The sequence below is a fragment of the Bos indicus genome, chromosome 4 (assembly GCF_029378745.1).
Source record: "Bos indicus isolate NIAB-ARS_2022 breed Sahiwal x Tharparkar chromosome 4, NIAB-ARS_B.indTharparkar_mat_pri_1.0, whole genome shotgun sequence".
In the NCBI taxonomy this organism is placed as follows: domain Eukaryota; kingdom Metazoa; phylum Chordata; class Mammalia; order Artiodactyla; family Bovidae; genus Bos; species Bos indicus.
The window spans coordinates 62,191,954-62,328,660 of record NC_091763.1 but is presented as its reverse complement, the minus strand read 5'-3'; the positions used below and the strand labels follow the sequence as shown (position 1 = coordinate 62,328,660).

At 37.9% G+C, this 136,707-nt stretch overlaps 1 protein-coding gene across 4 annotated transcripts; it reads right to left on the bottom strand.

The window, feature by feature from the left end:
* Positions 1–33,235: 33,235 nt before the first annotated feature.
* DPY19L2 (dpy-19 like 2) lies at positions 33,236–127,069 on the bottom strand. 4 transcript variants are annotated; one of them, XM_070787851.1, is made up of 22 exons: positions 126,461–127,065; positions 123,142–123,166; positions 121,202–121,289; positions 114,340–114,477; positions 103,699–103,819; positions 100,974–101,067; positions 97,613–97,670; positions 94,551–94,642; positions 89,281–89,380; positions 80,128–80,205; positions 79,018–79,104; positions 73,285–73,344; positions 68,755–68,835; positions 66,710–66,811; positions 65,416–65,487; positions 62,902–62,948; positions 56,258–56,282; positions 45,856–45,975; positions 44,761–44,935; positions 38,260–38,359; positions 36,992–37,117; positions 33,236–35,259 (listed from the first exon to the last, which is right to left on the bottom strand). In XM_070787851.1, the coding sequence occupies exons 1-22, from the start codon at positions 126,840–126,842 to the stop codon at positions 35,109–35,111; spliced, it is 2,322 nt and encodes a 773-aa protein (XP_070643952.1). In that variant the 5' UTR covers positions 126,843–127,065; the 3' UTR covers positions 33,236–35,108. The 4 variants fall into 4 exon arrangements, with proteins under 4 accessions (XP_070643952.1, XP_070643955.1, XP_070643953.1 ...); XM_070787854.1 differs by lacking the exon at positions 36,992–37,117 and having other exon boundaries at positions 126,461–127,069; XM_070787852.1 differs by lacking the exon at positions 73,285–73,344.
* Positions 127,070–136,707: the final 9,638 nt, after the last annotated feature.

Here is a 136,707-nt window from a genome sequence, read left to right as displayed (position 1 = left end):
GGGGGCCGCTGGTGGAAGTTTCGGACCCGATTAAGGCTGAAAGTGGAGCCCGGGGAAGCCCGCGTGGCCCCAGCAGCTCGTAGCGGGAGCGGCTGGACGGGGTGGGGCGGGGGCGGGGGCGGGGGCGGGAAGACGCTCGGGAATAACCGCGCGGGGGCGCTGTGCGAGCGCTCTGGCGCCTCGGTGGCTCAGCCGCTGGAAAAAGAACCTAACAAAGTAGAGCCACTGGATCACGTTACTCCACGACGTGTGGCCTCTCAGTTTAGAATGCTGCTGAAAGCAGCTCCCGCGCTGACGGATGCGACAAGCAGGGCACCCTGATTTAAAATGGCATCAGAGTACCTCCAGGGGAGCTGATAAGGATCGAGACGCAAGTGTGTGCCTGACATTAAAACTGAAGAACCGGGGTAGGAAGTGACAAAATTTAATGGACAGAGAAGAAAAAGTTATCAACAAGTGTGTTCTGTTAGTTTCAAATGCTGTAACCTTGTGGCTTGAAAGAAAGCAGAAAAACTTTACTTGCCGTTAAAACACAAAACTAGTCGAAAACCCATTTTTCTTTCCCGTGGCAAGCGGAAGGCATGACTGAAGGGAGCCTAGGAAGACTAGGAAAACTAGGCAGATCCCAGTCACCCTTCTCCCGCCACCCCACGTTTGCATTCTTTGCACAAAACCCTACAGCCGCGTGGATAAGTTTCTTTCCTTGCAGTGTCCAGTGGACTTGTTCCAAAAAATTGTCCTCAATTTCCAGTTTTGTAAATGAAACCACATCATTATCTCCGTTGTAATTCCAGGTGCTTCACGTGGCTATGGATCCTTGCCCTTAAGTGTTTTTGTCCAGTGATTTCGTTATTTAAGGAAGTTAATATCAGCATTCATTCACTGTTATGCCTTTTTAAGGGCAATTATTTTGTAAAGGGAAAAAAATCACCATGCTAATTAGTAATCCCTCATATTCTATATTTTGTGAGTTTAAATTTTCACTTGTCTTTCATCGAAGCAGGGAACAACTATTTTTAGACTCTTTTTTAAAAAATTATTGAAGTGATATTACAGAAATCTTAGATTCTGAAATAATGTGTCAGATGATCCAGTGTGTTACCCTCTGGATTCAACTGGTACCGTTTTTGCCAGAGAAAACACTTGTTGAATGAATAAATGAGTGATTGAGGGAATGAATGCAGGGAATAACAACCAGATGAAGATGAATTATGCTGTGTTCTGCAGTGCACCTGACAGTTACTTAGTTCCAGCCCTCCTCTCAGAGAAGGCAATGGCACCCCATTCCAGTGTTCTTGCCTGGAGAATCCCAGGGACGGGGGAGCCTGGTGGGCTGCCGTCTATGGGGCCGCAGAGTCGGACACGCCTGAAGCGACTTAGCAGCAGCAGCAGCAGCCCTCCTCTCCCTTGGTCTCTTAATTTCTAGAGGACAAAGAAGCTCTACTTATCAGCCTCATATTGTCCCACAGAGCCTGACTGTGACAGTTTGTTAAACTGAATTAAAAGAGAAACACCTGTTGTTTAAGACACACGCAGTGGGTTTTGAGCAGTTCCACCAGTGCTGAGTCCCTTTGCCAAGTGGAAAATCCCAGAGAAAAGCAGTCTAGTGTATCAGTCAAGACACAGGCTAATGATAGGCCATATTTCAGCCTCTGGTCTGACATGTACCAGCCCTGTGACCTTGGCTAAGTTACCAGACCTTTTAGAGTCTCCATCTCCTTATCCCTAAGAGTAATAAAGATGTCTACCTTACAGATCTGTAAAAAAGAAATAAATATGACAGTGTATGTAAAGTGAAGTCGCTCAGTTGTGTCCGACTGCGACCCCATGGACTGTAGCCTGCCAGGCTCGTCTGTCCATGGGATTTTCCAGGCAAGAATACTGGAGTGGGTTGCCATTTCCTTCTCCAGGGGAACTTCCCGACCCAGGGATCGAACCCCGGTCTCTCGTATTGTAGGCAAACGCTTTACCGTCTTCCATCACAGTAACTGCTCAGTAAATGTCCAAAGCAGTGGATGCCGTATATGGAGGATGGTAAGTCCTCTGTCCTCCCAAAGCCTGAGGCTGACAGTCCAAAATGGATGTGAAGATGCAGGGGAGTAGAGTGCTGAACAGGGACAGCTGTGTGATCTTCCAACCAGTCCCACCCTCTCTGGGCTGCAAGTTTCTCAGCTGCCTGAGCAGTTGCTCCTCCCCTTGAAGTTCCCTGCTTGCCACACATGCTTTACAAATAAGGACCATCTTTACAAATAAGGACCATCTGGTGGATCGTTAAGCTTATATAAAATGGTAAGCAACTCCTCTTACTTCTCTCTCCCCTCCCCCAAGAAAGAAGGCTGCTTCACACAGGGAGGGTGGTAGAGCAGAAAATGGAATCGTCGTGAAGGTTATGTGCCAGATTTCATTTTGTTGAGATGCACAAGAGCAGGCAGTGCAGTGTATTCATATCTTTAGGCTAAGGACTGCCACATAGTGGTGAATGCTAGAGAGAGACAGAGAACTGAAAGCTGCACTTAAAAAGAAAAAAGTGTGTTGTGGGCAGATGATCCTATGAATTAACTCAAGATTATAATGAATATAGATTAAGTATTACACTTACTGACCACCTTTAATGCCTTTTTCCCCAGGAGTTCCAGATGTACCAGGAAAGTGCTTCCTTATGTGACCTTATAGAAATACTGGATCAAAGCAGACCAATTCTGAGAGAAACCCCACAGAGCAGGACTTCCTGGTGGTCTAGTAGCAGGGGGGCCTGGGTTCAATCCCTGGTCAGAAAACTAGATCCCACGTCCTGCTGCTAACACCTGATGCAGCCAAATGAATAAAAAATAAGTTTTTGTTTTTGTTTAAGAAAAAGAAACCCCACAGAACAACCACACGTGAATTCCTCATCTGGTCACCAAGGTACAAGCCCAATCCTTTTCTTACTAAAAGCTACATTTTGGACATTTGAAATAAAAACTTTTAATCAAAAAAGTAATTTTGTGAAAAATGTTGGGGATGGAGAAATAAGAGATTAAAAGAAGGAAATGAGCATAGAATAATAAAGACAAGTAAATGCCCCCAAATAAAGTTTAGCAATATTATAGAGACCAGGGAAATACTGTTAAAAGAACCACAAAAAGTAAAATTTGGCCAAAGGAAGGCTGCTGGGAACCAATTTTCTTATTTGTTTCCATTGACATTTTCAAAGCCCTATTTAAAAGTCCCAAATGTCCCCCTTTTCCTCTCACTCCCTCTCATACCCGCAGAGAGCAAAAGGAGAATCTTGAGTGTGGCATTTACTTCTCGTTTCTTTAGAGCAAGTCACTTGATCTTTTGCAGAAGTGTCTGGGGCTCAAGTTCTAGATTCTGACAGCTGTGTCCCTCAGTGGTTGCTCATATAAAGAGAGGAACCTGTGTAACCAAGGTTACAGAACTTTACAGAAGCCTAAATGGGTGCAACAAAGTACATCTGTATAACATTCAACTTTCTACAAAGCTCCAACATTAACTTGTCACTGTATTATAATGTATTCCTTTAGGCTCTGGTGAGAACAAATGTAAGTTGCTGCTTTATTGGTTTTCAAGTTTTATCTTCTGTCTTTCTGTTAACTGACCTTGTAATTTAAACTGTTCATACTCCAATGAGTGTTCCTGAGAAACTCGGAAAGTTCATTATTAGTCCTAGTTCTAGTGCATCATCAAGAAACACTCCATTACAGAGGGGCATGTCTCCCTAAAATGCAGTTCCTGTTACTGAGGGCTTACTGTGTCCTTGGTGTCTTAGTGGATTTTAGAGACATTAAAAATTCAGATAAAGTCGTCATCCCCAAAGGGCTTGCAGTTTAGATGGAGAGGCAGGGTAAGCTAGGAGCACATTTGATTGTGCAGGAGAATGTGTGTTTCAGAGCCTAAGTACTGAAAGAGTTACAAAGAGGAGAGACCACATCTCTCACGATTTAGGAGTTTTCAGGGAGGAGATGAAACTTGTCTAGGCATTATTGGAACAATAGATCTTTCTTAAATAGAAGGAAGCTTGGAAAACACATTATAGAGAGGGAACAGCATGTTTCTGAAACCCTTGTGTGCCTGGCCCATAGTAAGTGCTAATAGGAACACCTTAAATCCTTTTCAGAATGAGAAAGGGAAGAAACAACTAAGGAATAAATAGATTAAAAAGACTGGAGCATGAAATGCTTAGAGTGCTCACACATGGATTCTGTGTCTCATAGCCCCCAGATCTCTCTGCAACTGAGCAGACTACTTGCTAAAGGATGCTGAGCATACCTGCCCCCATCTACCCTCCACTCCACCACCCCAGTGCCCCACAAACACACCCAGGTGGACTTAGAAACACTGGAAGCCAATGAATTCCACCATTAGCCTCTAATTTGGGCAGAGACTTGCTTGTATCCAGCAGGACTTTGATGACTCATAGCCTGAGCCTCATGCTCACCTGCCTCCGGATGCAGATAAGGTGGGGGATGGTTTCATTTGGACACTGAATGGTCAGTATTTGAGCCCATTCTCCAGGATAAGCAACTGGATGTATCACACAACTTATCTGCTCCCTGCTAAACTGTTTCCTTGACCCAACCTTCTCTTGTGCTCCTTGAGGCCAACAATCCATCCCTCATACATTCAGCTCATCTCAGTAGTCTCTAAATCTTGGCTCTTTCTAGAGGTCCTTTCTCCTATGACAGATTCATTCCCTCATTAACTCTACCCGCTTCTTTCCTTGGATCTCCTTTCTGCCTCTGGAAAGCTCCTCCGGGGCCCTTGCCATCTTTACCTTTCATCATTGCTTTTCTCTTCAGGCAGCACCATTTACTCTAGTCCTGGTCCCCAGTCCTCTTAATTCCTACCATTGCTACAACTAACTTGAGCACCTTTCTAACACTGAACCTCTCAGCTCCTTGATATTCTCGTCTCTGGTGACCTGCACTCCTATGTGATCCCCCACTCTTATAGTCCCACCCTGCTCTTTGTCATCACCCCAATCTGGCTTTACTCCTGCAGTTAAAATTCAAGCAACCCACCTCCAATGCCTCTAAGTCTCCTTGTTATTCCACCCCAGTGCATCACTGCAACTCTCTCTGTCAAGATCCCCACCCCTGCCCCCTGCATGGTCCTTCCATCTCACTCACCTGGCAAAATCCCACTGTCTGACTTCAGATCCCATGCTACTGAGCAATGCTGGTGAAATCCCACAGCCTGGAAGGAACTCCTGTGAATTCTTAGTTTCCATTGGCAACTGGCCCTGAGTGCTGCCCTGAAGTCCTCCAACATGCCCCTGGTCCCATTCTCCAGAGCAGATACAGCAAATGTTCACTGCTCTATGTATAATGTATAATCCCTGCTCCCCAGATTCATAGGTTAGAACCAAATCCCCAGTGTGATGGCACTTGGAGCTGGGGGGATATAATTAGAACCTGAAAGCAGAGCCCTCAGGAAAGGGATTAGTGCCTATGAAAGAGACTTAGAATTCCTTCTCCTCCTTCCACCACGTGAGGACACAGTGAAAAGAGGGCCATCTTTGAATGGGGAAGGAGGCCCTCACCAGACACTGAATTTCCCAGCACCTTGATCTTAGACTTCCCAGCCTTATCTCTCTCCATTCCCCAGTCCTCTCTGCCCTCTATCCCCCTGAACTTCTTCACACACTGTTCTCTTAAACTGTCACACTTCTGTTCCGTCCAGCCCCTGGCAGTTCTAGATAACTGACATTCTCAACCCCTCACTTAGAAATCATCTCCTGCAGGAACTTTCCTCTCCTTTCTCCCCTCACATCCTAGCCATACATCTAATAACCTCAACTTTCCCTTGTCATATCACTAACTGCTGTCAATTTGCCTGTTTATTTGTCTGATGTCTCTGTTAGACTGTAATTTTCTTGAGGGCAAGATCTGTATTAGGTCAGATTCCCCAAGAATCTCTAAGATAAAAATTTGTATGCGGTGGTTCCAGAGTCCAGGGAGGTACTTTCAAGAACAAAGCTTTTCAGGGAGTCAAGAAAGTGGAGTTGGACAAAGAGAAATTGAACTGCAGACCAAATGCAGCAGGAGCCTCAATCAATCCAACAGGGAGCCCTGGAGCTAGGATGGCCCTTCACAACCATTCTGAATTGTGGCAAGGGTCCCAGGTCTGTGACACCACACCAGTTGGTTATTGGTGGTGGCCTCTTGCAAGGAGTGAGAGAGATGTGGGCAGGCAGCTCCATAGAATCTGTATGACTAAAAGCCAGTCCCAAAAAGGATTCAATGGTGAGTTCTTAGTGACCTACACCAGTGGCATTAACTCTGGGGAAGTTTGGGTAGCCTACCAAAGCCCCCTCTGCTGTATGCTGTCTCAAGGCCTGACACACCAGAGGTGCTCATTCTTATTGTAGGTAAATCATCAAATGTATGATTAAATGAATTAATTAAAATAGCAGAAAACAAGGTTAGTAGATTAAATAAATTGAGATTAGAGCCTTACAGAAGGACATTTTCTATTTGAAAACAGTGAACTCTAATGCTCAAAAGATTGATGGGTTGTAAATAAGATTTGAAAAAATAGCAAGCAGACATGCTGTGAAGATACGGATTTGTGGCGTGTGGATGGTAGGGATGGCTGAGAAGATAGTAGGAAGATGGACAGAAGACAAAACCCAGGACCTGAGACTCTGCACCTATAACCAGGGCAGTGAAGTATAGAAGGGCTGTAAGAGGATATTGAGAGCATAACAGGGCAAATATGAGACTAGCTAAAATCTTACACTAACTCTTTAGAAGATATTTATGATTTGTTGTTGCTGTTCAATCACTCAGTCATGTCCAGCTCTTTGCAACCCCACGGACTGCAGCACACCAGGCTTCCCTGTCCTTCACCATTTCCTGGAACTTGCTCAAACCCATGTCCATTGAGTTGGTGATGCCTTCCATCCATCTTGTCCTCTGTCCCCTTCTCTTCTTGCCTTCAATCTTTCCCAGCATCAGGGTCTTTTCTGAGTTGGCTCTTGGCATCAGGTGACCAAAATATTGGAGCTTCAGCTTCAGCATCAGTCCTTCCAAGGAATATTCAGGACTGATTTCCTTGGGTTGACTGGTTTGATCTCCTTGCAGTCCAAGGGACTCTCAAGAGTCTTCTCCAACACCACAGTTCAAAAGCATCAATTCTTCGGCACTCAGCTCTCTTTATAGTCCAACTCTCATATCCATACATGACTACCAGAAAAACCATAGCTTAACTATACAGACCTTTGTTGGTAAAGTAATGTCTCTGCTTTTTAATATGCTGTCTAGGTTTGTCATAGCTTTTCTTCCAAGAAGCAAGCATCTTTTAATTTCATGGCTGCAGTCACCATCTGCAGTGATTTTGGAGCCCAAGAAAATAAAGTCTCTCACTGTTTCCACTGTTACCACATGTATTAGGTATACTTGATCTCATATATTAGTTATAAGCAGAGAGTCACCATTTGAAATGTCAGGACTATAAATTGGATGTAAGTCTATCTTTCAAAGGTATTCACTGTACATTTCTAAACTATAATTTTGGATCTATTTTGTAGATATGTTAAAAAACTAAAATATTTAGTTGTTTTACTTCCCGAGCAGCTATTAATTCAAGTCATCTCAGCTCTTGCCACTAATCCTGGCTTGTTTTCAGAAACTAACATTAAAGGCAATAGCTGTAGACAGTTTGTAGCCATCTCAAAATGACCTGAAGCCCACAATACTCAGCAATGTTGGAAATTCCTTATTTTTTCCTACCTGAAACTGCATGTTGCTATGGTGTCCATTTTGTCCCAGGCAACAGTTTAGGGAGGAGTAACAGGTAAGGAACCTTTGGCTCTTCAGAGGAAAGTGGCATGGGTTCCAGCACCTGATTTTGCAACCAGACAAGGAATGTTGTGTCTGGACTCAAGACTGCTCTTGCGAGCGCTGAAGTGCAAAGTTTGGTGAAGTAGAGCACTGGCCCTGGCACCTTGCCGGAGAGGTGGTACACATCATGCTGGGTTCCTGGAAGCTTTGGGAGGGTCTGCAGTATGGATTCTGTGCAGCCTCAGGAGGAATCAAGATCCAGTTGTCATTGGCCCCAAGGTACCGAGAGAATAGGGGCAGAGTGAGAAAGAGCTTATCCCAATCCTTACTGACCTGTCCCAAATGGCCTATTTGCTGGGTATAGCGGACAAAGGAGCAAGAAGTGGCAATGACTGAGCACACAGCCCCAGATTCCATCCTCAGGCCTGTGACTGCACACTCCATGAACTCTTATACATATCTGAGGAGTTTCCAATTTAGGGTTAGGGGCATTGACTGGTACCAGGTGCAGTGGTATTCGTGATGCTTTGGGGCCAGTGCTTTTCCTGACACTGTTCAAAATGTGAAAGTCAGAGAGGGTTAAGCTGGGCGTCCAGATTCCCCTGAACAGATGCCACAGCAACCCACCCAGTGCTTGGCCCAAGTGCCACATCTTGCTTTGTGCAGAGTTTCATCACCCTTGGGTATAGTACAGCCCTGTAAGCAGTTTTGCACGGCATACTCTGCAGTTCCTTTGGCAGTTTGTCTCAGCACACTTGGTTCACACACTAGACTAGATGTTTGCTTGTCTTTCTTTATTTCCCAACATGAGTTAACACAGTCAGTCCTTTAAGATTATCTGCAGGTACTTAACTCCTTCGTTGCCATCTTCAGACTTCTAATCTGCAGTATTATTTTGTTCATGGGAGTGAAACTTGCATGGTAAGTCTGATACAAGTTACCTGATAAAACACAGAGAATGAAAGCATACAAGATCAGCTCTCCATAACTTCATGGACAACCAGAGCAATGCTTGAGCACACTTGAAGTCCACTCCAGCCAGACTAGATGCACAATGAAATGAGAACATTGGGAAGTTAAACACCTTTATTGTTCCTTACAGCTAAGATAAATAAGCTACAAGGATGCATTGTATAGCACAGGAAATAGAGTCAATCTCTTTTAATAATTTCAAATGGAGTATAATCTATAAAAATATCGAATCACTGTTATATACCTGAAACTAATATAATAGTGTATATCAATTACACCTCAATTAAAAAGAAACCTTTTACAATTCAGCAAGTTAAATTAAATATTTTTAAAAATTAGTTCATCTTACTAATACCTTACCATGTTCTAAATTTCTTTTCTTTTGTGACTATCTGGACCAATGCATGTATTTCAGAAGCCATTGAGTGAATTTGGTTGGTTGAGGAATAAAGAGTATGGTGAGACAAGAATTGTTCTAAGGAGGATGATCCTTGGAATGGAGAGGAGGCAGAGGCAGAAGGCGACAAGTCAGGGAACAGACAGCTCAGTAGAAGCACAGAGACAGAGACAACGCTGATGTTAGGGGCCCTTCAAGCAGCTGGATGCTGCACCTCTGGGAAGCTGCCCTGAACCCCCAGGACAGGCCAGCTGTTGAACTCCAGACCTGCCTCATCAATACTTTCACTGGAGGAGTTAACCTTTACCAATTTATTTACTGGAATTAAGTGCACAATTTTGTTTTAGAGATAGTATTGCTGCCTTAAAAAGTAGAGTCAAGCAAAATACTTAGGAAGTTTGTTTTCTGTTTTTGTTTTTGGCTATAATGGGTCTTCGGTGCTGCACAGGCTTTTCTCTAGTTGCAGCAAGTAGGGGTTACACTCTAGTTGTGATGCATGGGCTTCTCATTGTGGTGACCTCTTGCAGAGCCCTCTAGCACTCTGGCTTCAATAGTTGCGGCCCATGGGCGCAGTAGTTGTGGCTCCAGGGCTCCAGAGCACAGGCTCAGTAGTTGCGACCCATAGGCTTAGTTGCTCTGTGGCATGTGGGATCCTCCTGGACCAGGGATCGAACCCAGGACTCATGCCTTGGCAGGCAGATTCTTCACCGCTAAGCCACCAGGGAAACCTGGAAGTTTGTTTAAAATGCAGATGACTGGCTCATGCCCCTAGAAAATGAGAAGTTGGAGTTGAAGTCACAGGTAGCCTGTGTGTCTAGCCAGGAGGCTTCTGACAACATCTTATAAAACCTGGCCTGGGTGATAGTATAAGACTTACTTACTTTATATGAGTTCATTCTGAGTGTTTGGTGGTCACACTTCCCAGTAAATGAAGATTGTTTTGCTTCTATTTTGCATTTTTTGAAGACAAAGATTTTTCTCAAATCCCTCTATTAATATTTATATTATTAGTATTTAATAATCTATTAGTAGTAGTATTTAGTATTAATAGTAATACTAGTCTAATAGTATTACTATTAGTATTTAATAATCTGTACATTTGAGAAGGAGAAGCAAACAAATTGTGCCTATAGAAAAAAAAAATGGACAAAGCAATAGAGATTCATCTTCATAAAGTTTTTTCTTCATCCTTCTTTTTGGGGTTATATTTTGGATGAATAGCTATTAATGTCCATAATAATTCTTCTTTAGTAGTTTAAGATGGATCTTGGAAATAAGTCTTGAAAATACTGCCTGGAAAATGAGTAGGTAACAATAGGCTATGTACTATTAATAAAACTTTGCTAAAAGATTACACAATATATTATTCTGAGTCCTGCCAGAAGCATCTATGATATCACCTGACCCTTTTCGTGGAACATGAGGTCAGAGGAAGAAGGTACAGGGAATACCCACAGGCACTCAGTGTGGATCCACAGGCCTGCCAGGTCGCACCCTGGAGCTCTGGCAACATTAACGTTACCTGGGAGCCTTTAAGAAATGACGCCAAAGCCCAGACCTGACTCAGATCGATGAAATCAGAAAGGATGAGCATCTGTATCTTTTAGAAGCTCCCTGGTGACTCTGCCAAACAGTGAGGCTGAGATCCAAAACTTTAGGGAAAGAGGAAATTGATCTCGGTTTTTATTCCTTAGCTGCATGACAGATTTTTAGCATATATTAATTTATCTTTTTGCAGGGTCTATGCACTAAAGGAGAAAACATGGACATTCAGGGAATGCAAGATGCTGTTCTGATCAAAACAAAGGGGCTTTCCCACATCAGAGGCGTATCTTGTCCACGGCACTCGTCTCTACTTGAGTCCCTCTTCAACACTTAGATCAGCTCACAAATGTTCATTTAATCTGCAGAGCACAGTAGTACACAGCACTGGTTTGAAAACTCTTTGGAAATTCAACCTGGAAATCCAGGGATTCATCTGCTAAACTCCTGCTCCTCTGCTCAGCCAAGCCTTGGCTTTACTTCAGCTTGGAAACCTTGACCAGGAATCTCCCCTTCTCCTTGCCCACTCCCTGGACTGGGCAGAAACAAAAGAGCCTGAAAATGATGGACGTAGGGAAGGAGAAATGAATCAAGGTACAAGTATGAAGAGCCAATGAAGAGAGTCATGAAGTATTTTGGAGGAAAGCTCCTTGTGCCAAATCTAATTTTTCCTGGAGCTACCCAAGCCCAAGACATATTTCTGGAGCCAGCCAAAGAAGAGGCCCATGGAATTTTAAGTATCTTGAAAACAAAAGAAATCCAGGCTGAGATGTCCAGTGTATTTATATTCAGGCACAGAGCAACACAGTAATGATATATTTGTTCTTTACATCCCAAAACAATATGACATACAAAACATTGAGGAAAACCCTCAAAAAAGGAAAAAGCTCACAATAACAAATAATAGTAGCTGCTATAAAACTAGCCTTGGCTAGATTTCAGGCCCTTGTCTGTGTCTTTTATATACATCATTTAATCCTCCTCACAGCAGCCTACAGGGTTCATGCTTTTATTATCCCTATTTTGAAGGGGAGCAATCACAGAGAGGCTGAGTAACTTGCCCAGGGGCAGAGCTAGTTAGAGGGAGCTGGGGTAGGGACCCCATGGGGTCACCCTGCCTCACCCATGAGTCCATGCAATCTTGTGTGGTGGAACATTCTTAAAAGACAGACACTGTGAAATGCGGTTTCCTTTAAGAGCTAAAAATTGCTTCCTTCCAAATAAAGGCTATCCAACAATTACAGGCTTTCACAAGAAAGAATGTTCAGGGCAGCTGAGTGTGGCAGATCATGGGGATTAACTTGAGTTCTCTTTAATTTGTATATTGTTTTCAATATAAGTCATTGGCAGACTTGGGAACCCTATTGTTAGTAACAGATGACTTGCACCATCGCTGACAGCCTACTGCAACACCCCAGTGGGTTGTGACACCACCACTGTGGGAACCACCAGCCTGGAAAATAGACCTAAGGAGGAAGATGTTTGTATGAATGAGTTGGAAAAGGTAGCTGGAAGGTGGGTGAAACTAGATATCAGCAGTTTGTGTCAGGCCTCCCAGCACAGTGCTTTCTGGAAAAGTGGGCAAGTAAAGGAGCTGGCTTTGGAACATACACAGCACATTGTTGCAGCTGAGCCTGCAGAGATAAGCTTCGGGGCGTCCTGCCGCCTGCCAAGAATACAGGACAGAAGCCCCAGAAGCCACAGTATTTATAGTCTAAGATACAATCACTCCTGGTTGAGAATTCTCCCCTTTGACACAGCAAGTGACAGATGCTGGGGGGCTTCCCTGGTGGCTCAGTTGCTAAAGAATCTGCCTGCAACTCAGGAGACCTGGGTTCAATCCCTGGGTCGGGAAGATCCCCTGGAGCAGGAAGTGGCAACCCACTCCAGTATTCTTGCCTGGAAAATCCCATGAATAGAGGAGCCTGGGGGCCTATAGTCCATAGGGTCACAAAGAGTCAGACACAACTGAGCACACATGCATTGGGGGAAAAATAAGCATGTCTCCCAAGACATGTGGAAGCTTCTATTTGGGCATTTTGGCCCCTTGACACCAGGTCAGTTAGGTGACTTTGGTCATGAGTTCATCTGCATTAGCCCCATTTAACCTCCATTCCCCCAAAAAGAATCTAGCCAAGAAGTATTATTATTCCCATTCAGTGTAAGGAGAAACTCAAGCTCTGTGGAGGTTTCAATGCAAAACTGTAAATTCTTTGACATTCTTGCCATGAAGACGAGACATCTATATTCATTCCCTCCCCTAGAACAAAGGCATGACTTTCCACACCTCCTTGAAAACAATGAACTGTGACCTGTGAGGCTGGGTCACAAAAGGCCCTCGACTTCTGCTTTCCACTCTCCTGGGACAAGTCCCCTTGGAGCCTGGGCCTTGGTATAAAAAGTCTAGCTGCCCTGAAGCCACCTTGCTGGAGTCCATATGGCGAGATCACACTGTTAGGGAAGAGTATCCTGAGGAGCCCCAGATGACATGTTCTAGTCCCTAGCTGTCTAGGACTCCCCAGGCCAGCGATCAGACAAATGAATGGAGTGGAGTGCAAGAAAACTGGAGCCCGGCCACTGTGCAACTTTGTAGAAGGACCAAAAAGTTCCTCACCGGGCTCCTTCGACCCCCACACAGTGAAAGAGAATACATGCTCATTTGTTTTATGCCACCAAGTTAGGAATGATTTGCTGTGCAGCAGGCTCTAAGAGAAGTCACTTTCCAAGATCACTAAGGAACTTCCCAATGGAGCTGAGGCTGGAATCATTCCATTCAATGCAGTATTTAATAACCAGAGAGGCGTGGCCCCTGGGGACCAGACAAGAATAAGATACTGCCCAAACCCTCTGCAATCAGGGCCTCAATTTCCGCCTCCTCCTGAAGGCAGCTCCTCCATGCTGGAGGTGGGTGGAGTGGGTGAGCCCCACTGTCACTGGTTTCTAGAAGGAATTGGCTCCAGGGCATTCTGGCTGTTTCTCTGCAGCATGCTGTGTACAGGTGGCTTCTGGCACCAAGAGGTGCCAAGCCTGCCACCAGCCTTGGCTTTCCCTCCAGCCCTACTCTGATGAGCTGGTTGGCTGTGTTTACAATTGAAAGCAGACAGCGTTGCAAAGGTAGGTAGTTACCACACAGCCTGCCTGCAGAGTGTAGCTTGGCTCTCATGAATTATGTCCAGTCCCTGGTCTCACATTTGGCTGGATCTGCAGGAAAAATACGTGTGTTCCGGGCCCCAGCTGATCTTTTAATCTAGCTTCTGTTCTAACATAAACATTCTCTGTTAAAATTATAAACTTTCAACTGCTTTTTCAAAATAGATTGGTATAAAAGCATAAAATATATAAAAATCATTTTTATTTTGTAATGAACTCAGGGCTGTTGGGTGGCCAGCACTCACTCAGACTCCTGAGGTCGTCCTGTGAGTCAAGGGGGAGGCATTTACAGCGAAAACGAAGGGAATGGTGCCCCAACCCTGGGGTACAGCAGTCCTATGGTATTCTGTACTCTTTTTCATTTCTGAGGTATATGTAGTGTATTTTCATTTAATCTTCACGTTTCATGAATGAAATCAACAAATATTGATCAAGTATTGACGTGATTAGATATCAAATCAGTTTTGTTTAAAAAATGAGAACTAGCTTATTTTTGCCTGTCATACAATCAAAGCCCAATTAAAATTTATTTGCCAAATTTATATTGCGGCTTTCTAGGTCTCCTTTAATCAAAGAATTCCTAAACATAAAGAAGAAGAAGAAAGGGGAGGGGAAGAAAATGATGGAGAATTCAGCATTGTGATAAGGAGTAAATATTATGTTTAGAATATTATGCACAGTGCCTGGCCTATGATAGATACTCAATAAATGCGATTATAGATCTTTATTATTCTGCCTTGTCTCTCCAAGTCCTCTTCACCAGGAAGATACAAATGATGTCAAACTCACAGGGCTATTTAAATTTCTTTTACTGCTTGGCTGGCTCACATCTGCGGGACCTTTGAGCATCCTGCACTGTAAGTTCCACACCATCATTTCTGGGACTCTCTGGACATGTCCATCAGGTGTATGAGGACTAGCCTGCTGACTACCCTGCACATCTGCCTGTGCCTTGCCTGTCACCAGCATACCCTGCTTTCAGTTGCCACAGCCTGGAAGCTTCCCCTGATGGGAGAAGAGAGGTCCAGTTTCTCTGCCACCTATCTGCTCTGATGACCTGAGCAAAGCTGACAGCAAAGTGTGGGGAGAGAACCATCTCTGTGTTAACAGCTGTGGGAGGGATGCTGAGCAGGGTGCCTTGTGACCTTCTGTGTTAGAAATTTACAGACAGAATGATCATTTTTAAATAGGCATTGATGTTTTCTTTCCTCTCCCCAAGAAACAGACAAGCACCTGCATCCCAGGGGCTGGGCTGGGTGGGAACAAATAGCTACCTTTACACCAGACTTGGATTCTTTACTCTCTTCAGCACTGAAGGCTGTGCTGTTAGGGCCAGTTTACTGCCCTCAAACCTCTTCTCTTGGAAGGTCTTTTCCCTGCTGGGGGTCTGTTCAGCTCCCTACAGAGTCAGCCCATGGTGGGCCCAACCAGCATTTCTTCCAGCATGCTCTTCTGCCTGTGCAAACAGGCTGCTGCAGGTCCACGTCTCGTCTGCTGGTCATTCACGCTTAGCCTCCCACCACCGCTGCTTCACACCTGCTCTGTGGAGCACTGCCTCCTGCATCTCCATCCTCCTCAAGGAATGGCCGCTGTGGCTGCCACAGGTTCTGTCCAGCTCCCATTGGACTTGGCTCTTCCTGTCCCAAAGTGACAATTCTGGCAAATGAGAAGCCTGGCCTCTCAGGTGGATGGAAAGAAACCAGTATTCATTGAGCACCCCACTAAATGTCAGGGTGTCTGGCCACATCTTTCCTAGCTGTCCAGGATTCCCCTTTTGCAGCATGAGTGAGAGAAGCTTACTTTGCCGTAGCCAGGAGCCTGACTTTGAAACCAACTCTGGCTGAATCAAAAGTTCATGCTTCCCAGAACTTGGCAGTCTCTGCGTCCCCTGAAGGAATCTTTGCCTGTCAATGGTCACACTTCATGGTGTCATGAAAGTTATTAAAAGCCCCTCAAGAGCTAGGCTGAACATGACTCGGAGTAACAGTTCTGACCACCACGTTCCTCCCACATGGCCCCTAAACTAGCCCTGGACCAAATCCCCATCACTAGTTACGCTAGCACCTTTCTTGGGGTCTGCAGTTACTGTCCACAGCCCCTCCTTGAGAGTCATCCTAAGCTCCGAAGTATTGATATCTTCCTCCAGTGTCTCCAAGGGACCTGGGTCCCCTGAGAACATGGGGCCTCTCGTGGCATTCCTAGTGATGTCTACTCTTTCATTACTGATACTGGTAGTTTTTGGTCCCCCACCACCCCTGTCTGTTAATTTAACTGGAGTTTTATGCATTTTGTTGATATTTTCATTGACTTTGTTTATTGTTTTTCTGATTTCACTTTCATTGATTTTTGCTCTTATCTCTATATATTCCTTCCTTCTGCAAACGTTAGATTGAATTTGTTCTTCTTTTCCAATTTCTTAATGTGGAAGCTTAGACTATTGATTTGAGACTTTCTTTTTTTAATATGAGCATTTAATGTTATGAATTTTTTCTCAAAGCACTTCCAATTGTTATACTTTTATTATTATTCATTTAAAAATATTTTCTTATTTCCCTTCAAACTTCCCTTACCTCTTTGACCAATGGACTATTTGTATAGTAAGTTTATATTGTTTAGTTCCTAAATGTTTGGATGTTTTCTAGCTATCTTTCTGCTTTTGATTTTTTAAAAATTCTTTTATGGTCATACATATTTATTACTGTCTACATACCTGAGTGCTTTCAATTATTTTTTTTTTATTTAGGTTTTATATAATGACCCAGAACATGCCCACATAGGCACTTTAAAAGAATGTGACTTTTGCTATTTTGGAGAAGATTGTCATCTGTTCAGATCTGCTGGAGATTTTTAGAGTTTTTCTCTCCTCAAATTCCTGGATAATATTGATTTTTGTTTGTTTGCTTTAGCAACTAACCTCATTAGATACAGATAAAAAATTCTGTGGAACTGGTTTCACCTCAGGTCAGGTCTCAAAGTGACTGTGATACAGCTTTAGGTCTGACTCATTCATGTGCAGCCTGGGCAGTGAGCCCAGAGCCGTGTTGGTTTGTACAATTTAGAGCATTTGTTTCTCCAGTTCTGGCCTCTCCAGGGTTTCCCACACACTCTCCAGTTCCCAGGGCCACTGGTACCTGGTTCCTCTGGCCAGAAAAATGGGCTCCTCGTAGAGTTTATTTGGATCTGTTCTGCAGTTCTATGTGACTGGCACTATATCCAGGGCAGAGTGGTGAGATAAAATAGAGGAAACAATAATGGAGCTTTCCCCCATCATCTTTGGGACACAGAGAATGCTTTTTGCCTGATTCTCTGACCAGAGAGACTCAATTTTTTTCCCTCAGGGCTTTAGGTATTCATACCACAACCACTGCCATGAAGTTCCAGACTGGGGCCACCCTTGTGTTACAAATAGAAAAAAGAAGAGGAAAAAATTGGGATGTGTCCCACACTTTTCAGGTTGCAGGGGGCCCCCTTTCTTGTTTTGGTTGACAAAGGTAGGTTCAGAGTCCTGATGTCTCTGACTGCTGTCCAGTTCCATAACTGGGGCCACTTTCCTGAAAGAAGGGTGAAATAAAGGAAGAAAAATGACCCCAAATACTGGTTTTTCAATTTTTTACTTTCCTCTGCTTGCTTTTCAGATTCCTTAAGTATCTGAGTTTCATTGTGTCAGTTTTAGCCCTAGTTAGAGAAAGAGGGTACAGAGGGCTTCATTTTGGCCAACAACAGCAGTTGCAGTAATATTAGAAACCTAACAATTATTGAATTCTATATACATTTTGCATCTTCCTGTCCTTCCCTTTCTGGGAAGGCTTTTTAAAATGCTGAATTTGTGGGGATTTTGGAGATGCTGTGGGAATCTGACTTCTGCTTTCACGGAGAAGTGCTGAGCGTTTCATAGCGGGGAAGGGGGGTGTCTGTTAGTCCATATGCAGCTCTTTCGCAAACTGATAACTTCAACCTCCCATGAGCCATTATGATCCAGTGTCCAGGCAGTGTTCCTACGTGTTTCTGTGTTTATTTTCACATTCGGGAAATATATGGTGCCTGTAATACTGGGCGTAACTGTCGGTTTATTTGTCTGTCTCCTCCTGAGGGTCCTCGAGGGCAGAGAATTTTTTCAGAGGCATGGCAGGCTGGTGATCATTTGTTAAAAATTGTCTGATTTTGCCTTGAAAGTGACGTTCTTGGCATGAGTGCCGGCATTTTTCTTGTCTGTTAACCACGTCTGAGGATGATAACCCGTCACCCGTCTCTGAGAGCTATCCTGTAATCACAGGCTCTGCTCCCTGAGAGAGGGTCAACACTTCACAAACACCCGTGTTCTCAGCTGTCGGACATGGTCACACTGAATATGCTCTACTTCAGGCACAGGTAACTAAACCATGGCACAGCCAAGTGTCTTTGGACTCACCCTAAAGTTACTGATCACCATGAAGAAGCTGAAATAGAGAATCTGGGTCAACCCAGACTCATTGTAGCAGTTCTGATCTCAATTGCCCTCAGATGCCTAGTTGGCAGCTCGATATACACTTACACTCATTTTTACTCCTGTATTAAGACATCACTTAATAGGTTTTCTGACTTCCTCTGTATCTCTGGCTGCGTGAACAACCAAATGCAGCAGCGTGCCATGCTTCACCCACATCCTTGTGCTCCCCCACCACCATATCATTTCCCTCTTCTCGTGGAACAAAAGCCTTAAAAATGTTTTCTCATTTTTTTTTTTTAATTTACAATCTACTGGTTTATGAGTGCAAGGCAATTTTATGTTATTTTTCAAGTCTGTTACATACTTGGGGAACTTTGCCTTCGAGAGGGATCAGCAAGATGTCACATCAGCCATTCACCTCCATGTTCTAAATTGAGCGCCTACCCTGTCTGGCTGAATGCTCCATTCATATCATTGGGAACAGCTCCACACCCTCAGGAGCTATACGGAGTTGCACACACACCTCACACCATCACAAAGTTGCCTCAGATGAGAATTTGATTTCCTCCACAGCATTTTAAATTCCAGCAAATGGGCTCTATTTAAAAAAAAACAACAACAAAACAGGAAATGCTGCAAAGGCCTGTGCCCTTGTCTTTTGTTCAAGGCTAATGTGCTGACTCAGCAGAGAAACCTGTAGTCTGGACAGCAGAAACCTGAACTTCCCCAAGAACAAACAGGGTCCCTCAGTCTCCCAGTGAGCCTGGCGCTGAGTCAGTTGTGCAACTCAGTGTCTCTGTAGCTCCCCGCTGAATCACTTTTTAAAAATTTTTTCTTCCTTTTTTATTGAGATATAATTGACCTATTATTGTGAGAATAGAAAGAGCAGGAGTCCTGCTGTGAGCTGGAGTCCCTGGGTTTACAGAAGGACCTGTGTGCCTGCCTCCCTTTCCCTCTCCACTGCTGCACCAGCCAAGGCTGGCTCCCCACCCCCAGTTTCAGCCTTGCCTTGCACCCCCAGGCTATACCAACCCTACCACTGCTCCTTCTGTCACCAGCCACGAAAAAATGCTTACAAAGTAATTAACTGAATTAAACTGGATTGAATTCAGGGTCTAAGTGTGCTACTAGAAAAATCATCAACATAAACTTTTGGAAGGCCTTTCTTGAAAACATATTGAATGGAAACTTCCTTACCTTTCAAATGACTGATAGCATATGCTGTGAGACAGTCTATTTGTTATCCATTTTCACTTTTGTTTTGCAACAATAATATTTAAATTATTTCATCTATTTCTAAAATTTCTTGTGAAGGTAGAACTCTAGAACTCCAGTGTTTACATCTCTCTCACCTGAATCTAAAAGTTTCTGCCATTTTCACATTTTGGTGTAAACTGCTTTGCTCTTCCCCTCCTCCTGAAATTAAGGTGTCAGTGGCAATGAGTCTTCACAAATAATGGGCTTTTAAGAGCCAAAGGCCTTACAGATCATCTGAATTAAGAGTGGAATGGGGATAAGAAGCATGTGTTCAGTCATGTCTGACTCTTGGCAACCCCATGGACTGTAACCTGCCAGGCTTCTCTGACCATGGAATTCTCCAGGCAAGAATACTGGAGTGGGATGCCATTTCCTCCTCCGAGGGACCTTCTCAACGTAGGGACTGAACCCATGTCTCTTGTATCTCCTGCATTGGCAGGCAGATTCTTTACCACTAGTGCCACCTGGGAAGCCAAACTAGAGTGAGTTGCCTGCAAAAGAGACTTCTGCTGGTCAGGCAAGCGAGGAGTAGCTTCAAACAGAAAGACAGATATCCATCATAAAAGAGGAGAATTCATCTAAGCAATATTATAATATGCTTGGTTATTTTTTTAAATTTCAAGACCCATTGATTTCCCTAATTTGCCTTGTCTGATTCTCCATGGAAACCATGCACACAGAATCTGTTTGTATATATAAATTCATCCTGAAAATATTTACCAAGTACTTATGAAAATCAGGCATTGAGTTAGGTCTTGGGCATGCAAAGGAAGACTTTTCTATGAAGGCCTGTTTTGTACTCATAGGGAAAATTGTCACCAGCAAAGCTTACTGGATACCCAGGAAAAATATTAGTAAGATGTAATCTAGGTGATAAGGCCTAATCTCTTTTGTGCTTAGTTCCACTTACCTAGAGGTGGGTGTATGCAGAGGCCTGGAACCTAACACATCAGATTAGAGTTCCCAGTGTGAGCCACTGCACTGACACCTCAACTTGATGGGCCGCCTGCGGAGACATTGCACCTGGCTTCGAGCTGGAGCCCTGAGCAACACGACTGTGCCTGCCCCGGAAAGCCCCTTACTCTTCACCTCCAAACTCTATAAAGCAGCCCTTTGGGGAAAGCATGAGTCTAGAACACAAGCTCATACCTCTCCATTCTCTGATCAAAGGATGAAGCTTTCCTTTGCTTCTGCACCAAACTTGGTTTTATTCCATTGGTGCAAGCAACACTGAGCAGGAGAATCCTTGTTGGGCCCCAGCTCAAAAGGGTTGGAAACCAAATGAAGGTTAATAGAGGGAAAGACACTGAAATGTTGATCCTGCAATGGAAGTCTTTATCCTAGGGTGGAGGCATAAAGGAGGAAGCAGAAATTTCATTCCTATTTTTCTGTTTTGGAGAACAGAATAGGTGACCTTGTGAAAAGTCTTTGTATACTTTTACCGAACTCTCATATTTATCTTCTGAAATAGACTCAGTTAAGAAAACTGTTATGCCCAAAATGTCTTGCCTTAATAATAACTACATTCATTTTCCTACAGGAGGGGGTAGTTCTAGAGAAAGCAATGTTTCTTCAGCGAGGATCTCTTCCTACTTTCTATGACCTTGCTTCTGACTCAGGAGGGCTGTGGATACACCCAATATGAGGATGGTTTTGTGTGTATGTCAGAAGATTTCTAAGTATGAAAGTAATTTCATACAAGTGTGTATGAATCCATAATTAAAAACCACCTAAGCTGAGAAAGTGGCATTAGCTAAAACGTTGTAAAATCAATGTTTATTTTCTCTTGGGTCCTAGTAATAGGAAAATAGTGCCTAGGGAAAAAAAATAAATCACCTGTTGAGGGGAGCAGAGTGTGGAAAAGTCGGCTGGGTTGAGATTGAGTCCCCAGCCTAAGTAGATAATCTGAGAGACTGGTCTTACAAGACAAGTTTTATACTATAGCTGTCCACCATCATGGCTTTATCCAATTATGTGGAAAAGAGCTTCTGGGAAGCTGCTCCAGGCAAACCAGATAGCTACTATCATCTACCTCAACCACCAGCCACCTCCTTCCTTTCCCTCCACATCTTCCCCTCTTCTACCATCCCTTTCTTTCTCCGAACCTTGTTTCCAGTAGCAGGAGTGAGAGGTAGAGAAAAGAGAGAGAATGACTTGTTAAAGAACCAAGCCACAAACCCTTGCCTCTGTTTACCCTTTCTCCTATTTGACTCTCTTAAGGTTAAGTCATCTATAAGAACCGAAATTTAGAAAAATATTTGCAAACTCCATCTAGAAGTAAACTGAGACAGCCACTTTCACCAACCTCTACCCAATGAGCCTGTGACATTAGGTAAAATTTGTACACAGGAAATCAACTCCCTTGATGGTATTCATGTCCTTTTTAAAAGCAGTTATTTTTCTGTTTTAATTTGCCTTGCCTTTACTGGTGAGAAGTTAATCAGAAGCTACACTTTGGAGACCTGAGATGGTTGGGTTTCTTATTTTATACCTAAAGGGAAAGCCAACTGAGTAAATTCTAAGTTATTTTAAAGGCAACGTGATCTGGCCACACTATAGTTACCAGCTTTTGTAGAATAAGCCTTAAGTGAGAGTTGGTCAGTCGTGTATGACTTTTTGCGACCCCATGGACTATACAGTCCATGGAATTCTCCAGGCCAGAATAGTGGAGTGGGTAGCCTTTCCCTTCTCCAGGGGATCTTCCCAACCCAGGGATTGAACCCAGGTCTCCTGCCTTGCAGGCAGATTCTTTACCAGCTGAGCCACAAGGGAAGCCAAATACAGTCACATATTTAGGCTGTGCACATTTCTGTTTTTAGCAGAATGGCTTTTTAAAATTAAAGATATGAAATTAGCTAGCCCTGATCAGAGAAACAACACAGTAGCAAAGCTTCTGCAAACTGACATAGCAAAATGCTGACAATAGACTCTAGAGGGGGCAGAGAGTCCCTAAGGAATAAAGAACCCCCACCTAGGCAGCAGTTCTCTGTGCTGATCTTCAGTCGGTTCCTGGACTTTCAAAAGAACAACAACAAGCAGCTTAACTGGACTCTTAAGTCTGTTTCGTACTCTTTACATGTGTTACTTCTTTTTCTTCAAAAGGCCATTTTGAGGGATATACCTTTATTACCTCCATTTTGAAGATGGTAAAATTTTAAAATGTTAAATGAAGTGCCCAGCTAGTGAGTGACAGAGCAGGGATCCAAACTCAGTCTTAATTTAGATACTGATATTTTGAACTTGATCCTCAGAGCACCTAATACAGTGTTGGATACTTGAAAATAATTAAGACTTTGTTGATCCATCTGTGGGATAATTGACTCAGCAGGTGAAGAATCTGCCTGCAATGCAGGAGACTCAGGTTTGATCCCCAGATTGGGAAGATCCCCTGGAGAAGGAAATGGCAACCCACCCCAATATTCTTGCCTGGAGAATCCCATGGACAGAGGAGTCTAGTGGGCTACAGTCCATGGGGTTGCAAAGAGTTGGAAATGACGGCACACAAGCAAACTAGTAATAACTGTATAAGAGGGACAGTAAACAGGAAAGGTGGAGAAGGCAATGAGGAGCCTGGTAGGCTACAATCCATGGGGTCACTAAGAGTCTGGACACGACTGAGCAACTTCACTTTCCCTTGTCACTTTCATGCACTGGAGAAGGAAATGGCAACCCACTCGTGTTCTTGCCTGGAGAATCCCAGGGACGGGGGAGCCTGGTGGGCTGCCGTCTATGGCGTCGCACAGAGTCGGACACAGCTGAAGCAACTTAGCAGCAGCAGCAACAGCAGCAAACAGGAAAAGAGACCTAAAGGGATCACTCACCACTCAATTTTTCTAGTTATTTTCCACATTATTCCTTAACGCAGTATTTACTGAAATTTTACTAGGGATTGCCTAGTGTATCTAGTACAGTGCCAGGTACTGAGGTGGGTGGAAAACAGAAATAAATATGAATCTTGTATTTTAGTAGCTCACAGCTCAATTAAAGACTCCCAAGGATAGTCAGACAACTTAAATGGTCAAACAACATGGCAAAGGGAAGTGACATTAGTGGACTACGGAGGAGCTGGCAGGACCCCAGCTTCCAGGAGGAGGGGGCTTCTGAGCAGAGACATGAAAGATGAGCAAGAGGAGAACAACAGTTAAGGCCTTGACAGACTTGGGGGAGAGTGTGAGCACAGGCAAGAGAAAGGGACATGGCCATTTCAAGCAGTTCATTGCTGCTGCAGTGAAAGTGCTGTGTTGGGAGTATCAGTGTATCCGTGGTCCTGGACAGGGAGGGAGGGACGAAATCAAACAGAACCTTCTAAGGCGTGGGAGGTGGGAGTTGGATGAATGAAATAGCAGAGGTGTGGGGGCAAGGGAGGGAAGCAGTAATTATGCTTCTATCACTGTGAGTAAATCACAATGTAAAAAAAAAAAAAGAGTGCAGTTCATGTCCTTGAGTTCTCTTCATTTCTCCTTTGGATTTTTCCTATTTTCTATTAAAGTGAAAGTGAAAGTGTTAGTCACTCAATCATGTTGGACTCTTTGAGACCCCATGGACTGTAGCCTGCCAGGCTCCTCCATGGAATTTTCCAGGCAAGAATACTGGAGTAGGTTGCCATTCTTTTCTCCAGGGAATCTTCGCAACCCAGGGATCAAACCCAGGTCTCCTGCATTGCAGACAGACTCTTACTCTTTACCAGGGACGCCCTCTATTTTCTATTAAAACACATGCAAACATGAAACACATTTCATTCACAAAATAACAAGACCTACAAAAAGTGGTAAGGAATCAGTTTGCTGAAATAACATACCTATAAAAGTGCCAAGGAACCAGTTTGCATAGCAACCCACTCCAGTATTCTTGACTGGAGAATTCCATGGACAGAGAAGCCTGGGGAATACAGCCCTTGGAGTCACTAAGAGTAGGACACAATTTCATGACAAATGTTATAATATGTCACAGCCAGCAGATGGCACTAGGCATATATAAAATAAACATTTTGTGCACTATAACTTTAGTGGACATTCCCTCCTAGTTATTACAAAAAGAAATTGTTTTTATAATACAGCAAATTATCTTTGTATGTATGGGGAATAAACATGAACTATGTTTCAGATTATGGTAGCTTTGCTTTTCAGTATACTAGAGAGAAGGCAATGGCAACCCACTGCAGTACTCTCGCCTAGAAAATCCCACGGATGGAGGAGCCTGGTAGGCTGCAGTCCATGGGGTTGCCAAGAGTCAGACACGACTGAGCGACTTCACTTTCACTTTTCACTTTCATGATTGGAGAAGGAAATGGCAACCCACTCCAGTGTTCTTGCCTGGAGAATCCCAGGGACAGAGGCCTGTTGGTTGGGCTGCCGTCTATGGGGTCGCACAGAGTTGGATACGACTGACATGACTTAGCAGCAGCAGCAGCAGAGTGTCTAATAAAGCCCAGCTGTTACATTTAAGATAACTGGACTTGGCTAGAGTAATTTGTGATCAAATTTCAGTGTCTAAATCCTCAAAGAAGCGTGCATGTGTATTTACTAAGCTTTGATGGTTTGAATGCCTGGCTTCTATGGTTCACATAGCACTTTATTCTGGAAACTCTGAGGTTTGACTAAGGTCCAGGGTGTGAGAAGCATGGGCATCTCACAGTCATGCAGTCCCCCTCTCCTGACAACAGCTACCACGATATAGCCCAAAAAGGGATTACCTTCAGGGCCTCAGTGAACTTCTAAAAAGAAGTTTCATTGGAGGCACCATCTCTGAGTGGTCAGGAAAATTCATGGAAAACTTGACTTACCTACAGAGTTGTTTTGTTTTGTATTTATAAGCCGTGCACACACACAGAACAGCACAACTCTCCAGAATCCCCGGCAGACTGAGACAAAAACCCTGAACTTGCTCTGCTTGGGATTCGGGCTGGCATCCACCTAGGTTAGTTCAGATTCTCCAGGAAACAGATGCTGAGAGAGGACAAGAGGCTTATTGGAAGGGGGGATCAGCTGTTAGAGGAGGGAGCTGGATTGGTTAGGGAAGATTTTAGGAATGAGGTGGATCTGATACCTACAACAAAAGGAGCAAGAAAGGAGAGCCAGGGGGATCCAACCAGGTCTTGGCTTACTCAGCAGGGAGTTCCAAAGTCCAGCACTGGGCAGAGACGGCCAGGCCCTGGTACCCTGCTATGCCTTGTCACTGGCTGAGGACTTCCCGGGAGAGTGTGACCCTTCCTTGAACAGTAGTGGCAGATGCAGAAGGGGCTGCAGGAGGAGGCCGTCAGTAAACTGTAGGTGGACAGTTAGTTTTTTCCCAGAAGAAGGTCTGAGCGCTGGTGTACCTTTGTGGCTGCCACACTAACCTAGTTAAAACAAACTCCATTCATGTGAAGATTCCCTTTGTATTCTTTAGGTCTCTCGCAGATGAAGGCATGTGAACAGGCTGTTTCTTTTCCAGTAGTTGAGGTGCTATTTCTGTACGATGTTAACTCCTACATTCTTGGGTTATGATTCAATCCAGAATATTCCATGAAGGGCCCTTCAGCTTCATTTGAAAAATCTCAATGTCTATACGTGAATCATACGTACCTCTTTTATGGAATTAAAAAAAAAAATAGACTGTCTGTGTTTAAAAGTTACAGATGAATTTTAGTATCAGGCAAGCATAATAAGGAAGTCAGTATCTGCAAAGGCTCCTCTCAGTTCAGTTCAGTCACTCAGTCGTGTCCGACTCTTTGCGACCCCATGAATTGCAGCATACTGGGCATCACCAACTCCCGGAGTTCACTCAAACTCATGTCCATTGAGTCGGTGATGCCATCCAGCCATCTCATCCTCTGTCGTCCCCTTCTCCTCCTGCCCCCAATCCCTCCCAGCATCACAGTCTTTTCCAATGAGTCATGAGGTGACCAAAGTATTGGAGTTTCAGCTTTAGCATCAGTCCTTCAAAAGAACACCCAGGATTGATCTTTAGAATGAACTGGTTGGATCTCCTTGCAGTCCAAGGGACTCTCAAGAGTCTTCTCCAACACCACAGTTCAAAAGCATCAATTCTTCGGTGCTCAGCCTTCTTCACAGTCCAACTCTCACATCCATACATGACCACAGGAAAAACCATAGCCTTGACTAGACGGACCTTTGTTGGCAAAGTAAAGTCTCTGCTTTTGAATATTCTATCTAGGTTGGTCATAACTTTCCTTCCAAGGAGTAAGCATCTTTTAATTTCATGGCTGCAATCACCATCTGCTCCTCTAACATAAGACAAAGTCAATATAAGTGATTTTGTTACATATTTGCTCTTTTGGATTAATAATTCTTAGATCTTTCTTATTAACATCTAGGTGAGTGTTGACTCAGTGTCTGAATCTCATGGGTGGTGCTTTCTAACACACTTCCACATGGAATATCTTATTTATGCACACAATTCAAAGTATTCAAGGTGAGGAAGGTGTTATAACCAATTTACAGATGAAGAAACAGAGCCTGAGAGGTAACAGACTGGAAAGTAAGGCATGCATATTCTTACCACTCCAGAGGCCTAACTTTCCTTTAGACCCTGCTGCTTTCAGGATCTCCCCATCTCTCCAACTTACGGTAATTATCTCAACGCCCGGGTGCTCTCACTGAACTAAAGCGCAGTGCCCGGATTGAGTCATGTCCTCTAATGATGCCATGCTGCCTCCTTTACCTGGAAACCTGGAAAGACCCCCACCACCACTGCAGTCCCCCATGGTTACTTCCTGTTTTCCCTTTAAGATCAAATCAAGCAGCACGTCTGCTAGGATATCTTTTATGAAAGGACCCAGTCGTCTTTCCTTCCATTGTGCTCCAGCACTGATCACAGTGCGATGATTATCACCTGCTATCTGAACAGACTCTTGTATATTGTATCTGTACAGTTGGCAGACAATGTACTTTGAAAAGATCAAAGACAGGACTCTAAGAGCTACAGAGCATACCAAGAGTATTAGATAGCAAATATTAATACTTGATTAGATCTTATTTCAAAGAAAAGCAGTGTACCCTATTAATATTAGTGAAACATGCTAGAAATTTTGCTTTTGAAAAAATATCTAATGGATATATACAGTATTCTATTAACTGTGTACATTTTGTATTTTTTCTAATCTTTGTAGTTAACAACAGGAGGAGAAAACGAGGTAATTTAGCACGATACAAGAGAAACAGGGAGGCCAATTTTAAGTTCTAAACAAGGTACTGCTGAGTAATAAAAATCTTGACCTTTGAAAAAACAAAAACAAATTTGCATTTATCCTAACTATTAAACAACATGAATATTTGATATGCAGAGGCTGTCAAATACTCTGATGGGCTGCAAAAACAGAATTCTCATCACATGGAGGCTATCTTAAGGACATGAAGAAGCCACTTTATATTGCACATTTTTAAAATATATTCTTTTTAATGGCTGAGTAATACTCCATTGTGTATATGTACCACAGCTTTCTTATCCATTCATCTGCTGATGGGCATCTAGGTTGCTTCCATGTCCTGGCTATTATAAACAGTGCTGCGATGAACATTGGGGTACACGGGTCTCTTTCCCTTCTGGTTTCCTCAGTGTGTATGCCCAGCAGTGGGATTGCTGGGTCATAAGGCAGTTCTATTTCCAGTTTTTTAAGGAATCTCCACACTGTTCTCCATAGTGGCTGTACTAGTTTGCATTCCCACCAACAGTGTAAGAGAGTTCCCTTTTCTCCACACCCTCTCCAGCATTTATTGCTTGTAGACTTATGGATCGCAGCCATTCTGACTGGCGTGAAATGGTACCTCATAGTGGTTTTGATTTTCATTTCTCTGATAATGAGTGATGTTGAGCATCTTTTCATGTGTTTGTTAGCCATCTGTATGTCTTCTTTGGAGAAATGTGTATGTAGTTCTTTGGCCCATTTTTTGATTGGGTCATTTATTTTTCTGGAGTTGAGCTGTAGGAGTTGCTTGTGTATTTTTGAGATTAGTTGTTTGTCAGTTGCTTCATTTGCTATTATTTTCTCCCATTCTGAAGGCTGTCTTTTCACCTTGCTTATAGTTTTACGCAGCCATTAGAAAGAATACATTTGAATCAGTTCTAATGAGATGGATGAAACTGGAACCTATTATACAGAGTGAAGTAAGCCAGAAAGAAAAACACCAATATAGTATACTAACGCATATATATGGAATTTAGAAAGATGGTAACAATAACCCTGTGTACGAGACAGCAAGAGACACTGATGTATAGATCAGTCTTATGGACTCTGTGGGAGAGGGAGAGGGTGGGATGATTTGGGAGAATAGCAGTGAAACATGTACAATATCATGTATGAAACGAGTCACCAGTCCAGGTTGGATGCACGATACTGGATGCTTGGGGCTGGTGCACTGGGACGACCCAGAGGGAGGGCATGGGGAGGGAGGAGGGAGGAGGGTTCAGGATGGGGAACGCAGGTATACCTGTGGCGGATTCATTTCGATATTTGGCAAAACAAATACAATATTGTAAAGTTTAAAAATAAAATAAAATTTAAAAAAAAAAGAAAGTGGATGTAGATCAGTTGTAAATGTATATTGAAAACTCTAGGGCAACTGCTCTTTGTTATTGGTGTTATTGTTGTTATAAGGTGTGACTACCTTATAATAAAATATTTTGGTTTCTTCCAAAAAAAAATATATATATATATATATTCTGAATTGTAACAAAATTTCTATGAATGTCTTTCTTCAGTCTATAATGTAATTTTTAAAAAGTTATTACCACTCCTGAAAGATCATGCACTTTACTACTATTATGGATTTTCCAACTTTCCCTTTATGAACATGAATTACTTCTATAGAAAAAAAATTTTAAATAATCACTTTCTATCCAGTTTGGTTGTTCAATACAGGCACTTCATATCATCTGCCATTTAAAGAAACTAAGTAATACATTACACAAATGTACGCTCATCTACAATTTGAGAATTAGACAAGTTGTACTCCAGTCTGATGATGCTTGTTTAAGCACCCTGCTGCTGCTAAGTCACTTCAGTCATGTCCGACTCCGTGAGACCCCATAGACAGCAGCCCACCAGGCTCCCCCGTCCCTGGGATTCTCCAGGCAAGAACACTGGAGTGGGTTGCCATTTCCTTCTCCAATGCATGAAAGTGAAAAGTGAAAGTGAAGTCGCTCAGTCGTGTCCGACCCTCAGCGACCCCATGGACTGCAGCCCACCAGGCTCCTCCGTCCATGGGATTTTCCAGGCAAGAGTACTGGAGTGGGGTGCCACTGCCTTCTCCATTAAGCACCCTAGAACCACTAAAAGAAAATCTGAGGCTTAAGAACCACTGATGTGGTATCAATGCCTTACTTTGAAGGGTGTAAAATATATCAAACATTATCAAGTATACACACATCTTAATTACAAAATGAAAACTTACATACTTAACACCCAGTTAGAACAGGGACATTTAAGCACCCAAGGTTCCTCTGGATTGCACTCTCTCTTAGAAGTGATTGCTGGCCTAACTCTTGTGTGAATTCTGCCTATGCTTTTATTGTTTTGCTACACATGTATCTCCTAATATTCTTGTTTTGCTTTTAGGCTATATACAAATACCACATATACTTACACATGCATACACATACAACCATTGCTAACTTTTTTATTCTTTTTTCAAAAATTTATGTATCTGTTTTTGGATGCCGTGGGTCTTCATTGCAGCATGGGCTTTCTCTAGTTTGCTGTGAGCAGGGGCTGCTCTGTGTGGTGAGTGGGCTTCTTACCGTGGTGGCTTCTCCAGCTGCAGAGCACAGGTTCTAGGCAGGTTTCAGTAGTTGTGGCATGTGGGATCTTTCCAGATTGAACCCACGTTCCCTGCACTGGCAGGCAGATTCTTAATGACTGGGCCACCAGGAAAATTCCAAGCTTTTTATTCTTAACCTTATATTTGAGATTCATTCCTATTGACATGATGATTTACCCCTGTATAATATTCCATTATATGGAACTGTTTTGTTTTACTCACTCACTCTATTGGTGCCTTTAGGTTGCTTCCAGCTCCCTCCACCAGGTACAAATAAGGCTTCCATGAACATTCTTGGGTTTGAAAATTTAATAATTCTGCCTTCTATAACCTATAAAAAGCAGCTCAGATGAGATCAATAATAATGGTTTAAGAAATTTCATACATAAAACACAATTTACAAAGTCAATGGTGTCCAAGCATGAAATTATGATCATTGAATCCTTATTTAAAAGCAGTGGAAGCACTGAGATTTTTAAACGTGGCATTTAATATTAAATATGACATCCTGGGTATACTATAAAGTATATATATAGTATAAAGTATATAGTATAAATTATAAACTATTTTAGACAGGCTGAAGCATCACGCCCAGCTTATTGAGGAGTAGGTAAACTAATACGGCATTTTTATCGACTTCACGGAATAGTTAATGACAAGACAGAATCCCCAACAGTGAGGATCTGTAACACGGCTGGTCTCAGGGCCAGGCTGGGCTTTCATAAAATATATGCAGACAAATGGAAACAGACAATGTACAAGAGGAAATGGAACCATTTACAAACATCAATAGGTGGCCCAATCACACCAACCATGGGATAAATGCAAATTAAAATGATAATTAATACCATTTTGGGTGTCACAAATTAGCAAAAAAGTATTAATAAAAAACCCAGTGCTAACGAGTGTTGTGAGATGAGCATTATCACACACTGATTTTTGGTGATGCATACAATACTTTTGCAGAGGTAATTTGAGGCAAACTGCATTGACAGTATCCATAGTGTTTTATTGAAAGAAATTTATGGGAATGTACCCTAAAGAAATAATTTGAAAATTAAAAAAAGAACTCATGGCAGTGTTCTATACATATCTTATATATTGTACTATGATATCCACGTAGTCGCAAAAGTGGTAACAGCTAAATAATGGTTAAGATACAAATATCTGTGCATATATTTATATACAAAATAGGGCATTATGGAGCCATTAAATACAGTTTGTATGTAACACTTCCATATTTATTACATGAAGAACAAAAGATAAAACTGTTTACATTAAAACAACAAAAACATGCCTAAAGGCTGGAAGAAAACAATGAGATATTAATAATGTCTTGGTGAACATTTTCCCCTTTTAAATTTTGTTTTTTTCAAAACTAATTTTCCATAATGAGTTTGTATGGCTTGTATAATACAAACATATAAAATATAAGCATAGTTTTATTATTAAAATTAACATGAAAAGTGAAGTGAAAGTCACTCAGTCATGTCCAACTCTTTTTGATATATAGTCCATGGAATTTCCCAGGCCAGAATACTGGAGTGGGTACACATTTCCTTCTCCAGGAGATCTTCCCAACCCAGGGGTTGAACCCAGGTCTCCTGCATTGCAGGTAGATTCTTTACCAGCTGGGCTACCAGGGAATCCCCCATGAAAAGTATTCAATGATTTTTGATGTAGTGTTCTTAGCAGCAAAAGACTAGCATATAACACACATATTATTCACTGAAGCTGTATATCAGCTTCTGACAACTTGATGGTGGAGGGAATTGCTGAACTTGTGCACAACTCACTTTTATCATGGTTTCAAGTAAGTGTGCAAAACTATGACCATAGGAAACTAAGGAAAATGCTTCCTTGCACTGAGGAAAAATTTACCCATTACTCAACGAACAGCATTCATGCATATTTTTTTTAGATTTCCAAAGAACAGATAATAAAATGTACACAGACAAGAATGTAATAACCTAATTTATATTAAAAAAGTAAGCAGTGGTCCAGTATTCTTACTTACAGACACTAAAGAAAAGTAGGACTATTTGCATTAGTATATGAACCTATTTACTGGGAAGGAATGGAGACACAGATGTAAAGAACAGACTTGTGGCCACAGTGCGGGGAGGAGAGAGTGGGGTGAGTGGAGAAAGTAGCATCGACACATATACACTGGCATGTGGAACACAGATGGCTGGTGCTAAGTTCCTGTATAATACAGGAAGCCCAGCCAGGCACTCTGTAACGACCTAGAGGGGTGGGAGTTGGGGATGGGAGGGAGGCTCAGGAAGGAGGCTCAAGAGGGAGGTGATATATGTATAATTATGGCTGATTTGCATTGTTGTATGGCAGAAACTATCATAATACTGTAAAGCAATTTCCCTCCAACTAAAGAATAACATTTTTTTTTTTTAAAGTAGGACTATTTGGAATTCTGAGACAACACACCAGGTAACACGGTATTACAGAACCGGTTATTGGTGGGTAAGGGAGAAAGAGTAAATGGGCTAACAATTGTCAATTGTCGAGGGCCTGAATGTGCTCTAACACATCATCTCACCAATCCTCAAAATGACTCTGCCAAGTAGGTAGTGTGAGTCTCCTTTTTTGTTAAGTTTTGTTAAGTTTTCAGAGTAGAGCCACATAGCCACGAATAGTGCCTGACATACAATCAGTGTTCAAGAAATATCTTTTCGATGGATGGTAGGTAATATACCTAGTAAATGAAAGTTATCAGGATTCATACTGAGATCCACCTGGTTACAAAGCCACACTATTTCCTCCATAGTACATTGCCTTTTGTGTGAGACTACACAGAATTGATTTAAAATGGTTAAAAAAACACTATCAATGTAAACATGGTCAGGAAACCATGATTTCTACTTTTATATCAGAGTGATTTCAATTTCCAAATGGGTTTTAGTAAAGAATGAAGAAAGACAGAAAACACATGCCAGGATCTTCAAGGGCTTTTTTAATTTAAAACACATATAGCACGTGAAAATAACATAAATTCACATTAATACATTATATTTATATGAAATATGTTTTAGTTAATCCAACTCATCCATTTTTGTTGCTACATTCTAGCAATTTCTTTTAAATGTTGCTTATGAAAATACTATCCAAAATGTGCTACTTTAATTTCATTAATCTTAGGTGTTGTAGCTCTTTTATCTCACATTTATACCAAATGAAATATTTGAAAATGCTAAAATAATGCTTTCTTAGTGGCTTTGCATCCTGTATTAAAATATTTTACAACTATAAAAGTTGAAAATAATTTTATTGATTCCCTATATATAAATCCATGTAAATATACTTGTACTGCATATTTTATTAATTGATAAAGTTCTTTAAAAATTCTACCAACTTCTTTAGAATAGTTCCTATGAAAGCATCATCCAAAATATATTTCAATTTTTGTGTTAGGTGTTCTATCTCCTTTACTTCTTTGCCCCATACTTAGATCAAAACAAAGTATCTGAAATGTGAATATAATACAATTTTATATTCCTAGCTGTTCTGTATCTTGTATTAAAATATTTTACAATTATAATAAAAGTTGAAAAATAATTTATTGGTTTTCTGGTATATGTACTTTTCTACCTACTATAAATGAACTAATCTATGGGATTAAGTCATTTTGCTATCTCAAACACAGAGAGGGCCAAAAACAAGGGAATTACAAACATTCCAAGATTATTAAAGTAGATGCACATTAAAATACTACAGATATGGCATATTCAACATCTATCAATCAGAGACAGTGTTTAACTTTCCACTTGGCAACCATATTTTCTAGAGAACTACCACTTTTCAAAGCATTACTGTTGGATAGGTTTTATACTGGAAGAGAGGATCTATAAAACATTACTGTCCTCATCCAAAACCAAAACTAAATAAGGACTTAAAACATATTATTAAAAAAGATGGTGACTGGGGTAAAAATGACTATGACCAATGAGCTACAGGACTTCAAGATGAAAATGCCTTTGCTTCTTCAAATTTTATTTGATAAAGTTAACTGGATTTTCTTTTCTGATAATGCTTAAGCCCTAAATTTGACTGTGTACTATAACAATTTTACTTGGATAGTAAAAGAAAAAAAAAAAAACCACTGTATTCTAAAAGACAGATTAATAATCTGCTGAACTTAAATTGAGAACTGATCAGTGGAAAATATCTGGCTGGATAAATAAATTTAAAAAGATTGAAAACATTGCAAAATAAGCTGTTTTGAAAAAAACTTGAAATGATTAAAAAAAAAGTTGTTAAAAGCTATTAAAGATCTTTCCTGAGGGCTACTAAAGGCAAAAACAACCTTAATAGACACATGGTTACAAACAAATTTCCTCACAAAGACAGAGGTTGTGATCAGTAGCAGGATCTTAGGGAAGTGTCATTTCAGAAACTGCATTAGTCTCTTCTAAGTGTTTTAAAGAGTTTGAGTTGGTACATCCTAGAACTAGAGAAAATTAGAAGCAATTCGCCTCGTTGGATACAAAAGGACTTATATATTCTTGATTTATTCAATTTCATTGTTCTCTTACATATATTTTTCTTCTTTAAAACTTTAAGATGAACATTTATTTATGGAATATGAAATGATTTACTCATTTATATGACAAGTTTAATAAGGCTGACATTCAATGGAAAACAATGAAATAATTTACCTTTTAGAAATTAGAAAAACTTTAAATCATTTTTCCTATCTTGTTTTTAAGGGTCCCTTATTAAAGCTTGTGATTTTTATTAATGTAAATAAACTAAAGTGATTGTTTTTGTGCACCTCTTTGCACCACAGTGTAACGGGCAGTCTTTTCTCAATTAACTTTTAACACTCTGTACATACTATTCTGAAACACTGTGGTGAAGTATGGCCTTGCATCCTTGAGCAAGACGCTACATAAGGGAGGGTTAGCTGAGTTAGAAGGGTCTTCCACATCCCAAATTTCAAGCATACTGCAACCAGGCCTGAAAAAATAAGCAAATATATATATTAAAAATGCATTCATATCTAGAAGAACTATAATTATAAAATATCTCAGATTTTTAGAGACTAACATTTAATAAATTAAAGATCTTAGTACATTTCAAAAAACATGTTTAAAATTTAGAGATATTAATAATAAAATGAAATTATGCTATATTCTTATATTCCAGTTAACCAAATAACCAATATATGATTGAATCAAATAATAAGAGCTCAATGTAATTCAGAAACATATATTTAAAAATCCACCTTCAAAGTGAAATATAAATGAATATATGTTCTAAGCGGTACTGCCATCCAAATATAATACCCGTTTACTGTAAAATGAGACAAATTAAAGCAAAGTTAATAGTTAATCTAATTCCTGATGAATTACCTACTTCATATTCTTGAACTTAAATTTTGAGTTAAATTAGCATGATAACATATAAAGTCCAAAGCAGGAAAGAGAAGCTCTTCTGCCACTGTTACTCCCCTCAACTCTTCCCTTTCTGAGTGGACTGAATGAGATATTTCTCACTAGAGAATAACCCTGCATGGGAATCATTACAGGGAAGAAGTCAGACAAAATCAGTCTATATTGAGGTATAATTTACATACAATAAAATTCACCCAGTTTATGTGTAAATTTTCATAAGCATGGGTAAACGTGTATGTGTGTGAACACCATCATAATCATAAGACAGAAAATTTCCATCATCTCAACAAGTTCCCTTGTACTCTTTTATAGTCAATCCCCTCCCTGAAACATCAGCCTAGGTAAGTACTGATCTTCCTTCCACACTATAGTGTTGCCTTTTTAGAATATGCTAGAAAATACATATTTAGCATATGCTACACACATGGCTACTCAAGTGGTAAATTTTTATCCTTTCTACTTCAACCTTTCTTTCATGTATTTGTACTTAAAATGCATCTTCCTGTAAGGAAGGACATAGATGGGTTTTGCTTTTATATTCAGTCTCAATCTCTGACATTTGATTGGAGTGTTTAGTCCCCACTCACATTTGCAAGTACTGATATACTTCTTCCTATATATTATTTATTAGATTTTAAAATTAGATACAAAAATTGGCTACGAAAATCTCAAAAATTAGCTCTTCAAAAGTCTAATATAGCCAATTCCTAATTATTCATAGGAGAAATGAAAATTCTTAATGTTAAGATTAATACAACTAAGGATTTTTTAAATCAAGGAGACTAAACAAAGGCCTGATGATATTCATTACACATCTCAGAATTTGATGTATTTTTTAGGTATTCAAAATTTAGAAATTTAAAACTGTTAATTAGAAACATTTTCTTATTATGTCCTTCTGAGTTATGTGAAACTTTTCTTATATGTCTTATAAAGCCAATGTAAATCAGCTGTAGTAGCAGAATGCTAGTATCTCACTTTGCTATAAATTCAAATCTGTATTTTAGATATCTAATAAAAGTTTTAAAAACTTGAAAATTATGGAAAAAAGCAACATTCAGATGTTAAAATTGAAAGAATTAGGATAGCAAAATACACTATCATTTCTGAAATCACATTATGCTTAAATAGTATATAATTCCATGCAAGAATTTTAAATAAAATGCCAAGATAACAATTTTAATGGAATTAATTTAAAATAAAAAATTTTAAAGAATCAGGACTGCTGTAATGAAGTAAAACATTCATTGCTTTAAAATATACCATATATCATAGAGCATAGGGCTCATACTCACTTAGTTCTCACAACACACCATGCCTCTTCTAAAATGTAGTAATTTACATGTAACTCCACCAACTTATCTCTCACTTCTTTTGCAGATTTTCGACTATATGCGGAGTAAACTATTTTTGTCCGAGCCCTTTAAATTCAAACAAGTAAAAAATGTGTCTAAATAAGTGATAACAGAGTTGACTAAAGAAATTTTGTTACCAAATTAAAACCCCAATGCTTACTGGATGGAGCACTGATTATACATGATCCCAAACAGCATGAATTATTTGGGGATAGAAATTTCCACATTTTACTTACATTTTAAATGTTCTAAAACTTACAGAAATTTGAATTTTTCAGGTACTGATTATCAGTGTATAAGCCAGTTTAGAGTCTAGAGATAGGTAGCAGTATAATAGTTCAGAATATAAAATTAGCTTTGCATAATTAATAAAATAACTAATCTGGAAGAAACTCAGATAGAGGCTAAATATAGTGAAAATACAGATTTCAGTAGATAATTTCATTTAGAGAAGGTCTGAAAGACATATGAGTTGAAGCTAATGTAGTAAATAGAATAATTAGACAATGAGCATCTACAGTAGTAGTCAGGTAGAGAAAGTACCCTAACAGAAGCTTGAGAAACAGGAATGTTGACCAAAATATGGTAGACAGATGATTTAGTTCTAAATGGGAGTTTTTATAAAATCCTAAGTAAATGATCAATTATACATTAGACTTTTCTTAAGAGTTCAAACATACAGAATGCCCAATCTTCAAAGCCAAACATAAAACTTTAATTTAAAATATTACCTTTAACAATAAACCAAAGTCACATTACAAGGAAAAGATTATCCAATTACTAGGATGATTAAAATAATTTTTAAAAGTCACTTAAGGAAAACAAAACTTTCAGATTTCAGTGGAAAATAGGGTTCCCATAAGCAACTAATAAAAGAGCATAAAAGCATTTAACATAGTGGACTTCATAAACTCTTTTTATCCGTGAAAAAAAGGCTAATCATTGGCTACCAGTAAGATCAAGAGTGGTTTCTTGATGTAGTTTTTACTTTGAGCAAAATTCAGTTTTGCTTTTTTCAGTTTTCAGCCATTTATTAAGGTTGCTTTAACAGGTACATGTTGTAATTTCTGAATTGTTACTACTTTTTAACTTCTAGAATGAACATGAGGATGAAAGAATGTGTGTGTGTCGATAAACATTTTCCCCATTCCTACGAGTCAGCAGAAGTCCTTGGTGTGTCTGGCTGTAGTACTCTATCAGTTGCCCACCTCAAGTCTGCATCCTCATAATGTGGATGATTCACAATGGGGTGAAGAGTGGAAAGCTTGACACTTGCCATTGTAGGCATGGCACCAGCAAAAACAGCATCTGGAAAACAAGATTATATTTCTTAACAACGTGTTTTAAAGAAAACCAAAAGTTACTCATCTGTAATATTTGAACCCAGTTAAGAAAGATGTGCTGTGCTTAGTTGCTCAGTCATGTCCAACTCTTTCCGACCCCATGGACTGTAGCCTACCAGTGGACAGAGGTCCATGGGATTTTTCTGGCAAGAATACCAGAGTAGGTCGTCATTTCCTCCTCCAGGGGATCTTCCCAACCCAGGAATCGAACTTAGGTCTCCTACATCGCAGGCAGATTCTTCACCATCTGAGCCACCAGGGGAGCCTGGGAATACCGGTGTGGGTAGCCTATCCCTTCTCCAGAGGATCTTCCCAACCCAGGAATCAAACCAGGCTCTCCTGCATTGCAGGCGGATTCTTTACCAGAAGAGCTACCAGGGAAGCCCAAGAAAGATGAAGTACAGTTAAAATAATAATCATTGACAGCATTCTTTTTTTTTCACTTAATATTTACTGATGGTCTACATAATAATAGCCAACTTTGTTAAATGTTATCTTGGTGCCATACACTTGGTGATTATACAATTTAACTTGCATAGCTTTGGGGGTGGGTTCTATGTTATTCCTGTTTTGTAAATTAGGAAGCTAAGAGACAGCAAAGCAATTAGCCCTAGACAGCACAGCTAGGAACTCTCAGGGCCCACCCTCTCAGCCACTTCACTAGAGCACACTGCCCTGTTCAAGTGCTATACTAACAGACAGCACTACAAAGACGGGACTGGAAAGAATTGTAAAATTTCATATCTTGTTCCAACAGTCTAAAGTTCTAGGAACTAGAAGACTTATAAAGGGCAAGTCTCATGGTACATGTTTTAAACTGAGTTTCATGGGTTATGAACTGTAATCCTGAGAACTTGACAGATGAAGGCATTGTTTTCTTCCCTCAGATCACTTTTAAATATTCATAACTAAGTCTTGACTTTATAAATACATTTCATCAAACCATTTCATTACATGTTAGTAGTACTTTCTGGAATAATACCATGTATAAATCTGTTGCTTTGTGGTTGTAACTAGTGATACACCAAAATCTACTGTGTGGCTTCAGTTTTAGTTGTATTTCTTGAGAGACAAAAAGACCAAATGAAAGAAATAAATATGATTTATTAGAATCATATAATAAATGATTATATAACTATGAAGATCATTATCACTTTTAATCAGCAAAGTAAAACCACCAATAAGAACTAGGCATATTACTCAGATCTACTGGAAATAATTGAATATTTATTTTCAAATATTATTAACCATTCTAAATGTAACTTTGAATGAATTTGTTGTTGCTCTTCAGTCGCTCAGTCATGTCCAACTCTTTGCAACCCCACAGCCTGCAGCACACCAGCTTCCCTGTCCTTCACCATCTCCCAGAGCTTGCTCACTCATGTCCATTGAGTCGGTGATGCCATCTAACCATCTCATCCTCTGTCATCCCCTTCTCCTCTTGCCTTCAATCTTTCCCAGCGTCAGGGTCTTTTCCAATGAGTTAGTTCTTTGCATAAGGTGGCCAAAGTACTGAAACTTCAGCTTCAGCATCAGTCCTTCCAATGAATATTCAGGATTGATTTCCTTTAGAATTGACTGGTTTGATCTCCTGGCCAACTCTCAAGAGTCTTCTCCAACATCACAGTTCAAAAGTATCAGTTCTTCGGCACTCAGCTTTCTTTATGGTCCAGCTCTCACATCCATATATGACTACTGGAAAAACCATAGCTTTGACTAGATAGACCTTTGTCCGCAAAGTAATGTCTCTGCTTTTTAATACGTTGTCTAGGTCTGTCGTAGCTTTTCTTCCAAGGAGAAAGCGTCTTTTAATTTCATGGCTGCAGTCACCATCTGCAGTGACTTTGGAACCCAAGAAAATAAAAGTCTGTCACTGTTTCCATTGTTTCCCATCTATTTGCCATGCTTGGATACCACGATTTTCATTTTTTCAACACTGAGTTTTAAGCCAACATTTTCACTCTTCTCTATCACCTTCATCAAAAGGCTTGTTAGTTCCTTTTTGCTTTCTGTCACAAGGGTGGTGTCATCTGCATATCTGAGGTTATTGATATTTCTTCCAGCAATCTTGATTCCATCTTGCACTTCATCTGGCCCAGCATTTTGCATGATGTGCTCTGCTGCAAAGTCGCTTCAGTCGTGTCCAACTCTGTGTGACCCCATAGATGGCAGCCCATCAGGCCCCACCATCCCTGGGATTCTCCAGGCAAGAACACTGGAGTGGGTTGCCATTTCCTTCTCCAATCATGAAAGTGCAAAGTGAAAGTGAAGTCACTCAGTCATGTCCGACTCTTAGCGACCCCATGGACTGCAGCCTACCAGGCTCCTCCGTCCATGGGATTTTCCAGGCAAGAGTACTGGAGTGGGTTGCCATTGCCTTCTTTGATGATGTGCTCTACATATAAGTTAAATAAGCAAGGTGACAATATACAGCTTTCATGTACTCCTTTCCCAATTTAGAACCAGTCCATTGCTCCATGTCCAATTCTCACTGCTGCTTCTTGACCTGCATACAGGTTTCTCAGGAGGCAGGTTAGGTGGTTTAGTATTCTCATCTCTTGAAGAATTTTCCATATTTTGTTGTGGTCCACACAGTCAAAGGCTTTATTTAGCGTGGTCAATGAAGCAGAAGAAGATGCCTTTCTGGACTTCTTCTGCTTTTTCTATAATCCAATGGATGTTGGCAATTTGATCTCTGGTTCCTCTGTCTTTTCTAAATCCAGCTTGAACATCTCGAAGTTCTCAGTTAATGAAGCCTAGTCTGGAGAATTTTGAGCATTACTTTGCTAGCAGGTGAGATGGGTGCAATTGTGTGGTACTTTGAGCATTCTTTGGCATTGCCTTTCTTTGGGATTGGAATGAAAATTGACCTTTTCCAGTGCTTTGGCCACTGCTGAGTTTTCCAAATTTACTGGCATATTGAGTGCAGCACTTTCACAGCATCATCTTTTAGGATTTGAAATAGCTCAACTGGAATTCCATCACCTCCACTAGCTTTGTTTATTGTCATGCTTCCTAAGACCTACTTGACTTTGCATTCCAGGATGTCTGGCTCTAGGCAAGTGATCACACCATCCTGATTATCTGGGTCAATAAGATCTTTTTTGTACAGTTATGTGTATTCTTGCCACCTCCTCTCAATATCTTCTGCTTCTGTTAGGTCCATACCATTTCTGTCCTTTATCGAGCCCATCTTTGCATGAAATGTTCCCTTGGTATGTCTAATTTTCTTGAAGAGATCTCTAGTCTTTCCCATTCTATTGTTTTCCTTTGTTTCTTTGCATTGTTCACTTAGGAAGGCTTTCTTATCTCTCCCTGCTACTCTTTGGAACTCTGCATTCAGATGAGTGTATCTTTCCTTTTTGCCTTTGCCTTTCACTTCTCTTTTTTTCTCAGCTATTTGTAAGGCCTCCTCAGACAACCATTTTGTCTTTTTGCATTTCTTTTTCTTGGACACGGTTTTCATCACCACCTCCTGTACAATGTTATGAAACTCTGTCCATAGTGCTTCAGGCACTCTATCAGAACTAATCTCTTGAATCCATTTGTCACATCCACTGTATAATTGTAGGGATTTGATTTAGGTCATATCTGAATGGCCTAGTGGTTTTCCCTACTTTCTTCAATTTAAGTCTGAATTTGGCAATAAGGAGTTCATGATCTGAGCCACAATCAGCTCCTGGTCTTGTTTTTCTGACTGTATAGAGCTTCTCCATCTTTGGCTGCAAAGATAATCAATCCGATTTCAGTACTGGTCATCTGGTGGTGTCTATGTGTAGAGCTGTCTCTTCTGTGTTGGAAGACCGTATATGCATTCTCTTGGCAAAAGTCTATTAGCCTTTGCCCTGCTTTATTTTGTACTCCAAGGCCAAATTTGCCTGTTATTCCAGGTATCCCTTGATTTCCTACTTTTGCATTCCAGTCTCCTGTGATGAAAAGGATATCTTTTTTGGTGTTAGTTCTAGAAGGTCTTGTAGGTCTTCACAGATCATTCAACTTCAGCTTCCTTGGCATTAGTGGTTGCTGCATAGACTTAGATTACTGTGATATTGAATGGTTTGCTTTGGAAACAAACAGAGATCATTCTGTTGTTTTTGAGATTACACCCAAGTACTGCATTTTGGACTCCTTTGTTGACAATGAGGGCAATTACATTTCTTCTAAGGGATTTATATCTCTTCATATGCCTGCAGTCCATGGGGTCGCTGGGAATCAGGCACGACTGAGCAACTTCGATTTTACTTTTCACTTTCATGCATTGGAGAAGGAGATGGCACCCCACTCCTGTATTCTTGCCTGGAGAATCCCATGGACGGAGGAGCCTGGTAGGCTACCGTCTATGGGGTCGTGCAGAGTTGGACACGACTGAAGCGACTTAGCAGCAGCAGCATATGCCTTAAATTAAAAAACATATAAATAAACTGAAGTAAACATATCTTTATTACTGTAAGCTTCAATAATTAATGATGAAAAGCTCTTAGTCAGGAGTAATTTTGTTCCTGGCAACTTCTGGAGACATTTTTGGTTACCACACTGTTACGGGAGAGGTGCTACTGACATCTGATTGGTAGAAGAAAGGAATGCTGCTAATGCTGCTAAATATTATTCTGCCAGTGTAAAGGGTAGCCCCAAATTTCAAAGTTGAGAAACTCTGGGCTAGAGGGACCCAAGCTCAGGACTAGGGTCATCCAGAAGAAACTAGGGAAGCCTGTCCAGCAAGAACTGGAACCACGGAGAAGAAACCGTCTATGAAACAGAGGGAAAGGGAGAAATACTCCTTAGCTGCTTCTTTCCTCTTGGGAGTAAGGCATCAAATATGAGCATGACAGGGAAACCACAGGATCTTTTCTATAATATATTTAAATCTCCAATTAGCCTACTGCATGTATTAGAAAAAAGTATCCCTTCTGATCTGACAGAACCTCACGAATACATGACTTGTGAGTGGACCACAGGCTGGATTACAGTTCCCTCTTGTCCTCTCAACTGAGCACCTTTGTGCTGTGTACAAACTATGCAAAGCTACATGGCAGACCTGAATGTAAGCTCTAGTCTCACCCTAATTATAGAATCTCAAGCTTCGTTTAATAAAACCTGTGGTAACCATGAGAGAACTCATAATACAGAGATGAGAAAAATTGGTAGGATCAAAGAAGAGGCAAAAATGACGTAAGAGTTTGTAGGAAATCTCTTAGAAGGGTAAGTTTGCTAAACATAGGCTTTCTTTGCCAAGAACCCAAGACAAACACTGGAACAAAGATGCAAGCAAACATGAAAAGAACAGATACCTTTTAAAGCTTTGGAAAAACAGCTGTAAGTGGTGAGGGGTGAGAGAGATTAAAAGCAGTAACTACCGTGTACTTTATAGGGAAAAAATAAAGGATTAGTTCAAAAATTCTGACTAAACTAGCCTGGAAGCTCTAAGACTCAGAGTCTAAGTTATGAGGCATTGTCACTGTCATCCTTTGAAAGACACAGACCAAATATTTGAGTTGAAGTTTATAAGAGTTTACCTTAATGATAGCTAAATAGTAGAATGATGACTATCAAACAGGAGATAAGAGGAAAGTGGCTCAAAGAGTCACAGAATAAATTTAAATAAATCACAGTGAAGAAATTAAGCCAGAAAAAACTGTCTTGGACAGGACTATAGAGTAGTTGCAGAAAATAGCATAGAATATATTCATTCTCTGGAAAGGTATTTAAAAATGAAGTAAATATCAATCTGCTTGAGGTGGTCTTAGATAAAGACTGTAAGAAAAGAAAAACTAAAAAAATATTTTAAACTATTTAAAAGTAGCATGTATAATCATCTTTTTGAGATGAGTTAGTGAAAAAACCCAAATGTCCAAGATTTTAACCCTTCTGTATGTGATTGGTTTTATAGACATGAAGCAGAGGGTATGCACTGGCGGAAGTAATGGGAAGGGTATTGTTAACCTCCCCACAGTCAAAACTGGTTTCTCCAGTCGCCTGTCACACAGTGCAAAAGTTTGTCATTTATTAAAGGTTTTTTACTTTGAAGTGTCACTGTTATGATACAGTAATAATCTCAGAGTTATAGCATATAACTTGTGAACAATTATTAACTCTAGATATCAATTAAAATTCTTTTTGACAGGTATCCAGGAGGGGTTTAAAGAGGACACAAAGTTTCCTTTTGGAAATTTGATTTGATGAACGCTGCAATTAACACACTAAAAATGTGTGAAGGTATAAATGCATGTGTTTTTTTAAATTGCATATATACACACATACATATATGAAATGACAACTATACAATATACACAAATGTATAACAACATATAATGTGTATAAGTGTATGTGTGTGTGCTAGCTATACATATAATCAAAACAGCTACATACCTGGCCTGGTATTGTATTTGATCCACTGTATCAGTTCTTCCTGGGGCAAATTATTAAATTCTCCTATTATGCTCCATTGATTATGGAGGTTTGCATAACCTTGTATTGACATTACTGTTACAAGACTGAGGATAACAGGCATAAAACGAACTCTGCAAAAAATCCAGCCAAAGAGCTGAAATGAAAGAAACCATTTATTTATCATTCTTATATGAACAGTGCTATTGGGTCAATAATATATTCTCACCTTTCTACCTAAACCAAGATGGATGACCATTTGATACTAATAATATACAGAATATAATAATTATCTATTGTTTAAAACCAGCAAATATTTTAGAATTATATGATCCAGTTAAAAATGGAGCTTACTTTCCTCTTGAAAGAATTAAAGAAGAAATACCTGATCCTTCCAGGACAGATTTACAAGCAGGAGTTAAGGTTAACAAATCATAATTCTGACATATCCTCGAACTAAATCCTATAACATCTGGATGTCTTTTATGGACATCTTGAATATCTAGGGAAACACCATTAGTACTGACAATTTTTATCCTCTCAGGAATTTAAGTATTATGATATTCTAAGGCAAAACATTTATAATCAAGACCAAGTAAGGGGTCTCTAGAAGTAACTTGGTCCCAAAACTCTAGCTACTTTATCTAGCTGTCTTGCATATGAGCTACAGTAACAGAACCTTAGAAACTGACAATTTTTCCACAGATTATCCAAGCCCAACAGGACAATACTAGAACAATTGCACTGCATCTTCTCTAGTATTACAAGAGCACTTGAGGATAGTTTTGATGGGCCATGAAACTGTTACACTTACCTGAATTTCAAAAACTATATTAGTGAGAATACTGATAGAGGGGAAAGTCACAGAATTATCAGCTAAAGTCTAGGAATAAATTTCAAAGCTACTTGAATTTGCTTTTCTTATGCTATAATGAATCACAAACTAGTACTTTAAATCACTTAAGATAAAAAAACACCAAGTACTTTTATGTTTTAGATTAGTGACCAAAACCATGATTAACTACATTGTAGTTGCTATAGTGTTATAGAGTAGTTATAAAAGAATGAATACCTTACCCGCCGAGAACATATCAGTGAAGCCATAACACACATATGAGGTGTCAAAAAGAGCTTCAGTCTCATAATTAAAATGGCAAGGGGAGTAAATGCAAACAACTGCAATGTGTGAAAAATTATCTATAAAAACAAAAACAAAAATTAATTTTCACTTCATATTTTAAAATTAGTATATGTACAATAAAGTATATTAAAACTATTGGTATTCACTAGGACAAGGATCTTTTAACTCAGTAATACATCTATTAATATTCGTTCATTCATTCAACAAAGATTTATCAAATGCCTGCTATATGCCAGGTACTGTTGTGAGTGCTGGATATAGTAGGGTGCTAAAACACCACTGAGCAATTCCTGTCCTCAGGAGACTCACATTTTAGTAGATTTAGTAAGGAGAGACAGAAAATAAACAGACATATCAAATAACAAAACCTATTAAACAGTCTTTCAGAAAGTGGTAAGCATAATGGAAAAGGAAGTAGAGCTGAAAAGGAGACTGAAGTGCAGGGTGTGGTGTGAAGTCACAGGCAGAAGTTGCAAGTGTACTTAGGATCATCAGAGTGGAACTCCTGAAAGGTGGTATTTGAGCAAGGCCCTATACCAGGTGAGAAAGGGAATCACAGAGACTTAAAAAAATGGGGTGCTTCAAAAATTTGTGATATTTAGTCAGCAACAAAAATCGTAACACAATCTAGGTTATTTTAGAAGTAGTGGAATTGTATAAATATTTGTACTAATCAGTAGGACACCCCATTTTGACTAAGATGGAGTTTCACTGAGCTAAGTTTTCAAACAAAACTTTTCTAATAGACATATTCATAAAATATCAACAAACTCCTCAGTACATAAATGGACAAAGAATTAATACAAGTAAAATTAACTAAATATTCATGTTCTAAACCACTAATATTAAAACAAGGTAAATAGTAAAAATAATATTTTCATCTATAAAATTGACAAATATTAAATTAATATTGAGTATTAGAGAGGATGCCATGAAACCACACACTGTAATAACTGGTATATGTTTGTAATTTAGTAATATTTATCAAGATCCTAGAAAAGAGCCAACCTTAGCTAGGGTCTAGCCAAGACCCTAGAACCAAACCAACCTAAATTTTGGTTCTAGGCATTAAAGGGAATAATCAAAACATAAAAATACTTCTATAAAGATGGTAACTTAAGTGAGCTTTTCACACCAGAAATAGAAACAAACTAAATGAACAATATAGAAGACTAAGTAAATTATTGCATTTTCACATGTGAAAAGTAAAGTGTTAGTTCCTCAGCTGTGTCTGACTCTTTGCAACCCCATGTACTGTAGCCCCCCAGGCTCCTTTGTCCATGAGATTCTCCAGGCAAGAATATTGGAGTGGGTTTCCATTCCCTTCTCCAGGGTATCTTCCCAATGCAGTAATCAAACCCAGGTTTCCTGCATTTCCTGCATTGTAGGCAGATTCTTTACCATCTGAGCTACCAGAGAAGCTCCACTATCACATGTTATATAGACATTAATATATTGGAAGACTATTTAATGGTGTGGAACAGTTTTCAAAAACAAAGATCATGGCATCTGGTCTCATCACTTCATAGCAAGTATATGGGGGAGAAAATGGAAACAGTGACAGACTTTATTTTTGGGGGGGCTCCAAAATCACTGCAGATGGTGACTACAGCCATGAAATTAAAAGGCGCTTGCTCCTTGCAAAAAAAGCCATGGCAAACCTAGACAGCATATTAAAAAGCATAGCCATCACTTTGCCAACAAAGGTCCATATAGTCAAAGCTATGGTTTTTCCAGTAATCATGTGACAGTTGGACCATAAAGAAGGCCGAATGCTGAAGAACTGATGCTTTTCAACAGTGGTGCTAAAAAAGATGCTTGAGAGTCCCTTGGATAGGAAGGCGATCAAACCAGTCCATCCTAAAGGAAATCAATCCTGAATATTCTTTGAAAGGACTGATACTGAAGCTTCAATACTTTGGCCACCTGACGCGAAGAACCGACTCACTGGAAAAGACCCTGATACTAGGAAAGATTGAAGGCAGGAGGACAAGAGGATGACAGAGTATGAGATGGTTGGATGGCATCACCAACTCGATGGATATGAGTTTGAGCAAGCTTTGGGAGATGGTAAAGGATAGGGAAGTCTGGCGTACTGCAGTCCATGGGGTTGCAGAGTCTGACACTCTGTCTAGTCAAGGCTGTGGTTTTTCCAGTGGTCATGTATGGATGTGAGTTGGACTATAAAGAAAGCTGAGCGCTAAAGAATTGATGCTTTTGAACTGTGGTGTTGGAGAAGACTCTTGAGAGTCCCTTGGACTGCAAGGAGATCCAACCAGTCCATCCTAAAGGAGATCAGTCCTGGGTGTTCATTGGAAGGACTGATGTTGAAGCTGAAACTCCAATACTTTGGCCACCTGATACAAAAGAGCTGACTCATCTGAAAAGACCCTGATGCTGGGAAAGATTGAGGGCAGGAGGAGAAGGGGATGTCAAAGGATGAGATGGTTGGATGGCATTACCAACTCAACAGACATGGGTTTGGGTGAACTCCGGCAGTTGGTGATGTACAGGGAGGCCTGGCGTGCTGTGGTTCATGGGGTCACAAAGAGTTGGACACGACTGAGTGACTGAACTGAACTGAGATGTCCATCGGCAGACAAATGGATAAGAAAGCTGTGGTATGGTGAAAGAAATCAAAGAGGACACTAATAGATGGAGAAATATACCATGTTCATGGATTGGGAAGAATCAATATAGTGAAAATGAGAATACTACCCAAAGCAATTTATAGATTCAATGCAATCCCTATCAAGCTATCAACGGTTTTCTTCACAGAGCTAGAACAAATAATTTCACAATTTGTATGGAAATACAAAAAACCTCGAATAGCCAAAGCGATCTTGAGAAAGAAGAATGGAACTGGAGGAATCAACCTGCCTGACTTCAGGCTCTACTACAAAGCCACAGTCATCAAGACAGTATGGTACTGGCACAAAGACAGAGATATAGATCAATGGAACAAAATAGAAAGCCCAGAGGTAAATCCAAGCACATATGGACACCTTATCTTTGACAAAGGAGGCAAGAACATACAATGGATTAAAGACAATCTCTTTAACAAGTGGTGCTGGGAAAACTGGTCAACCACTTGTAAAAGAATGAAACTAGAACACTTTCTAACACCATACACAAAAATAAACTCAAAATGGATTAAAGATCTAAACATAAGACCAGAAACTATAAAACTCCTAGAGGAGAACATAGGCAAAATTACTCTCCGACATACACCACAGTAGGATCCTCTATGACCCACCTCCCAGAATATTGGAAATAAAAGCAAAAATAAACAAATGGGATCTAATTAAAATTAAAAGCTTCTGCACAACAAAGGAAACTATTGGCAAGGTGAAAAGACAGCCTTCAGAATGGGAGAAAATAATAGCAAATGAAGCAACAGACAAACAACTAATCTCAAAAATATACAAGCAACTCCTACAGCTCAATTCCAGAAAAATAAATGACCCAATCAAAAAATGGGCCAAAGAACTACATAGACATTTCTCCAAAGAAGACATACAGATGGCTAACAAACACATGAAAAGATGCTCAACATCACTCATTATCAGAGAAATGCAAATCAAAACCACTATGAGGTACCATTTCACGCCAGCCAGAATGGCTGCGATCCAAAAGTCTACAAGCAATAAATGCTGGAGAGGATGTGGAGAAAAGGGAACCCTCTTACACTGTTGGTGGGAATGCAAACTAGTACAGCCACTATGGAGAACAGTGTGGAGATTCCTTAAAAAACTGGAAATAGAACTGCCTTATGATCCAGCAATCCCACTGCTGGGCATACATACTGAGGAAACCAGAAGGGAAAGAGACACATGTACCCCAATGTTCATCGCAGCACTGTTTATAATAGCCAGGACATGGAAGCAACCTAGATGTCCATCAGCAGATGAATGGATAAGAAAGCTGTGGCACATATACACAATGGAGTATTACTCAGCCATTAAAAAGAATACATTTGAATCAGTTCTAATGAGGTGGATGAAACTGGAGCCTATATACAGAGCGAAGTAAGCCAGAAAGAAAAACACCAATACAGTATACTAACACATATATATGGAATTTAGAAAGATTTAACAATAACCCTGTATATAAGACAGCAAAAGAGACACTGATGTATAGAACAGTCTTATGGACTCTGTGGGAGAGGGAGAGGGTGGGAAGATTTGGGAGAATGGCATTGAAACATGTATAATATCATGTATGAAACGAGTCGCCAGTCCAGGTTCGATGCACGATACTGGATGCTTGGATCTGGTGCACTGGGACAACCCAGAGGGATGGTATGGGGACGGAGGAGGGTTCAGGATGGGGAACACATGTATACCTGTGGCAGATTCATTTCGATATTTGGCAAAACCAATACAATATTGTAAAGTTTAAAAATAAAATGAAATTTTTTAAAAAAGTAAAAAAAAAAAAAAAAAAGAAAGAAAGCTGTGGTACACACACACAATGGAATATTACTCAGGTATTAAAAAGAATGCATTTGAATCAGTTCTAATGAGGTGGATGAAACTGGAGCCTATTATAGAGAGCGAAGTAAGGCAGAAAGAAAAACACCAATGTAGTACATTAATGCACATATATGGAATTTAGAAAGATGGTAACTATGATACTATATATGAGACAGCAAAAGAGACACAGGTGTAAAGAACAGATTGTTGGACTCTGTGGGAGAAGGCAAGAGTGGGATGATTTGAGAGAATAGCATTGAAACATTTCATATGTGAAATAGGTTGCCAGTCCAGGTTTGATACATGAGGCAGGGTGCTCAGGGCTGGTACACTGGGATGACCCTGAGGGATGGGATGGGGAGGGAGGTGGGAGGGAGGGTCAGGATAGGGAACACATGTACACCCATGGCTGATTCATGTGAATGTTTGGCAAAAACCACCACAATATTGTAATTAGCCTCCAATTAAAATAAAAATAAAATAAAAATAAAACAGAATGACAAAAAGTGTACCTAAAGCTATTTTTTTCATTTTAAAATGATGTTTAAAAACTGAAATCTTTTTTAAAATAATTCTTGAACCCAAGTTTGGAATGTGGAAAATTTATTTCAAAATCAACCCTTCATTTTCCTTAGTCAGACTCACCCTTGAACAAAATCTGAATCATGCTTTGGAGAAAGAAAAGAAACCTACACATTTCACACCCAAATAGGTCCTTTTTTGGAGGGCCACTAAATCACAGATTGGTAGATTATGTGAGCCATCTACTTTAATCAACTACCCAAAACAGGGATCACTTCTATAAATCTATGAACAGAATATTCACCGTTTCCGGGATAGGAATATGCCATAGGAGTACCTATTACAAAGACAGATGCTGTATATATGTGAGAAAATCTTTTCTAAAACTGAACTAGTGTTTTCCTGTAACTTCCACACCTATTGGTGCATCTCAGTTCTCAATTATCTAAAAACTGTAATTATGATTTTGCACTATTAACTTATGCTTTCTCTCCAAACAACAAACTATTCAACAATATAGTTCTATTAATCTGTGAATACAGAAGTGTACGGATTCCCAAAATATATTACTCAATACCAGTTTCTCAAAAGAAGTAATTTCTCCCCCAAATTCTGGATCACTTCAGTTTTTCAACTGAATAGCTCCAAATAAGTTGTATGTTATGACATATGCCTTCAGCTGTATGTCATATAAAGCCCTCTGGCTATAACAGAAAAACTTTGTTTATAATATAAAACACAAAATAAAATGGACTTAAATATAAAGGATCTAATATAAAGTAATCACAAAATATAATAAATTAGGGACTAGACAAAAGTGAAGGCTGATGCAATACTGACTGTCATGCTCAAAATGAGGTATTAGTAGGTCAAAAGAATATTCAGGAGTTAATTATTCTAAATGTTATCTTTCCCTAGCCCATCTTTTCACAAGTTCTTCACAGTATTATGATATTCTGGAACTAAATATTGTTTCTAAATCTCTTTCTTTTTCTTTCCTGTGAATTACTATGTATTCCTTCATTAATTTCTAAGCTCGTAACATAGAACAGCTGGCTAAAACTAACTAATATGATGGAACAAATAAAACACAAATACATTAAATTATGAGTAAAAAATCACAATAGACTCCACTAATCTAACAAACTTTAATAATATCATGACAGTAGGGAGGTGACCCAGGGGTTCATTTAGTGAGTTGAGATTTGCAGACTGTCCCTGATTCAGAGGGTTGGCACAAAGCAAGGAACTTAGAACTTACTCCCTGGTGAAAAAAGTATCCTAAGGATTTATTCAAAATCCTCACCTAATTTTGAAACAAGCTGGAATGTACAACCTTTCATTATCATATCACATTCAGAGTTTGTCAACATTTCTGCCTCTCACACCCTGTCATCCCTTAAGGTGAAGGGAAGTCGCTCAGTCATGTCCGACTCTTTGTGACCCCATGGACAGTAGCCAACCAGGCTCCTCCATCCGTGGGATTTCCAGGTAAGAATACTGGAGTGGGTTGCCATTTCCTTCTCCAGGGGATATTCCCGACCCAGGAATCGAACCCGGGTCTCCCGCATTGTAGGCAGACACTTTACCATCTGAGCCACCAGGGAAGTCAAGGTGAAAACAGTTCCATCCCAAACCAAAGAGATTTATCAAGTGTGAGTCACAAGTGGGAGTAGGATTAGGTGCCAGGAAGACACAAGACTTCACATTGGTACTGCCCAGAAAGCTATCATCTCCTTCTATAAGATCTACTATTTTTAGAAATTTAAATCTGTTTATGTATTAGGAGTTTAACATACCCACTTTAGTTTAAAAAAAATTAGAGATTTTCTATCACTGTCCTCTTTTTGGTCAGCTTGACTTATAACTGCCTTTCAAAAAAAAAAAATATATATAATCTTCTTTACTGCCAACAGACTAAAGTATTTAAAACTCAGATCTGACCACACCATCTCCAACTTCACAACAAGGTCCTGATAACGTCCAGCTTCTTTGCATACAAAGCTCCCACAGTCTAATGCTGCTTACTTTTCCCACCTTGTCATTTTTATCCATCAGCAACACTGATTTGCCTTATATCTATGGATAAATTTGGAAAACTCAGCCGTAGCCACAGAAAGGCAATGCCAACAAATGTTCAAACTACCGCACAATTGCATTCATCTCACATACTACCAAAGTAATACTCAAAATTTTCCAAGGTAGGCCTTAACAGTATGTGAATGAGAACTTCCAGATATTCAAGCTGGATTTACAAAAGGCAGAGGAACAAGAGATCAAATTGCCAATATCTGTCAGATCACTGAAAAAGCCTAAGTTGAGAAAAACATCTATTTCTGCTTTATCGACTATGCCAAAGCCTTTGACTGTGTGGATCACAATAAACTGTGGAAAATTCTGAAAGAGATGGCAATACCAGACCACCTAACCTGCCTCCTGAGAAACCTGCATGCAAGTAAAGAAGCAACAGTTAGAACAGGACATGAACAACAGACTGGTTCCAAACTGGGAAAGGAGTACATCGAGTTGTATATTGTCACCCTACTTATTTAACGTATATGCAGAGTACATCATGCAAAATGCCACCCTGGATGAAGCACAAGCTGGAATCAAGACTGCAGGGAGAAATATCAATAACCTCAGATATGAAGATGACATCACCCTTATGGCAGAAAGCGAAGAGAACTAAAGAGCCTCTTGATGAAAGTGAAAGAGGAGAGTGAAAAAGTTGGTTTAAAACTCATAATTCAGAAAACTAAGCTCATGGCATCCATTCCCATCACTTCATGGCAACTAGATGGGGAAAAAATGAAAACAATGAGAGACTTTATTTTCTTGGGCTCTAAAATCACTGCAGATGGTGACTGCAGCCATAAAATTAAAGGACATTTGGTCCTCGGAAGAAAAGCTATGACAAACATAGACAGCATATTAAAAAACAGAGACGTTACTTTGCCAACAAAGGTCTGTCTAGTCAAAGCTATGGTTTTTCTAGTAGTCACGTATGGATGTGAGAGCTGGACCATAAAAAAAGCTGAATGCCAAAGAACTGATATTTTTGAACTGTGATGTTGAAGAAGACTCTTAAGAGTCGTCCAGGAGATCAAACCAGTCAATCCTAAAGGAAATAAGTCCTGAATATTCACTGGAAGGACTGATGCTGAAGCTGAAGCTTCAATACTTTTGCCCCCTGATGTGAAGAACCAACTCATTGGAAAAGGCCCTGGGAAAGATTGACGGCAGGAGGAGAAGGGAACAACAGAGGATGGGATGGTTGCATGACATCACTGACTCAATGGACATGAGTTTGAGCAAGCTCTGGGAGTTGGTGATGGACAGGGAAGGCTGGCCTGCTGCAGTCCATGGAGTCACAAAGAGTTGGACACAACTGAGTCACTGAACTGAGCTAAACCAGATAAATTCATTACCTTCTGTCTTCCTTGCACACGTGCATCCTTTGTCTTCAGCTAGCTATTCCTCTATATACATTTTAAAAACCTTTCTCCAACTACCACATCCCCTCCACACAGATTTAATCACTTCTTCTGTACTACTTTTATATCTCCCTTTGTCATTTCACATATACTTATATGTTCTCGTTTTTTCCTTCTACTATATACCTTCATTTCCATAGAAGTAGAAACTTGGTGTATAGTAGGCACATAATAAAGATTGGATAAATCTTTATTTATCCAATTATTTTTTTATTTATGAATGGATAAATATACAGAATTAACACAAAAGAGAAAAGTGGGCAAAATAAGAATAAATGGAGAAATGAATGACAATGAGAAGGTAGCAAACTAATGTGAAAAAGGGAGGCAGAAACTTAAGGAATACTTATGGAATTAGGTGGTTGCAGAGTGAATGACAAACAGCATAGATTTTGTTGCTACACTGCCTGGATTCATAGTACTTGGCTCTACAAAGCTCAGCTCACTCTAGCTTTCTGACTTTAGGCAAGTTACTGACCATCTCTTTGCAACATTTTTTTTTAATCTGTGAAATAAAAAGTAATAGTATTTACATCAGTGGGTTGTTGTAAGAATGAAAGTATAAAAGTATGTAAATAACTACCCTCCCCAACCAAAATACCTGGCACATAGGAAGCAGAAAGTGCTGACCACTCCTCTAGGAGCGCTGGAAACGGATTGGCAGTGGATAAATGGAAGATTTACTGCAAATTTGCTGTGAGACCTTAGGTGAACTGTTTCATTTCTCCAGGTCTCCAGTTCTTGGCAGAGACTCTTTGCTTTTATTCCTAGAAACACAGCAAGATTCCACTTCCCAACTTCCCTGGCAGTCAGGTGTGGCCATATGTCTGAGTTCTGGCTGTGAGCAGGAAGCGATATTTGTCTCTTTTCCAGGGGTAGCTCTTACAAAGCCTCCAGTGTGCAGTGTTCTTTTTTCTTTGTTGGCTTGTACAAATCAAGCCTGAAAACCACATGTTAAAGATGGCAGAACCATAGGTGGAAGGAATCTGGGTCCCTGAAACACTGCTTGTTGGAGAACCACCTGCTAATCTGAAACTCTGGTTTTATGTGAGCAAAGAATTAAACTTCCACTGAGTTAAGTCATTTTGATGTTATCATTTATCTTTAACAGCTAATATCATTTAATTAACATGATTTTCTTATTTGCAAAGTGGGAATAATATTATGAGACTCAAACAGCACAGTACATGGCACATAGTAACTATTCAAAACATATTGTTTATCATCATAAGCTATTCCTATTAAGTTCACAATCAGTGGTCCTTTCATGTAAATTTGACCTGTCCCTTAAGACTCAAAGTTCTATTACTTAGGAAATCATATTTCTAGCCCATGCTATTTTTTCTCTTATCGCAGAACAATTTAGCACCATAAAAAAAAGACTATCCTGTTTTGTTCTCCATTGAAAAATTAGATGTATCTGAGAGCAGGAACACTGCTATACTATCTGTTTTATCCTATAACACTGCTAAGATTATAACTGATTGAACATCAAGTCTGTGTGTGGCAAAGTCACCAGTCACAGTACCTACCCTGATGGCCCATAGCTGATTGGCTCAGCAGGCTAGAAATTAATGTTTATTATTGTTGAATGAATGAATGAATGAAGGTAATTTAATTTAATTATACTCAGTGGTCATAAATCAGCTTTCTGGTTGTCAAGTCCTTACCACTCTTCAAAATTGAGAGCAGCTTAAAAAGTGGGAAGATCAGCAGAAATTTACTATCAGTATTGAACCACTTTAGCACTGCTGATGGTACACCTGCAGCAAGGTTATACCTTTGTGAATATCCTTGAACTTAAATATAATACACAAATCTAGCAGAGATTAAAATGAAAGCTTTACCTCACCATGTTCAAGGAGCTGTTTTCTGGAATAAAACAAAAATATTCTATTAACTGACTGTTCATTATACTATGATTATATCAGAATGAACCTCCACTTATTTGTTCTTATATTTTAAATAAATTAATATATAAATAAAGCTGTTAGATAAAAATTACTAAGTTCTACCAAAAAATTACTAAATTAGATAAAAATTACTAAAAACAATGGAAATTTAAAAGGCATGATTTATAGTCATTCTATTTAAAGTATATCAAAATGCTCTTCTTTGGTTAAGACAAAATGGGTTTTACTGAATGCTAAATACTCCCTTTGGAGAAATAAATAATAAAAAGAATATTAATTAAATATTCAATCACATACATATATTATGCTTTAGATAAGCACTGCTGTGACTTTTGAGTTATTTTTATTTTTCACAATTATAAATATGAACATCCTTGCACTTAAAACTCTGTAAGCATCTCTGAGTATTTCCTTAGGATAAATTTCTAGAATAAATTTTTTGGGTAAAGCATATAAATAATTTTAGTTCCACAAAAGTTGTTTTAGAAATTTTCTAAATATTTACGTCTAAAAATTTACTAAAAATTTATGGCATACCTACCGTATTCCAGACACTGTGCAGTGAACACAGTGTGAACAGAACAGATCCTGTTCTTATTCTCCACAGTTTGTGTTAGATTGGGAAGAGGTACAAGACTGCTTATTTTGCTTCCCATTGTAAAGACAATATTTCACTTTTATAACAAAGCTTTGTAGTATAAAAGGCCTTCTCATATGGATTTTGGGTTTGGCAAGAGAAGTAAGACAGTATAAATATGAAAGTATGAAGTATAAGGAAGTTCAGGGGCACACACAGATCCAGAGATTTAAAAAAAAAAAAAAAGAGTAGTGAGGGGAAGGCCACTGAGAAGAGTACTGAAATCACTCAATTATTTTGCCACCAGTGCAGCTCCTTCCTGACTTCTGCAGTCAAGGGTGGAAGTGGGTGTGGATGGATGGGTTCCCACACGTCCAGAAACCTGTCAGTCACAACAGAATCCTGTAGTGAGTGATTGCATGTAAGGAAGAGGCCTGGTAGGTAAGTATTATAATCACCAAAGACCCCAACAATAACTATGGATACAAATAAATCTAGTAACTAATTTAGAATATCAGTATACAATCAAATCATGAGAAACAAATAGGATGGAAGAAAAACACCAAGATAAATGAGCAAATGAACTCTCAAGAAAGTGTTAATATAAGTAATAAGAGTATTAAATGAAAGTTCCAATTATTATCTTCACAGATGCTTAAGAGAACACTGTATCCATACAAATAAAACAAGCTGTAATAAAAAAGAGCTTTCAGAGATAATTAAAAAAACTAATTTGCCAAATTTAAAACCTTAAAAAAAGGTCAAATAGCAGTGTACACAACTGAAAGTTGTGTTGAAGATGCATTCATGAAATTCTGAGGAGAAAAAAGAAATAAAAAATATGATAAATATAATAATAGATGTTCAAAAAAGAGAGGCTAAAGCAAAAGAGAGAGGGAAAGAGAATATCCTTTGAGCTAAAGAAAAATTTGAGTGTTCAGATTAAAATTTCCATGAATAATTATATAAATAGAGCAGAAACTTTATTTAAAGAATAACAGCTGAAAACCTGCAACTCTGGAGAGAGATATGGACATTCAAGTACATGAAGCTCATAGGTAACTCCCCACACACACTGCAAATTCACTAGATATAATAAAACTGTCAAAAGCAAAAAATGAACTTTGAAAACAAAAAATCGTCTCATATAAGGGAACCCCTGTAAGGCTATCAGCAGATTTCTCAACAGAAACCTTGCAAGCCAGGAGAGACTGGGATTCTTAAAAGTGCTCAAATAAAAAAAATCTGCCATCTAAGAATACTTTACCTAGCAAAGCTGTCTTTCAGATGAAGGTGAGAAAGACTTTCCCAGAAAAACAAAGTTGAGGGAGTCATCATCACTAGACCTGCCTTATAAGAAATGCTAAAGAGAGTCCTTCAAGCTGAAATGAAAGAATGCTCATTAGTAACATAAACATACACGAAAGCACAAAATTAGCTAGTAAAAGTAACTAGTCAATCTCAGAATACTGTAATACTGTAATAGTGGTGTGTAAATCACTTAACTCTAGTATAAAAAGACTGAAGCATTAAAAAATAAATATAGCTACAATAATTTGCTAACTCATACACAATATAAGGAGATATAGATTGTGACATCAAAAGCATAAAATGGGGACGAGGGAAGTAAAAAAGCAGAATTTTTATATATAAATGAAGTTGAGCTGTTATCAGCTTAAAATAGACTCATAACTATAAGATGTATTATGATAACCACACAGCAAAAACGTGCAACAGATATGCAAAAGATAAAGGAATAAAAGTATACCACTATGAAAATCATCACATGATGAAGAAAGATAGCATGAAAGGAAGACAGACACTACAAAACAGAAAGAAAACAAGATGGCAAAAATAAGCCATCCCTATCTATTAATAACTAAGTATAAATTGATTAAATTCTCTAAAGACAAAGAGTGGCTAAATGGATAAAAAACAAGACCCAATCATGCTGCCTATGAGAGTCTCGTTTTAGTTTTAAGGATATGCATGAAGGATACACACTTTTAAGTGAATGGATGACAAAAAATATCCCACTAAATGGAAGTGAAAAGAAAGCACGGGTGAGCACGGGTGTGTGTGTGTGTGTGTGTGTGTGTGTGTGTGTAATCAGGAGAATCAGCCTAAGTTGAAAAATGTAACAAGAGGTACAGGATTTCCCAGGATATCCAGATCAGGCCTGTTGGAAATTTATCATCAAACCTTTGAGGATGACATGGCACTTTAGATGATCACAAAGATCTAAGATCTTGATAATGTATAAACTTTAGATAAAAAGTCCCTGAGAGGTCTCCTTCCCATCTCTCTTTGTTACTTGCATGTGTCCTCAATAGGTTTCTAATCAGTATACTTTTCCTCTGCAGACACTACACACAGAAAAAGTCCTTCCTGGCATTAAGGGACAGAAAGCTACTGAAACTGGAAAACCTGATTCTCGATCAATGCTGCTTTCAGAGAAAGGTCTTGATCAAAAGGGAGAAAGAAAAAAAAAAAAAGGAAATCTCAATTAAATAGGAGTTGGGAGACAAAAAGGGGGCACTTTCATGCCCTGAAACAATAGAAGAGTCCAACAAGAAGAATAAGGATTCCTCTTCTTTCCTGGCAAGTAGTCAGCCAATGAAAAGCCATGAACTTTTTTGTTTACTATAGCTCTCACAACTTTGTTTTCCCTTCCGTAAAAGTGTTCTCTTCTCCTTGCTGTGCAGGGACTTGCATGTGGCTCACCATGGTGGTAAACCTCAAAGTGCAATCCTCTGCTGATCCCCAGTAAACCCAATTTTGCTGAAGAAATTATCTGGCAGTCCAATTATTTTGTTAGGTCAACAATGAATAAAGGAAATGTGGCATGTGTGTATACTCTAATACAACAGAGTATTATTCCACCATAAAAGAAAAAGAAAGAAAAACAAGGAAATCCTGGCATTTGCCACTACATGGATAAACTTGGAAGGCATTATGGTATGTGAAATAGGGCAGACAAGGAAAGACAAATATTTTATGGTATCACTCGTATGTGGAATCTAAAAGTGACCCCCAAAAACGTAAAAGAAAGAGCAGAATGGTAGTTGCCAGGGTCTGGGGACTGGGCATAATGATGCGATGTTACTTAAAGGGTACAAGCATTTAGTTATAAGATGAAGAAATTCTGAGGAAGCAATGTACAGCACAGTGACTATACTTAATAATACTGCACGGTATACTTGGCATTTGCTAAGACGGTAGGCCTTAAGTATCTACACACATACAAACACTCACAGTAACTCTGTGAGTTGATAGACATGTTGAATGTGTTAATTAACTTTGTTGTGGTGATCACTTCACAAAATTTATGAATATCAAATCATTGCATTATCTACTTTACACATATTTATTTTGCAAAAAACTATGAAAGAGAATATGGGGAACTATTTTTATGATACTGATGTGGGGAAGTGTACCTAAGCGCAGAAATGAACAGAAAACAGAGAGTGTACAGTTGTGATTGTATAGAAATTTTAATCTTCTATAGAGCACTGACCATTAATAAGTTACAAACTGACATTCTAGAGTAAAGCCTGTTATACACATAACAGACAAAAGACTACTGTCTATACTATAAAAAGACACCATAAATAAATTTTCAAATGGACAAAATAGAAATACAAATAGCCAACAGACATATGGAAAGATGTACTTCACTGGTAAAAATGTAAAACTTCACTTCACTTTGTAAAATGAGTTACTTCTTAAAAAACTACCAGTAAGAAAATGTGATTAAGAAAACGTAATAACATTGGTGTTCATAGACATGCAGAGACATGGACACTCTCACCATTATTCTCTCAGTATCCATCAAACTGTAAAATATTCATAGCTTATGACCCAGCAGTCCCATTTCAAATATGTTAACTATTCTAAATACTGAAATAAGTGTCCAAATGAATGTGTATAAAGTCAGTAATTAATCATAGCATTGGTTGTTATGACAAAAAGAGAAATATAATCTAAACCTCCACTAATGTGAGAATGGCTAAGTACACGATAGTCACTCGTGATAATGAATAAATAAAACATGGGGACTACTATGAAGTATGAGCAAGATGCTCAAGAGAAACTGCTAAATAAAGGGAAAGTTACAGAGTAATACCAGTAAAAAAAAATACACTGTGCTTTCAGAAGTATTTACTGCAATGATACAAACTAAGCCATTTATAAACAGCACTAATTGAGGAATACATCTAAGAGACGGGAATATTTCTTCTTTTCTTGATATACTATTTTTTCTGATTGTATCACCATAAGCATACAGTTAGCCCTTGAACGACACAACAGTGAGGGGTGCAGTTGAAAGTCTGAGTATAAATTACAGTCGGCTTTCCATATACTTGGTCCCTCTGTATCCTGAAATTCAATCAACCACAGATCTAGTAACAGTATAGTGTTTATTACTGTAAAAAGTTTGCGAATAAGTGGAACCACGCAGTTCAAATCCATGTTGTTCAACAGTCAACTGTATTATTTTTGTGGTTTAAAGGACCCTTCTGCCCAGATGCCCATAGAGAGCCAGAACTTTCAGGAATGTAATCACCAAGAAAGACCTCATTTCCACCCACTTGCCCCTCAAGTCTGTCCTCTACATGGTTGTTGTTGTTTCAGTCACTAAATCATGTCCAACTCTTTCATAACCCCAAAGACTGTAGTCCGCCAGGCTCCTCTTTCTCTGTTCATGGGATTTCCAGGCAAGAATAGTAGAGTGAGACATTTCCTTCTCCAGGGGTTCTTCGTGACCGACAGGTGGATTCTTTACCACTGACTGAGCCACCATACCCTCTCAATTTTTTTGAGACAGCAGCCATGTATCATGGGCTTCCCAGGTGGCACTGGTGGTAAAGAACTCACTGGCCAATGCAGGAGACGTAAGAGACATGGTTTTGATCCCAGAGTGAGGAAGATACCCTGGAGGAGGGTGTGGAAACCCACTCCAATATTCTTGTCTGGAGAATCCCATGGACAGAAGAGCCTGGAGGGCTATAGTCCACAGGGTTGCAAAGAGCCATTCAAGACTGAAGTAGCTTAGCACACTTGCCATGCACCCCTTCATCATCTATTATTCAATTAAATATCTTAAGTCTCTTAATGCACTACTTATATGAATAGTTTTCAGAGCTCTAAAAACATTGTTTTTAGAATGTCAAGACACATCCTCTGGGCTCCATCTGACCAGAACAAGGTAGAGTGGATCTATTAATTCTCTTGATTTGGAAACAATTTCAACAAATAAGATTTTACCATTTCAAGTATAAGATTCTAATTAGCTCTTCTGGCTACCATACAAAGTTGTTTACTGAAAATATAAGCAGAGGGCATAGGGTTCATGGAAGCCCTGTGCACTAATTTTACAATTTTTCTGTAAATATAAATTGGCCTAAAAAATAAACTTTATTAAAAAACAATAAATCTAATGGCTATATGTACAAATATAATGCAATCTGAGTTAAAATTTTTTCTCAGATGAAGTTTTCCTCACAATTTACTTCTCATGTCCTCTAACAGTGTGTGCTTTAGTTACATTTTGCTTGTATTTGTTTATACCATAATTCTAGTGACTACTAAAACCACAAATAAATGTAATAAAACAGTTTTAACCATAAATGTAGGAAAAACTATTCCATGAATACTCAGAAAAGCAAGTTGCTTTCTCTGAAAGTTAAAAAAAATCACCAAAAATAACTTCAGCTTACTTCTGTTTACTGACTTTAAATTGTAGTGGTATATGAAATTAAACCAATTTAAACTTTGAGTTAATTCACAAATATAAATCCTTCAAAACAAGTCCAAATACATAAAAGAGACACAGCCATCATACCGTCTTTTTTTTTTCTTTCCAAGAAGAAGAAATCTAAGTTTGGTTCATGTTTCCTTTTGTAATCGTAATGGTGAAGTTTAATGTACATTCATTTGGAAAACTGATATTATAGTAAGTTATTTAATAACTGAATATTAAAAACTATGATATAATTACCTTAGATAAGTGTTTGCACACAAGACACACAGAATATCACGAAAAGCCTGTGAACAGAATCAAATTGATGAAATGTCTAAGGAATTAAGTGGTATTTAAAATGCCCTGATTCATTAACAAAGACATCCCTACTAGAAAGAAGTATTTTTGTTGTTAAAACAAGTCCTTGGGAACAATGTAGTTCCAGCTCTGCCTTAGGAAAGCAGTATCTTGAAGTTGTAACCTCCTTTTCTATGAAAATAAAAGGTACTAGAGTAAATCTTTCGGGTCTAAAATTCTAAGGTTTATATATGGGTAACTTCTGACTGGAGTTTAAATTTATATTTTACTAGATGCAAGTGAGCTGTAGTTGGGGGACTGTTTCCACAAAGGAGGCAGGTTTCTCCAGGTATTTCAGAGGCTATTTTATGTCAAACTTCTAAGAAATTAGGACTCTCTCTCTATCTCTGTCTACAAAGACTATATTCCTACCTCAAACTCTTGATTATTATAAAATTAGCTGTGGCATACCTGCTTCCCTGGTCTACCTCAGCCTGAAGTGACTGCTACAGAAGGCTTAAGAGCACTTATCAAGATGTATCAGCTAATGATGAGAGAGGGAGGAGTAAAGATGAGTATGAAGCTAACATTGGCCAAAGAGGTTTCAGCAGCATTTATAGACAAGAAATTTACAAGAACTTAAAATTTTGTACTCTGCATGATATGTGGCTTATAACTCACAGATAAACATTGAAAAAATACATAATAAAATTTGGACTCAAATGTTAAATCTAAGTTTAGAATTTTTAACTTCTCTCATTGATCCAAGAGCATCCTGCAAGGAAGAATGTTTCAAATAACAAAAATGAGATTACACTCCTTGTGACAAGCAAAAGCCTATTCAAAGGTACAGACAACAGAACACACACATTTATAGGAGTCTAAGATTCAGTAGTGTCATGGTAGAATCATACTACACATGTCTTGCTCCTTTCCTTCCCAGAAGAGATTTCACACAAGTGAAAAGTTAAATGAACATCAGAAGTATCCCTGATGTGGAAAATAAGCCATAACAGGACAAATAAAGACTGAGGCATTTATGTGGATGCAAAAGTGGAGTTAAGCTTTAACGGCTGCAGGGATGGTTATGTCTGTGTATACGTGTGGGGATGTTATGTCTGTGTATACTGTATGTTATGTCTGTGTATGTGTATATATGTGTATATGTGTGGAGATGGTTATGTCTGTGTATATGTCTGGGGATACGTGTGTCTGCATGCCAGCTACTGCACAAACATGGTTTGAGCTGTGGTATGTTTGGGGGCTAGTATTACATTTATGAGGCTTTATATCTTTATTTTTAAAATAGTTAATAGTAGATCTAGCTGTCATTTTCTCCTGTGCTGGATATTTCCCCCACTGAATAGTTAATTCTTGCATTAGTACTTCCAAGTGGGACCTCATAAGAGTAACAGAAGCTGACATGATGGAATAGAGAAACTGGCTAATCTCGACTCGAGCTAAGCAGGGTCAAAGCAAGGGAGAGCAGCAAACTTGTGTGCGGTTTACTCACTCCCTCTCATCACCTCTGTCTATTCCTGACACTTTCCAAGTGGTGCCTAGGGAACTAGACCAGGGGTGAAGCAGCACAGATGTAGAGGGAATGTCTTTCTCACTCATAAATTAGTCATCTTCGATGTGAAAACAAAATAATAAGAAATGCGGGAACTGAAACTACATAGAAAGATAGGCAATTTGACTTTAAATATAGAATACTGACTTCAACAGAACCAGCTGAAGTAGAGACAACTTGCTGTGACAGTAGAGAAATAATGTTACTGCTATCTGCTTAAAAGCATAAAACACCTACTGACTAAAGGCAGGGCAATTTTTCAATGATATAAATAAAGACGGTTCAAAATTGCTAAAAAACTGAGGACCCACTGTCTTTAACCAGGCTTTCAGATAAACTACTCCCAGACCAAGAAAATCTTCCAGTAGTATTTTAAACACTAGCTTTTCTATGGTGATAATACTATCTTTTTTGTGTGTGAAAACAGTTAACAGTAGAGAATGATATTTTAATGGCTATACAAATTTCTATTCATGTTTCAAAATGGATGAAGACTTCTTCGAATGTGTCTTATTTTGAAAGATACTGAAAATGTATTCTACTTTTCTTTTTTAGTACTAATAACAATTGCAATTATCTAATCATTTGGGAAATTCTTTGTTTATTGTTCCCACTGGATCAGACTGTGAGTTTCCAGAGAGGGTGGACTCGTCTTATTCACCCCAGCGTACCTACAGTGTTAACATAGTTCCTACCAGACAGTGGGTAACTGACACGCTTCTTTTGAAAGAATAAATAAAATTAAAAACTCCATATAAAGTGAGATAAAGAAAAATCTGAATAAAAAAAGGTTTCAGGGAGGGGAAGAGTCATCCTAAAAGTAAGACAGAATTCTGAGCTATTAGCACTAACCTAAGTCCTTGTCTTAAACCCAAAAGCAAGTAAAAAAAAATTTTAAATACCTTTTTAAAGATAACATAAGTAATCACCACAACAATTGGAAGCAGTAATGTCTTTGAATATCGCACTGGAGTCTGAAATATAGCAAATTATTCCAAACATTTTTTATTAAAGTTTATACTACTATAAAAGTCTATGTCAAATTGTCACAATGAGATTTCTTAAAGGTAAAAGATATCTTTGTCATTAACAGAATATATATTATCAAGTTTCACATTCTAACATAAGAATCAAAATTATAATGAGTTGCACAAATATATCAAAAATTATAATGATAAAAACTATTAAAGCAAAATTAGCTATGGATATTATTTTTTCCTTTCTTGAGTTTTATTTCCTTTATTTATATAATAGTAAGTTTTAAAATGTGTGTTTATTGATCCCTGGGCCCTAGATTATCATCTCCTGGGCTTTAAGTTTCTATTATTTTCATTTGTGAAACTATAGGACTAACAAGGGAGAAAGACTAAGTAATTACTGTGCTTGCTAAGTCACTTCAGTCGTGTCCGACTCTGTGCGACCCCATAGACAGCAGCCCACCAGGCTCCTCCGTCCATGGGATTTTCCAGGCAAGAGTACTGGAGTGAGGTGCCATTGCCTTCTCCAAAGTAATTACTGTAAGTATAAATAAATACTTATTTATACTTATTATTTAGTATACTAAGTATACTTATTATTTAGCAGCAGCTAAATAATTCTCATGAGTTGTGACAGGGAGTGATTTACCACTTAACTACATGATATATTTCTTAAAGGCAGGAACCAAGTTATTTAACTCTTTGTAGTCCTATTACAAACTGCCTCATAGATAATTAATGGTCAATAATTGTTTTTGAATGAATGTATGACTGATTTGACAGATAAGAGAATAATATATGATTACTAGCATATTTACTTGGCAACATTTTATTATAAAATTTTGTAATATTTGAGATATTAAGTGAAAGAAAATTGAATTTTTAAAAAATAAAACAGTAATTTGGGTTTATTTTTCCTGAAGGCTCTCATACCTCCAACTGACCTAGATTATGAAAAGTAACTGAACTGCAATAATAGTAATTGACCATAGGTCACATCCTGTGCACTTGCCCTGGTAGGGGCCACTGTTTACTGATTTTACATGTACGAAACTAGATGAGAATGGCCATATTATTAGCAAAAGTTATCATAAAAAATGATAAGAATAAATAAACTGGGTGTTTCTAAATAAAATTTTTGAGTTTCAGATTAAAGAGAAACTTAAGAGCAAGAACTCATCATACCTGTAGAGGAAAAAAATAAAAGAATCATTCATACCGCTGTTTCCATGAAGTCAAATTCAGGAGCACAGGTGTAAATTAAGGTATCAAAATCTGTATATCTTAAGATTCTGGCGGCAATAAGGTCACTCAGGCGAATCTGGAAGAAAAATTAAAATTATAAAAATAATTATAGTTAATAATAATTGATTTGCTGCAGCAGTAATAATGTCTACAGAGAAGATATATCCATGGTACATGGATGCCCCTTCAAGAAAACAAAAAATACAGTGAACCCCATTATGTGCTGAGTTATGAAAAAAATTGAAAAAAAATAGAAATATCAAGAGAAATGAAAAGGAAAAAGAAGTCAGGAAAAATAAGTAAATAAGATGATAATATAAAGAATGAGCTAAAATCAACATTTGCTGGGCACAAACCACCATGCAGTTGACCATGAAATTTTATGATCAGATCATTTATCAACAACAAAATATTTCATGTTAACCCCTTTTACCACATATTGTAAATCATTAACAAATTTTCTATGTGTTGTCATTTTCACAAAGCCTCATACATTAAGGACAATTTTTTGGTGCTTCTTGAATTTTTCAGACATACATTGAAGCCATTAACAACGAAGCTATTCTTCAAGAGAATTACAACAACTATACATACCACTCTGATTTAGTTACTTGGTCTGGAAGGCCTTTAAAATAAATACCATCAACTAAATCCAATGTAGAACTATTTTCTACTGATCATTTATTATTTACTTTGGTGAGACAATTATTTTTACGCTGCATCCTTAGAAGGTAAGAAAAATATCTGGTATGCAAAGCAGTAATTCAAATTACTTTACAAGAACATAAATTATTTATATCAACTTCGATGATTATGGTTTTCAATTACTCATTATTGCATTATCTACCAGTACCAAACATACTTCACAGTTAAACTTTATTTTTCCAATTTAGAGTAGGGCTGGTGACTAATGATAATTTAACCAAGCCACTTCAGTTTCAAGTCTTTCTCACAGTTGTCACATAGAAGTCACTTAAGAATACCAAGGGTGTATGTGTGTGTGTATGTTTTAGGATTTGTACAGAGTTGAGTGACAATGTAGGGCAAGTCAAGAAAGAAAATCACAGATCAACTTAATAGTAACTTGAGATGCCTAAATAAAGTTTACCATAAAATATACATCCCCTAAAGAATAAAAATTTAAGAATGACAAATAAACCTAATAAACCATAATGCAGAGCTAATAGTAAATGACAAATCCTTATATTTTGAAATTTCATTTACCATTAATAGGGCCAATTGTACTGGATAATGATAGCACTTGTCATTTTAAGAGAGTTAACTATGATAATCCCTTGTTAAGTTTGAAGCAATTTCATCAGCAGACAGGGTTCTAACTGGAGAGTACTTGATACGGTAAATTTCAGGGTAGATTATTGCATGATACACTCATCTATCTTCTATCCAAACAGAAAGTGCTAAAAATCAAAAGTTAAATTCATGCACTGCTTTCTATTCCCTAAACAAATTAGCTGATAGGAATTTATCTTTGAAAACAGCCATCATTTGAGGCATGAGCCTTAAAACAGACAGAAACACTGTACATTAGGGATGTGGTCCATATATGTTCTAGAAGATGAAAAGATACAGAATTTTAATCATATTCTTTATATAAGAAAAATTTTAAAGATATCAAATCACACCTTTAGTGTCTAATTATAAATAAAACTTTGAGTTCTATACTTCAAAGTTGAGGACAGACTGTTCATATTTACATTTATAATGAATCAGTAACTTGCTAAACAAATTATTTGTATTTTAACCAAAATATAACCAACTATTTAACATAATTTTTCCAAGAAGGTTTAGTCACCATTCATTAATGTACTTTTTTCTTAGTGGGCTGAAAAAAATCTACAGGATTTTAGTACTGACTCTGCCAATAACCAGCTTGGGACTTTGAAGAAGGTACTCAGCCTCCATAAAATATAGAGGTTTCATTTTAAAATAGATGGTTTCAAAGTCTTCTCCAACTATGCATTTACAGAACTCTTAATGTTCTGACTAGAAAGTACTTACATGGTCTGAAACACCTAAAATTTTAGATGTCAGAAATTTCAAAATGATTGTTCCAAAAAACCAAGCACTACCTTGAATTACCTAGAAAATAAACAAAATAGATGAAGTCAGAAGACTAAAAAGCTCTTTCTCTTGGAAATTATTAATAACAAACATTCTAATAACAAGTCCTAAGTGAAAGGGAAACACAAACTTGAAGAACTTTTAAATAAAAAAAAAAAATTTTTTTTAATAAGGTAATGAAAACTACATACTAGAAACTAAGGAATGTATGTAAAACAGTGATCAGAAGAAAATGCATGTCCTCAAAAACTTTTATCAATAAAATAATGGGGGAGAATGGATACATGTATATGCATGGCAGAGTCCCTTTGCTGTTCCACTGAAACTATCACAACACTCTTAATCAGCTATATCCCAATGCAAAATAAAAAGTTTGTAAAAATTAGAGTAAAAATAAATGAAAAGCCTGACTCAAACATCTAGATAAAAAAAACAACAAAATTAAAAGGAAACACATGAAAGGAAATACTCAAAAGAAAAATAGTCAATTATATTTACACCTATGTGTATCCATTTTGTTGTCCTTTATTTCTTCTGAATGTTCTAAGATTCTTTCTCTCATCATTTACTTCCTGCTTCAAGGACTTCCATTTAAGGGTTGCTCTGCTAAAAACAAATTCTTAGTTTTCCTTCATCTGAGAATACGTTTTACTTCCTCTTCATTTCAAAAAGACACTTTCACTGTATATGTAAATTATCATTCACAATTCTTTCCAGCATTTTTCAAATGCTGTGCCACATCCTTCTGGCTCCCATAGTTATAGAAAAGAAGTCTGGTGTGATTGAAATCTGTTTGGGCCTAAAGGTAATATCCCATTTCTCCCTGTTTTCAAAACTTTTTCTTTGCCTTTAGTTTGCAGCAGTTTATGATTGTGCCTTAACATGGATTTTGTTAGCTTTATCCTACTTTGGATTCACTCAGTTTCATGACATATATACATATATACATACACATACACATGCATATGGCTACTTTTGGGTTGCTAATCTTTTCTTTTGTATTTTAGATCCATGGAGTCATTTTTAGTATATATGGAATTTAAAAATCTATGTTCATGAGTAAAGCGAAGTTGAAAGTGAAGTTGCTCAGTCGTGTCTAATTCTTTGCGACCCCATAGACTATAGCCTACCAGGTTCCTCTGTCCATGGGATTTTCAGGCAAGAACACTGGAGTGGGTTGCCATTTCCTTCTCCAGGAGATCTTCCCAACCCAGGCACTGAACCCAGGTCTCCCTGAGTGTTCATGAGTAAACCTAGGCTTAACCATACTGTTCATGCCTGACCTTCAGTTCAGTTCAGTAGCTCAGTCGTGTCCGACTCTTTGTGATCCCATGAATCGCAGCACACCAGGCCTCCCTGTACATCACCAACTCCCAGAGTTCACTCAAACTCATGTCCATCGAGTTGGTGATGCCATCCAGCCATCTCATCCTCTGTCGTCCCCTTCTCCTCCTGCACCCAATGCCTCCCAGCATCAGAGTCTTTTCCAATGAGTCAATTCTTCGCATGAGGTGGCCAAAGTATTGGCGTTTCAGCTTTAGCATCAGTCCTTCCAATGAACACCCAGGACTGATCTCCTTCAGAATGGACTGGTTGGATCTCCTTGTAGTCCAAGGGACTCTCAAGAGTCTTCTCCAACACCACAGTTCAAAAGCATCAATTCTTCGGTGCTCAGCTTTCTTCACAGTCCAACTCTCACATCCATACATGACCACTGGAAAAACCACAGCCTTGACTAGACGGACCTTTGTTGGCAAAGTAATACCTCTACTTTTCAATATGCTATCTATGTTGGTCACAACTTTCCTTCCAAGGAGTAAGCGTCTTTTAATTTCATGGCTGTAATCACCATCTGCAGTGATTTTGGAACCCAAAAAATAAAATCTGACACTGTTTTCACTGTTTCCCCATCTATTTCCCATGAAGTGATGGGACAAGATGCCATGATCTTAGTTTCCTGAATGTTGAGCTTTAGATTACCAATAAAATTTTGTTTTCCTTTTTGTAAGGATTTACATTCCTTATGATACACACAGAGTTCCCCTTGGGTTTTGAGTAAATTTCAGCATAAGCTCAATTCAATATTTACCTTGCAACTAAAAACTGAGGTCTCCCATTAAGCACTGAGTTTGTTCCTATTGAGGAAAACTGTAAGTGAATCACTTAGGCCTAAAAGTACTTGTTTAGGCTTTATGTCATAAATACTTATCTTTGCTAAAGATACACAGAAGCGAAAAATAGAGAATACTTAGTACCTAGCAAGGGGAAAAAGAGTCTTTCTTCCAACTTACCATATGATGGTAAAGAATATTAAAATTAGGGTTTGATCACTCATAAGTGACAATTTTCCTATACATTGTTTTACTATCATTCAATTCAAAAACATAAGGATTTCCTTGTTTTCAAATTTCCCAATTATGACAGAATAAGATATGCAACATAATCTTTATTCCACAGGCATGTAAGAATTACTTCGAGTAATAAAATAGATGTTTTCGTAAAAAAAAAAAAAAGTGTCAGTTCAAAACAGTTTTGCCTTTTCTTTTACTCTTTTCAAAAAAAATTAGCCATATAGCTCTTTAGATGACTACGGTGGTTTATTTCTCCCTTTTGCAAGAGACTGGTGGTATTAATTATATCAGTTTAAAAACATACATATAAGCTGTATGTTTTCCAAAATCACTGCAGATGGTGACTGCAGCCATGAAATTAAAAGACGCTTACTCCTTGGAAGGAAAGTTATGGCCAACCTAGATAGCATATTCAAAAGCAGAGACATTACTTTGCCAACAAAGGTTCGTCTAGTCAAGGCTATGGTTTTTCCTGTGGTCATGTACGGATGTGACAGTTGGACTGTGAAGAAGGCTGAGAGCCGAAGAATTGATGCTTTTGAACTGTGGTGTTGGAGAAGACTCTTGAGAGTCCCTTGGACTGCAAGGAGATCCAACCAGTCCATTCTGAAGGAGATCAGCCCTGGGTGTTCTTTGGAAGGAATGATGCTAAAGCTAAAACTCCAGTACTTTGGCCACCTCATGCGAAGTGTTGACTCATTGGAAAAGACTCTGATGCTGGGAGGGATTGGGGGCAGGAGGAGAAGGGGACGACAGAGGATGAGATGGCTGGATGGCATCATTGACTAGATGGATGTGAGACTGAGTGAACTCCAGGAGTTGGTGATAGACAGGGAGGCCTGGCATGCTGCGATTCATGGGGTCGCAAAGAGTCAGACATGACTGAGTGGCTGAACTGAACTGAACTGAAGCTGAATATTCATAATATCTTAACTTTTCCCTCATTCAGATTTTTGTTTCTTTGAAATTCTTGAGTTGAAAGCTTTTTATTCTTTCTGATCTAAAATTGGAAATATACAAGATAATAAACTTTCCTCTGAGCACAATGTTGGCAGAATTCCCTAAATATCCACAGGCACTGCTGACTTGCTGTCATTTTACAATAATTTGTAATTAAAACTTTGCTTTTCTTTTGAGTTCAATTATTAAATAAAAATCTTTAAATTTTCTTTTGATTTCTTGGTTTAATCTCTTAAAAAACAGGCATTGCCAATTTTTCTAAAATAAAATAAACTCATATATCACACATTAGAAAAGTAATGTGATTCAATAACTTAAGTGCATTTTCATCATGGTTGTGGGAGAATGCTTCCAGTAATGAAAAACTGGCAAAACTCATCCCATTTTGTTCATTTGTATTCTGAGTAGATATTTACCTTATATTTTCCAGTTTTACCATAACAATATATAATATGTAATCACACAGTTCTTCTATATGGCAGATTTTATTTTTTAGAAAGAGTACATTAAAGACCCAGAGTAAAAGAATGTTATCTGCCTGATATTATAAGAATTAAGTCATTGCAACACCTACCTAATAAAATACTTACTTTACTTTGTAACATAACACACAAGTATAAAGGTGACCTGGGCCACTCATGTGTACATTTGGGAACAAGTGAAACAAAGATCAGGTAATGGCTGAGTTGAAATTACAAAGGAACTGTGAGATTGTAAGGAAAATATTAAAAAGACAAAGATAATAAGAATCTAAAGATGGAAGATGAAGGAAAGATTGATGATGAATAAATGCAGAAAAAACAAACATGGACAGCAGGGACAGAACTACAGATTGAGTTATGTTGAAGAGAAGGTTACTAAATCTAAAGAAAAAAAAAAACTCAAAGCAAATAGAAAAAAAAAATTGAAAGCAAGGTAGTAGGGGTATAGCAGAATGAAAAGTAAAGAAGAAAGGCCTGAGAGTAGTGCTGAAATAAATGAACTAACTTCTTGAAAAGGACTTGCAGATGTTGCTAAGGACTATTTCCCACCTTGTGAAAGTAGCTTAATATTTATTAACTATAAATCATTCAATTCTTAAAGTCCATTATTTGTATTCAGTTTATAGAAATAAAGAAGGATTTGAAGAAATTGTGGTAAAAATGTTGAACCTTACCCAAAAGTGGAGTTCAGATACTCCAAATCTTTGAATTTTATTTCTCTTTAGAATTATCACCTAAAATGCATATGATATAAAATAAAATAATTAAATAAAATTAACATTTATATTTTATATGAATGATACATTTCAAAAATCATGCAGCCAACCCCTTCTACCTTGGTTATCACCAGACATTTTCCTTCATTGTTGATTTTTCTGAATTTGAACATGGAAAATTTTGGGGGGTGTAAGAGCCAAATGCTTTCTGTGCCAAAAAGTTGACTCTAGGATCAAGTTAATTCCTCACTGAGTTACTTGGGATGTTTTATGTACAAAAACTCCTCTGAGGAGGCAGATAGTGTGGGAAAGGTACATTCCATGCAAGTGTACACATAAGTTACCCAGCAAAAGGAGAATTCTTCCTCTCCAAACTCCCACATATTTTAAAATGTTAAAAAATATGTCTAACTGAATTTATAAGAAAGAAAAGGTACTTATCAGGTGCCAAAGAAAGGAGGTGATTTTTAAAAACTAAACCATTAATTAGGAGAGAACCTATGACAGTTTTTAAGGAGGTCTGTAGGCCAGAGTTACAGTGTTACAAATGTGAGCTTATATTAAAAGGGAGGGCAGCAGAACTGACTTGAAGCTATGTAAGGCTAATTAAGACTCGTGCAGACATTTTGAGATCCCAGGGATCCTCAAAATCCCTGGGATCCTTGGTGCTATCAACTAAATATTTATATCCCTGTACAAATCCGTATGTTGAAATGATAATCTCAAATGCAACATATTTAGATGTGGAAACTTTGTGAGGTAATTATATAACATTATGAAAGTGGGAACTTCATAAATGGGCTTAATGTCTTTATAAGAAGAGACATAACAAAGTAAATCCCTTTCTCCATCATGGGAGGACAAAGCAGATATCCGTCTATACATCAAAAAGAAAGCTCTTACCAAGAACTAAATCAGGTGGCATCTTGATCTTGCACATTCCAGCATTTAGAATTGTAAGAAATAGATTTCTACAAAAGCTACCCAGTCTGGTATTTTTATTATAGCAGTCTAAATTGACAAAGATGTACAGGGAGGTATTTGTTTATTCTCAAGTTGGTATTGAAAAATAAAGGCTCCAATGAGAAACAAATCTTAGGCCTGTGTATTATTTAGATCTGGAGGAGAATTTTGTATCATCTATTTGGCCCAAGATGAACCAGATTTCCTGAACTTCCAACAACAGAAAAATATAAATTTACCATATTATACCATGCAAAATTGCTTGTAAATGCAAAATACAAGAAATAAACCAAGTGCCCAGACATAGGACAGTGGTTAAATTATCTATAGAATATGCAGAAGGGAATATTAACTATGAAATTATAAGGAAGGTTGAAGATCTCTATCCAGGAAAGGTTAATAAGTGATACCCAGGATAGGCTGATAAATCAAAAATGCAAAAGACTATAGTATGCTACCTTTCATGTAATTAAGAGGGGTTATGATAAAATATATATGTAATATTTATTAGTGCAAAAAAGAAAAAAGTAAATGGGTAAACTAGAAAACCAATGAGCTATCTCACTTATAAGATACAGGGAGGGGACTTCCCTGGTGAAGTCCCTGTGGTTAAGAATCCATACTGCAATGCATGGGACGCAGGTTCAATTCCTGGTTGGGGAACTAAGATCACATGTGCCTCAAATCAGCTGGGCCCCCTCGCCACAAACGGAGAGTCCGTGTGCCACCATGAAAGATCCCACATGATGCAATGAAGATCCTAGGACCCAACACAGCCAAATAAATAAATACTTTTTTTAAAAGAAACAGGCAGGACCAAGGTAAAAAGAAAAGTAGAGAGAATGAGGTGGAAAGGAGGAGAGAGAGTGGTATTTTCTGAGTATAAGATGTATATTTCTTATTCCTAGAAACATGGTACTTTTCACCACAAAAATAATTAAAAACAATCAAGAGGGAACTTTTGCTTGTGGTCAAAGTTGGTACACTTTGAAAGAAATTTACTTTCCCATCTTTAACAACTAAAAACAAGCAAAATAGGTAAGAGACTACTATGAACAATTAAATGTCAATGTATTATATCATTAAAAAATGGATCTATTCCTAGAAGCATATAATCTACCAAGACAGAATCATGAAGGAACAAAAACTGATCACACCTATAACTAGTAAGGATATTGAATCACATTCAAAAATCTCTCAAAAAAGAAAAGCCGGACCAGTTGGCTTTACTGGTGAATTCTACCAAATATTTCAAGAACTAATGTCAGTCCTTCTCAAATCCTTCCAAAAAACTGAAGAGAAAGGAATAATTCCAAACATATTGCATAAGGTCAGCGTGTTTCTGATACCAAAGTGAGACAAGGACACTACAATAAAACGAAACTATAGACCAATATCCCAGATGAACACAGATGCAAAAGTTCTTATCAAAATACTATCAAACCAAATTTAACATCACATTAAAGGATCACACACAATTGTCAAGTGATAATTATCTTTGCAATGCTAGGATGGTTCAACATAACAAGGGATAAAAATCACATAATCATTTGAATCAATGCAGAAAAACATTTGATAAAATCTGACACCCTTTCATGATAAAAACTCTCAACAAACTAAATGGAAATTATCTCAACATAATTAAGATCTTATTTTAAAATCCCATTGCTAACATCATACTCAATAGTGAAAAACTAAAAGCTTTCCTTTAAGATCAGGAACAAGGAAAATGTAAAATTCTCTCTGTTCACAGATGGCATCATCTTAAATGTGGAAGACACTAAAGATTCTATACACACACACAGTGTTAGAACTAATAAGTTCTGCAAAGTAGCAGGGTACAAACTCAATAAAGAAACTATGTTGTATTTCTATACATTAACAATGAGCTATCTAAAAAGGAAATTAAGAAAATAATGCTATTCACAATAGCCTAAAAATTATAAAATAGTAAGGATAAACATAACCAAAGAGGTGAAAGGTTTATACACTGAAAACACTGTTGAAAGAAATTAAAGAAATGGAAAGATAGTAGCTGTCTTTCTGTGTCTGACTTATTTCACATAGTATTATGTCCAGGTCTACCCACGTTGTCACAAACGGTAGAAAATCTTTAGCTACCATTTCCAGTGCCTTTCATAGAGCCAGACTGATATCTAATATTATAATATATTCCTTTCATATGAAGGACCTTCTTTAATATTTCTTTTAAAACTGCTGGTCATAAACTCTATTTTGCCTTCATTCTTGAAAGACATGTTTGCTGAATATAGAATTGTAGATATCATTTTTAAGTATTTTAAAGATGTTGCTTGACTGTTTTATTGCTTGTATTTTTTTCTTATGAAAACTCTGACATCCTTACTCTTTGTTCTTCTATATTTAATATGTCTTACTTCTCTTGCTGCTCTTAAGATTTTATCATTGACTTTGAACAAACTGATAATATGCCTTACTATATAGCTTTATGTTTCTTGTACTTGAGATTCATTGAATCATCCAGAAGATCATAATTTTTATCAAATTTGGAAAATTTTTGGTCATGATTTCTTCAAATATTTTTCTAGCTCCTCCCAACTCCACTGATTTAGACATGTACTTTTCATATATAAACTGTAACTGGGGGATTAGAAGATCAGCATTTTGCAATCCTTATTGAATTAATGAATCTGGTACTAACCTGGAGGCTGTGATCATAAAAAGAGAGGTACCAGATAGAAGTGCTTTCTGCATAAAGAACAATACTATCGACTTACCAAAGGTATTAAACTTGAACATGTCTAAGCTTTAGATTCAAGTATTAATACAGAAGACAAAAGAAGATGTAAAGCTGCCTCATAAGGACTGAGAGTTAAATCTAGATCACAGAACCCTTCACATGTTCAATGACCCAGGTTTTCCAACAAATAAATATTCCAGGAAGAATACATGGAGACATATTAGAAGCCTGTAGATTAAAAACAGAAACTTGATAAAATCATAAGGAAAAGCTTGGAGTGATCAAGTGATCTTGACCATAGCCAAGATAGACGCTACTGTTTTAGAGACCCTCTACGTCACGTGGAGGGCTTCTCGAATGGTTAAAAAAGTTCTGGCTTTGAGGTGATGGTATTTTAAGGATGTATAACAGTCCTTAATAACAGTATTATTAATACTCATCAGTATTAGTCAGTATATGAAATATTGGTTTTATAAAGCTTTCTATATCTGCTACATTTTAAAATAAAAAAGGTTTTCATAAAAAGAGGTGGATGAGCAGAATATAACAAGTTCTCTACTCTGTAATGCTGAAAAAGTTTGACAAAATGCTGAAAAGAGCCTGTGTTTTTTGGAGATAGAAAAAGGAGAGCTTACTCACTGTGAGGCAAAAAAAAAAAAAAAGTATGGGGAGATAAAAATGTTAAAAACCTAAATTTCAAGAATACAATATGGCAGAACCAATACAATATTGTGAAGTTTAAAAAAAAAAAAGAATATATGTATGTGTGTGTGTGTGTGTGTGTGTGTGTGTAACTGAGTCACTTTGCTCTACAGCAGAAACTGGCACAACATTGTAAAACAACTATACTTCAACTTTGAAAAGTGAGGGAAAAAACCTTAAATCTCGAAAGATTCAATCAATGCACCATATGTGGAAAAGTGCTGTATTTTTGTATTTCTGTATTAAGTTATCATTTTCTGATCATTGTGGAAAGGGAATATCCCAGGAACATTCCAGTGAAGGAGAACATTCCAGGTACTGGCATACGAACATCAAAAGTGTGACTATAAGGTAATAAAACTGATTTACTGAACCACCATTCCAAATACAACTTCAAATGAGAGTTATTCCATGAAAGTAAGTTACATGAGGAGACTATACACTTATTCTAATTAGGTTGCCATTGCTCAAAACAGTTTGGAACTCCTCTTTATAAACTTTATAATTCAGAGTTTATTTCCTTGTGGGTGCAAGAAAATCGGTCTTATTACTTTATTGTCACACCATATTTTGATCAAGATCTGTATTACCCAGTCCAATCACCCACCTTAGTCACAAGACTTTGGTCGTTTTCAAAAATCAAATCCACCCTTGAAAGACGCAGATTTGCCAGCATTGAAGATATTCAAAAGAATGTGCCACAGTCTGTGAAGGCAATTCAGAGGAATTCCAAAAATGCTTTGGGCAATGGCAGTGTCACTGCAATAAGTATTTAGCCTACTGAAGTGACTTAGAAGGAAATAAATAATTTTTATCATAAATTATGGCATATTTTAAAAAGTAAGTCATTACTTTATTATTTAAAAAATAGTTACTGGGGTATCGGCTTAAAAAGGTAAACCTTCCTTATATTATTTTTAAAGGATGAGATAGAGAAAAGCATTATCTTGGAAAAACTTCTCATGTGAGTAATAATCCAGAAAGGGCCCTATTTGTTCTTGTTAACTGTTGTTGTGCTCAGTCTTGTCCGACTCTTGGTGACTTCATGGACTATAACCCATTAGGCTCCTCTGTCCATGGAATTTTTCAGGCAAGAATACTGGAGCAGGTTGCCATTTCCTACTCCAGGGGATCTTCCTGACCCAGGGATTGACCCCACATCTTTTGCATCTCCTGCATCGGCAGGCAGATTCTTCATCACTAGTGCCACTTGAGAAACCCATTTATTCTTTCTCACCTACATTAAATGGTTAAAATTGCTATTTGAAGGTAAAAAAAAAATCTTTATGAGCTTAACAAACACTCACCAATGTTATTATCAGAGATGAAGAATAGTAAGAAGATAAATACATTGGATTTCCAAACATGAATACAAAACAAAGCAAAACTGAAATCTGAAAATTGAAAAAAATACATTTTATAGTTATTAAATAAATATCATAATTCATACTTTGTCTACAAGGATACAGTCATTTCTAATATAAACTTTATTTGCATAGAATATTAATAAATAGATCTTGACCAAGTGATAACAGAATTTCAACACACTGACAGGCTGTAAGTATCTTCAACACCATAAATACTATATAACAGAATTTAATTTTTTTCTCATTTGCAACCTGGCACAAAGAAAAAGCAATGGCACTCCACTCCAGTACTCTTGCCTGGAAAATCCCATGGACAGAGGAGCCTGGTAGGCTACAGTCCATGGGGTCGTTAAGAGTCAGACACGACTGAGCGACTTCACTTTCACTTTCCACTTTTATGCATTGGAGAAGGAAATGGCAACCCACTCCAGTGTTCTTGCCTGGAGAATCTCAGGGACGGGGGAGCCTGGTGGGCTGCCGTCTATGGGGTCGCACAGAGTCGGACACGACTGAAGCGACTTAGTAGTAGTAGTAGTATAAAGAAAAAACTATTATTTCTACTGATTTAATAATGGAGTGATATAAAAAGAAAGACTTAGTTATAAGTATTAGTTTTCTAATCTGAGTTTTGTTAAACTACTTGAGGACTTCTCTCAATAAGGAAGTTTTATTTTACATTCTTATTAAAGATTTTCATTTTTTATTTTCTTAAAGGAGATGTGTTTGGAAACTAATATAAAAACAACAATGGAAAAAATTTACAGTCCTGCAAAGTATTAAAAATCTCTGGCCTCAGAGAGAAAAGGCAGTTTCAAAAGTAGCAACAATAATAATAAAACAAAAGATTTTAAAGTTTCATTGAGTACAAAACATCTGCAGTCTAGTTGAAAGTATAGTTGCTCTAATATGTCATTCAGTTATCCTTCTAATATTATCAACATCATATGTATTAAACACTACCTGAGAGGAGATATATAACACAGTCAGTTCTATTTTATAAACTCTGAAATCTTATTTTAATATATGACTTATAAGTATTTAAAACATTACCATGTTTGCATGAATTATCTTTTGAAACTTGTTTGGCTCAATGTACCCCACAACATACATAGGAAATAATGAGGCTATCTGAAATAAAAACATAAAAAAGCAGAAGTGAAAAAAATGTAGAAAAGCATTTCCCTATTCATTAGCAAAGTAATTGTAAGAGGACAGTCATATTTCTAATAATTAGAGTCAGAATAATGTGAACCAACCTCCTCACTAATGACTAGAACAGCTCAAAAAAATACTAAAACTACCTGTATGAAAGGCTTCCCAGTGACTCATTGATAAAGAATCCACTTGCCAAGCAGGAGACATGGGTTCAATTCCTGGCTTGGGAAGATACCCTGGAGAAGAAAATGGCAATCCACTCCAGTATTCTTGCCTGGGAAATCACATGGACAGAGGAGCCTGGCAGGCTATAGCCTATTGGGTTGCAAAAGAGTCAGACACGACTTAGCAACTACACAACAACAACCTATAAGGCATAAAAGAATTAGGAAGGTAAGAGCAGAGAAAAGATAGAAATCTACACAGATGAGCATGACATTTTGGATCACGTTTCTTCCAGAGGCATCTGCCAATTCCATCAGCAGCAGATGCCTGCCAGCTGAGAGGCAGTTGAGAGGTTTCTACATACTCAGCAGTCAGGTAATCCCAAGAGTGAGATCCCTGCTAAGTCCTCAAGATTTGGTTGGGACTTTGAAGAGTTATACTGTAAGCGTGAGTGCTCAGTCGCTCAGTCACGTCTCACTCTTTGCAACCCCATGGCCTGCAGCCCCCAGTGTTCCTCTGTCCAGATATTCTCCAGGCAAGGATACTGGAGTGGGTTGCCATTTCCTCCTCCAGGGAATCTTCCCAACACAGGGATTGAACCCATGTCTCCTGTGTCTCTGCATTGGCAGGTGGATTCCTTACCGCTAAGCTACCTGGGAAGCCCCTAGATGAGAAGCAACCAGAAATCAAAGCATCCCTCCAAAATACTGAATCCCATCTTTGAATTATCTCATTCTCTGATTGCAGGAGTATGATTAAAGATTGTTAGTCCCTGTATTTGCCTGCTGGAAGAAAATTTAATTTTCTCTGAAAGAAGTGAATATCATCATAGTCTCAAATTAACTCTATTGAACTCAAATTGTTCATGTACAATGTCCAATGCCATATCAAAACTAATCAGATATAGGAGGAGATATGACATTATCACTAAGACAACATCAACAGATCTAAGAAGAATCTAAATCTAGTTCAGGGGTCAGCAAACTTTTTATGGAAAAAGTCAGATAGTAAATGTATTATGATTTATAGGCCACATACAGACTCAATTGTATATTCTTCTATGTTTTTTAAACAACATTATAAAAATGTAAAAACTATATCTTAGCTCACAAATCACTCAAAAACATGTGTGGTATCATCAGACATAGACTTTATGTTTCACATATGCACAGAAATAATACAGAAGATTGAAAATTCCAGGAGGGTACTGAAAGCCATAAAAAATAAAATAAAAATGTACAACTAGTATTACAATAATCAATAGTAAGAAGTCAAAGATAGGTTTAAAAGCAGGTGAAACGCAAGCAAACAAGTGATAAATTGGAAGAAGGATCAGAAGAAAGTATAAAGTGGCAAAAGGATGAACAACATATGAAAGAACACAAGACATGTAAAACATACAGTGTAAAGATCATACTTTATATCTCAGAAAGGGTTGAGGGATTTATACTTAAAAGACACTGTACCTGAGAAGTTCCCAAAATCTACAGAAAAAAAAAAAAATCAAGCCCTGATTCATAAAGTATTACTAACCCCCAGCAAAGGCTAAATTATAACAAATAAAACCTAACCACACTTAGACATGTCGTAGTAAAAACTGCTTATAACCAAAGGTAAAGAGTAAACACTCAAATAGAGTATGAAACTGACTGACTTTAAGACTTACTATAAAGTTTCTGTAATCAAGACATCGTGGTACTGGAGAAAAAATAAACAAACTGGCCAAAGGAATAAAATAGAAGGTCTCAAAACAGATCCACACAATCAGAGGCAACTGAGCTTTGACAACAGAGCAAAGGTAATTCAGTGGAGAAATGACAGTCTTTTCAGTAAAATGTGCTGGAAGACTTGGACATGCATGTATTAAAAAAAAAATCTAGATCTATACATTACGTCTTTCAAAACACTGACTCAAATTTATCTTAGATTTAAATGTAGAACACAGACTAAAAAACTTCTAAAAGATAATAAAGGAGAAAATCAAGGTGATCTTGTTTAAGGATGAGTTTTTAGATAGACAAGCATACGCATGATTCATGGAAAAAAACTGATAAAACTGAGCTTCCTTAAAATTAAAAATTCCAGCTCCACAAAAGACACTATTAAAAAAACTAAAAGACAAGCCAGGTATTGTGAGAAAATCATTACATAACTCATATCTAATAAAGGTCTAGCATGTAAATACTAAGAACTCTCAAAACTCAGAAATAAGAAAACAAATAACCCAATTTAAAAATGGGCAAAATATCAGAACAAATACCTAATCAAAGAAGATACGCAGAGAGCAACTAAGCATATATAAGGATGCAAAAGACAATACTACATTAGGGAACTGTAAATCAGAAAAACAAGATACTTCTACACACCTATTAGAGTGGCCAAAATTCAAAACCTTGACACAACTGGCAATTTCTTACAAAATCAGTCTTACCATACAGCCCATCAATCACAATCCTGGGCACTTACCCAACTGAGCTGAAATCTTTTGCCCACTCAAAACCTTCACATGAATTTTTATAGAATCCCAAATCATGTTATTTGGTGACTAGTCACGATCGTTTCAAGAGGTGAATGGATAAACAAACTGTGGTACATTCAGACAATGGAATACTATTCATCAGTGAAAAGAAACAAGCTATCATTTCATGAAAAGACATGGAGGAACCTAAAATACATATGCCTAAGTGAAAGAAGACAGTCTAAAAAAGTGACATGATCTATGATTCTAACTATATGACATTTTATTCTGGCTGTATTTTATTTCATTAAAAATTGCAGAGCTCACCTGTGAATTACAATATTAACATTTCTTGTATTTTAGATGACTGCATTCACAATCACAATTATGACTGGACCCAGGAATTCTTTTGTTTGGGCCTTTGAAAACTCCCATGCAACTTAACATTCAGCAGTGACCAGATTACGGATTTGTTGTAGAAGTAAAACAATGATGGATAATTAATTTAAGAATTCAGAATGGGAGAAAATAATAGCAAATGAAGCAACTGACAAACAACTAATCTCAAAAATATACAAGCAACTCCTATGGCTCAATTCCAGAAAAATAAATGACCCAATCAAAAAATGGGCCAAAGAACTACATAGACATTTCTCCAAAGAAGACATACAGATGGCTAACAAACACATGAAAAGATGCTCAACATCACTCATTATCAGAGAAATGCAAATCAAAACCACTATGAGGTACCATTTCACGCCAGCCAGAATGGCTGCGATCCAAAAGTCTACAAGCAATAAATGCTGGAGAGGATGTGGAGAAAAGGGAACCCTCTTACACTGTTGGTGGGAATGCAAACTAGTACAGCCACTATGGAGAACAGTGTGGAGATTCCTTAAAAAACTGGAAATAGAACTGCCTTATGATCCAGCAATCCCACTTCTGGGCATACACACTGAGGAAACCAGAAGGGAAAGAGACACGTGTACCCCCAATGTTCATCGCAGCACTGTTTATAATAGCCAGGACATGGAAGCAACCTAGATGTCCATCAGCAGATGAATGGATAAGAAAGCTGTGGTACATATACACAATGGAGTATTACTCAGCCATTAAAAAGAATACATTTGAATCAGTTCTGATGAGGTGGATGAAACTGGAGCCTATTATACAGAGTGAAGTAAGCCAGAAAGAAAAACACCAATACAGTATACTAACGCATATATATATGGAATTTAGAAAGATGGTAACAATAACCCTGTGTACGAGACAGCAAAAGAGACACTGATGTATAGAACAGTCTTATGGACTCTGTGGGAGAAGGAGAGGGTGGGAAGATTTGGGAGAATGGCATTGAAACATGTATAATATCATGTATGAAACGAGTCGCCAGTCCAGGTTTGATGCACGATACTGGATGCTTGGGGCTGGTGCACTGGGACGACCCAGAGGGATGGTATGGGGAGGGAGGAGGGAGGAGGGTTCAGGATGGGGAACACATGTATACCTGTGGCGGATTCATTTCGATATTTGGCAAAACCAATACAATATTGTAAAGTTTAAAAAAAAAAAAAAAGAATTCCAAAGAAATTTTTATTTCAAGAAGTACCAGTTGGAGATGGTTGATGACTTCCAAATAACAACCAATTTACCTGAATATAGTTTCCGTGAATTTTGCTTACAACTTAATTGCTTGGAGCTTAAAGTACAGTTTTCTGGAAACGAGGCTATAAATTCAAATCTATTCAATGGATACCAGAGGACCAATGCTATCTTCACCCTAAAGAAACTTACTTGCTGGTGGTGTGGGGAAAAGGCAAGGACACAAATGTCTCAGCAAACCTCTTTTCAACACATTATCAAGTGCCTCATGGAGCAAGCTCAAGAAAGGCCACAGAACCTCAGAGTCACAGAATGCATAAATTGTTACAGGTTTATTCTATTGATCAACTACCCAGAACTCTATGATTTACCTGATAAAGAATTCAAAATTATTTTTGTGGAAACTCAATGAGCTACAAGAAAACACAGAAACACAATTCAATGAAATTAGGAAAACAGTATATGAACAACATGAGAAGATTAACAAAGAGATAAAAATTATTTTTAAAAGAACCAAACAAATTCTGGAACTGAAGAATTCAATCAATGAAATGAAAAATGCAACAGAGTATCAACATCAGAAGAGACCAAACAGCAGACAAAACAGTGAGTTAGATAGGAACTCTTGAAATACTCTATCAGAGGAGAACAAAGAAAAAAACAATGAAAAAACAGTGAAGAAAGCCTACCTGATCTATATGAAAACATCAAATGATCAAACATCAGAATCACTGGAGTTTTATGAGAAGAGAAAGAGAAGAGGTAGAAAGTTTATTTAAAGAAATAACAGTTGAGAACTTCCAAACCTACAAAGAAATCTGGACATTCAAGTTCACAAAGCTAATAAATCACCCGATCACTATGACTCAAAAAGACCTTCCCTAAAGCACACCATGATGAAACTGTCAAAAATCAGAGACAGAGAGAACCCCAAAAGCAGAAAGAGAAAAAAAGAAGTTGCCATTACACTATCAACTATAGAAATCAAAACAGTACAGTTCAGGAATAAATAATATACATACCAGTGGAACAGACTGAGTGGCCAGAAATAAACCCATGTATATACAGTCAACTAATATTTGACACAGAAACCAAGAATACTTAGGGGGAAAGATAATGTCTTAAATAAATGGTGGCGAGAAAACTGGATATTCTCATAAAATTGGACTTCTATCCACATCATTCACAAAAAATAATTAAAATGAATTTTAAAGACTTAAATATAAAACCAGATGCCACAAAACTTTTAGAAGAAAACCTGGGGAATAAGCTCCCTGACCTCGGTCTTTTCAATGATCTTTTGGATGGTAACACCAAAAACACAAGCAACAAAAGCAAAAATCAACAAGTGAAACTATATCAAACTAAAAAACCTCATGCACACCAAAAAAAAAAGAAAGAAAAGGCAACCTATGCAATGGGAGAAAATATCTGCAGAGCACATATTAGGTGAAAGATTAATATCCCAAATGCATAAAGAACTCCACAACTCAATAACAAAAAATGATTAAAAATTGGTAGAAGAAAAATGAATATTTTTTGAAAGAAGACATCCAATTGGCCAACAGATACATGAAAAGACACTCAACATCACTGCTGCTGCTGCTGCTAAGTCACTTCAGTCGTGTCCGACTCTGTGCGACCCCATAGACGGCAGCCCACCAGGCTCTGCAGTCCCTGGGATTCTCCGGGCAAGAACACTGGAGTGGGTCGCCATTTCCTTCTCCAATGCATGAAAGAGAAAAGTGAAAGTGAAGTTGCTCAGTTTTTTCCAACTCTTAGCAACCCCATGGACTGCAGCCTACCAAGCTCCTCCACCCATGGGATTTTCCAGGCAAGAGTATTGGAGTGGGGTGCCATTGCCTTCTCCTCTCAACATCACTAACTATCAGGAAATGAAATCAAATCCACAATGAGATATCTGCTCACATGTATTAGAATGGCTATTATCAAGAAGACAAAAGAAAACAAATGTTGGTGAGGATGTGGAGGAAAGGGAACACTTGTGCATGCACTGTTGAGTTCAGTTCATTCACTCAGTCGTGTCTGACTCTTTGTGACCCCATGGACTGCAGCAAGCCAGGATTCCCTGTCCATTACTAAGTCCCAGAGCCTACTCAAACTCATGTCCATCACGTAAGTGATGCCATCCAACCATCCCATCCTCTGTTGTCCCCTTCTCCTCCTGCCTTCAATCTTTCCCAGGATCAAGGTCTTTTCCAATGAGTCGGTTCTTCACATCACGTGGCCAAACTATCGGAGTTTCAGCTTCAGAATCAGTCCTTCCACTGAATATTCAGGACTGATTTCCTTTAGGATTAACTGGTTGTATTGCATGCGCTGTTAGTAGAAATGTAAACTGGTGGAGCCACTATGGAAAACAGTATGGAGTTTCCTCAAAAAATTTAAAATACAACTACCATATGATCCAGCAATCCCACTTCTGGGTACATATTCCAGAGGAAATGAAAACAGAGTATTGAAGAGATCCCTGCACATCTATATTCACAATAGCCAAGGTATGAAAACAAACTAAGTGTCCATCAATAGATGAATGGATACAGAAGAAGTGTATACACACACACACTATGGAATAATACTCAACCATGAGAAAGAAGGAAATCCTGCCATTTGTGACAACACAGATGGACCTTGAGGGCATTATACTAAGTGAGAGAATTCAGATAAAGACTAGGTTGGCCAAAAAGTTTGTTTGGTTTCTGGTAACTTCTCACAGGAAAAAAACCAAACGAACTTTCTGGCCAACTCAACACTTCATATCACCTTATGTGGAATCTAAAAAAGCCAAACTTGTCAAAACAGAGAGTAGAATGTTGATTGGGGGCTTGGGGGTAGGGGAATGAGAGAGATGTTGGACAAAGCGCATAAATTTGCAACTAGAAGATGATTCGCAGAGTCGGACACAACTGAGCGAGACTGAACTGAGAAGATGAGTAAGTCCTGGAGATCTAATGTACTGCAGAGTTATTATAGTCAATACTATACTAGATAAGTCACAGTTGCTAAGAGACTAGATCTTAAATGCTCTCACCACAAAAATGAAATAATAATTTTGTGACTTGATAGAGGTGTTAACTAACACTATGATACTAATCAGGTGATAATCATACTGTAATATAATAATGTATCAAATCAATACACTGTACACTTTAACTTTACAAAATGTTAATAATAGCTCAATAAAAAATTAAAAAAATAAAAGTCTAGTATATCTTTTGAATGGATAAAAAACCATTAAGGCAATATCAAAATTACCCAAAGAACTAAACAGTTTCATCAGCACCACTAAATTAATACACTTGCTTGCAAAATGATGGACATTGGAAATCTATTCTACTATGCTGGCATATGCAAATAATGAAAACCATAGAAATTCCGTGTTATTAATAGTTATAGATCAAATATAAGGAAGTAAGACAGAGTGAAGATTCTAAATATGCTTTAGACATGTGGCATAAACTAAATTGAGATTATAACTTCATTTTTTATAGACAATTCCACATACAAAAGATTCTTGGCAGAACTTCTCACTGCCAATAAAGAATGTCTTTACACATTATCAGTGTTTGTTAGCTAAGGGGAAAGGAGTTCTAACAAAAATTCATAGTAGGAAATTTCATCAAAATTGATCTTTTACTCTGCATCCCTGGTGGCTCAGATGGTAAAGAATCTGACCGCAGTGTGGAAGAACCAGGTTTGATCCCTGGGTCACGAAGATACCCCAGAGTAGGAAATAGCAACCCACTCCAGTATGCTTGGCTGGAGAATTCCATAGACAGAGGATCCTGGTGGGCTATAGTCCATGAGGCCAGAAATAGCTGGCAAGAGACCACCTGATGAGAAGAGCTGACTCATTTGAAAAGACCCTGACGCACGAGATTGAGGGCAGGAGGAGAAGGGGGACCACAGAGGACAAGATGGTTGGATGGCATCACCGACTCAATGGACATGAGTTTGGGTGAACTTCGGGAGTTGGTGATGGACAGAGAGGTCTGGTGTGCTGCGGTCCATGGGGTCCCTAAGAGTTGGACATGACTGAGCGACTGAACTGAACTGAGTGATGAACACTTTCACTTTCTGCTTCCCCAGCTCAGTTTCTTGACATTAATTACTTAGTTGTTTGGGGTAACAGGATATGGTCTCAGTTTACTCCATAATATCAAGATTAAAGCTCTGAGAAATGGTGTCCAGTAAGATTCTGCTCTTCAGACAAAAGAGCCAACATTTAGCTGGATTAGAAGCAGAAATCCCCTAGCATGAATAGTTTAAGTGGCCCTTATCACGTTACGCAGCTTGGCACCTAAAATGATTACTCAGGCAAAAGGAGAATCTACAGGTAGAATTACAGAGATCACTTCGAATACCAATAGGAAAAATTATGAATTAAAATAAGAGCAAAAATCCCATTTTACAGGTTGACCTTTAATATCGGCCTAACCAACATATTAACAGAAGGTAGGATTACGTAATTTTTAAAAAAATCAAACATGTATGTCAACTTTATAATCATTCAATATTTTGAAAATCTATTAGGACACAAATATAATCATATTTAAAATTTCTCCAAAATAAAAAAGAACATTTATAAAAGAATGCATATATGTGTATAACTGAGTCACTCTGCTGTATAGCAGAAATTAGCACAGCATTGTAAATCAACTATACGTCAACAAAAAATTTTTTCGATGGAAACAACCAAGTACATCATTGTAAATCAACTATACGTCAACAAAAAATTTTTTTCGATGGAAACAACCAAGTACATCTTGCATTCAACTTAAATAAGTTTAAAATCATCTTACCTGTGTAAAAAGTATAAACTGAGCAAATTGCCAGGGAAGCATAAAAGCAACATTGGAAAGGCAGAGTGCAATAAAGTGCCTTCTGCTATTGTTCGTGGTCCTTAATGAAGAGAATTGACACCAATAAGTTTTACTATATATAAAAGTAGCCTATCATTGAGCCGAAAGACTGGTTGCAAAATGTTAAAATCTAATGATCCCCTTACCTTTGATGTAAGATAACAAAATACAGTTAACTTTTAAAAACACATTAAAAAGAACAAAATATTTGAATTATAAAAATGCTTATAATAAAACAATCAAAATTAGAGCTTTAAATAAGATATTGTATCTAGTTTATCAGTAAGTATTTTAAACATATAGCACAATAATTACAGTCATTATTTTGTAGTTAACTTTTAATGGAGTATAATCCATAAAAATAATGAATCACACTTCTGTATACCTAAAACTAATACAATAATGTAAAACAACTATATTCAACTAAAATTTATTTTCCTGTAATGATGCATGACATTAGACATTTACTACTCCATCAAGAAGGTCAGAAAATAGAATGTGAACTGACTTTGCATACCTCGAGATATTTATATTATATGAGCAGCAGTAGCTTTCATATACCACCACTTTTAAGTTTTGAAAAATGTTAAGTGCTGGTGAAATTATAAGCTAACGACTAAGAGAGAAATTTAAAGGTCATTTTCAACAATGACTTCAAAGGAATGATTCTGGAATACAGTTAAACTAATGCATATTGAAATTTAAGTTGTCCATTTTTCAATTATGCGATGTATCAGTAACCAATACCTTTTGCCATATAAGACTTTAATATCTTTTAGAATATGAAAAAAAGAAATGCAAACATTTTGTGTAAATTATAAAACTCTGTTATTTTTCTAAAGGTGATACACTGTTATAATATGGTACATAAATTTTCAAAAGTAAAAATTTTAATGATCACACTTTAGTAATATAGCACAAAATACATTAAGTACTCAGTTATGGTTATAAAATAAAAATTACTTTTGGCTAAAGTCCATCCTAAAGGAAATCAGTCCTGAATATTCATTGGAAAGTGATGCTGAAGCTGAAACTCCAATACTTTGACCACCTGATGCAAAGAGCTCACTCATTTGAAAAGACCCTGATGCTGGGAAAGATTGAGGGCAGGAGGAGTAGGGGACGACAGAGGATGAGATGGTTGGATGGCATCACCGACTCAATGGACATGAATTTGAGTAAGCTCTGGGAGCTGGTGATGGACAGGGAGGCTTGGCGAGCTGTAGTCCATGGGGTCACAAAGAGTCGGACACAACTCAGTGACTAAACTGAACTGAACTGAAAGTATGGAGTATAACACGTGCATTCCAGCATACAATTCTAAGTGTTCTAATTCACGTATTTCCTTCCATGAAATATCTGCCTGGCCAGACTAATATCACTTTAAAAAATTTAAATAAATGGAAAATAAATGGATAAAAATTAGATTCCCAAATCCAAATTCAATACAAAAAAAACCTTCCATGTACGTAAGGTAGTCTGCACCTTTTTAGAGGTTGTTACTACCCCAGTTTCCCTTTATATATCTTCTTTAAGTGAACATATAAAGGGCTTTAAATGGCTACAAGACAGTGTGCTAAGTGCTCCATGGTTAAAGAGATAAATGTAGCATGGTCTCTGTTTTTCAGTGGCATTTTACTATATTAAGTGTATATTCAGACATTTGTGTATGTGTGCTGCATTAACAAATTTATGGTTTCCAGAAATAAAGAAGATGCACACACATGATCTTAATATGGGCAAAATCTGAAGGGTACTAATAAGTGATCATTAATAATGATCACTATCCCATTTCTCTGGGAGTTTGGAGGGGATAGTGATCACTATTTCATTCAGTGATAGATCTCAATAACATTCTATGAAACCTATCTATGTGATAAAGTTATTTATAGCATTCTACTATTTATGCTTCTGATGTTGTTGCTCAGACTTTCAAATTTTCTGACATGCTTATAACGTTAATCCCAACCAAAATATATGTCCAGGAAAATAAGATGAGATGAAACCTTGGTTAAACCTATAGAAATATCTGTAGTTCAGAAATATTAATAAACATATGAACATGGATACTCCTTATCTAACTCAACATTTCTCAAATTCATTTGTGCATCAAACACTTATTTCATGCTTCATCAAAACCACAGATTGAAAACAATGAGTCAGAGTACAAGAGGATTGAGGGGAAAAAGTATTAGCTTCTCAAAACCCTTTGAATCTTTCTTGTTGTTCAGTGGCTATGTCATGTTCGACTCTGACCCCATGGATTGCAGCACTCCAGGCCTCCCTGACCCTCACTATCTCCTGGAGTTTGCCCAAGTTCACGTCCACTGAATGAATTGGTGCTGGCACCCACTTCATCCTCTGTCGCCCTCTTCTCCTTTTGCCTTCAATCTTTCCCAGCATCAGGGTCTTTTCCAATGAGTCTGCTCTTTTCACCAGGTGGCCAAAGTACTGGAGCTTCAACTTCAGCATCAGTCCCTCCAATGAGTATTCAGGATTGATTTCCTTTAGGACTGACTGGTTTGATCTCCTTACTATCCAAGGGACTCTTGGGAGTCTTCTCCAATACCACAGTTCAAAAGCATCATATCTTTGGTGCTCTGCCTTCCTTATGGTCCACCTCTCATATCTGTACATGACTATTGGAAAGAACATGGCTTTGACTATATGGACCTTTGTCAGCAAAGTGATGTCTTTGCTTTTTAATACACTGCCTAGATTTGTCATAACTTTCCTTCCAAGAAGCAAGCTTCTTCTAATTTCAAGGCTGCAGTCATCATCTGCAGTGATTTTTAGAGCCCAAGAAGAGGAAAATTTGCCACTGCTTCCACTTTTCCCCCTTCTATTTGTCATAAAGTGATGGGACCAGATGCCATGACCTTGGGTTTTTTTTTTTTTTTAAATGCTGAGTGTTAAGCCAGTTTTTTCACTCTCCTTTCACCCTCATCAAGAGGCTCTTTAGTTCCTCTTCACTTTCTGCCATTGGAGTGGTATCACAGCTTATATGAGGCTGTGAGTATTTCTCCTGGCAATCTTGATTCCAGCTTGTAACTCATCCAGCCCAGCATTTTGCATTATGTACTCTGCACATAAGTTAAATAAGCAGGGTAACAATATGCAGGCTTGTCATACTCCTTTACTAATTTTGAACCAGTCAGTTTTTCCATGTAAGGTTCTAACTGTTGTAGGTTTCTCAAGAGACAAGTAAGATGGTCTGGTATTCCCATATGTTTAAGAATTTTCCACAGTTTGTTTAGACCCACATAATAAAAAGTTTTAGTGTAGTCAGTGAAACAGAAATACATGTTTTTCTGGAATTCCCTTGCTTTCTCCATGATCCAATGAATGTTGGCAACTTGATCTCTGGTTCCTTTGCCTTTTCTAAACCTAGCTTGTACATCTGGAAGTTCTCAATTCATGTACTGCTGAAGCCTACCTTAAAGGATTTTGAGCATAAGCTTACTAGCAGGGAAAGTGAGCACAGTTGTCCGGTAGTTCGAACATTTTTCAACACAGACCTTCTTTGGAATTGGGATGAAGAGTTACCTTTTCCAGTCTGGTGGCCACTACTGGGTTTTCCAAATTTGCTGACATATTGAGTGCAGTAGTTCAACAGCCTTATCTTTTAGGATTTGAAATAGTTCAGGAATTCCATCACCTCCACTGCTTTATTGGTAGTGTCCAACTACTCAGTCATGTCCAACTCTTTGCGACCCCATGAAATTCTCTAGGCCAGAATACTAGAGTGGGTAGCCTTTCCCTTCTCCAGGGGATCTTCCTGACCCAGGAATAGAACTGGGGTCTCCTGCATTACAGGTGGATTCTTTACCAATTGAGCTATCAGGGAAGCCCCTTATTGGTAGCAATGCTTCCTCAAGCCCACTTGACTTCACACTCCAGGGTGTCTGGCTCTAGGTGAATGACCACAGCTTTATGGGCATCTGGGTCATTAAGACCTTTTTTGTACAGTTCTTTTGTGTATTCTTGCCACCACCTCTTTTTAATCTCTTCTGACTCTGTTAGGTCTTTACCATTTCTGTCCTTTATCGTGCCCATCCTTGGATGAAATGTTCCTTTGATATCTTCAATTGTTTTGACAAGATCTCCAGTCTTTCCCATTCTATTGTTTTCTTCTATTTCTTTGCATTGTTCAATGAAGAAGCCTTCTTGTCTCTCCCTGCTAGTCTCTGGAACTCTGCATTCAGTTGGGTATATCTTTCCCTATCTCCCTTGCTTTCTGCTTCTCTTCTTCCTTCAGCTATTTGTAAAGCCTCCTCAGACTGCCACTTTGCCTTCTTGCATTTCTTTTTCTTTGGGATGGTTTTGGTCACTGTCTCCTGTATGAACCTCCGTCCCATAGTCCTTCAGGCACTCTGTTCAGTAGATCTAATCCCTTGAATCTGTTGTCATCTCCACTGTATAATCATAAGGGATTGGATTTAGGTCATACCTGAATAGCCTAGTAGTTTTGCCACCTTTCTTTAGCTAAAGCCTGAATTTTCCTATAAACAGCTGATGATCTCAGCCACAGTCAGCTCCAGGTCTTGTTTTTGCCGACCGTATAGAACTTCTCGATCTTCAGCTGCAAAGAATACAATCAATCTGATTTTGGTATTGACCATTTAGTGATGTCCATGTATAGAGTCATCTCTTGTGTTGTTGGGAAAGGGTGTTTGCTATCACCAGTACATTCTCTTGGCAGAATTCAGTTAGGCTTTGCCCTGCTTCTTCATTTTGTGCTGCAAGGCCAAACTTGCCTGTTATCCTAGGTATCTCTTGACTTCTTACTTTTGCATCCCAATCCCCTATGATGAAAAGGACATCTTTTATGTTGTTAGTTCCAGAAGGCCTTGTAGGTCTTCACAGAACTGGTCAACTTCAGCTTCTTCAGCATCAGTGGTTGTGACATGGACTCGGATTACTGTGATGCTGAATGGATTACTGTGATACGTGAAACTTTACCAAATATATATGATCACATACATATTGGTTTATTAAAACATAATGTGATTATTTAAAATCTGTAGCCTAAACTATTTTAAGTGGAAAGCAATTTTTTTTACATAGTGATTTTAGATTTTTTTTTAAACTGGACACAATTTTGAATAATATTTAAAAACTGAACCTAAATTTAGTAACTATAACAATAGGTTGAAGTAATTTTGAGAAACTCATAATGTGTCTAGATTTGTTTTACAAATTAAAATTACCTGAGAATCACAGTTAAGATGTACATCTGAAGTACAAGAAACGGATATGAAAAACTTTCCCGGAGAGGTGGTGTCCACATCACCCGAGTGGCCTGAAATCAAAAAATGCTTACTTTACTCTATGTTCCATTGCAATAAACATCATTAATTAATAATCATGGGTAGGTTGGCCTTGGCTGGTCTTAGTAATTTTCGTATTAGGCTTATTTATTTCTGAATACCTGTATAGCTTCTCAGTTTTTGAAGTACTCTTATAGGACATAGTCACTAGGTAGAGAGCCATTAATTACCAAGTCCAGAAACAAGTGAAAGATAGATCAGGTCAAATGTAAGGACACCCAAAGGACAAAGAAGATGATAGGGTTAGGAGCAGTGAGGATTCTGGGAACAACAAGCCAGATCCACATTCCAGCTCTGCAGTGATAACTGTGGCACCCCAGGGCTTTGGGATTTATGCATGCTCAGAAAAAAATTAACAAATGTCACCTAGGGCATTCACAAACACCAAGAGTTTGTACATGACAAGTATAATGAGTACAGACATATTCTATAAATAATTAAGATTGTCTTTGAATTTGTGAAATATACCTTTGGAAGAGTTAACTGCAAACTTCTAAAAACAACAAGGAGTATTTGGGAATCACTGATATGATGTTTAAAATGTAAGTGTTAATTATCAATAAATTTCATACAGTCTTTAAAACTATTTTCAAGACAAATGGGACTGTGATCTCATGGACTGTAGCCAGTCAGGCTCCTCTGTCCATGGAACTCTGCAGGCAAGAATACTGGAGTCGGTAGCCATTCTCTTCTCCAGAAAATCTTCCCAACCCAGGGGTTGAACTGGGGTCTCCAGCGCAGCAGGCAGATTCATTACCATCTGAGCCACCAGGTAAACCCAGATAAATGGATGGGAATAGTACAAAATTTTATATAAAGAATTCTGAAATTCTAGAAAAGAATCTAAACTCTTATAACCTTGCAAGAGTCTTAAAATTCATTGCTCTTCCTACAGGAAACCAAATTGTAAACCTTGGAAGATGAATTACATACAATATGTATAAGTCAGAATGGCTGCGATCCAAAAGTCTACAAATAATAAATGCTGGAGAGGATGTGGAGAAAAGGGAACCCTCTTACACTGTTGGTGGGAATGCAAACTAGTACAGCCACTATGGAGAACAGTGTGGAGATTCCTTAAAAAACTGGAAATAGAACTGCCTTATGATCCAGCAACCCCACTGCTGGGCATACACACTGAGAAAACCAGAAGGGAAAGAGACACGTGTACCCCAATGTTCATCGCAGCACTGTTTATAATAGCCAAGACATGGAAGCAACCTAGATGTCCATCAGCAGATGAATGGATAAGAAAGCTGTGGTACATATACACAATGGAGTATTACTCAGCCATTAAAAAGAATACATTTGAATCAGTTCTAATGAGGTGGATGAAACTGGAGCCTATTATACAGAGTGAAGTAAGCCAGAAGGAAAAACATAAATACAGTATACTAACGCATATATATGGAATTTAGAAAGATGGTAACAATAACCCGGTGTACGAGACAGCAAAAGAGACACTGATGTATAGAACGGTCTTATGGATTCTGTGGGAGAGGGAGAGGGTGGGAAGATTTGGGAGAATGGCAATGAAACATGTAAAGTATAATGTGGGAAACGAGTTGCCAGTCCAGGTTCGATGCATGATGCTGGATGCTTGGGGCTGGTGCACTGGGACGGCCCAGAGGGATGGTATGGGGAGGGAGGAGGGAGGAGGGTTCGGGATGGGGAACACATGTATACCTGTGGCGGATTCATTTTGATATTTGGCAAAACTAATACAATTATGTAAAGTTTAAAAATAAAATAAAATTGGATATAAAAAAAAAAAAAAAACAAACAATGTCCCACAAAAAAAAAAAAAATAAATAAAACATAATGCATACTCAAAAGAAAAGCCTTGTCTTTGCATAAAGACAAGACACATTTTTTTTGTATAACACATTGTTGATTGACAATATATTTAAGTTAATACATTTAAGATATTTATGTATAATTTTATGATTCCCTTCCCAGGTGGTGCTAGTGGGAAACAACCTGCCTGTCAATGCAGGAGATGGGAGATACAGGCTCGATCCTTGAGTTGGAAAGATCCCCTGGAGGAAGGCACGGCAACCTACTCTAGCATTCTTGCCTGGAGAATCCCATGGACAGAGGAGCCTGGCAGACTACAGTCCACAGGGTCACACACAGTCGGACATGACTGAAGCGACTTAGCACACATTGGTCTAACTGATTTTTTAAAAATAACTGCGTATCTACTTTTCCCAACGTAATGGATACAGACTTCTATCCTATACAATCTCTGCCATAAGATATTACATATTTTGATTCCAAAAACTAGCAGTCAAGATTCTTCCACTTTTCACTGCCAAAACCTCAGCATCTAACACAGAACCTGGCACACATTTTATACTTGTTTTGTTGAATAAATCTATCATATTCTAAATAAGTTTTCATGAGTTCTTTTTAGGTGAATCCTGTTTTGGTGGACTGAGTTACTAAGTTAATTTCTGTTTTGAATTCAGCTTGTGTTATTAAAAGGATCATGAAATAATAGAAGTGAGGTTTTAGAGCCAGAGAGAAGGATAAGAGGAAACCTAGCTTCATCATGGAGTCAATGTGGAATCTTGACTTTGTAATTTAACCACTCCAAATTTCAATTTCATATCTTCTACTATGAAGATATCAACCACCTCTCTAAAAAGTCTGATGGAAGTATATGAGATAATGTATATAAGGTGCCTGAACTCAACAAGTATAATATTTCCTTTTTCTACAAAATATATGTAACACATATACATGCTAAAAACCAGGCAAGATATTTTACATCATAAATTCTAATTACTATGTAAAAAATGTGGATCAATATGATTAAAATAACAACTTACAACACAACTTTCTTTAAAATATTGCAAAGTCCTAAGTAAGATACAATTAAATACTACTTTAATATACTGCCCCTTCTATTTCTAAAAATTATTTTCTAGAAAACAAACCTCTCCATGGTTGAAAAAGTAGCATAAAACTGTAATTATACCTCCAAGTTGAGTCCCACTGTAAAAAAAATATATATACAATCAAAATTCATGTAAAATATAGTGACTTTTTCACAAAATTATTTTAGATTTTAAAATGGCACAATACTAAACCATATAAAATAACAATAAAAATTGCAAAAGTACTCATGTAGTTGATGTTTTACTATTGAATGTATAAGGATCCAAAGTATAGATATAAAGTAGTCTGAATCTTACAATTTATTGTATTTAAAATATTTTCTAAGTATAATCTTAGATGTGAACATAAAATATTTTTTAACACAGGACAGCATTTTAAAGTGTATATACTCCATTCTTTGAATATTCTGAGTGGAGGAAAATTTTTGTCATCAAATTGGATATCAGTGACTGAAAGATGAAGAGTCTAACAGTTTCATTTAGCAGTAACTGAACCATCTTCTAAGTCACTTCAGCCGTGTCCGCCTCTGTGCGACCCCATAGACGGCAGCCCACCAGGCTCCCCCGTCCCTGGGATTCTCCAGGCAAGAACACTGGAGTGGGTTGCCATTTCCTTCTCCAATGCAGGAAAGTGAAAAGTGAAAGTAAAGTCGCTCAGTCGTGTCCAACCCTCAGCGACCCCATGGACTGCAGCCTAGCAGGCTCCTCCGTCCATGGGATTTTCCAGGCAGGAGTATTGGAGTGGGGTGCCATTGCCTTCTCCGAACCGAACCATCTAAACTACTGCAAATATTCTTTGCTGAGTCCCAACGAACAACATTGTAGAATATAAAACTCAGATCAAGGATGCCTGATAATTATCAAAGATGAAGAACCATTTCTTAAGGTTGCCTTTCTTTAAAGTATTGTTCATCATTATACACACAACTTCACACTCTCAAGACAAATACTGGTTTAATGACTGAAAAAAGGAGAAGAATGAGTTCAACAAAACAAGTAGAGGAAAGCCAGTTCGAAGTAATTTACCTTGAAGAGATTTTCACTAAGGGAAATTCAAAGGGCACACTTTGGAGAAGGAATTGAGAGGAAGAAGGTATGAGAAGCAAGAATAAATGCTGCATATAGAAACTAGGAACATGTAGATAAATCTAAAGAAGACTAGACAACATAAAAGAAACAGTGGTGACTACTGTGGAGGGGTACTATAAGTACTAAACTTCTAATTATTATAGTTAGAATAATTATAAGATGCTAGGAACTGTTTTCAAGTACAATGTTCTAAATTTCTTGTATTGATCAAAAAGAAGAGGAAAGATATCAATCAATTTTAGACTTGGTCAAGTTAAATATGCATGTTTAAGTTTTATCTTTAACCACCAAAAGAATAGAAACAGAATACCTGTGTCCCAAGTTAGTGCCCACAGGGGGAGAGTAGCCATGGTTAAGAAATAGAAAATTTCTCCCCAAACCCCTATTTCTTTTGTTCCTCGTATGCCATAGTTTCTAGTCTCCTCACAATTTTGGTGACACTTTTATAGTCAGCATATGTTATATCGATATATCCTTCTTAAAGACTGGAGCTTAATAAAGTATTGATATCCTGGAACTGTGTAACTAATTTAGAGAAGACTGTCACCTCATGGGTAGCTTTCCTAATGAAAAATACTAAGTTTTAAAATGTCTTGGTCTAGTGTAAAATTTTCCAAATTTGATGTTTGGCAAAACTAATACAATTATGTAAAGTTTAAAAATAAAATAAAATTAAAAAAAAAAATTTTAAAAAAATAAAAATAAAAAAAAATAAAAGAAGAAATTTAGATTATTCTGTCAAGCAAATCCTTAGAGACTTAATCATTAAGCACATATTTCCATGTATGAATAATGAAGGATTTGTGTGTTGAATGCAATTCATGCTTTAAAAGTGAATAGGTGGTGGGATTTTCCTTTTCAATTAAACCTTGTCTCAAACCTAAAAAAAAATAAAATAAAATAAAATGTCTTGGTCTAGTGTAAAATTTTCCAAATTTGAAAAAAGTATAATAAATACAAACTATTGTTTAAAATAGAACATCTTAAAGCCTGTGAGCATAATCTAAAAGCAATTCTTTTCCCTCAAAATACTGATGAGTTTATATATTTTTCTATATAGCATACATATGGAAAAGTGCATTAAGGTTTTCAGATAGTTTACAGAACACTTATAAAGTGAATATTCTTTTAACCACCATATGTCGCTGAAATAGAAAACAGATCACATCCTGACACCTCACATGCCATCCCTTGAGACAGGCACTATCCTGAGTTTTGTAATTATCAACATAACTGCTTCTATATGCATCATACTATCATTTACTTTTAGCTGTATTCAAACTTTATACAAATATAATTTTGCAGTATTTTCAAATCTTGTACCTGCTTTGATTCATTCAACATTATATTTGTAAGATTTTTTTCCACGTTGATGTTTGTACCTATAGCTCATTCATTCTCACTGTTGTATAATATTTCCCTATACTAATAAACTTACAATGTGTACATTTCTCTGTGGAGGGATGTTTAAGTTGTTTTTAGTTTGGAGTTACTACAATGATGTTATGTTATTGTACATACTTTCTGGTGTACATGTAGAAGAGTTTCTTAGGCATATTTACTTCAAACTGGAATTGCTGAATTATAAGGTATATACATCTTCAAATGATTAGATAATGCACTATGTTTTTCCAAAATAGTTGTACTAATTGATATGTCCACCAACCGGGGATAAAAGTTCCTGTTGTCAATTTTCCCAACCCAGGGATTGAACCCAGGTCTCCTCCTTTGCAGGCAGATTCTTTACCATCTGAGCCAGCAGAGAAGCCCTTTGTCAATCTAGTAGATGTGAGATAGTATCTCACTGTGGTTAAAATGAGTATTTTCCTGATAATTAATACGGTGATCAACTTTATATACGTTTGTTGGCAATCTGGAACTCTTCTGGAAGATGTCTTTCCATATTTTTTCCAGTTTTCAATTGGGTGGTCTTATTTTGTCTACCTCCTAGACTATAAATTCCATAAGGACAGGGATTATTTGTTTTTGTATTCCTAGCTCCTATAGAATAGTGCTCTCAGTCACAGCAGGCATCTAATAATAATTGTCAAATTAATGAGTGTAAGTTTGGATACCACATCCATAAGTCTGGATTACCCTACAAGGATAAAAAGGACAACTTTTAATATCTTAAAGACTTTATTTTAGTGACTAGCTCTAGTTTGAGGCTGCATATTTGGCTAAACTTTTGAAAAAAATAAAATCTAAAAGTTTCCATCTGTTAGTCAATTAATCTTGTTAATTATCCTTTTAATTTAATCAACAAATGTCAGAAAGTCCACTGAAATGTCTTTTAATACAGTAATCTTACCTCAGGTAAGCACCATACATGAAGAACAATCCCATCATTATTCCATTTAAAATAAAAATCACACCAACATAAAAGCAAGCAGGGTCTCCCAATCCTTTGAAAAGACACAGATTATTAAGTATTTAATGAGTAAATGACTATATAGCAATTGAGCATAATTATCTCAGTGCTTTGTAATCAAGAGCTCATGAATTAGCTGAAAGCTCTGTGGCTCAGACTGCTGCTCTACTTAATAGTTACATTAGTACTTTCCCCATACATGAGGTATTATTGGTTACATTTGTATTTTTCTCCACCGAAGTATTATCATACTGTAATGATTAGTTGGTGCTTCATTTTATTTAGGTGATGCTCCTATTGTTCAGTGTCTAGAACTGTCTGTAGAGTTACTTGATAAAGCACAAGAGAAAATCCACTACATTAATTTTATCCTGGATGACTAAGATACGGCCCCTGACCTTAAGGCACAGCTTTAGTCTATAGAAGATAAACTGATCCATTACTATGTATAGCCAGGACCATAATACTTAGTACATTCCATGTATAAACACCATGTACATATGGGATATATTGACATAGACATAATCCACTAGGTGCTTTTCCACTATCATCTCACATAATACTCAGAAAAAATCTTTGAAATCACCTGGTGTGAAAATAATGTTTTTCAGTGGTTGAGAAAACAACACAGAAAACTTAACCTGCCAAAAGTTATTTAGGTAACTGGTGGAGCCAGGATTTGAGGGCTAGCCTTTCTGATTTCTTCTACTTCTCTGATCATTCCTTTTTAGTCTGTCCTAATAATTCCTCTTCCTATACACACTCTCCTTCAACGTTGGACTACTTTAGGATCTGTCATATGCCCTCTTCTTTTCTAAGTCTGCATGTTCTCCTTAAGGAAATTCTTTCACTTCTGTGGTTCCAATTACCATCTACATACAGATGATGCCAAGTCTACATTCAAATGAGAACTGTCTTATTCCTGTATGTATGTACATAGGTAGCCACTTGACATCTCTACTTTGGAATCTCTCAGATACTTCAAATTAATGAATTAATTCAAACCTGCTATTTTTATAATGTTTCTTACTATTTTGAATGGAAGGATTCAATTACTTAAGCCAGAAATCCAACAATATTACATAAATCCAGCCTCTTTCCCATCAATCATCAAATCCTTTCATTTCTGCTTTCTCCTCTCTCTAAAATCCATTCATTTTCCAGTTATCTTTCCTGCAATCACTTGCTGAGAGCAAAATAGTTTCCTACCTGGACTCACTGAATTCACTTTTGTCCTTTACTAATTACCTTTTCCATGTAATTGCCAAAATCATGTTTTAAAAATAAAAATCTGTCAAAATTCTTATAATATCCTTAGCCAGCAAATGGTTCTTTGTTATCTGACTCTTGTTTACATTCCAAACATCATTTCACACCATGTTTTCTTCTCTAACTGCTCAAGAAAGTCTAGCTTTCTTTCAATTCTCTCTTGCTTCAGAACTTTGGAATATGCTGGTCCCTATTCTCCAAACACTTCTCTTATCCTCAGCAATTTTATTTCCTTGTTTGTAATATCCACCACAGTTGTACCTGCTAACATCCCTCTTAAGCTGTAAAATCTATGCTGGTAAGGCCCCATGTTTACCAGGTTTATCTTAGGGTCCCAAGTGCCAATACTAACCTATCACTAGGTGGCAACTTAATAAATACCATATATACATATATAAGGTGATTTTTTCCCATCCCTCGAAAAGGTTCTACCTTCCATGCTGGCCGAATCTCTCATTTTATGAGACATTCTCTCAATTCCCTTGAACAAAAAAGTTTAAATGTCCTCAAATATCCTCTACCACCACTGTTTTAGATATTATAAAGACCATCTGAGGGAATCAGTAAAAATGTAAGGGAAACATGAAAATACAGATTTAGGATATATTCTGAGAACAGAATGTGATTGCACACAAGTTAATAGAAAAAAATATATATATAAAACAATGTTGTAGGGAATATGAAAAAGAAAAAAACAACTATGTAAGTGTTATGCAAGTAGATACATGTGATTGCAAATAAAAGTTTCAAGGTACAGCATCATACTTCATACAACATTATACATATAGATAGTAATAGTGCTAAATCACAAATATCTTAAATAGCAATGACAATTACAGATTCTGTAAAACTGTTAAATGATTCTAAAAGTGGTTCTCTGACAGAAATACTAATGTAGAAGATGTATATGAAGAACTATTCGTGGACTGTGAGAGCACAAAAAAGTAGAACTTCTAAAGTAATCTATTATTATATATGTCTTATTTTTAAATATTTATGCATGACTAAATTTTTACATTAACTTTATTAACTATTACAGATAGAACTGTGACTATTTGATCTACATCCCCCAAATTTACATATTCAAGCCACCTCAGAACCTTTTCTGTACCTTCTGAAATGAAGGAATGTCTTATAATCAGTATGACCTTACACAGATATATATTAATATTCAAATTAAATTCCAAATTAATACTCATGTTAGTAAGTACACTGCCTTCTCAAAAAATTATTTTAAAGGGTAAAGGTAAATATTTAGATGAATCAGTTCTATAATTTTTTAAAGAAAAAAATCAATCATAGTACTTTATAATAATTCTTAGAGAGTCATAATATTATAAAATGTTTACGTAAACACTAATGACAATATACAGCAGCATTTTAGGAAGAAACATGCCTTCACAGCTTTGAACTTCATTTAGAGGTTCTATTCTGGTCACGTTCCAGCAGGTCTTAGTTTCTAACCCAAATAAATTCATTATTCCCACAAATGTGCGATAGCAGAAGGCTAAAATCACCTAAAAAAGATAAAATAAAAAAGATAGTAGATATACATTATCTTTATAATTATTCCAAAATATCATTTTATGATGGCTGCCTTTAACATTATAAACTTTGATGAATTTATTTAAATCATTTCATGTAGGAAACAGTCATTTAAAAAACTTTATATATACACACACACTATAAAGTTGTGTATTACTGAGTAATGCACAGCTACACAATTTATGTTGTGACTGACATCTCTGTAATATAGTCCTTTAAACAACTGAAACAGAATAGTAGCTGTAAAATCAAGCATTAAGTATATAATTAAAATATGAAGATAATTAATAGCAAACATACAAAGCTTTACAGGAGTATTTTATAACATTTCTCTTAGGCCCTTGAATTTATTCTCTTCATAGTCTAAAAACCAACTCATAGTCTATAAAACAACTGCACGTGGACTAATAGCTCCTATGCCCATTAAGCATTAACATTTGATTAAGCAGATTTAATTAACCAATCCTTCCCAATCCGAAATCTGCCTTAAAATTTTTAAAGACAAAGGAAATTAGCAACAAAAAATTACAAAAAAGTGCTGATTCCTGGGAGATTGTTTTAAAAAAATAATTTTATAGATTTGAGAAAAATAATGCAGATCACTGTGTGGGGGGGTGGGGGCGAGTTAAAAAATAAAGACTTCAAAGGGAAAGTAAAAATAACCTAGAACTAACTACTTTTACTATTTTGGTGACCATCCTTCCAGTTTCTCCCTAGGCACAAGACAATTAGCTAGTGTCACTGGGGCTTCCTTGTGGCACTAGTGACAAAGAACCTGCCTGCCCATGAAGGTTAGACGTAAGAGATGTAGGTTCGATCCCTGGGTTGGGAAGATCCCCTGGAAGAGGGCACAGCAACCCGCTCCAATATTCTTGCCGAGAGAATCCCATGGACAGAGAAGCCTGACAGGCTGCAGTCCATAGTGTCACACAGGGTCGGACATGACTGAAGCGACTTAGCACGCACACATGCAGAGTTATTCACTGTACAATAAATATTATACAAGTAGTTAATGTAATACACATCAGTAAATATCATAAACAACTTTTCACGTATAATATAGATTTACTATATCACTTAATTTTGTAAAACTGACATTCTGCTAAAATTTATAACTTCTTGTGTATTTTTCACAAATGTACAAAAATTTGCCACATTAAATGTTTGTGAAAAATCTAGAATTATACTCCTTTATGAGATGTCATTCAATATAGGAAGAAAGCATGACTTTGAAGTCAAAATAAACAAAAAATTCTGATTCTGAAAGTTACAGTTTCTATGGTGTGAAATAATCCTTCAGCCTCTGCACCTCAGCCACCTCATCTCTAAAATGACATTTATGACCATCTTACAAGAGTGATGGGAGATTACAGCTTACATATATAAGTGCTGGCATAGAGTAAGCATTAAATGCCTTTTCCCTTTTAAAACACATTTTCACACTCATGTTTTAAGATGAAAAATTAATCTCCCTGTGAACACAAAGTATGGACATTTACTTCAACACTGAAGTACCACATAAGGCTGCAAGCAAATTTAAGTGTTCTCTATATTGTATCTATGCGATATGAAAATAAGACTGGACGAGTCCTTGTTGGCTGTCATTTACATGCTTTCAAGTTTTAAAAATGAATGAACAACATTATCATGATTGTTTTTTCATAACATCAAAGAAACTGAAAATTGTACAAATTATTCAATAAATTTTTTGATAAGCAAAATGAAAAAACTAGCTAATGTTTTAGAGACCATACTGATGGAAATTAGTGGAACAAAAAACAGATTTAATGATATAAAACTCTAAAAATAACTCAAAACTAAAAATAATAATTATCAAACACTGGAAGAACTTGGCCTAGTCTGATAAGCTAAATCCTTATCTTATTTACACAGAGTAAGTCAACATTAACTAAAGTTGAAGATTCAACAGATAGTTTTTTTTTCTCTTTGATTTTTCTATTTTAACTAGAATTATCCAGATAATCATTAGAAGAAATAAGGTCAAAGTGCCTCTGAAAAGTAAGATGGGATACGGAGAAAGCTGCTGCAGAAAACCACTTCTTTCATCTTAAATCTTATGTAGGTCTATACAATTGTTACTACCACAAATTACATTGAAAAGCACTTATAGAAATCAAGGAAATAAATAAATCTGAGAAACCCCTAAGTTCTTTGAAATTCAATAACACAATATTTAAATATCCAGTGGATCAAAGAAGAAAACACATGGAAAATTAGAAAATCACTTAAACTAAATGAAGATGAGAAAAAAAAGGCAATACTTAAATAATGTAAATGTCCACTTTGGGAAATGGAGTAGATGTACTTTTCTCTATTCCTACAAGTACAACTATAACTTCTGTGAATCATATAAATCAAACATTAGAAGAAAGGTAGAAAAAAGAAGGCACACTAGCTAGGAATCTCAGGACCCAGGGAATGACATGGTGGTAAGTTCCCTGGACTTTCCTTTTGCCTTATTTTCTCAGATTTGGAGCCAGAGTCTGGCAACCAGAAACACCACTGGGGGCTTACACAGCATTCAGAAAAGGCCTACTCTTTCTAGCCAAAGGACTAGGAAAACGGCAGCCTAGAAATAGATAACTTTTAGACAATAAAAACCACCAAACACTCAAAAAACAATACATATGTACATATGTACACATACACATATATATAGTACCATTCTCTTCAATAGAGGTCAAATGGAGTATGTAAATAAAAACTTAATCTAGGTTTTTAAATTCTCTAAACACAATGAATTTAAGCTATAAATTAATAACAAAGATAAATCTTCAAACACTTGAAAACTAAAAGAAAGCCACTGCTAAGTCGCTTCAGTCGTGTCCAACTCTGTGCGACCCCATAGATGGCAGCCCACCAGGCTTCCCCGTCCCTGGGATTCTCCAGGCAAGAACACTGGAGTGGGCTGCCATTTCCTTCTCCAATGCATGAAAGTGAAAAGTGAAAGTGAAGTCGCTCAGTCCTGTCCAACTCTTAGAGACCCCATGGACTGCAGACTACCAGGCTCCTCCGTCCATGGGATTTTCCAGGCAAGAGTACTGGAGTGGGGTGCCATTGCCTTCTCCGAAGAAACCCACTAAACCCACTAAAAAAAAGTCCATAGACCAAGTAAGCATCCTCAAGGGAAATAAAATATATTGAATCTAATTTTTAAAAAAGTATAAGGTTTCCCAAGTCCAGCATGTAAGAAGCTTTTAATTTGCCACTCCATTCTAATAAGAAAAAAATTAAACAAGCTGAAAAGTCAACTCTTTTTAGATCCAAAAGAGAAATGAAGTCACTAGGCAAACTGCTGCTCCCAGACTGTAAAGGTTGACAGGCAAATACAGAGAATCACAACTTACTGGAGCAAAAACCCAGGGGTAGAAACCTCCATGGGAACCAGATGGAGAGACGGAAAACCTAAATTATAATTGATGAATTGCTAGAGGCACAGTGTAGACAATTCTGAGAATCAAAAACTCCAGGGAGACACAGTAATAGGGATAATGCCCACATATTTATGAATTTTATCTCTAGGAGATCACCAGTTTCTTACAGTGATATCAGAAAAAAATCTGTTTCTGAGGGGGAAGTGGAAAGAGGAGTGTATTTTGAAATACACCAGAGCACTCTGTTCTTAACAAGGCCTGCCCTTGAAAGAGACTATTCCACCAGTAGGCCTAACCAGCTAGGGTGTTATCAGAGCCTAAACTACAGGGTGGCAGAGTAATACCCAACTCCACCCTTCTATGTGAGAGAAGGGAAATACCAATTCCAGCCCACTCTAGTCATCCTGCTGTACCTAAATGGGAAAGAAAAACCAAGAAAGAAGACTGCAAAGTTCACAGTCTAGAGGTACAGGTTCACAAAAGATTGAGACCTAATTACAGAATGCTTCCCTTACACTATTAAAGGCCTATTTATGGCAGCTCTGTACCCAGTACCTCAAGCTAGCTATTACATCATAAGGCATACTAAAAGCCAAAACACAGTTTGAAGAAACAGAGCAAGCATCAGAACTAGACTTAGATATGGCAGGCATGTTGAAATTGTAAGACTGGTAATTCAGAACAACAATAATTAATGTGCTAAAGGCTCTAACAGATAAAGAAAGGAGCATGCAAGAACCGATTGGCAATATTAGCAGAGAAGTTCTCTATACACTATAACAGAATACACTACAGTGGAAATCAAGAATGCCTTTGATGTGCTTATTGGTAGGCTGGACTTGGCTTGAGGAAAGAATCTCTGAGCTTCAGTATATTTCAATAAGAAACCTCCAAAACTGAAAATCAAAAATATAAAAGACAAAAATAAGAGAACAGAATATCCAAGAACTGTGGGGCAACCACAGAAGGTACACCATGCATGTAATGGGAATGCCATAGGAGAAAAGATAAAGAAACAGAAGAAATACTATGAATAGAAACAATGACTGGGAATTTCCTCACATCAAACTACAGGTACAGAAAGCTTAGAGAACACCAACCATGATAAATGCCAAAAAACTATACCTATTCATAAATCATACATATTGAATATGCATATAACATTCAAACTATAAAAAATTAAAGATAAAGAAAAATCCTTACAGAAGTCAGAAGAAAAACATGCCTTACTTAAGAAGGAATAAAGGTTAAGAAGTACCTCTGACTTCTCAGAAACTATTCAATTTAAGAAGAAAATGAAACATTTAAAGAGTTGAGAGGGTAAAAACCAACTTAACCTCACGTGAAATTATCCTTTAAAAGTGAAGGAGAAATACTTTCTCAAACAAACAAAAATTGAAAGACTTTGTATGTTTTTTACTACTACTACTACTAAGTCGCTTCAGTCGTGTCCAACTCTGTGCGACCCCATAGATGGCAGCCCACCAGGCTCCACTGTCCCTGGGATTCTCCAGGCAAGAACACTGGAGTGGGTTGCCATTTCCTTCTCCAATGCACGAAAGTGAAAAGTGAAAGTGAAGTCGCTCAGTCATGTCCGACTCTTCGCGACCCCATGAACTGCAGCCCACCAGGCTCCTCCGTCCATGGGATTCTCCAGGCAAGAGCACTGGAGTGGGTTGCCATTGAGAGATAAGAAAGATATGGATTAGAAAACTTGGACCCACAGAAAGAGCATCAAAGAAAGAATAAGTGAAGATAAAAAAAAACCTTTCTATGAGGCCACCATCACCCTAATACCAAAACCTGACAAAGATCCCACAAAAAAAGAAAACTACAGGCCAATATCACTGATGAACATAGATGCAAAAATCCTTAACAAAATTCTAGCAATCAGAATCCAACAACACATTAAAAAGATCATACACCATGACCAAGTGGGCTTTATCCCAGGGATGCAAGGATTCTTCAATATCCGCAAATCAATCAATGTAATACACCACATTAACAAATTGAAAAATAAAAACCATATGATTATCTCAATAGATGCAGAGAAAGCCTTTGACAAAATTCAACATCCATTTATGATAAAAACTCTCCAGAAAGCAGGAATAGAAGGAACATACCTCAACATAATAAAAGCTATATATGACAAACCCACAGCAAACATTGAAAAAAAAATTGAAAGCATTTCCTCTAAAGTCAGGAACAAGACAAGGGTGCCCGCTTTCACCATTACTATTCAACATAGTTTTGGAAGTTTTGGCCACAGCAATCAGAGCAGAAAAAGAAATAAAAGGAATCCAAATTGGAAAAGAAGAAGTAAAACTCTCACTATTTGCAGATGACATGATCCTCTACATAGAAAACCCTAAAGACTCCACCAGAAAATTACTAGAACTAATCAATGATTATAGTAAAGTTGCAGGATATAAAATCAACACACAGAAATCCGTTGCATTCCTATACACTAATAATGAGAAAATAGAAAGAGAAATTAAGGAAACAATTCCATTCACCATTGCAACGAAAAGAATAAAATACTTAGGAATATATCTACCTAAAGAAACTAAAGACCTATATATAGAAAACTATAAAACACTGGTGAATAGAAAACTATAAAACACTGGTGAAAGAAATCAAAGAGGACACTAATAGATGGAGAAATATACCATGTTCATGGATTGGAAGAATCAATATAGTGAAAATGAGTATACTACCCAAAGCAATTTATAGATTCAATGCAATCCCTATCAAGCTACCAACGGTTTTCTTCACAGAGCTAGAACAAATAATTTCACAATTTGTATGGAAATACAAAAAACCTCGAATAGCCAAAGCTATCTTGAGAAAGAAGAATGGAACTGGAGGAATCAACCTGCCTGACTTCAGGCTCTACTACAAAGCCACAGTCATCAAGACAGTATGGTACTGGCACAAAGACAGAAATATAGATGAATGGAACAAAATAGAAAGCCCAGAGATAAATCCACACACATATGGACACCTTATCTTTGACAAAGGAGGCAAGAATATACAATGGATTAAAGACAATCTCTTTAACAAGTGGTGCTGGGAAAACTGGACAACCACTTGTAAAAGAATGAAACTAGAACACTTTCTAACACCATACACAAAAATAAACTCAAAATGGATTAAAGATCTAAATGTAAGACCAGAAACTATAAAACTCCTAGAGGAGAACATAGGCAAAACACTCTCTGACATACACCACAGCAGGATCCTCTATGACCCACCTCCCAGAATATTGGAAATAAAAGCAAAAATAAACAAATGGGACCTAATTAAAATTAAAAGCTTCTGCACAACAAAGGAAACTATAAGCAAGGTGAAAAGACAGCCTTCAGAATGGGAGAAAATAATAGCAAATGAAGCAACAGACAAACAACTAATCTCAAAAATATACAAGCAACTCCTATGGCTCAATTCCAGAAAAATAAATGACCCAATCAAAAAATGGGCCAAAGAACTAAATAGACATTTCTCCAAAGAAGACATACAGATGGCTAACAAACACATGAAAAGAAGCTCAACATCACTCATTATCAGCGAAATGCAAATCAAAACCACTATGAGGTACCATTTCACGCCAGCCAGAATGGCTGCGATCCAAAAGTCTACAAGGGTGTGGAGAAAAGGAAACCCTCTTACACTGTTGGTGGGAATGCAAACTAGTACAGCCACTATGGAGAACAGTGTGGAGATTCCTTTAAAAACTGGAAACAGAACTGCCTTATGACCCAGCAAGCCCACTGCTGGGCATACACACTGAGGAAACCAGAAGGGAAAGAGACACGTGTACCCCAATGTTCATCGCAGCACTGTTTATAATAGCCAGGACATGGAAGCAACCTAGATGTCCATCAGTAGATGAATGGATAAGAAAGCTGTGGCACATATACACAATGGAGTATTACTCAGCCATTAAAAAGAATACATTTGAATCAGTTCTAATGAGGTGGATGAAACTGGAGCCTATATACAGAGCGAAGTAAGCCAGAAAGAAAAACACCAATACAGTATACTAACGCATATATATATGGAATTTAGAAAGATGGTAACAATAACCCTGTATACGAGACAGCAAAAGAGACACAGATGTATAGAACAGTCTTTTGGACTCTGTGGGAGAGGAAGTGGGTGGGATGATTTGGGAGAATGGCATTGAAATATGTATAATATCATATATGAAACGAGTTGCCAGTCCAGGTTCGATGCACAATACTGGATGCTTGGGGCTGGTGCACTGGGACGACCCAGAGGGATGGTATGGGGAGGGAGGAGGGAGGAGGGTTCAGGATGGGGAACACATGTATACCTGTGGCAGATTCATTTTGATATATGGCAAAATCAATACAATAAAGTTAATTATAATAAAATTTAAAAAAATAAAAATTAAAAAAGAAACTTTTCTTTTTACTCTTAATTGATCTAAAGTATAATAGCTTTGTTCAAAATTATAATAGCAGCAGTGTATTCTTTATGCAGTTATGCATGTACTTATGTATAATAAACATAAATGACAGCAATGATTCAGGGTTGGAAGGAGGAATTAGAATTACTTTGTGATTAGAAGGTCCTCACACACACACACACACTGCCCTGAAAGTGGTTTAGTGTTATCTAAAAGTGATCTTGGATTCATTTTAAATGTATACTGCAATCTCTAGGTCAACCACCAAAAAAAGTTAAAAAAAAATTATTATAACTAATACAGTAAGAAAGAGAAAATGAAATAATATAAAATGCTCAGAACCACAAAAGGCATGAGAACAGTGGACTCAAAATAGGAACAAAACACAAGGGCAACAAATATAAAATATTGTAGCAACAAATATAGTTGCTATCAATCTATGTCAATAATTACTTAGAACATCAATGGTCTAAATGCACCAATCAAGAGACAGAGATTATCAGAGTAAATCAGAAAATCAAGACTCAAACATACTTTGTCTAAACTAACTTTAAATATAAAGACACATATAGATTAAGAGTAAATGAAGAGGACTTCCCTGGTGGTCCAGTAGTTAAGAATCCGCCTGCCAATGCAGGGAGCATAGGTTTGATCCCTGGTTGGGGAAGATTCCATGTGCCACAGAGCAACTAGGCCTGTGAGCCACAACTACGAAAGCCCATGTACCCTAGAGCCCATCCTCTGCAACAAGAGAAGCCGCCGCAATGAGAAGCCTATGTACCACAAACCAGAGTAGCCCCACCTGCCCCAACTGGAGAAAGCGCTTGTACAGCAACAAAGATCCAGTGCAGCCAAAAATAAAATAAATATGTTTTAAAAAGAGCAAATTAATAAAGTAAGATATACTATGTAAAAACTAATTAAAAGAAAAATCAGAGTAGCTGTACTAATTTCAGACAGAGCAAAACTTCATGAAAAGTTATCAGGGATAAAAAGTGGTATTAGATAATGATAAAGAACGTGAATGTGAACGTGAACGTGAAGTCACTCAGTCGTGTCCGACTCTTTGCGACCCCATTGACTGCAGCCTACCAGGCTCCTCTGTCCATGGGATTTTCGGGCAATGGTACTGGAGTGGATTGCCATTTCCTTCTCCAAGGGATCTTCCCAACCCAGGGATCAAACCTGGGTCTCCCGCATCGTAGACAGACGCTTTACCGTCTGAGCCACCAGGGAAGTCCTAATGATAAAGGTGTCAGTTCTAAAAGGAGACATGGCAATCCTCAGTGTGCCTGCAAGTAACAACGGGGCATAAATAAAATCAATAAGCCTCCAGCCAGGCTAAGAAAAAAAGAGGAAGAACACAAATTACTAATATCAGAAATGGAAGAGAGGTCATCCTCATAGATTTCATAGACATTAAAAGGATAGTAAAGGAATAATGAACCTCATTCCATAGTTCATCAGGCACTCTATCTATCAGATCTAGGCCCTTAAATCTATTTCTCACTTCCACTGTATAATCACAGATGGTGACTGCAGCCATGAAATTAAAAGACACTTACTCCTTGGAAGGAAAGTTATGACCAACCTAGATAGCATATTCAAAAGCAGAGACATTACTTTGCCAACAAAGGTTCGTCTAGTCAAGGCTATGGTTTTTCTTGTGGTCATGTATGGATGTGAGAGTTGGACTGTGAAGAAGGCTGAGTGCTGAAGAATTGATGCTTTTGAACTGTGGTGTTGGAGAAGACTCTTGAGAGTCCCTTGGACTGCAAGGAGATCCAACCAGTCCATTCTGAAGGAGATCAGCCCTGGGATTTCTTTGGAAGGAATGATGCTAAAGCTGAAACTCCAGTACTTTGGCCACCTCATGCAAAGAGTTGATTCATTGGAAAAGACCCTAATGCTGGGAGGGATTGGGGGCAGGAGGAGAAGGGAACGACAGAGGATGAGATGGCTGGATGGCATCACTGACTCGATGGACATGAGTCTGAGTGAACTCCGGGAGTTGGTGATGGACAGGGAGGCCTGGCATGCTGCAATTCATGGGGTCACAAAGAGTTGGACACGACTGAACGACTGATCTGATCTGATCTCTGAAAGGAATAATGGGGCTTCCCTGGTGGCTCAGTGGTAAAGAATCCATCTGCCAATGCAGGAGACATGGGTTTGATCCCTGCATCAGGGAGATCCCCTGGAGAAAGAAATGCCAATCCATTTAGGTATTCTGGCCTGGAAAATCTCATGGACAGAGGAGCCTGGCAGGCTATAGTCCATGGGGTTTCAAAAGAGTTGGACCTGACTGAGCAACTAAATCACCACAACAAAAGGAATAATGAACAATCCTATGCCCACAAATGTGATAACCTATGAACCATCTCCATCTGTGAATCCGTGGCTCCTTCCCATCTGGCTTGTCTATTACACTGGCTATTACTGCTATACTAAGGTTCTATTCTTTAAGTTCATGTGAGAATAATTTCTGGGATTTTTTTTATTTAGGAAAGGAACTTTTGATGTGGTGCTCAACTATAAGGACACATACAGCAATCAATAAACTTTATAGATCCCTTCCTTCCTATAACATCATCATGTGGTTATAATTTCTATCTGATAAAAAAAGAAACCCCTCTACAAACATTTGTCCCAGAACATTGCTTACCTCTGGATAAAGATGGAAGCGTTTCACTGTATTAATTACAAGAGGATATTCAGTGAGCCTGTCATTCATAATCATCCATAGTCCTTGCAAAAATGAAGGTGCTTCAACAATGGTCTTGAAGTAGGAATAATAAAGTCCCTTTTAAAAAGTATAAATTGTTAACATAAGTAAAATTTTAAAATACTTACTTTTCTAACTCTTTTTAGACAATTTACTCTGAAAAGGAAAAAAAGACTGATAATAAGACTTCCTAATTTCTACTTACTACTGCATTCTTGAATGCAAACAAAAGCATACCTTTTCAGGTCATCACTATACTATTCTTTCATATTTTCCATAGGTTCAAAAGAGTTAAAGGGATGTATTCAACGTTTTAAGAATTTTTCTAATCGTACCTTATAATAAGTAAGCAATACATTTTAATTCTACCAAGCCTGACTTTACCCCCGTATTGTGAGACACCTAGAGGCTGAGATCTGATAATTCTGGCATAGGTATGACTTTGTGTCATTGTATGTGTACAACTTTGCATAACTACTTATATTTCTCCAACCCTTTAGAAATAATAAATGATGGTCACAAGGGCATCAGATGGTACTTCATGCTTTCCTTTGCCTTCCAGTTCCATTGACTGGCTCTACACAAAGTGAAAGCTAACTGTGAGCTCCTGTTCATGACCGAAATGTTGTCCTGAAAGAGGGGCTATTCTAGTGCATGACTACAGCATGTGAAATGATTTTTTTATTAGGCTAGTAAAATTGCTATTTAAAATTCAAAGACTAACAAAAGTATGCTGCTTCATATTACTTGCTCATCAATTTCCTGCTTTCTTTCCTAAAAACTAAAGGGCAACATAGTTTGTAATATATGTTCCTCTCAAAAATCATTAAAAGGAACCTTCAACTCTACACTCATTCTGGCTTCATACAACTATAAGGTACTTTATTTTTTACAGATTAAGCAACAGTAGTGACTAATAAAATTAAAGATTTGTTTTAACTAATATCTGAAAGGGCACTTCTTCATAATTTTAATTAGTATCAATAGAGCAAGTTCATATAAGGATCTTTCCTTTTTGCTTATGAGAGAAACAAGGCAATACAACGAAAAGATATCTAATATGCATGTCTGTACTAACAGAAAGAGGAAACATACACATTTTTATTAATAAGTTATTATTTTTGTGTCTGGTACTGTGCTACTTGCTTCATTCATTTTCTCTTTCTTCATTTTCAATAAAATCCTGTAAGGCTGGCATTATTTCTAATTAACAGATGAGACTGATAATCAGACAACTTACTCATCATTATACAACAAAGCATAGAACTGATATCTGAATCTAGTGATCTGTCATTGAAGCCCAGACGCCGACACAGCTACAGTTTTCAGTTCAGTCGCTCAGTTGTGTCTGACTCTTTGCGACACCATGAACTGCAGCACGCCAGGCCTCCCTGTCCATCACCAACTCTTTATTAAATAATATTTTATATCCTCTCTTTGGAAATAACACCTATAAGATATTAAAAATTCAAATGCCATACAAATGCTAACATGTCCAACTCTTCGAAGCTTTTAAGTGGCTATACGGAGAGAGATTTAAAAAGCAATGCCTGAGATACCTAGACGAGGCACATGTATAGAAGTCACTAAGGAGCTAGGTGAGAAAACAGTGGGAGTGGGGAGTTATGTGCTTAACAGGTACAGTCTATTTGGGATAATAAAGTTCTGGAGATGGATGAGGGTTAATGGTTGCACAATGTAAGTGTGTTTAATGCCATAGAAATATATACTTAGAAATAATTGAAATGGTAAGTTTTGCTAATTTTAATTCTTTAATTAAAAACTTTAATTAAGTCACAATTAAAGGCAAACAAAGGAGAAAGCAATGGCAACCCACTCCAGTACTCTTGCCTGGAAAATCCCACGGATGGAGGAGCCTTGGAGGCTGCAGTCCATGGGGTCACGAAGAGTCAGACACGACTGAGCGACTTCATTTTGACTTTTCACTTTCATGCATTGGAGAAGGAAATGGCAACCCACTCCAGTGTTCTTGCCTGGAGAATCCCAGGGATGGGGGAGCTTGGTGGGCTGCCGTCTCTGGGGTCGCACAGAGTTGGACATGACTGAAGCGACTTAGCAGCAGCAGCAGCAGCAAAGGCAAACAAAAGAGCCAATTTCAGCTCTTCTCTTGGCCCCTGATTAGCACATCTGGACACCTGGCTTCTCTTAATTGTAAATTTCTGCAACTTGGGCTTTCTTTATCCCATTTAACCCCAACAACAATTAAAGATACAGTAGATTACATTATCCATTTTACGGATTTGGTGTCAAAAGAACAAAAAAAGTATTAAAGAAATGATATCAAAAGTTCTTTAAAAGAGATTATCTCTAAAAGAGATTATCTGGAAATAAAGAGAGCTTAAAAAATAAATTTAAAGTGCCAGCTAAAACTGACCAACTCTACCCCAAGAGAAAGCAATTTCCAAGAATTCTGATAGGTCAGTATCACTTCTTAAACTTTGTTTTCCTTTCCTCAGCTATTAAAATTGATCTTTCAGTTAAGTTCAGTTCACTCAGTCGTGTCTGACTCTTTGCGACCCCATGAATCACAGCACGGCAGGCCTCCCTATCCATCACCAACTCCTGGAGTTCACCCAAACTCATGTCCGTCGAGTCGGTTGATGCCATCCAACCATCTCATCCTCTGTCATCCCCTTCTCCTCCCGGCCCCAATCCCTCCCAGCATCAGAGTCTTTTCCAATGAGTCAACTCTTCACATGAGGTGGCCAAAGTACTGGAGTTTCAGCTTCAGCATCAGTGCTTCCAATGAACACCCAGGACTGATTTCCTTTAGAATGGACTGGTTGGATTTCCTTGCAGTCCAAGGGACTCTCAAGAGTCTTCTCCAACACCACAGTTCAAAAGCATCAATTCTCCGGCACTCAGCTTTCTTCACAGTCCAACTCTCACATCCATACATGACCACTGGAAAAACGATAGCCTGGACTAGACGGACCTTTGTTGGCATTGCAAAGTCTCTGCTTTTTAATATGCTGTCTAGGTTGGTCATAACTTTTCTTCCAAGGAGTAAGCATCTTTTTATTTCATGGCTGCAGTCACTATCTGCAGTGATTTTGGAGCCCCCCAAAATTTATATATTAAAAAAAAAAAAACTAAAAAAAAAAGTCTCACACTGTTTCCATTGTTTCCCCATCTATTTCCCATGAACTGATGGGACCAGATGCCATGATGTTAGTTTTCTGAATGTTGAGCTTTAAAGCCAACTTTTTCACTCTCCTCTTTCACTTTCATCAAGAGGCTTTTCAGTTCCTCTTCACTTTCTGCCATAAGGGTGGTGTCATCTGCATATCTGAGGTTATTGATATTTCTCCCAGAAATCTTGATTCCAGCTTGTGCTTCTTCCAGCCCAGCGTTTCTCATGATGTACTCTGCATAGAAGTTAAATAAGCAGGGTGACAATATACAGCCTTGACATACTCCTTTTCCTATTTGGAACCAGTTTGTTGTTCCATGTCCAGTTCTAAGTGTTGCTTCCTGACCTGCATATAGGTTTCTCAAGAGGCAGGTCAGGTGGTCTGGTATTCCCATCTCTTTCAGAATTTTCCACAGTTTATTGTGATCCACACAGTCAAAGGTTTTGGCATAGTCAATAAAGGAGAAATAGATCTTTTCCTGGAACTCTCTTGCTTTTTCGATGATCCAGCAGATGTTGGCAATTTGATCTCTGGTTCCTCTGCATTTTCTAAAACCAGCTTGAACATCTGGAAGTTCACAGTTCACGTATTGTTGAAGCCTGGCTTGGAGAATTTTGAGCATTACTTTACTAGCATGTGAGATGAGTGCAATTGTGCAGTAGTTTGAGCATTCTTTGGCCATTGCCTTTCTTAGGGACTGGAATGAAAACTGACCTTTTCCAGTCCTGTGGCCACTGCTGAGTTTTCCAAATTTGCTGGCATATTGAGTCCAGCACTTTTCACAGCATCATCTTTCAGGATTTGAAATAGCTCAACTGGAATTCCATCATCTCCACTAGCTTTGTTCGTAGTGATGCTTTCTAAGGCCCACTTGACTTCAAAGTCCAGGATGTCTGGCTCTAGGTGAGTATCACACCATCGTGATTATCTGGGTCATGAAGATCTTTTTTGTACAGTTCTTCTGTGTATTCTTGCCACCTCTTCTTAATATCTTCTGCTTCTGTTAGGTCCATACCATTTCTGGCCTTTATCGAGCCCATCTTTGCATGAAATGGTCCCTTGGTATCTCTGATTTTCTTGAAGAGATCTCTAGTCTTTCCCATTCTGTTGTTTTCCTCTATTTCTATGCATTGATTGCTGAGGAAGGCTTTCTTATCTCTCCTTGCTATTCTTTGGAACTCTGCATTCAGATGCTTATATCTTTCCTTTTCTCCTTTGCTTTTCGCTTCTCTTTCCACAGCTATTTGTAAGACCTCCTCAGACAGCCATTTGCTTTTTTACATTTCTTTTCCATGGGGATGGTCTTAATCCCTGTCTCCTGTACAATGTCACAAACCTTCATCCATAGTTTATCAGGCACTCTTATCTATCAGATCTAGGCCCTTAAATCTATTTCTCACTTCCACTGTATAATCATAAGGGATTTGATTTAGGTCATACTTGAATGGTCTAGTGGTTTTCCTGACTGTCTTCAATTTCAGTCTGAAATTGGCAATAAGGAGTTCATGATCTGAGCCACAGTCAGCTCCTGGTCTTGTTTTTGCTGACTGTATAGAGCTTATCCATCTTTGGCTGCAAAGAATATAATCAATCTGATTTGTGTTGACCATCTGGTGATGTCCATGTGTAGAGTCTTCTCTTGTGTTGTTGGAAGAGGGTGTTTGCTATGACCAGTGCGTTCTCTTGGCAAAACTCTATTAGCCTTTGCCCTGCTTTATTCTGTATTCCAAGGCCAAATTTGCCTGTTACCCCAGGTGTTTCTTGACTTCCTACTTTTGCATTCCAGTCCCCTATAATGAAAAGGACATCTTTTTTGGGTGTTAGTTCTAAAATGTCTTGTAGGTCTGCATAGAGCCATTCAACTTCAGTTTCTTCAGTGTTACTGGTTGGGGCACAGGCTTGGATTACTGTGATATTGAGTGGTTTGCCTTGGAAACGAACAGAGATAATTCTGTCGTTTTTAAGATTGCATCCAAGTGCTGCATTTCAGACTATTCTGTTGACCATGATGGCTACTCCATTTCTTCTAAGGGATTCCCGCCCACAGTCGTAGATATAATGGTCATCTGAGTTAAATTCACCCATTCCAGTCCATTTTAGTCCGCTGATTCCTACAATGTCGATGTTCACTCTTGCCATCTCCTGTTTGACCACTACCAATTTGCCTTGATTCATGGACCTAACATTTCAGGTTCCTATGCAATATTGCTCTTTACAGTTCGGACCTTGCTTCTATCACCAGTCACATCCACAACTGAGTATTGTTTTTGGTTTGGCTCCATCCCTTCATTCTTTCTGGAGTTATTTCTCCACTGATCTCCAGTAGCATATTGGGCACCTACCGACCTGGGGAGTTCCTCTTTCAGAGTCCTATCATTTTGCTTTGATATTCTAGCAATTGATCTTTACTATCTTATAAAGAAGTCTGCCTGTAGGAAAGGAAGAGAATGTGACAAAAGAATCCTGAAACACTTTTCTGTGGTATATATTTTATTTTTTAGATTCCATATATCAAAATAAGTGGTAAAATTAGAAAGGAATAGCTGGATCATATTTTTAGTTTTTTCAGAAGCTTGTACACTGTTTTCCACAGTGGCTGCACCAATTTACATTCCCATCAACAGGGTAGGAGAGTGTCCTTTCTTCCAAATTTCATCGACATTTGTCATTTGTAGACATTGCAATGGTAGCCATTCTGACTGTGGTGAGGTGGTATCTCATTGTGGTTTTGACTTGCACTTCCCTAACAATTTGTGATGTTGAGCATCTTTTCATGTGCCTGTTAGCCACCTGTATGTTTTCTTCAGAAAAAGTTTACTCACGTCTTCTGTCAACTTTTCAAAAATTTTTTATATTGAGTTGTATGAACTGTTTATGTATTTTGGATATTAACCAGTTATCAGTCACAGCATTTACAAGTATTTTCTCCCATCCAGTAGATTGTCTTTTAGTTTTGAGAATGGTTTCTTCAGCTCCCCCAAAGCTTTTAGGTTTTACTAGGCTCTATTTATTTATTTCTGCTTTTATTTATTTTGCCTTAGGAGACAGATCCAAAAATAAATACTGCTGCAATTTATGTCAAACCGTGTTCTGCCTATGTTCTCTTCTGGGAGATTTATGGTTTCAGGTCTTACATTTAGGTCTTTAATCCATTTTGACTGTACTCTTGCTTACAAAGTGAGGACTAAAACACTTTTTATTTAAATAATAAACCTATAGGCCAGATTTCAAAAACAAACCTATGGTTACCAAAGGGGAAATGTGGGTGAAGGACAGGGAGAGATAAATTAGGAGCTTGGGATTAACATACACACATTACTATATATAAAATAGATAACCAACAAGGACTTATTATATAGTACAGAGAACTCTATTCAATATTCTGTAATAATCTACAGAAGTAAAGAATCCGAAAAAGAATGAATATATGTATATTTATAACTGAATCAGTTTGCTATACATCTGAAACACAACATTGTAAGTCAACTATGTCCTAATAAAATTCTTTTTAAAAACAGCAAAAATAAAATAAACCTAAAATAGTGTGAGAAACAGTACAATTCACCAAAATTCATTTCAGAACCTAATATATTTGCACCTTACTATTCTTAAATTACAAATGAATTCATTAGAAGAAAGAACCTAACCATTTCAGTGCGAAAAGTCATCTCCCGTTCTAAGGCTGAGAGGTGAGAAAAATGACGATCATTTTCAAAAAGTGTTATCAAATGTACCCTAGAAGAAAAATAACATGTTTCAAAAACAGGGCTAAACTATTATAAACAAAGTATAAAAACCATAAGAAGAACAAAGAATAAATTTTTACAATAAATACTGAGATAACTTTATAGTTTGTCAATTTGTAAATTTTTAGGGATTTATAATCCAGCACTATAACACAGATAATTGTGTATTTCCCCTTCCTGGATCACTGCCTTGTCATGGTGAAGGGGCTGGCGTAACTCAATGAAGGTATAAGCCATGCCGTGTAGGGTCACCCAAGATGGATGGATCATAGTGGAGAGTTCTAACAAAACATGATCCACTGGAGCAGGGAGGCCTGGCAAGTTGCAGTCCATGGGGTCACAAAGAGTCGGGCATGACTGGGAGACTGAACAACAACAATTGTTGATCTAAAACTCTTGTAGATTTCTCCATCATTCTTCCCATTCCAGGCATCTAAATCAGAACTGAGGCATGCTTTTGTTTATCTGTTATGTTTTACAAGTGTTTCTAATGTACCAGGTTTGGGAAATATCTCTTAACTGTTGAAAAGATTTAGAATATAATTTTAAATAAAATTATTTTAGGTTAAATAAATTTTTTAATAAGTAGAACACTACATAAAGTGCCAAAGAAAACAGGACTGTACTTAAAGATATTTCATCAGTACAACTAAAATAAATAAATAAATAAACCCAGCTGTAGGTACTGAAACAGGAGCATAAGTGACAAGTAAAATTGTAGTGAGCAATTATACTGTCCTTAATTATACAGTAGATGCTTTCCAATGAAGTAGAAAATAAAACAAAATTCCATATGGCAACCGTGTCTTCCACTCACCTTCATTTATACTTAGGACATATACCAGGGTATCACAAGCTGTAGGAAATGTTTCTTAACATTACAGTCTTAGTTCTATTAACAACATCGAGATCTCCCTGCAGAATAATGGTCAGAAAAGCACTGTCCCAACAGGACGTGGGGTAGATCCCATTCTTCCCAAGAGCAGAAATCCTTGAGCTCAGGTAGAAATGAAGATATGTCAGAGGAAAATTATTTTACATATACTTTTTACAAATATATCATTTATGTAAAATAATGTGTATGTGTATGCACACTGAAAGGCTCATTTAATTCTGTATTACCATTACAGGGTGTTTATCTTCATTTCTACCTGATTTCCAATTGACAGGTGCTACTAAAACTTTACACAAACCCTAAGTTTATGTCACTGCCGCCGCCGCTGCTGCTGCTGCTAAGTCGCTTCAGTCATGTCCAACTCTGTGCGACCCCATAGATGGCAGCCCACCAGACTCCTCTGTCCCTGGGATTCTCCAGGCAAGAACACTGGAATGCGTTGCCATTTCCTTCTCCAATGCATGCATACATGCTAAGTTGCTTCAATCATGCCCAACTCTGTTCGACCCCATGGACACCAGCCCACCAAGCTCCTCTGTCCACGGGATTCTCTGGGTAAGAATACTGGAGTGGGTTCCCATTTCCTTCTCCCTTATGTCACTAACAACTCTCAATTGCTAGAAAATGAGGAAGTTTTTTACATGAAATAAACATGAAAACCACACTACAAAAGCTAGATATTTAGGAAATACAGTGGTGAACCTTTTGGTAAAGCAAAAATATTTTAATTCATAAATTACTATTCCCATAATGCATTCATTTATAAATGTTTCACACATGAGGTTTTTAAAAGTTTTATACACACACACATATACATATGTTAACTGGTACACATATAGATATTCTATATACATAGCAAGCAGTTAATTTTTTATATATACAAACAGTGATGGTAATTTTTATAATCCAAATGTTTTTATTTATATCAAAATGAAACTAATCTTACCAGTGCAAAATTGCCACAAAGGCAGCTGGAAAAAGAAAAAAAAAAGGAAAAAGTCATTAACAGTTGCCTTATTATGCCTTTAAAATGACTACTTAATAACTTTTAAAACAAACACTGCAATGTTGGAAGCTTCCAATCATGCTTCTCCAGCTCTTTTTCATATTCTCACCATCCTGAGCTCAGTCCTACCACTCCTCAACATTTCTCAGATGTCCAGTTTTATGTCACAATCAGCAAACTATGGTCTATGATCTGTCTGGTCTATTTTGTCTGCAAGCTAAAATGGTTGTTAATTTTTTTAAGGGTTGTAAAAAATAGGAAAGAAGAATAAATAACAAAGACTGTATGTGGCCTGAAGTTTAAAATTTTTACTACTTGGGTCTTTACAGAAAAAGTATATACTCACTACATATGTTAACTTTCCATCTAATACATGGTAATACTATGAACCACTTTAACATTAAACCTATACCTTCCCTCTCAACTCTGATAAGGTTTCATTAACTCTAAGATGGACAATGTCCTACTCAACTATATTTGTATCCTCTTTCTTATTCTCAAGGCAATTACTCTTAAAAATAATACTTAAGAAAAAATAAAATATCCTACTAAGTCCATCTAGCTTTCCAAAATCTTTATTAGTGTCTCTCACCCACTCCCCTTAACCCACATTCCCTACCCAACAAAATTGTAAGGTGTAATGATGTCAATACTGTAAATGCAAAGAAGGGCTTATCACAGCTCCTTCTAAAGTTGTGATTAAAAGCCTGTCTCCTGTATCCTGCCTCTGTCAACTTCACCTCTGAAAGTGACCCAACCTTGTACCTTACTGACACAAAGACCATTTGATGCAAGCACTCTCAGCATCTTATATCCATTTCAACATTTCTCTATATAGTGAGCTTTGCTTCTCTGTTCTCTACCATCTCACAACAGGAAGTATCTCTTCTCTTTTCTACTGATAGCTTCTCAAATTCATGCCTTTATCTCCATCCTTCCCAATTATTCCAAGACTGCACCATCAAGTATTCACTCTCTTCGAACCTCAATCTCACCCTCTCTCCTCGATCGTTCTCCTTCAGCCTTTCATATTCCCAGGCCTTAAAATACTTCTCTTGATATAGTAGACCTTCCAACTACAAAATATTCTCTTCTCCATCCCCTGCCATGTCTGACAAGATAATCAGCCAACTTCTTTAAAGTTCCTATAACTCTTAAATGACCAATGACCCTTCAGTTATCAACATCAACAGTCTCTTTCAATTCTCCTGCTTTTCAATCTCTCTGTAGAATTTCACCAGATTCTTAGATTTCTTTCTCTATCAAGACCCATCATACCAACCTGCCAATTCATCCATTTTCTGACCATTTTGTTTTTATATGCTTCTCTGTTTTTTATTTTTCTCTTCTCTCTTAAAACTAAGTATGTAGGGGTTTTCCCAAGTATCTTTACTTTGCTCTCTTTTCTATCTTGGAAATCTCACTCAATGTCAATGTTTCAACTCACTTCTACATGAATAATTCCCAAATCTACAATCCTCATGCCTGACCAAATGTTCTTTCTTCCTCTCATCACATTCCTTTCCTCTTCTACCTCATCACCTACCCAGGTCCTCTCAACATGTTTCCATCAACTTTCACCTCTGACTTCTCTTCTCCATTCCTACTGTCGCTACCCTCATTAAGACCACTGCTGCCTGGGGCTTCCCTGGTCCAGTGGTTAAGAGTCCACTCTGCAATGCAGGGATACCGGTTTGATCCCTGGTCCCAGAGGATCCCACATGCCACTGCAGAGCAACTAAGCCTGAGCACCATAACTATGAGCCTGTGCTCTAGAGCCCGGAAGCTGCAGCTACTGAGCCCACATGTAGCAACTGCCGAAGCCTTGGTGCCTAAAGCCTGTGCTCCCCAACAAGAGAAGCCAGTGCACCCCAACTAGAAAAAGTCCACATGCAGCAACAAAGACATTAACACCAAAAAATAATAATAATAACATAAAAAAGACCATTATTGTCTGGATTTTAGCATTCAACTGTTTTTTTCTACCTCAGTCCGTATCCAGTCCATTTTACACACTGCTGTCAAATCAATCTCTCTGAAGCACACTTCTGATCCTATCACTCTATTTAAGTCATTCAATGTCAATATCAAGAACGTACTAAATGTCACAAAATTGTTCACTTTAAAAATGGTTAATTTTATGTTATGTGCATTTCACCTCATTTAAAAAAAAATTATTTTCCTAAAGAAAAGAACCCATCAGTGCCATCCTACTGAATGAAGTTCAAATGCCTTAAATGTAGACTTGAATTAGACTCCCCACGGCTGGTCCCAACCAATTTTTTGAACACTCTACGTTCTCTTTTGGACCCTTACTTTTATTTCATATTTTCTTACTTCCATGGCTCTGATTATGCTGTTCTATAGGCTTCTAATACTTGTTGTTTGCTCCACACATCCAAATATTACCCTTTTTTGGTCCCAATTAAAATCCCACATTTTCCGTAACTAGACATCTGACAAAATCTAAATATGAACCCCCATTATTTCTCAAGTATTGTCTACATGCTCCAAATGTGGAGATCCATTCTACTTTAATATCAGCAATCAACTTACGATGGAAAAGAAATCACAACTTACATTAGGAGATATCTATCTGTGTTTCAATATATAACAGCAGCCAGTCTGAGCAAGGACTAGGCTCAAAATTGCTCTTAATGAAAAAGCAAAATTTACATCGTCAAAAATTAGGAATGCAAATAAAGAAAAATCTTTCAAGGGCTTAAATAAGAAGGCAATTTAGGCATCAAGCTCCTCAGCAAGATGAAAGTAAATAGATACCAACATGGGGAAATATATTGCCTAATTTGATCCTATTTCCCCTGTGAAAGATCCTCAACTCATTAAAACCAACATATTATTTTGCTTCATTCAAGGTGCAGAAAAATATAAAGTCTGACTTCCCCCTCCCCCAAAGCTACCCTATCATTTTCACTAGGGATAAATGGCTGCCTTAAGATGACATTTTGTTGGTGACACATAAAGTTATCACTGTGCCTGCAAACCTTTGAAAATGTTTTAAAATAAGAACTAAGAGGGCTCGGAATTTTTGTCAGCAATTTTCCAGATACTGGAACTCGCCATTATTGCTGCCAGACTTGCTTGTTAAACTGATATTCAAGATTCATGGAAACCACGTCCAACCCTAGGCTCAAGAGGGTACACGGGTCTCTCCATTGTGAGCCTAGTCGCCCGGGAGTGCTGGTGCCGGAGCTGTCGGGGCTCCTGCAAGGGGCTTTCCTCGGTCGGTTCCGCTCACCTATGCCGAAGGCCCCCTTGCCCGAGACCTGACGTCTTTGCAATAGTTGCGCCTTGTCCGAGAGCTGCTCCAGCAAAGAGCTGAGAAACGGAAAGCGGTCGTTCAGAAGATCGGTCCTTCTAACCATCTCCACTGGCACGCAATTCTGCGTTTTCAAGTTTCGGATCCTCTGCGGCGAATACTTCCGGGCGCCCCTTGTCAGGTTCCCCCTGCGTGTGCGCAAAGGCAGCTCCGGCCTTTTCACCTCCTCCTTCGGCTCCTTCTCCAACTCCCGCTCCCCAGATCCTGTGGCCCGGCGCCGCCGCCTAGACTGAGTGGAGCGGAGAAAGTGCGATGGCTCTGAAGCCGCACCTCTGAGCTTACTCCTCGTTTGCCCGACCATTTTCTCATAGTCCCCGTTCGGATGGGGCTGGTACTCTCTCCGGCGCCGGCCCGGCCTAGTCAGGCGAGGTCCGCAAGATGCCTGGCTCGGCTCACATTCTCAACGACTCGCCGCAGCGCCGTTGCAGGCTGCCCGGTCGTCAAGGCGACCGCGAAACAAAACCCAGGCTGCCTGGCGCCGCTCGTGCGCCGCTCACGCGCGCAGCCCCACGTGCGCTTATCCTGCGCACCCTGCCACGTGCACCTCCCACGCGTTCAGCCCCAGGTGCGCTTATCCAAAGCACCACGCGCAACCTCCCACGTGCGCTACCACGCCTGCAGCCCCACGTGCGCAGGTCCTTAGCACCGCCCCTCGCAGACCCTCCCACGTGCGCCCCCACGTGTCCATTCTGTAGTGAGCTGACTGCTCGGCGCTCCAAGCACGTCTCCACGCGCGTTTCCCAGCGCATCTTCTCACCTGCGCGGCTCAGCTGTCATACCTTGCTAGCGAACAAGACTGAAGAACTTTCTTCGTTTTAATTCCTTTCTTCGGGTTTAGCCTTAGCTTTGTTTTTGCCAAAAGGTTGTCTGTTTCAAGGTTATTAACAAAAAAGGAGATCTCAATTTTAAAAAGTAACAGTAGGGGGGAAAAAGCGAGGAAAGGAAGCGAGAGCCTGTGACGCGCCTGGCACTTATTAGGAGCGTCTCTCCTCGCCCCTTTGGAACACTTGGCTGGTATGGGACACCTAGAGTTCATCTCCTACACCGAGGCAGTGGCCCGACGCTGCAGGCAGCAGGTGGCAGAGCTGGCGTGAACCCGGTGAGTCTAACCGCACAGCCTCAGGTTGAATGCGAATTCAGAGTTGTCCCCTTTGAGGACAGAGTTTATCCATCTATTCTGAAGTGAAATTGTGTCCCAAACCAGGTTGCTCAGAATTCCTCGGCAGTTGAGCGCGGAGCAGTGCTCAGCACTCTCCCCTTTCTGAACCAGAAACCACCCGGGACCACATAAAAGGAGAAACCCACAGTCACTGCAGAGCCATACGCGACGCCACAGCGACTGGCAAAGATGCACAGGGACCGTGGCGCTTGTCATGTCCTCTGCTCCCGGCCCTGCGGCCAGAGCCCACACCGCCTCACGTCCCATCTGTTTCCCGACGGATCCAACTCCCTAAAACCCCTTTCCCCCATCTGGTCTAGACGCCCTGCGGCTAGGTTAATTTCCCAGATGCCACACCGCTCAGAAATGCTTAGGACTCCCATTGGCCCATAAATAAAAGTTAAACTCCTTGGCTTGTTTATTGGCACCTTTAGTAGCCTGCCCCATCTACCTTTTCAACTTCAATTTCCCACGTCCCCTGACATAGATCTTCCTCTCCAGTCATTCCAAGTGAGGTCTTCAATGTGACTCTTTTAGTTAACTATCCCTTTACTCATACCCTAAAGCCCTCTTGCGTTCTCATCCGTTTTTGCCTACCTCTTTCAGTTTTGTTTCTTTCCAAGCCCCACCCGGTTTCTCCAGCCCAGGTTAATTTCCCTATTCTGCAGGTCTAAACCGGCAATGGCACCCCGCTCCAGTACTCTTGCCTGGAAAATCCCATGGACCGAGGATCCTGGTAGGCTGCAGTCCATGGGGTCGCTAAGAGTCGGACATGACTGAGCGACTTCACTTTCACTTTTCACTTTCATGCATTGGAGAAGGAAATGGCAACCCACTCCAGTGTTCTTGCCTGGAGAATCCCAGGGACAGGGGAGCCTGGTGGGCTGCCGTCTATGGGGTCGCACACGACTGAAGCGACTTAGCAGCAGCAGCAAACCAGTTACTGACAGCATTATTCATCTTGTCACTTAAATTAAGTAAGTGTTATTATTAATTTGCTGGTTTGTAAGATCCCCCCACCCCCCCCAAGGAGCCTTTCTATGTTCCTGGCACTGTTTGCTGCTTAAAATGGTCGGGCATTTAGGGAATTCCCTAACAGTCTAGCGGTTAGGACCCCGCTCTTTAATTGCCGAGGGCCCAGATTCAATCCTCACCCCCATCTCCACCCCCACCCCCTCGAGGCTAAAAAAATTAACAAAATGTTTTCGTATTTAATTGTATTTAATTCACACAGTAACTGTATGAATTAGGAAACCGTGGACTAAGGATGTAGTGATTTACCCAAGTTTTAACAACTGAAAAATTGTCCAACTCTGAGTTTAAAATACAAGGCACTTATGGGTGGTTGATAAAAATATATTATTTAAAAAATACGCAAATTCAAAAAATGCCTTATTTTTTCATATGAATATTCTAATATTGTTTTTGGAGTGCTATGATTTAATGAAAAGGAAATTATAGAATTATGTAAGACATGAATTGGGTGCATTTGCACCTTTATGTATGTATTAAATAGAGCATCTGGTTCTGGAGCTTTTTTATTTCTCTTTAATCTATCATTCGGAGAAGGCAATGGCAGTAATCTTGCCTGGAGAATCCCATGGACAGAGGAGCCTGGTAGGCTGCAGTCCATGGGGTCTCTAAGAGTCCGACAGGACTGAGCGACTTCCCTTTCACTTTTCACTTTCATGCATTGGAGAAGGAAATGGCAACCCACTCCAGTGTTCTTGCCTGGAGAATCCCAGGGACGGGGGAGCCTGGTGGGCTGCCATCTACGGGGTCGCACAGAGTCGGACACGACTGAAGCGACTTAGTAGCAGCAGCAATCTATCATTATTGGTATATTTACAGGTTACTACTTCTGGTATCAGTTTGGGGAATTTATATTTTCCAACAGACATTTCAAGTCAACTGAATTATACACTCTTTTACCTGAAATCGATATGGTCACCTGTGCCTTTTCTAAAAATCAGTGTTTTCCCAAATAATCTGTTTATTCTTCAACGCTGTGATTTTTCCTAGATGTGTTTAAGTTATATCTTGTTGAATATTTTCAAAGGTAATTTGAGGGTCCCTGTTGATAGATTATCTACTTAAGTGATTTTATGTTTTACATCTTTGTTTTTTGTGAGGAGTGGGTAGTTTTCTGGGAGCAAAGAGTGGCTGCTACTGGGATGTTGGCCAAATGTCATTTTCAGGGACATTTTCTTGTATAACTCTGAACTGAAATTTCTGATTTTGGTCTTTTCTTCAGTCTGTTTTGTCTGTTTCTTACGTTTCTCTCTTTGCGAATTTGTTTCTTCGAGTTTCCTGTTGTCTTTTGGATCACTCCATGTGCAAACAGAATAAAGCATATGCTTATCCTTGGTCTAGCCCTCAAAGGTTCAAATCTGGTCATGTTCTCCATTTAAAAAATAATTTTTATGATGTTCATTGTACTATTATTTACATAAGTGAAAATTAGAACTCCCATGTCAAACAGTGAATTACAGAACACCGATGATGGTGAAGCATTGCTAAATTGAATAAAGTAATTTTAAATGAATACTTAACAGTATAGGAAAATACTTATAGTGTTAAAGATGGGCTTACTGGGTGGAGCTAATGGTAAAGAACCTGCCTGCCAGTGCAGGAGATGTCGGAGATGTGGGTCTATCCCTGAGTCAGAAAGATCCCCTGGAGGAAGGCATGGCTACTACTCCAGTATTCTTACCTAGAAAATCCCATGGACAGAGAAGCCTGGCAGACTACAGTCCATAAAGTCACAAAAAGCTGGACATGATTGGGTAATTTAGCATGCATATAGTGTTAAAGGTAAAATAAGCAGTGTATATATGATTCAGTGTATAGTAAACACATAGAATTAACTGTGTTCCATGGACTTCCCTGGTGGCTCAGTTGGTAAGGCATCTGCCTGCAATGCAGGAGACCTGGCTTTGATCCCTGGGTCGGGAAGATCCCCTGGAGAAGGAAATGGCAACCCACTCCAGTGCTCTTGCCTGGAAAATCCCATGGATGGAGGAGCCTACATAGGTTTAACATAGAAGTAACCCCATACATAGGAGTAACCCCATAGGCTACAGTCCATGGGGTTGCAAAGAGTCAGACACAAATTGAGTGACTTCACATACTCCCCTCTAAATCTTTTACATAGAAGACTCATATATGGAAAATTACCAGTGTGTGACCTTTAGTTTAGTAACTTAGTCACTCTAATATTTATATCCTGATCTGAAAAATGCTGAAGCACTTAAAGCATAGTAAAGCATCTAAAAGAGTACATGCTTACTTTTAAAATTGTTACTATATCTTGGGGACTTACCTGGTGGTCCGGTGGTTAAGACTCCAAGCTCCCACTGCAAGGGGCAGGGCTTTGATTCTTGGTCAGGGAACTAAGATCATACATGTCGTACATTATGACCAAAAAATAAGATAAAGTGCTCTGGAGTGACCATATTTAGAGTATGCTGATAAGTATTACTTCCAATTAATGTTTTGCTCACCTATATTTTTGTCATTAGTTTTATGTTAGTTCTATTGTTAAACAGTAATAAGAATTCTGTGCTCACTAGTTAACTGAGAAAACTGAGAGTTGCCTAAATGATTTTGCATTCTCTCAGTAAGGGGAGGGATAGATTGTGTATGTGAGGGGAAACATGACACTCAGTTTTATTCTGTTGAACAGAATCATGGCATGTTTTCATCTTGTATAACTTCCCTAACAGTGTTCATTTATTTTGAGCTAGCTATTTTGGACACAGTTGTTGCAGTCATATTTAGCTATATGCTTGTTAATAGCAATGACTTAAATCAGTATTCCTGATACTTATTTTCTGCTGAACTGACAGTGCATTATAATTTTATATAATGCAGTATATTCTCAAATTATTTTTTTCTCTTTGAAATGAAGATAATACGTGATTTAGCAAATTGTTTCCCTCACATAGAGATTTTCCAGGCATCTATGTCTAAAACGTGTCTCAAGTTTTCTTTTAGTAAAGCAATTGCTTCTTTATGCCAAAATGCAGTGAAACTGTAAAACCTGAAGATGGCAGTAATGACTTGTAAATCAGGATTTTAAAAATTAACAGAAGTTTTTTAGTTCATTTTTTTAAATATGAAAAAATCACTGTTATTGTACATCAGTTAACTAAATAGGAAATGTAGGGAAATTCCAAATTAATCCATCATAAAGATATTACATTGTGTATTTCATATATCAAAATAATTAAGATATTCATCATGGCCAGTGTTTGGTTTTCACAAATAATAATGATTTTGCTTTCATTGAATCAGATATTTTTAATCAAGTTTAAGTGTTTTAACTTTGCACAAATATATAGATATAAATTTAAGTGGATAGTTGGGTTACATCTATATCTGGCTTAGTTATATGGATCTGGAAAGATTGAGATAATAAAGTGAATATTGCTTTGAAAATATTATACAAGTTGATAATTTAGAATACTAATTTCACTTTAATAATATGCATACAAAATGGGGTTTTATTTGTGCTATTTCACAGTTTAGTATACATTACTTTTTTCCCCCTCTTTAAAGAGTTGGAATTGGCATCAAAGTGTTTACCTCTAGTCTGTCATCATTAACTAGTCCTAAAGATGAGAGCAAAATTCTTAGGATCTCATGATTATATTAACTATTACTGAGCCACATATCCAAGATTTTTTCAGAGCATTTAGATTTAGTTATTTTATTCATTTCAATTAAGTTTTTAAAAGATGGACTGAATGAGATTCATTTTCTATACTTTTGCAAGACTTCCTATAAATTCACAAAGATGAAAAAAATTCTGTTTATTCATGTATCTCTGTATTTGCTTCAAAAATAGAATAACCATAGACTCAGTTTTCTTGGTGGCTGTTTATTTTCTGATTGGTCTGTTTCATATATGTTAAAAGGTCCTTTCAAATTCATCTGCAGCAAGTTACTTCCACTAAAAGAAATGTCTTTGCACATGTATGTTTTATGAAACAACTTCTTCAGTCTAAAAGCATTACATATCTTGCATTGATTCATTTTTATATAGTGCATTTGCTGCTATGAATTACTTTATAGAGCCTGTTTCAATTCTAGTTTTATGCAGGTGCTTGTTCATAGAAGAAAATGGAAAGTCATCAAATTGCAGTGAAGCATACAGCTTGAATGTAAATACATCTGTATGTGATACTTTGTGTAAACACTGCCTTTTCATCCACAGGAGAAAAGATATCTTGTAATAAGTTGAAATTTCTGGAAGTTCTAGTCCTTCTGTGTCTGTGAGGGTCCTATTCTCCTTTTAAAACTGTCTCTCTCAACCACCCATACTGGTTAGTTCCCCAGGCCTATATCAGATGAAATGAGATCTGCTTGACCTTAAACAGCCTTTATATAGAAATATTTCATTCAGAGGAAGGAAGATAATCCAGTAATTAATTGGGAGAATTCCTTCACCTCCCCCACAGAGAGACCACCTGATTGTATAATATGTGCACACTGATGTGAGCAGAAGGGTACTTGGTAATCATTTTTAAATGACTTAACCAATACATACACAACCACGGGCATGTATTTATGTCATACCTCCAAAGTCCATTTTTCCATGAACCCAATGATGATAGTTCCTTGAATAATTTCCAACATATGGATTTTAAAAAATTTACAACCAAAGTAACTAATACAAGAACTACTACAAATAAGCAAAAGTCTTAGACCATATTAAAGAATGGACTGTTGTTTATGTATGAGCAGCTTAGATGCAAAATATAGCAAAAAAAGAAGTGAAACATAAGACACGTGTGTGCTATGTTTTATATCTCACTTTAGATTGACTTAAAATTTAACTTGGATTATAACACAGTGGTAAAGAAATATCACAGTGGGATATTAGCCAGTATGTCTTGGCAATTTACTTCACCAGCTCTGATTTCTTCAACCATGAAATAAAGACTGTGGACTGCATAGCCTTATTACAGGGCTTCCGAATTGGTAAAGTGGCCCTAGTGGTAAGGAACCCACCTGCCAGTGCAGGAGACATTAAGAGACACAGGTTCAGTCCCTGGGTTGGGAAGATCCCCTGGAGGAGGGCATGGCAACCTACTCCAGTATTCTTGCCTGGAGAATCCCATGGACAAAGGAGCCTGGCAGGCTACAGTTCATGGGGTTGCAAAGAGTCAGACATAACTGAAGCCACTTAGCATGCACGCATAGCCTTATTTAAACTTTTAAACTTGATTCCAGTTAGTATTTGAACATACGTTTAGGTAGCTGGAAAAATATACATGTTGAGTTATATAGTGCCCTGTACCAAACTCCCTTGTTAACCATGCTTCTCTTCTCTCCTTACCTGTCTCTAGCTATGTGTTCAGATTCCACCTTGATGGTCTTACTCTCTGCAATCTACCCCTCAATTTGTTCCCTATCCTGTCCTTCGGTTGCTACACCTCTCACTGCCAACTCAGATGAACTAAGCCTATCTCACTCGACCTATTCAGCCCAGCCCCAACCTGGCCTCTACTGCATCCCTAAACTCTGTTCTGGTTCTTTCCTGATTCTATATGATGTCCAGTCTCTTAGATACAGTTGACTTCATTGTTCCTATTCTCTTAATTATGTCCATCCTTTAGAAGCCTAAGTGGCAACTAGTGTATAAAGGGAAGAGGAAACGTCCCTAAATAATAAGTGTTTTTATGAAGACCACCAAGGTCTTGCTTTGGACATCAGAGTCCTGCTTTCACATAAATATTGACTTGTTCTTCAAAGGTAAATGTGGAAGTTTAGAATTTCCTTCTTGTCATTGCTACAATCTGAAACTCTTGAGACTCATCAGTGACAATGTAAAATTCAGTAGGAGAAAAATTGTTGAGTTATTTGTTTATGTTTCTTAATTAAGATTATGTACCTGGAGACACAGAAGACAATGTATTGTATAAATCCACGTATATGAAATGCCCAGCAGAAGGATATTCAGAGAAACAGAAAGTAAAGGCAATGTAGGCCTTAATTTTTCTCTCTAAAATCTAGAAATATTTGTCATAGGGTTTAGCATAGAGTCTTAGTTATGAATACAGACAGGGTTTGAAACCTGGCTATCTCACTTACTTTGTAGGCCTATGAGCATTTAATTTCTCTATGCCTCAATTTTCTCATACCTCAAATGGGAATAATAATAGCACATGCCTCAAAGAGTTGTTGCAAAGGTTAAGTAAGATAATGTATATAAAGTATATAGATATAGTAAATGTTTTATAAAAGTAAATAATTATTACCATATCAAGGCTCAAGATGGAAATGGAAGTATTTATATCATCTTTTTCTTTTCCAGGGAGTCCAGAGAAACAGCTACAGTTCTTCCTAGGGAAAAAAAAAAGAGGAGATAAAAATAACCCAATTTAAATTGAGAGCCTAAAACCATACAATGCTATCTAATAGGCAGAATTATCTTCTTTTTACAGATAAAAAGGAATTTTGAGGCAGGGAGAAGATTTTAGACTGCTCACTCTTAACTCACAAGTACACATGATTTACTCCCTGGAAGTCCTCAAAGTTGACAAGTTGGGCCCTAAAAAATGGAAATGAAATATTTTCTGGATAGCTTTTTTTATGTTTTAAAGTAACAGCTTTAGTGATATATAATTCACATAGCATGAAATATATTCTTTTAAAGTGTAGGATTCTGTGACTTTAGTATATTCACAGTGTTGTGGAACAATCACTGCTATCTAATTCCACATTTTTACTACTCCCCACCCCCAAAATACATCATACTAGCTAGCTGTCATTCCCATTTCTCCTTTCTTCTATCCCCTAGCAGTCTGCTTTCTGTCTCTCTGAGTATCTTTCTACTGGATGTTTCATATAAATGGAGTCACACAACGTGTCTTTTGTGTTTGGCTTCATTCACCTAGTGTAATGTTTTCAAGGTTCATCCATGTTGAAGCACATATCAGTACTTCATTTCTTCTTATAGCTAAATAATATTTAGTTACATAAATATAACAAATTTCATTTATCTGTTTACCAGTTGATGGACATTTGGGTTGTTTCTACTTTTATGGATATTATGAATAATAGGAATATACATATACAAGATTTTATGTGAACATACGTTTTCATTTCTCCTAGATATATACCGGGCATAGAACTCCTAGGTCATGTGGTAACTCTACCTTTAACATTTTAATGAACCACCAGACTGTTTTCCAAAGTGGCCATATCATTTTATATTCTCACCACCAATGTACAAGGGGTCCAATTTCTTTACATCCTTGCCAACACTTGTTACTCTCAATCTTTTGATTATAGCCATCATAGTGGGTGTGAAGTGGTAGCTCATTGGCTTTTTTAAATTGTTGTTTAGTCATTAAGTCCTGTTCTGCTCTTTTGCAACCCTATGAACTGTAGCCTACCAGGCTCCTACTGTCCATGGGATTTCCCAAGCAAGAATACTGTAGTGGGTTGCCATTTCCTTCTCCAGGCGATCTTTCTGACCCAGGGATTGAACCTGCATCTCTTGCATTGGCAGTTGGGTTATTTACCACTGAGCAGCTCAGTGGTAAAGGGCTATTTTTTTTAATTAATAGACTTTATTTCTTAAAATAGTTTTAGAATTTCATAAAAACTGAGCAGAAAGTACAGAATTCCTATATGTCCCCATATACCCTTCCCCTCTACTGTTGCACATCCTGTATTAACATTTTGCACTAGTTTGGTACATTTGTTACAGTTGATAAATTAATAATGATACATTTTTATTAACTTATGTAATTATAGTTTGCATTATGGCTCACTCTTTGAGCTGTATGGTTCTTTGGGCTTCGACAATTGCATCATGTCATGTATCCTTCATTATAATATCATCAGAATAGTTTCATCACCCTAACAAGTCTATATGTTTCACCTTTTCATCCCTCTCTCTTCCCAAACCTCTGCAAACCACTAATCTTTTTATTATCTCCATGTGCTTAGTCACTCAGTCATGTCCAGCTCTTTGAGACCCCATGGACTGTAG

Bases quoted from the DNA above. Each gene is read 5' to 3' on its own strand.
- DPY19L2 (XM_070787851.1), bottom strand. From the start codon at position 126,842: ATGGTCGGGCAAACGAGGAGTAAGCTCAGAGGTGCGGCTTCAGAGCCA. The intron at 73,345-79,017 runs GTGAGTGTTTGT...TATGCATTTTAG, and splicing joins CATCTCTGATAATAACATTG to GTGATAATTCTAAAGAGAAA. The intron at 37,118-38,259 runs GTGGGCAACTGA...TTGAATTTAAAG, and splicing joins TATGAGGATGCAGACTTGAG to GGCTCGGACAAAAATAGTTT.